The following is a 144,179-nucleotide window of genomic DNA, read 5'->3' on the forward strand; positions in this document are numbered from 1 at the left end:
CGCTTCGAACTGAGCCCCAATGACCAGTACCGAGCGGGGTGGCGCAGTGGTTAGACACTGGACTCGCATTCGGGAGGACGACGGTTCAATCCCGCGTCTGGCCATCCTGATTTAGGTTTTCCGTGATTTCCCTAAATCACTCCAGGCAAATGCCGGGATGGTTCCTCTGAAAGGGCACGGCCGACTTCCTTCCTTAATCCGATGAGACCGATGACCACGCTGTCTGGTCTCCTTCCCCAAACCAACCAACCAACCAACCAACCCAATGACCAGTAATATCTGGAAACACTCCAGACAGCGGTGGAATACCAACTTAACTGTCGCCCACCGTACAGCCCAACTAGGAGTGATGGACCACCTTGCCATTGCTTTTCATAGCAGGACCTTCGTGGTTGTCATACGCGGCACTTACAGCGCAGCGGTACGTCGACGATATTCTACGCCCTACTTTGTTGCCCTTCATGGTAAACCATTCTGGGCTTATATTTCAGAAGATAGTGCGCCCACCTGCATGCGGTGAGTTTTCCTACTGCTTCTCTTCGTTCTTGTCAGACTGTACCTTGGCCCGTAAAGTCGCTCAACCTCTCCCCAACTGAGAACGTTTGCAGCATTACCGGCAGGGCCCTCCCCCCATCTCTGCCTTTTGATGACCTAACCTCGCCAATTGGAAGAATGTAATAATCCCAATTCCAAAGAAAGCAGGTGTTGACAGATGTGAAAATTACCGAACTATCAGTTTAATAAGTCACAGCTGCAAAATACTAACGCGAATTCTTTACAGACGAATGGAAAAACTGATAGAAGCCGACCTCGGGAAAGATCAGTTTGGATTCCGTAGAAATGTCGGAACACGTGAGGTAATACTGACCCTACGACTTATCTTAGAACAAAGATTAAGGAAAAGCCAACTTACGTTTCTAGGATTTGATGACTGAGAGAAAGCTTTTCACAGTGTTGATTGGAATACTCTCTTTCAAATTCTGAAGGTGGCAGGGGTAAAATACAGAGAGCGAAAGGCTATTCACAATTTGTACGGAAAGCAGATGACAGTTATAAGAGTCGAGGGGTATGAAAGGGAAGCAGTAGTTGGGAAGGGAGTGAGACAGGGTTCTAGCCTATCCCCGATGTTATTCAATCTGTATATTGAGTAAGCAATAAAGAAAACAAAAGAAAAGTAAGGAGTAGGTATTAAAATCCATGGAGAAGAAATAAAAACTTTGAGGTTCACCGATGACATTGTAATTCTGTAAGAGACAGCAAAGGACTTGGAAGAGCAGTTGAACGGAATGGACAGTGTCATGAAAGGGGCGTATAAGATAAACATCAACAAAAGCAAAACGAGGATAATGGAATGTAGCCGAATTAAGTCGCGTGATGTTGAGGGAATTAGAAAATGAGACACTTAAAGTAGTAAAGGTGTTTTGCTATTTGGGGAGCAAAGTAACTGATGATGGTCGAAGTAGAGAGGATATAAAATGTATACTGCCAATGGCAAGGAAAGCGTTTCTGAAGAAGAAAAATTTGTTAACATCGAGCATAGATTTAAATGTCAGGAAGTCGTTTCTGAAAGTATTTGTATGGAGTGTAGCCATGTATGGAAGTGAAACGTAGACGATAAATAGCTTAGACAAGAAGAGAATAGAAGCTTTCGAAATGTGGTGCTACAGAAGAATGCTGAAGATTAGATGGGTAGATCACATAACTAATGAGGAGGTGTTGAATAGAATTGGGGAGAAGAGGAGCTTGTGGCACAACTTGACTTTCTCTGCCTCGTGATGACTGGGTGTTGTGTGATGTCCTTAGGTTGGTTGGGTTTCAGTAGTTCTAAGTTCTAGGGGACTGATGACCATAGATGTTAAGTCCCATAGTGCTCAGAGCCATTTGAACCATTTTGAACAACTTGACTAGAAGAAGGGATGGGTTGGTAGGACATGTTCTGAGACATCGAGGGATCACCAATTTAGTATTGGAGGGCAGCGTGGAGGGTAAAAATCGTAGAGGGAGACCAAGAGATGAATACACTAAGCAGATTCAGAAGGATGCAGGCTGCAGTAGGTACTGGGAGATGAAGAAGCTTGCACAGGATAGAGTAGCATGGAGAGCTGCATCAAACCAGTCTCAGGACTGAGGACCACAACAACAAGAACGACAACAACAACATGACACGGTGTGCCTCAGGGGGACACCAACAACTCTATCAGTTAATGCCAAGCCGAATAACTGGTTCAAATGGTTCAAATTGCTCTGAGCACTATGGGACTTAACATGTGAGGTCATCATTCCCCTAGAACTTAGAACTACTTAAACCTAACTAACCTAAGGACATCACACACATCCATACCCGAGGCAGGATACGAAACTACGACCGTAGCAGTCGCGCGGTTGCGGACTGAAGCGCCTAGAACCGCTCGGCCATAGCGGCCGGCGAGAATAACTGCTTGCGTAAGCAACACGTTATTGAGTGGCTCAGTTTGTAAAGCTCTTTCTCTTCAATAAATCATCCAGTATTCCTGATTTGTTTGTCAGTACATGTACATCATATCTACCGATTTTCGTCGCATTCGAATAATTTCTTCGTGGTGCACCGATTTTTTTATCTTTTACTTTTTTATGTCTATCAATCTACGATGGAACATTTGCGATACTTAACGGACGACTTTTGTCGCGTAGCCAATCGCTCCGTTTAGCCACTACGTGATGATGGTCGTGCCCCACATGTTACAAGACAGATATTGTACTGTACCCCCCCCCCCCCCCCCCCTTGGACTTTCTGAGTTCGAGTCCACACTCCCAGAAGTTTTTTACTTGCTCCCGTCATTGCATGCCATCTGCAAGTGCTTATTAACTAGTGGCTTCGGTACGCTAGATGGCTAGCATTTTGTCTAGTGAGAATATGTAGTGATTTTATACAATGATCACAAATATTTTGCATTCTTTCAACAAAGTTTTATTAAGTTCTTTAAAGTGAAATTACAATACAGTTTCCCGTTACCTCGTTTCTATCATGTCTCGGAGAAACAGCGTAATTCCACTGACGGCTAAGCCAGTGAAGTGCATCGAACAGTCGTAGTCGCCTGCGATGTCTGTTCTCTTCCGTCGCCTGTGAACATGAAAATGTACAATTTTTGAAATACTCACACGTTTTGTGGTTTACTATAGCTTACACTACAGTATTACTTCAAATATATAAGCTACACTCCTATATGAATCATTTGCTGGCCATATGACGAAAGTTTTGAGGCATGCCAGACACAGAAATCTGAGTCTGAAACAACAGTCCATTGTAGTTTATTGCTGCATATATACAAGACTCTTTTCATTAAAGGGTGATCAAAGAGATTCAGTTTGAGGGCGTTGCTGCAGCGTATATAGCATCACCGGAAATTCCCGCTACAAACTGCTAAGCTTGTAGAGGGGAATGAGTACCGTTTCCGTTCTACTACGATTTCAATTCAGGTTGTGTAACGCCTCCACATCTGCTGAGGGAAAGGAAAGAGTCTCAGAGTTGCTTGTCCTAGTATGCAGTAGGGTAGACAGGATAACGTGTACTGCGTCACACTTTCACGTGATGTCACTTAACGTCTGTCTTGCTGCGAGACTCCTGTAGAGACACAGGAAGATTTTCAGAATGAGATTTTCACTCTGCAGCGGAGTGTGCGCTGATATGAAACTTCCTGGCAGATCAAAACTGTGTGCCCGACCGAGACTCGAACTCGGGACCTTTGCCTTTCGCGGGCAAGTGCTCTACCATCTGAGCTACCGAAGCACGACTCACGTCCGGTCTCACAGCTTTACTTCTGCCAGTATTTCGTCTCCTACCTTCCACACTTTACAGAAGTTCTCCTGCGAACCTTGCAGAACTAGCACTCCTGAAAGAAAGGATATTGCGGAGACATGGCTTAGCCACAGCCTGGGGATGTTTCCAGAATGAGATTTTCACTCTGCAGCGGAGTGTGCGCTGATATGAAACTTCCTGGCAGATCAAAACTGTGTGCCCGATCCGACCGAGACTCGAACTCGGGACCTTTGCCTTTCGCGTGCAAGTGCTCTACCATATGTGCTTCGGTAGCTCAGATGGTAGAGCACTTGCCCACGAAAGGCAAAGGTCCCGAGTTCGAGTCTCGGTCGGGCACACAGTTTTGATCTGCCAGGAAGTTTCACAGGAAGATTTGCTGGCACGAGTTCTGGCCGCTGCACTAGAAATTGAGGAGACACCAGGTGAGATGGAGAGTGTGTACCAGAACATGCTTCTTAGGTACATTGTCTGTAACCACATTGGTGTAGCTACGTCGAGGCGCTGTTGTAATGCATCAGTGCTGTTCTGTACGTACAACATGATGGGTTCTTTTTTGTTTTGGAATACTGTAAACATGTAATGTTTAACTAATAATGCAAAGAAATGTGCTTAAGTGATAAATGGATGTTTCGTTATCTTTCCTTTCGAATTGTTACCTAATAATTGTACTGCGTGAGGCCTAATTCAATTCCTGACGCAGAAGTGGATGAGTTAAACATCTGAACTGAAACCGTCGAAGAACGGAAACGGTACGTTCCCGGACATGGGCACCTATTCAAAAATAAGGTTCCCACATTTTTTTAGACACAAGGAATATTTTATTCGAAAAAACGATTTCACCATTGGAAACGTTGATCCTTAAGCTTTTTTTCCACATAGTCCCCATTTTTTCTATGCATTTTTTTCTGTCGAGTAATCCACTTTTGCATTCCCAGCTCAAAGAAGTCAACCCGTTGAGAAACTTGAAAACTTCTTCTTGCAACTCGTCGTCCGTCTGGAATCATAGACCACCTAGGTGCTCCTTCAATTTGGGAAACAGATGGAAACCGCTGGGTGCCAAATCGGGGCTGTAAGGGGGATGGTCAATGACATCGCAGCCAAATTTGTCGATTAACTCCTTCGTTTGTTGCGACACATGTGGACGGGCATTGTCGTGGTGCAGGCTTACGCCTTTGCTGAGTTTTCATCCTACGTCGATTTTGGATTGCCGATCTGAGATTTTTAAGGTCTCGTAATAACCTGTCGAGTTTATGGTGGTCCCTCTACGCATAAAATCAATGAGCAATACACCACGCCGGTCTCAATACACCGATGCCACGATTTTTCCTGCTGACAGCTGCTGCTTAAACTTCTTTGGTGGTGGCGATCAGGTGTGTTTCCATTGGTGCGATTGTTGTTTTGTTTCCGGAGTAACATAATGGTACCACGGGGTTCATCCCCTGTAACAATGGAATCAAGGAAGTCTTCCTTATTCTCGTCGCATTCTCTCCAGAACTTCCGAGCACATTCGCGCGCTGCTATTTGTGGACTTCTGAAAGCATGTGCGGCACCCAGCGCGCGCACACCATGTGATAGCTTAGCTTTTCATTCAATATCCTGTCAATTGAAGCTTCAGAAGCCCCAGGAATTTGAGCAGCCAGTTGCCGGATGGTATTTCACCGATCTTCGAGCAGGATTTGCTCAACTTTCGTTACAACTTCGTCGGAGATCGACGGCCTCCCGCTTCGTTGTTCGTCGTGGACGTCCGTACGGCCGCTGGAACACTCCCTACACCATTTTCGGACGTGTTGAATGCTTATACACGTTTCGCCATACACTTCACTCAATTGCCGACGAATTTGTACAAGTGGTAACTTTCTTGCGTGAAAAAGTCGGATGACCGCACGAATTTCACACTTGGTGGTGACGGCGATGACGGGCTCCATCACTTACGGCTGTCAAGCTGGTACTGACCATTGCAGAGCCACGCTGGTAGTTGGATCAGTGGTGGGGTATCCGGCGAACACGGTGGTGTTGCCAGATTTCGCATTGCACCGTGCACGGCAAGGGTACAGAGTTGGGAACTTCACTTTTGAAACAATCCTCTACAAGCTCTAGAAATTTGTAACGGAAATTTCCGAACACCCTGTACGGAACGTAGCGCGACTAAGGTGAGGGTATATGGGCACTGACATGCAGGCAAGGCATTAGTGTGGCATTCGTGTCTTTGCGACGAGCGTGCGGCAAATACGGAAACGTGAACTGTGGCGACGTTATTACCAAATGCATCACACAAACAAAGACCTATGTGCTGTTATTCTTTTCTTGGCTGCTGAAGGACAAACACCGGTAGAATGGAGACTGTGCATGCGGCAGCATGTTAGTCGAAAACCACTGTTATGGAATGGCACGCCAAGTGGTGCTGTTGCTTCACGGTAACGCACTTTCTCATATCGTAGATGTCGTAATGCGGAAGTTACGCCAACCAAAGTGGGAGACACTCGAGCTGCCGCCTCGTAGTCCTGTCCTCCTGATCTCTCCCCATGTGGTTATCCCTTAAAGAATGCGTTGAAGGGCTGACGATTCCTGCTGGACGAGGATGTGCAACACGCACTTACGGACTTCCTCACCTAGGAGAACACCGTGTTTTACCGAACGATTATCTCCATCGTGTTGCGTGGGTGGGATGAAGCGTCTCAACACTCATGGTGATTTTTTCTGACTAGTATACCGATTCTGGACTGTGCGACCTTCGAACAGAAACTTTTTGATAACCCATTATACTTACATAACTTCTTTCATTATAGTCAAACACCGCCGAGCCAATATACGCAGGTTGGAACTTATATAGTGGCAACTCTGCTGTGGACACACTATGCAATGGAATCTACTATTGTCGCTGATAGTACACGTTGTTGACATACCTACAGGGTGTTTCAAAAATGACCGGTATATTTGAAACGGCAATAAAAACTAAACGAGCAGCGATAGAAATACACAGTTTGTTGCAATATGTTTGGGGCAACAGTACATTTTCAGGCAGACAAACTTTCGAAATTACAGTAGTTACAATTGTCAACAACAGATGGCGCTGCGGTCTGGGAAACTCTATAGTACGATATTTTCCACATATCCACCATGCGTAGCAATAATATGGCGCTGTCTCTGAATGAAATTACCCGAAACCTTTGACAACGTGTCTGGCGGAATGGCTTCACATGCAGATGAGATGTACTGCTTCAGCTGTTCAATTGTTTCTGAATTCTGGCGGTACACCTGGTCTTTCAAGTGTCCCCACAGAAAGAAGTCACAGGGGTTCATGTCTGGCGAATAGGGAGGCCAATCCACGCCGGCTCCTGTATGTTTCGGATAGCCCAAAGCAATCACACGATCATCGAAATATTCATTCAGGAAATTAAAGACGTCGGCCGTGCGATGTGGCGGGGCACCATCTTGCATAAACCACGAGATGTTCGCAGTGTCGTCTAAGGCAGTTTGTACCGCCACAAATTCACGAAGAATGTCCAGATAGCGTGATGCGGTAATCGTTTCGGATCTGAAAAATGGGCCAATGATTCCTTTGGAAGAAATGGCGGCCCAGACCAGTACTTTGTGAGGATGCAGGGACGATGGGACTGCAACATGGGGCTTTTCGGTTCCCCATATACGCCAGTTCTGTTATTGACGAAGCCGTCCAGGTAAAAATAAGATTCGTCAGTAAACCAAATGCTGCCCACATGCATATCGCCGTCATCAATCCTGTGCACTATATCGTTAGCGAATGTCTCTCGTGCAGCAATGGTAGCGGCGCTGAGGGGTTGCCGCGTTTGAATTTTGTACGGATAGAGGTGTAAACTCTGGCGCATGAGACGATACGTGGACGTTGGCGTCATTTGGACCGCAGCTGCAACACAGCGAACGGAAACCCGAGGCTGCTGTCGGATCACCTGCTGCACTAGCTGCGCGTTGCCCTCTGCGGTTGCCGTACGCGGTCGCCCTACCTTTCCGGCACGTTCATCCGTCACATTCCCAGTCCGTTGAAATTTTTCAAACAGATCCTTTATTGTATCGCTTTTCGGTCCTTTGGTTACATTAAACCTCCGTTGAAAACTTCGTCTTGTTGCAACAACACTGTGTTCTAGGCGGTGGAATTCCAACACCAGAAAAATCCTCTGTTCTAAGGAATAAACCATGTTGTCCACACCACACTTGCACGTTGTGAACAGCACACGCTTACAGCAGAAAGACGACGTACAGAATGGCGCACCCACAGACTGCGTTGTCTTCTATATCTTTCACATCACTTGCAGCGCCATCTGTTGTTGAAAATTGTAACTACTGTAATTTCGAAAGTTTGTCCGCCTGAAAATGTACTGTTGTCCCAAGCATATTGCAACAAACGGTGTATTTCTATCGCTGCTCGTTTAGTTTTTATTGCTGTTTCAAATATACCGGTCTTTTTGAAACACCCTGTACCTTACCTCTGAGCAAATGGACTCGCCCGTCCCATGTCACCGGCGTGCGCACAATCGAGCGAAACACAGTCACTTGCGAGCGAGCGATCTAACGTAATTGTATCACTATGTTTTCGAAACAGGAACAACGGAGTTGGATCAAGATTGAATGTACCAGAGGTCGTACAGCACGACAGTGTCATCAAGGTCTTTGAGGGGCGTGCGGGGAATCGGCATTGCCGTACAGAACAGTGGCACGTTCGGTTAAAGTCTTCAAGGAAAGTCGGCAAACTGCGGCAGACATGCATCGGGCAGGTCGTCCTAGCGTCTCTGAAGAAGAAGTGCGTGGTGTTGCCGCGTTAGTGGACAGTGATCGACGCAATACGATTCGTGAGATCGTCCACGAAACCGGATTAGCGCGTACGACTGTGCTTCGGATCCTGAAGTAATGCCTGGACATGCCAAAAATTGCATCACGATAGGTTCCGCATGACTTGACGGAAATGCAGAAATGGATGCGTTACGACGCTGCTCAGACGCACTTGGAACGCTATGGGCGCGAAGGAGGGGCTTTCGTACGCCGTATCGTAACACTCGATGAGACATGGGCCACATCGACGAGCCAAAACTGAAACACCAATCCAACGAATGGCGTCGTTATGGGTCGCCGCGAAAGTCTAAAGTGCGTCAGAGCCCCAGTATGGTGACAGTTATGGTGATTCTTGTATACGACTGTGATGGTGTTATTCTAACGCATTGCGTTCCTCCACGGCAGACTGTCAATGCACAGTATTACTGTTCGTTTTGGATTATCACCTGCGACCTGCTTTGCGAAAGAAGCGGCGACACTTCCTGCGCATCCAACCCGTCATTTTGTACGACAACGTGCGGGCGCATACAGCGCAAGCTGTGGCTGCTCTGTTCGGTCGATGGGACTGGGAAGCACTGTACCATCCTCCACACTCCCCGGACTTACGTCCTTGTGAGTTTAATTTGATTACGAAGATGAAGGTATACTACGCCTTCCACATCGCTAGCAAGGGGTGCTACACATCGCTGGTGACTACTCTGAAGGACAGTAACAGGTGCAAACATGTAACTCTTTTGTATGTCGGTTGTGAATATGCTGGGCCACGCAGTTGCCGTGAACTAGGGACCAGCGTCTTATGGGTGCAGAACTACCACCCGGCAGTGTCCCAGGTGTGTTCCATCGTGTTCAGATTAGGCGAATTTGGTGGCCAAGACATCAACATGAGTTCACTCCTACGCTCTACGAACGACTGTAGCACGATTCCGGCCTTGTGACAGGAATAAATAGCGTGCTGGAAGATGCCCTTGCTCTCGGGGAGGACACAAAGTATGAACGGATGCAGGTGGCTTCCTATAACGTTGACGTAGTCAAATGGTTCAAATGGCTCTGAGCACTATCGGACTTAACATCTATGGTCATCAGTCCCCTAGAACTTAGAACTACTTAAACCTAAGTAACCTAAGGACAGCACACAACACCCAGTCATCACGAAGCAGAGAAAATCCCTGACCCCGCCCGGAATCGAACCCGGGAACCCGGGCGTGGGAAGCGAGACGTTAACGTAGTCCACTGCTGCCAAAGTGCCTTCAGTTACTGCCACTGGTCCCATGTAAGCCCAGGTGAATGTCCCCCATAACAAAATACTGTTACTAACGATCTTTGTCCATGATGCGGTGCATGTTTCGAGCAATCATTCTTTTGAACGACGGTGTGTCTGAACACGACCATCGACCTCGTATAACGAGAAACATGGTTCATGCTATGAAGCGACACGTTTTCATTGACCCACCATCCAATGTAGACGATCCCGTCTCCACTTCAGTAGTAACTGATCATCTCGTTGGGTCAACGTGGGAACACGGAGGGCTCGCCTGCTGCTGCGGTCCACATTCAACAGTGTGCGCTGAATGGTGTGCCCTGAAAGAATTGTCTTCCATCAGTATTGTACTCTGTCGCCAGATCTGCCGCAAATCGCAGCCTGTGCCGCATTACGGAGCCTGTTCTGTGATGAGGTACTGACGTCTTCTCGCCTCCTCGTGTCTCATCGTCCTCAAACCACTTTGCATAAATGCTAATGACAGCAGAACGTGAACAGCTGATAAGCTATATTCATGCCCCATCGCTGGGCCATAACACTACGCATTATATCAAAGCCTCTTATGTCGATGTACTTCCCCATTTTCGGCGTGTGTCATCGCTTGGATGATTATCCACTGGTATCTGCTACATTGTGTACAATGAGGCGACCAAAGTCATGAGTCTGCGATACACACGTACGGGTGTACAGATGACAGTAGCATCACGTACACAAGGGATAAACGGGCCGTGCATTGGCGGAGCTGTTATTTCCACTCAGGTGATTTATGTGAAAACGTTCCGACGTGATTATGGCTGCACGACGGAAATTAACAAACCCTGAACGCGGAATGGTAATTGGACTTAGATTAATTGGACATTCCATTTCAGAAACAGTTAGGGATTTCAATATTTCGACTTCTACAGTGTCAATATCCTGCCGAGAACACCACAGACAACGCAGGGACCGACGGCCTCTACTTAATGACCGAGAGCAGCGAGTTGTCAGTGCTGAAATGAAATGAAATGAAATGAGTGTACAGCATCGTTGGCCGGGGGGCCTCTATTCGGGGAGGTTCGGCCGCCAAGTGCAAGTCTTACTTCATTTGACGCCGAATTGGGCGACTTGCGCGCCAGTGATGAGGATGAAATGATGTTGAAGACAACACAACGCCCAGTCCCTGAGCGGGGAAAATCTCCAACCCAGTCGGGAATCGAACCTGGGCCCGCTTGTATGGGAGACCCAGTCCTTGAGTGGAGAAAATCTCCAATCCAGCCGAGAATCGAATCTGGGCCCGCTTGCATGGGAGGCGAGCATGTTACCGTCCAGCTAAGCAGGCGTACTGTCAGTGCTAACAGACGTGAAATAACCACATAAATCAATGTGGAACGTAGGACAAACGTGCCCTTTAGGACAGTGCAGCAAATGGTGACGTTAATGGGCTATGGCAGCAGACGAACGACACGACTTCCTTTGCTTACAGCACGACTCCACCTGCAGCACCTGTCTTGGGCTCGTGCCATGTCGGTTGGACCCTAGACGACTGGAAAACCGTGGCGTGGCCAGATGAATCTCGACTGCAGTCGGTAAGAGATGATGATAGGATTCGAGTGTGGTGCAGGCCCCACGAAGCCATGGTCCCATGTTGTCAACAAGGCGCTGTGCAAGCTGGTGGTGGCTCCATTGTAATGCGACCTGTCTTTACGTGGAATGAACTGGGCCCTCTGGTCCAACTGAACACACCATTTATTGTAAATGGTCATGTTCGGCTACTTGCAGACCATTTGCAGCAATTCTGGGACCATGTTTCCAAACAACGAAGGAATTTTTGTGGACGACAATGCGTCATGTCAAGGGTTTAAAGAAAGTTCTGGGAAGTTCGAGCGAATGATTTGTTTGCTCAGAACCCTCGACTTGAATCCAATCGAACGTGTATGGGACATAATCGAGAGGTCATTTCGTGTACAAAATCCTGCGCCGGCCACACTTTCGCAATTATGGGCTTTCATAGGGACAACATGGCTCAGTGTTTCTGCCGAGGGACTTCCAACGATTTTTTAAGTCCACGCCACCTCGCGTTGCTGCACTGCGGTAGGCAAGAGGAGGTCCGCCACAATGTTAGGAGGTACCTCGTGACTATTGTCCCCTCAGCGTACTTTCCTTACCGTGTCAGTTCTCGCAAATCCATCAGGCGGCTATTTTGTCTCGAGGCAGGGAGTCGTCATATAGTTTGGGCTCGTCAGCGTATAGAATATCGTCAACCAGTTTTAAGTGGAAGCCAAAATATCAGACTTTGTGGGTCCTTTGGAATGAAATAAAAAGGTAGCAGAAGGTAAAGCAGAAGGACATCGCAGCATTAGGAATTTTCGCAGGGTGGAGAGAGGCTGCGAGAGATAGAAGGCGGTGGAAACAGATCGTTGATGAAGCGCGTGGTCTACAGGACATGTGATCGCTGAGAAGAGACAGAGAAGGTAAAAGTGGGCTGACAAGGCACAACCGCTGGAATGATGGTTCAAATGGCTCTGAGCACTATGGGACTTAACATCTGAGGTCATCAGTCCCATAGACTTAGAACTACACTACTAGCCATTAAAATTGCTGCACCACGAAGATGACGTACTACAGAGGCGAAATTTAACCGACAGGAAGAAGATGCAGTGATATGCAAATGATCAGCTTCTCAGAGTATTCACACAAGATGGCTCTGAGCACTATGGGACTTAACATCTATGGTCATCAGTCCCCTAGAACTTAGAACTACTTAAACCTAACTGACCTAAGGACAGCACACAACACCCATCCATCACGAGGCAGAGAAAATCCCTGACCCCGCCGGCAATCGAACCCGGGAACCCGGGCGTGGGAAGCGAGAACGCTACCGCACGACCACGAGATGCGGGCTATTCACACAAAATTGGCGGCGGTGGCGACACCTAAAACGTGCTGACATGAGGAAAGTTTCCAACCGGTTTCTCATACACAAACAGCAGTTGACCGGCGTTGCCTGGTGAAACGTTGTTGTGATGCCTCATGTAAGGAGGAGAAATGAGTACCATCACGTTTCCGACTTTGATAAAGGTCGGATTGTAGCCTATCGCGATTGCGGTTTATCGTATCGCGACATTGCTGCTCGCGTTGGTCGAGATCCAATGACTGTTAGCAGAATATTGAATCGGTGGGTTCAGAAGGGTAATACGGAACGCCGTACTGGATCCCAACGGCCTCGTATCACTAGCAGTCGAGATGACAGGCGTCTTATCCGCTTGGCTGTAACGGATCTTGGAGCCACGTCTCGATCCCTGAGTCAACAGATGGGGACGTTTGCAAGACAACAACCATCTGCACGAACAGCTCGACGACGTTTGCAGCAACATGGACTATCAGCTAGGAGACCGTGGCTGCGGTTACCCTTGACGCTGCATCACAGACAGGAGCGAAACTGGGTGCACGAATGGCAAAACTTCATTTTTTCTGATGAATCCAGGTTCTGTTTACAGCATCATGACGGTCGCATCCGTGTTTGGCGACATCGCGGTCAACGCACATTGGAAGCGTGTATTCGTCATCGCCATACTGGCGTATCACCCGCCGTGATGGTATGGGGTGCCATCGGTTACACGTCTCGGTCACCTATTGTCCGCATTGACGGCACTTTGAACAGTGGACGTTACATTTCAGATGTGTTACGACCCGAGGCTCTACCCTTCATTCGATACCTGCGAAACCCTACATTTCAGCAGGATAATGCACGGCCGCATGTCGCAGGTCCTGTTCGGACCTTTCTGGATTCTGAAAATGATCGACTGCTGCCCTGGCCAGCACATTCTCCAGATCTCTCACCAATTGAAAACGTCTGGTCAATGGTGTCCGTGCAACTGGCTCGTCACAATACGCCAGTCACTACTCATGATGAACTGTGGTATCGTGTTGAAGCTGCATGGGCAGCCGTACCTGTACACGCCATCCAAGCTCTGTTTGACTCAATGCCCATGCGTATCAAGGCCGTTATTATGGCCAGAGGCGGTTGGTGTGGGTACTGATTTCTCAGGATCTATGCACCGAAATTGCGTGAAAATGTAACCACATGTCAGTTCTAGTATAATATATTTGTCCAATGAATAACCGTTTATCATCTGCATTTCTTCTTGGTGTAGCAATTTTAATGGCCAGTAGTGTACTTAAACCTAACTAACCTAAAGACATCACACACATCCATTCGCGAGGCAGGATTCGAACCTGCGACCGTAGCAGCAGCGCGCTTTCGGACTGTAGCGCCCAGAACCGCTCGGCCTCAGCAGCCGGCGCTGGAAGGATGGAAAAGTTTGTAGACCCTTGTCTAGCTTTCAGAGGAGGTTTGATCTTCGCAGCCAACGAAAGAGGAAGATACGGGAAATCAAAAATCTTGCAGAAGAAGCACAGGGAGGGAAAAGAAACTGTTCACTTGCCCTCCTTAACAGAGCATGAAGAGCGGCAACGTTTGCAGTTGTTTGGAACACGCTGAAGAGTAAGCGGATGGTTGCTTTTTTGTGTTTGCTTTTCAAATATCCAAGGAACTGCGGAATATTTCACTAACAACAACATTTCTTTTATCGTTTTTTATGAAAAAGAGCAACAGGCCCAAATTATCACAGAAATCGATACATACTATAAAAGTGGACGTACGATTGTATGTATGTATTTATGTTCCGTGTCTCCTCCTAAGCCACAGGACCGATTTCAACCAGACCTGGTACACTTATCAGTTACTGCCTGGAGAGAATCGCTGTGGGTTTAAGAACCAGCTACCTATTTAAGGGATGAGGTGAGGATGAAAAAGAAGTGGGAAAAAGAATTTACTCATAGAGTATTTGAGAATGAGAGCTTTATTGACTTGTCACGAACTTTAAACATAATTTCAAACCTTCACGAAACTTTTGTCGCTGGCAGCCCTCACAAAATTATAAATGGTAAAAGAAATTTATTCAAAATGGTTCAAATCGCTCTGAGCACTATGGGACTTAACTTCTGAGGTCATTAGTCCTCTAGAACTTAGAACCACTTAAACCTAACTGACCTAAGGACATCACACACATCCATGCCCGAGGCAGGATTAAGAAATTTATTGTTAGCTACATTTTCACTGGTCACTCGGTAAAACTGCCGCATGAAGCACGACGTTTTAATTTGTCATTTCTTTACAACTGATTGTATTCCCGACGCATTTTGCAGACACTATTAAGATACACAACTAAATGCACCAGAAAAATTATGTCATTATACGACACATGGTTCAGGAGTTATGACGTCATATACACTGAGGTGCGTTAAAAACCGCCGCATCATGCATGGCATTTAAATTTATTAACTTTTTGCTAGTAACTCTAGTCGCATCACATTTCGCAGACATTGTCCACATATTCTGCTGGATGTAGTAACAAAATAGAGCACTGTACATCAGACAGATCAGGGGACATCACGTCATAAACATAGAGCTTCATGAAAATGGAACTGCATGGTGAAATACGCTAAAGATACCGGTGAGATATGTGGAAAAATACGTGTGAAATATGTTAAGTATATGTGAAATGATTGTGAGATGTGTTTGTGGGAGCAAAGTCACGGGTAGAGAGCTCATCCTAAACCCTGTGAAACGATTTCAACCAAATTTGGTACGCATAATTACTACAATCTGGAAAGAAATAGTGTGGCGATGAGAACCACCGGCCTCCTATTGGGGTGGGGGAGGCGAGAAAGTGAAGGAAGATGGGTGAAGGAGGAGAAGGGCAGGAAAAGAGGGGAAGAGAAAATGGGCACAGACAGGGGGGAGACAAAGAGATGGATAGGAAGAGGGCGAAGAGGAAATGGACAGAGGGGACAGGAAGAGATCGACAGAGAAAGGAAGGAGGAGGGAATGGACAGAGATGGGGGGGGAGGGTAAGAAGGACACCGAGAGATGAGAGGGGGGCATGGGCAGGGAGAGGAGAAGAAGGGAATGGATGGAGAAAGGGAAGACGAAGGGATGGCTGAAAGAGGGGAGAGGAGAAAATAGAGTAAGGAAGCAGCTGGAGAAGGAGAGAGAGAGGAGGAAGGAGGAAAGGATCAGCGAAGGGGAGAGAAGGGGATGGAAAAAGAGAGGGCATCAGGAGATTGAATTAGACGAGGCAGAGGAGGAGGAGATAAACAGAGGGGGGGGGGTGGATAGAGAGGGGAAGGAGTAGATGGACAGGGTGGAGGAGGCGAGCAGATGGTCAGAGAGAGGGCAGAAGAGTGGATAGGCAGAGAAAGGCGTAGGAGGAGATAGACAGCCAGAGGAGCAGAAACAGATGGAGAGAGAACGGGGGACGGAGGAGGTGAACAGAGGGAGGGGTGAGGGTAATGGACAGGGGGAGGAGGAATGGGGAAATGGACTAACACAAGTGATGCAGCCACATGTAGTAAGCATTGCTGCACGCAGTGGAGAATGGCAAAACAGAGGCACGCCGGCGACTGAGGCATTGCGAAGTAGGCAGGCACAGATAGCCTTGCTGACAGCAGCAGTCTACCAACAGACTGACGCAAGGACACACGCGGACCGAGCACTGAGCGAAGCCTGGAGAGTGCTGAGTAAGGGGAAGTGAGGCCAGCACGCTAAGTTACGCTGCAATATACTGTGGGAGTAATAACAAAAAGCTACAACCGAGGATAAAAAACGTCCTCCTGCCGGATATAAATAGTGGAACGCAGGCAGCAACAGACAGAAGCCATTAGGAAGCAGTTCGGATCTGAGGACGGACGTGGGCCGTGTCCGAATGTCCAATCTTCGTAGGTGACTATTCCGGAAGTCTGCTCCAGCTCGCAGGAGTCATCCGTTCGCCGCCAGATGTCAACTTCAGCTCTGGAGGTCGGCCCGAGTTCGGTCGGCACCGTGGCTGACTAACTACAGCGAGAACTTCCATCAGGACCGGCCGCAGCGCGGTCTCGGTCACAGGCGCCGCCGGGGACTGACGCCCTGACTCCACGGCAACCCGGCCCCACGGCGCGTGGTCCGTCCGTGACGGGACCTCGCGGACATCGCGACTGACGGCTTCCCAGCCGCCGGTGCAGCAGGCGTCGGCAGCTGACCTCACGGCGACGAGTTCATCTCAACCACAGGGCATCCTGGCTTCAGCGGAGCACTGGTGGCCTGAGGCTCCCGAGTGCGATCAGCGGCGCGCATTAGCAGAGAATCTACACAGCAGCAGCCAGGCGGAAGGATCCGCAGGGCTGGGCAGCGAAGACAAGAGAGAAATTGTAAAGAAAGTTCAATAAATAATTGTAGAACTCCACGCCGTCTCAGTCTTTGGCGCAGCCACTGTGTCTGCTGCTGACTAGTGGTGCAGAAGCCGTAACACAAGGTTGGAATAAGCACTACCCGGGCAACACTTGGTACTCTGCTGGTACACCATAATTATGTTACGTAAATCCATCCGTCCTTTCTTAGAAATGGACCGTGATACCCTGCATATACAGGGCTATTACAAATGATTGAAGCGATTTCATAAATTCACTGTAGCTCCATTCATTGACATATGGTCACGACACACTACAGATACGTAGAAAAACTCATAAAGTTTTGTTCGGCTGAAGCCGCACTTCATGTTTCTGCCGCCAGAGCGCTCGAGAGCGCAGTGAGACAAAATGGCGACAGGAGCCGAGAAAGCGTATGTCGTGCTTGAAATGCACTCACATCAGTCAGTCATAACAGTGCAACGACACTTCAGGACGAAGTTCAACAAAGATCCACCAACTGCTAACTCCATTCGGCGATGGTATGCGCAGTTTAAAGCTTCTGGATGCCTCTGTAAGAGGAAATCAACGGGTCGGCTTGCAGTGAGCGAAGAAACGGTTGAACGCGTGCGGGCAAGTTTCACGCGTAGCCCGCGGAAGTCGACGAATAAAGCAAGCAGGGAGCTAAACGTACCACAGCCGACGGTTTGGAAAATCTTACGGAAAAGGCTAAAGCAGAAGCCTTACCGTTTATAATTGCTACAAGCCCTGACACCCAATGACAAAGTCAAACGCTTTGAATTTTCGGCGCGGTTGCATCAGCTCATGGAAGAGGATGCGTTCAGTGCGAAACTTGTTTTCAGTGATGAAGCAACAATTTTTCTTAATGGTGAAGTGAACAGACACAATGTGCGAATCTGGTCGGTAGAGAATCCTCGCGCATTCGTGCAGCAAATTCGCAATTCACCAAAAGTTAACGTGTTTTGTGCAATCTCACGGTTTAAAGTTTACGGCCCCTTTTTCTTCTGCGAAAAAAACGTTACAGGACACGTGTATCTGGACATGCTGGAAAATTGGCTCATGCCACAACTGGAGACCGACAGCGCCGACTTCATCTTTCAACAGGATGGTGCTCCACCGCACTTCCATCATGATGTTCGGCATTTCTTAAACAGGAGATTGGAAAACTGATGGATCGGTCGTGGTGGAGATCATGATCAGCAATTCGTGTCATGGCCTCCACGCTCTCGCGACTTAACCCCATGCGATTTCTTTCTGTGGGGTTATGTGAAAGATTCAGTGTTTAAACCTCCTCTACCAAGAAACGTGCCAGAACTGCGAGCTCGCATCAACGATGCTTTAGGACTCATTGATGGGGACATGCTGCGTCGAGTGTGGGAGGAACTTGATTATCGGCTTGATGTCTGCCGAATCACTAAAGGGGCACATGTCGAACATTTGTGAATGCCTAAAAGAACTTTGAGTTTTTGTATGTGTGTGCAAAGCATTGTGAAAATATGTCAAATAATAAAGTTATTGTAGAGCTGTGAAATCGCTTCAATCATTTGTAATAACACTGTATATTATGACTTCATATTGTTTATGTTGGGGTGATGGAGGGGAGGTGTTGGGGAAGATAGTTCCTTGCTTATAACTTTTGACAGCGTCGTTTTCGGATGAATGTTTCACGGCTCTGGGGTTCTCCATCAAAGGACGCCCCGTCATTTACTTTATTTTACTAACCGACTGCGAGAAAATTTACTTACCTTTTGCGTAGTATAGAATTATGCAGATTTCCGTAACAGCCAAATGGTCGTTGCCATGATAGTATCTTCTCCAGCCACGAAGGTTTTATAAATTCTTTAAATCCCTCTAGGCCACAAAGAACAACTGGAACAGAGAAAAAATATACTTTGTTGTAATAGGACTAACGTAAACTAACTGTAGATGATATTCAACTTTATGAATAAAGCCTACTATTTGGTCCACAGGATATCAGAAGAATCAAACCACGAATTTAAAAGTAAAACTTGAATACGTTTTGGTTCTGAACAAATTTCTGTATCCCAAGTAATAGGCACACGATATGTTATGGGACCAGTATTCAACAGAGTACAAAAAAATATTCTCATCGGTCAAAAATAAATCTAGTTTCTAGAGCAACAGCTTCAAATATAAATAATTATTTATCTACAGTAGTAGCTGAACGAATAAATTAGTGTCCTTTTCTTAGTAACTAGAAACGCTGGATGCAAGGACAAATTTGTCTGCTGTACTACACATCCAGCATAGCAAAAGTCTCGCTTCCAGTACAGGATTGAGAGAGATAGTGCAAAGGTTCAACGGACTTCAAATCTCTATATAGCTGTCCTGATTCAATGATTCCGTGGTTTATATAACTCAGTTATGGAGACTGACAGGTTGGCACCTGTCGAAAGGCCACGGCTGATTTTCTGTCCAGTTCGAGTTTGTGCACCGTCTCCATTCTCTCTTTGTCGATGGCACATTCAACTCTAATGTTCCTTTCCTCCTTCCTCCCACTAATTTGAATGCCTTGTCTTCTATTCAGTTTCCGAAACATTATCCTTGTGCTTTACGTTCATACAGCGTCTTGCGGAAAGTGTGGAAATGAATTCTGAGTCAACAACCAAGGTACCCCATTGTTAACTGACTTCACGAGGACATGCTGGAAAGCAGTGCCTCCAATTTTTTTCTGCGAAAGCTCTTAAGGCTTTATAAATAAAACAAACGTTTTAACATTCTACATTTTTATTCTTCATGTCTACATACACTCCTGGAAATGGAAAAAAGAACACATTGACACCGGTGTGTCAGACCCACCATACTTGCTCCGGACACTGCGAGAGGGCTGTACAAGCAATGATCACACGCACGGCACAGCGGACACACCAGGAACCGCGGTGTTCGCCGTCGAATGGCGCTAGCTGCGCAGCATTTGTGCACCGCCGCCGTCAGTGTCAGCCAGTTTGCCGTGGCATACGGAGCTCCATCGCAGTCTTTAACACTGGTAGCACGCCGCGACAGCGTGGACGTGAACCGTATGTGCAGTTGACGGACTTTGAGCGAGGGCGTATAGTGGGCATGCGGGAGGCCGGGTGGACGTACCGCCGAATTGCTCAACACGTGGGGCGTGAGGTCTCCACAGTACATCGATGTTGTCGCCAGTGGTCGGCGGAAGGTGCACGTGCCCGTCGGGACCGGACCGCAGCGACGCACGGATGCACGCCAAGACCGTAGGATCCTACGCAGTGCCGTAGGGGACCCCACCGCCACTTCCCAGCAAATTAGGGACACTGTTGCTCCTGGGGTATCGGCGAGGACCATTCGCAACCGTCTCCATGAAGCTGGGCTACGGTCCCGCACACCGTTAGGCCGTCTTCCGCTCACGACCCAACATCGTGTAGCCCGCCTCCAGTGGTGTCGCGACAGGCGTGAATGGAGGGACGAATGGAGACGTGTCGTCTTCAGCGATGAGAGTCGCTTCTGCCTTGGTGCCAATGAAGGTCGTATGCGTGTTTGGCGCCGTGCAGGTGAGCGCCACAATCAGGACTGCATACGACCGAGGCACACAGGGCCAACACCCGGCATCATGGTGTGGGGAGCGATGTCCTACACTGGCCGTACACCACTGGTGATCGTCGAGGGGACACTGAATAGTGCACGGTACATCCAAACCGTCATCGAACCCATCGTTCTACCATTCCTAGACCGGCAAGGGAACTTGCTGTTCCAACAGGACAATGCACGTCCGCATGTATCCCGTGCCACCCAACGTGCTCTAGAAGGTGTAAGTCAACTACCCTGGCCAGCAAGATCTCCGGATCTGTCCCCCATTGAGCATGTTTGGGACTGGATGAAGCGTCGTCTCACGCGGTCTGCACGTCCAGCACGAACGCTGGTCCAACTGAGGCGCCAGGTGGAAATGGCATGGCAAGCCGTTCCACAGGACTACATCCAGCATCTCTACGATCGTCTCCATGGGAGAATAGCAGCCTGCATTGCTGCGAAAGGTGGATATACACTGTACTAGTGCCGACATTGTGCATGCTCTGTTGCCTGTGTCTATGTGCCTGTGGTTCTGTCAGTGTGATCATGTGATGTATCTGACCCCAGGAATGTGTCAATAAAGTTTCCCCTTCCTGGGACAATGAATTCACGGTGTTCTTATTTCAATTTCCAGGTGTGTATGTAGAATGTTAATAATGTTTTTTTTTTTTATTATTTAAGAAGCTTCAAGAGTTTCACATAAAAAATTCCGGGGCATTACTTTTCAGTACGCCCTCGTATATTCGATCTGTGAAATGCAGATTAATGACAATGTGTTGTAACTGGAGTGTAATCTGCGCTCAAAGAAGTTCCATAGATATCTGATTTAACAATGAGAATGTGTTCACATATTTATTATAGCACCCGAAGTACAATGCACTCACACTGTTAGACTGATTGCGAAGTATACATGTAGTGATCGTGCGATATGTACTATCGTGTTGTATTGTGTCGTTTCGCGCTCGTGAAGCGCCCCTTAGTATTACTCAATAGAGGTCAATAACGTGGCACGAGCAGCGTGTAAATCATGTGTAGTACTGGGTGCTCCAAAATCTCTTTCCTCGCGCCTATTGTTACAAACTGCTACTGTGGTGTTATCTTCTGACAAACCAGAAATTCCTTCTGCTCTACTGCTCAGCTGAACGTCGTGCTGCACCGTGGACAACGCTTGTTAGGTGACACTGCACACTGTATAAGCTGTACAAATGTCGTGATTACTTTGCTCGGTGAAGAGGTCCCTGGTGGGCGACAGGTAGCCGCCGGCGGCGAGTTCTTCGGCGTCCAGCAAGATGCTGGCACACAGCTCGGGGATCCGGCTGCCCCAGTCCGTATCAGCGAAAGACGTGGCGTTGGCGCAGCCGAGCTGAAAAAGAATGGTCTGTGAAGGCACGCTCCTTATAACAGACGAACGGTACGGCTGACATACTGGTAGAGCTAAAATGCAGTAGTGTCCAAAACTGAAAATCTACTCTGTAGGAATCAGCATGGGTTTCGAAAAAGACGGTCATGTGAAACCCAGCTCGCGCTATTCGTCCACGAGACTCAGAGGGCCATAGACACGGGCTCACAGGCAGATGCCGTGTTTCTTGACTTCCGCAAGGCGTTCGATACAGTTCCCCACAGTCGTTTAATGAACAAAGTAAGAGCATATGGACTATCAGACCAATTGTGTGATTGGATTGAGGAGTTCCTAGATAACAGGACGCAGCATGACATTCTCAATGGAGAGAAGTCTTCCGAAGTAAGAGTGACTTCAGGTGTGCCGCAGGGGAGTGTCATAGGACCGTTGCTATTCGCAATATACATAAATGACCTGGTGGATGACATCGGAAGTTCACTGACGCTTTTTGCAGATGATGCTGTGGTGTATCGAGAGATTGTAACAATGGAAAATTGTACTGAAATGCAGGAGGATCTGCAGCGAACTGACGCATGGTGCAGGGAATAGCAATTGAATCTCAATGTAGACAAGTGTACTGTGCTGCGAATACACAGAAACGAAGATACATTATCAGTTAGCTACAAAATAGCGGGTCAGCAACTGGAAGCAGTTAATACCATAAATTATCTGGGAGTACGCATTAGGAGTGATTTAAAATGGAATGATCATATAATGTTGATCGTCGGTAAAGCAGATACCAGACTGAGATTCATTGGAAGAATCCTAAGGAAATGCAATCCGAAAACAAAGGAAGTAGGTTACAGTACGCTTCTTCGCCCACTGCTTGAATACTGCTCAGCAGTGTGGGATCCGTACCAGATAGGGTTGATAGAAGATATAGAGAAGATCCAACGGAGAGCAGCGCGCTTCGTTACAGGATCATTTAGTAATCGCGAAAGCGTTACGGAGATGATAGATAAACTCTAGTGGAAGACTCTGCAGGAGAGACGCTCAGTAGCTCGGTACGGGCTTTTGTCAAAGTTTCGAGAACATACCTTCACCGAAGAGTCAAGCAGTATATTGCTCCCTCCTACGTATATCTCGCGAAGAGACCATGAGGATAAAATCTGAGAGATTAGAGCCCACACAGAAGCATACCGACAATACTTCTTTCTACGAACAATACGAGACTGGAATAGAAGCGAGAACCGATAGAAATACTCAAGGTACCCTCCGCCACACACCGTCAGGTGGCTTGCGGAGTATGGATGTAGATGTAGATGAGATGTAGAAACACAATCGCGAAAAGAGAACAAATAAACAAAGAAAATGTAAAGAGTAACTGTAAGCGGTCGCAATCATTTCTCCACAAATCAAACTTTGTTGTGAAATTCACAAAAATACACACATTTTCTGCTTGAAACACTTTCATTACTAAAAAGAAAGAGAGCTGTTTCAATTATACTGAGAATTAAAGATCCGTGTAAGTATTATTCAAATTTATATGAATGCCTTGTATGTACATCTTGAAAAGATTACTGTTAGTTAAGACACAATTAGCAGTGGCTACACGAAAATAAAATCAAATATCCACAGCCACAGTACAACACCACAAGATAAATTCCATGTTATTCCTACAAATATTGGCAACTCCCGAAAAGAAAGCTCTCACATTAGGATATAACTACACAACAAACTGCCATATAATACAAAATTTACCACAGATATAGGAAAAGTATGAGAGACAAGTAACAACACATGCATAGTAAGCCAATTTTTCGTTTGCAAATTGCCCACAAAATTTTACTTGTGTATTTGGTGTTTTTTAGGGGAAACCTCTTTCCGCCACAGAATTGTTGACGCCCCCTCTTTAAGGGACCTTCAACGTTTCTCTTTTCCCTTGGGTTATATTGTATTGTAGCTTTAGAAATGCTATTATGAGACATTAGTATTGGACATGGTCTTTCATATTCCTAGAGCGACAGAGCCAACCAAGAATGTACTGAGAATACCAAATTTCGGGCATCACCTCTCACCCAATGCAGCGGCCGACGGCCTTCACTTAACGACCGACAGCAGCGGCGTTTGCTTAGAGTTGTCAGTGCTGACAGACAAGCAACACAACCTGAATAACTGCAGACGTAAGACGAACGTATTCGTCAGGACAATGCGGCGATATTTGGCGTTAATGGATTAATGGATTATGGCAGCAGACGCCTGAAGCAAGTGCCTTTGCTAACACCTCGACATCGCTTGCAGCACCTCTCCTGGAGTCGCGACCGTATCAGTTGGACCCTAGACGACTGGAAAACCGTGGACCGATTTCAATTGTAAGAGCTGATAGTAGTGTTGGAATATGTCGCAGACCGCACAAAGCCATGGATCCAATCTGTCAACAAGGCTGGTGCTGGCTACAAACGGTGTGCGCTGAGTTTACATGGAATGGCCTGGGTCCTGTGATCCATCTGAACCAGTCATTGACTAGAAATGGTTATATTCGGGTACTTGGAGAGCATTTTTTAGCCATTCATGGACTTTATTTTCCCAAAAAACGACGGAACTTTTATGGATGACAATGCACCACGTTTCCGAACCACAGTTATCCGTGACTGGTTTGAAGAGCATTCTAGACAATTTGAGCGAATGATTTGTCCACCCATATTGCCCGACATGAGTCCCATCGAAGATTTATGGTACATAATCGAGAGGTCAGTTCGTGGACAAAATCCTACATCGACAACACTTTCGCTGTTATGGACAGCTACAGAGGGGCTCAATATTTGTGCAAGGGACTTCCAACGACTTGTTGAGTCGATGACATGCTGAGCTGCTGCACTACAACGGGTGAAAGGAGTTCCGCGACTTTTGTCACCTCAGTGTAAACGTGTGAAGACGGAACAGACAGTCCCAATCACTGTATGTAAGACGGCGATGATGTATATATTTTAAAGGCAGTTGACTGAACAGCAGCAACTTGGTTGCTGCCACCGTTCAACCCATGGAGTGGGAAATAAATGATCAATAAAGAAAGAAATATTTAGATTAGATTAGATAAGTTTAGTTTTCCTTCCATAGATCCGTGCTGAGGAGATCCTCGTGGATGTGGAACATGTCAATTTTTTTTAAGCTGGAATAACAATACTAATAGTTTGGGTATATACAATACATCATTTGTTTCTGTTAAAAAATTCATCAATAGAGTAGATGGAGTTGGCCACTAGTAAGTCTTTCAGGCTCCTTTTAAATTGATCTTTATTTGTAACTAAATTTTTTATGTTTGCTGGCAAATTATTGAAGATGAGTGTTCCTGAGTAGTGGACCCCTTTTTGAACTAAAGTAAGTGCTTTTAAGTCCTTCTGCAGATCATTTTTGTTCCTGGTATTGTATGTATGAACTGAGCTGTTTGTTGGAAAAAGAGATATATTATTTAGGACAAATTTCATTAAGGAGTAAATATACTGAGAGGCAGTAGTTAGTATACCCAGTTCTTTGAACAGGTTTCTACAGGACGTCCATGAATTTACTCCACAAATAATCCGTATTACACGCTTTTGGACCCTGAAAACTTTTGTTTGACTTGAAGAGTTACCCCAAAATATCATACCATATGACATTATGGAATGAAAGTAGGCAAAGTATGCAAGCTTTTTCATTTTTATGTCGCCTGTGTCAGCTAACACTCGAATTGCAAATACAGATTTGTTAAGGCGTTTCTGCAGTTCTGTGGTGTGCTTCTCCCAACTCAATTTATTATCAAGTTGTAATCTGAGGAATTTAAGACTGTCAACCTCTTCTATCTGCTCTCCTTCATACTTTATGCATATGCTGGGTGGAAACCTCTTACAGGTTCTGAATTGCATATAGTGAGTCTCTTCGAAGTATAATGTCAGTGAGTTGGCTTTAAATCATTTATTAATATCCATGAAAATATCATTAGCAGATATTTCTAGAACTACACTCAACATGCTATTTATTGCAATACTTGTGTCATCTGCAAAAAACGAACTCTGCTTCTGGCAGTGTAACTGATATGAGATCATTACTGTACACAAGAAAAAGCAATGGGCCTAAGATGTATCCTTGTGGGACACCACACGTAATTTCTTCCCATTCCGATGATGACTTAATTCACTAGTCCCTTGCACTGACACCCTTTGTTTCCTGTTAGCGAAGTATGACTTGAACCATTTTGCAGCACTGCCCATGACACCATAGAATTCTAATTTATTTAAAAAGGATGTTATGGTTCATACAATCAAATACCTTTGACAAATCACAGAAAATACCTGCTGCTTGTAATTTGTTATGTTGATGATTTGTTATGTTTGATGATAGATAAACACAGCCCCCTCCAATAGAAATCGAAACTGAAAGAGGAAAATACAATAAATGTGTGGAAAGTAGAGCTTACCCTCCAGGCGACGGAGTAGAAGAGCAGGCGGTGCGTGGTGGAGTAGCCCCTGGGGACCGGCACGCTGCTGGTCTCGACCCTCCAGCAGCCGCCGGAGACGCCGCAGCCGTCCAGCAGGCCGCGCAGGCACAGGTCGGAGTCGGCCTCGGAGGGCCAGCGCTGCACCAGCAGGCTCGCCAGTGAACTGGCGGTGAGCGCGCCAGGCTGCGCTGGCGCCACTAGCGGCGAAGCGCCGTGCCGGCCCAGGCCGCGCCACAGCCGTGGCTGCGCGAGCTGCAGCACTGCAACACGCGTGCTCGCTGCTACACGGGTCGCTCCCACACGGGGCCGTGGCAGTGCTGTTCTAAGTCGCACGACACCTCGTCTTCGAAACTAATTCCAATATAAACATTGGAAGCGCAGCCAAGTCTGTCGTATACATCCGACTTGCGACACCACCACTTCCTGTTGGGTGTATTTAGCACAGTCCTTGACCCATAAATTGATCTAAGTTCGACCACTTTCATTTATTAACATTTATTGATTCTTTCTTCATCTTATTGTTACCACACAAATTAAAATCATAAGATGTTATAAGTTGGGGAAGGAACACTGATGAAACCACATACCCCAACCGTTAATGTGCATGTACACTTGCTCGTGAAATAAATAAATAAACGAAGTATTTTAAACATAGCTGCGCAACAGCAACGGTTCCACGTAATAAGACTAAAAACAGCCGACCAGTTGCAATGGATAAAGAAATCTTTACCTAGGTTTCAACAGATTTAAATCTGTCTTCTTCAGAAGGCGGCAATTTTACATTAGTATGGACTGATGTATCATCGTCGTTTCAGGGCTATATTTTAATTTGGACAAATGGATCTATGCAGATATTTGTAAAAACGACGATGATACATCAGTCCATACTAATGTAAAACTGCCGCCTTGTGAAGAAGACAGATTTAAATCTGTTGAAACCTAGGTAAAGATTTCTTTATCCATTGCAACTGGTCGGCTGTTTTTAGTCTTATTAAATAAACGAAGATAAATTTTGTTTTGGTCTTCTGTCTGAAGACTGGTTTGATGCAGTTCTCCATGCCAGTCTAGCCTATGCAAGCCTCTACATTTATGAGTAGCAATTGCTGCATATTACATCCATTTGAACCTCCTTACTGTAACCATTCCTTGATCTCTCTTCACAATTTATATCCCTCGCCTTTAGTTACCCTCATAACCACATGCCTCAGGATGTGCCCTGCAATCAGTCCCTTCCTTCAGTCAGGTTGTACAGTAAATTACTTTTTCCCAGTTCTACTCACTACCTTGTCAAGTGTGTATGTCATCTTGGGTTTTACAGAATTGTTAACTCCCTTACTTTCATTTATCAAGATGCATCTGTCTGAGAGCACGACTTGTTGATCCGCGAGTTTCGGTTGCGTTGTTACACCGTCTCTTCCTAACTGCGCTCAGAGAGAGTATATTGTTAGTCGAGATGTGTTGGGTAGTAGACGTAGGACTGCAAGGTCGGGATAATTCTATCTGAAATTGAGCTGCTAAATATTGAATACAATTATGCTGGAAATGATTCAATAAAATGATGATGAGAGCATTTATGAATTTTGAAAAGAATTTTGTGAAGAACTTAATTCAAGGTAAATCCGTAGCTTTTCGTACTAGTGTGCAGTTAGCATTTTCTAAATAAAGAAAAAAAGATCATTTTGGGTAAGTTAATTTTTCGTGTAAAGGAATTTTTTGAATAATCAATCAGTTTGAATTGTTTCTAAAACCATTCATTCTTGTATGAAGTCAATATTGTTCACGATCTTAAAAGAAAGTTATAAATTAATTCTTTGCTATAAAATTCTTTGAGAAAAATCATTTGTAGAACATTAGTACTCAAAATTACTCCCGTGTAAGAAATTTAATGCTGCTTGTGTTCGCATTGCACGCGTCGGTACACACGCATTTGACTATCATTTTTAAGTTAACATTTCGATTTATTTTCGCTGCGGCGATGCTTGCTGTGCTCCACTTTCGAGAAAGAACTGTTATTGTATCGAGGTAAGTGCAAGAATAGCTCATGGCAACGTCGCCCCCTTATAATTAGGGAAATCGCAAGGTATCCCACAAGAAACATGCACAGACAGGGACCCCTCAACTAGACTCACTTCTTCTGAAACCGAACATGGGAAACCACACGTAAGAGTCTGGGCAAGTTGAAGACTGCAGCAAAGGAAAAACCGGATAAATAAATGACGCCATTGTCGCCAGAAAAGAAAGAAATACCTTATTGCACATCCCGGAGCAACAGATATATCCCAGAAACACAAGACAGAGTAGGTAAAATAAGGAGCTAAAAGAAGGGGCTGATGAAGTGCGAGGTAGCAAGGGAGAAACTGAAAAAGCTTTCGATACTGTAGAGCAACTACTAACAAGGTAGGATGCATGCTTGAAAGTTCATGGACTGAGATCAGTATTCTGGCTCGCCTCGAAGATAATAGATATGTTACGCCCTTTAAATATAACACAGATCTTCGAGTTCATGGCGTATATGGTGTACCCTGAGAATATGGTGGCATTTACGCTGTTCATAGGTCAAAGCATTCGCACTGTTGCTGAGGGTTGTGCAGAGCATTCACGACACATTAAAGGGAACTTAACAAGTCGGCTGTGGATGAACATTGTCTAGAAAATGGGCATAAAGTACAATTTGAAAAGACTAGAGTTCTGGGGTTCTGTTATCAAAGAAGCGGCCGAATTGAGAATAAACAATAAACAACAGCGGCTTCAACAGAGACCAGAGGTACACACTCAGAAGGGCAAGGGGGGGAGGGGGGGGGGCTGCGGGCTTTGGACATTGAGTGAAAGCAAAGGCATAGGCTTGACGTTTATAGGGACACACGGGAGCGTCAGTTTCAAACTTGGCACCAGTCCTTCGCGTCGTGAGACGTCGTTCGGCACCGCGTCAGGCCCACGAGAAAGACAGCCCATGGCGCGAACGTCATGGTGCGTGAGTCTCCATGACTTACGAGTGCCAGTAGCTGTCTCTGGTGAGGAGCGAGTAAATTTTTCAGACGAGTTTACTAATTCTTGACTGGCTTTAAATGTCTGCAAGCTCTCGATGGCACACGACAAAGTTAAGACGTTTAGTGACTACCTTTCCCGTGCCTCTTCACAGACCCTAGCTTTCGCGAAGTGGGGCGGACAAGCCTACTAATGTGACGTCACAAGTGCGTTGCAGACCCCGATTTTCTCGTAGATCCAGTTCCAGCGGCTGGACGGAGTTGCTACGAGCTACCAAACATGCCTTTCGCGCATGCGTCACTCCGGCCCTCTCTGAAAGCTTCCAGACGCCCCCATTATATCTGTATAAGCGGAACACAGCCATGGCACTCAGTGATTTTACCTCCTGATGACGATGGACGAGACACCTACCGAAAGCTCGAGTGGTTTATTCGAAGTGACGGGGCTTGTAAACCGAAAAGATTTTATTGAAGTGGAGAAATATGCGTACTAGCCTCACCGCACATTTATTAAATGAAGTGGCACCAGTTAGCCTTATTCCGCCTATCAGCCTCAACCGTATACCGAGCGTACTATCATTTAAAGCATTTTCTCATTGATTACAGCTATATGCAAGTGGCAACGACCGATAACAAACTGACAAACGTAAGGTAATATATACAATATGTTAACGTAACACAAAGCTGGGAACATTAGAGAAGAGAAATACAAGAGTACAAAGTAGCAAGCGGTATGCAACAATACTCAGAACCAATATTTAACAATGAGCGTTAGGGTCCAGCGGTACACCGCCGTCAATAGCAAAATTCCAACTAATTTCAAACTATACACAATATAAAAATTCCTGGCAGAATAAAACCGTGTGCCGGACCGAGACTCGAACTCGGGACCTTTGCCTGTCGCGGGCAAGTACTCTACCATCTGAGCTACCCAAGCACGACTCATGCCCCGTCCTCACAGCTATACTGCTGCCAGTACCTCGTCTCCTACCTTCCAAACTTTACAGAAGCTCTCCTGCGAATCTTGCAGAACTAGCACTCCTGAAAGAAAGGATATTGCGGAGACATGGCTTAGCCAAAGCCTAGGGGATGTTTCCAGAATGAGATTTTCACTCTGCAGCAGAGTGTGCGCTGATATGAAAGGTCCCGAGTTCGAGTCTCGGTCCGGCACACAGTTTTAATCTGCCAGGAAGTTTCATATCAGCGCACACTCTGCTGCAGAGTGAAAATCTCATTCTCTATACACAATATACCTCACCGATTCGCCCTTGCGCTCCACATGTAATCTTATCGACAGTGAGGAACGTAGATTTACATGTATAAACGAGGAAGGAACATTGAATGGAATTGGAACGGTGCTGCCGAGTATCAAGTGGATAGCACCCTGTACAATAACAACAGCGGATTTGGATTGTACTGTATTGTATGTTAACCGGGAACCTAGAAACGACGGGGAGCCTCCGTCCCAGATGCAGCCGCAGTGGTCCACAAACGCACGACGACTACCGCAGTCCACTTCACCCCTCTGCCGCCCCACACCGAACCCAGGGTTACGGTGCGGTTCGGCCCCCGGTGGACCCCCCAGGGAACGTCTCACACCAGACGAGTGTAACCCCTATGTTTGCGTGGTAGAGTAATGGTGGTGTACGCGTACGTGGAGAAATTGTTTGCGCAGCAATCGCCGACATAGTGTAGCTGAGGCGGAATAAGGGGAACCAGCCCGCATACGCCGAGGCAGATGGAAAACCGCCTAAAAACCATCCACAGACTGGCCGGTTCACCGGACCTCGACACAAATCCGCCGGGCGGATTCGTGCCGGGGACCAGGCGCGCCATCCCGCCCGGAACGCAGTGCGTTAGACCGCGCGGCCAACCGGGCGAGGACACAGCGGATTTACTCAACCCAACTGATGTCCGATTTTCCAAAGTGAAGAGGAACGCAATGAACTGTCTAAACTATCATATGGTATGTTATAGCGGGCCATCAAAAAGTTTCCGTTCGAAGGCCGTACCCTCCAGAGTCGGTACGCCAATCGGCAAAACCATCGGGATCACTGAGGCAGTCTTACTACTGATGCATCAGGTCGAAGACACCCTTCCGGTAAAACATCGGGTTTGCTGCGTGAAGAAGTCCGCATCCTGCCGCACATCCCCGTCTGACATCGACGCTTCAAGGCCTTTATTAGGGGGCCGAAGGTGTGACAATCGCCTGGGGAATGGTCAGGACTACACGGCGGGTGGTCGTGTGTCTCCCGTATGAGTTGGTGTAATTTCTGCCTTCCGACATTTGTGATATGGGGACGTGCGTTATCAAGGAGCAGCAACACATCTTCGCACACCATTCCGTAACGGTGGTTTTCGACAGACAAGCTGCCCCATATAAGTTCTACATTGACCAACAAATGTCTAATGGTGTTTATTCTGGCAGACAAGAAAAAGAGTAAAAACACGTTGGTTCTGTTCCGACGCATTTGGTTATAATGTCACCATAGTTCACGTTTCCGCATTTATCCCACTCACGTCGGAAGTACACGAGTGCCGCACTGGTCCCTCCCTTTTTTTCTTTATTGGATTTCGATTCCCCCCCCCCCCCCAGAGGGGTTGGAGGGGGGGGGGCGAGGCTGGCAGAAGCCTAATATGCCACTCTGCAGCCTACACAAAAGTTAAAAACAAAATTAGGAGATATCATAAAAATAAAAACAGGTGATAAAACGGTGACTGATTGAAACTGGAACAAGGCGAAAAATTGCGAAGAGAATATAAAAACAAAGTGTCGGTGATGCTGATTAAAACACACAGTAAATAGACAGATACAATAAAAAAACATGGCGACAGTTTGGCTTCTGTTCGCAACAGTTTAAAAGCACGCCTAGCGACAGTATGTTGTCTGTTCGCAACACTGCCATGGGACACACAACACTGAACATGCACTTAAAACAGCACTATAGAGGAGACACTGCGGCAGACAGGAGGGGGGGGGGGTAGGGGGAGGACCCGGACCGATGACAGGAAAAAAGGGGGGAGAAGAGGAAAGGAAAAAGGGGGGAGCCGATGGAGGGAGAGGACACAGGAAAAGGGGAGGGCAGGGCGGACGCGAAAAGGAGTGGGGAAGGCAGTGGAGGGGAAAGAAAAAGGACCCAGGAGGAGAGAATGGAATCGACGAGTGGGTAGGTGAAAAAAAAAAACAGGATGGAAGGGAGGCAGAGAGGGAGCCCGGGAAAAGGACAGAGGGAGGGAGGGGTAGGTGAGGATCATTGTTGATAGGGGGGAGAGAGTGTATCAGGCAGCGGGGCAGTTGATGGAAGCCACCTCGGGAAAGGAGATGAAGGGCGTAGAGGTGGAGGGTAGGGGGGACACAATGGTGAAGGTGTGGCAGTGGGCGGGGATTGGAGAGGAGCAACCAGGGGATGAGGGGGATCAAGTCGACAGGAGGTGAAGAGGAGCTCGAGGATATGGAGGGATTTATAGAATTGGGGGAGCGGATATGCAGGCAGGACTGGCATTGTAGGTGTGGAGGATGGTAGAGGGGTTCAATCCCCATGTCCGGCCAGAGAGGAGGTTAAGGACAGGGAGGGGTTTGTAGGTTTTCGATTGGATAGAGCAGAGATGAAGGATCCAGGTGAGGTGAAGGTCAATGGTGAGTCCAAGGTAGGTGAGGGTTGGGGAGAGGCGGACAGTACGAGCGCAGATGGTAATGGAAAGATCAAGGAGCCGGAAGGAGCGAGTGGTATGACCTACAATGATTGTCTGGGTCCATCCCCTTTATGCCGTACCAACAATGGAGTCGCTCTAAAATGGATATACACTGCAGCAACGCCCTCAAAGGAGAACTTTTTGACTGCGAGGAAAAGACTCAACAGGACTTTTGGGCGTTCCTCGCGACAGATCATCATGAACTTAAACGGATGACAAACTATGAAGCTGAATGTGCCAATTTTTTACTCATTGTCTCAAGGAAAAGTTTTATTTTGTAATAATATTAAAGACAAATATCCTTTATGTTAAAGAATAATTACGTTAGTTATATGGAGTAGTTAATAATCATGTAAGTTATGAAGAAGAATGATAAATAAAATTGTGTTAAATAAAAAAGGCCAGCATGGCCGACTGCCGTATGGGAAATCCGGTTTCGATTCCCACCTAGGTATGAGATTTTATCCGCTCGGGGACTGAGTACTGCGTTACATTATTTTCATCATTATCGACGCACAAGTCGCCTAAGTGACTTCACTTAAAAAGACTTGCACTCGGCGACCGAACTACCCCAGATGGGTCTCCCGGCCCATAATGCCACAGGCTGCTATCATATACAGGGTGTCTCTCTTAAAAGTCGTGAGGCGCATTTTTTCTAGCGTTTCGCCAGATATTAACAATTCAGTTTTTGCCATATGTAGATAGTGTCAGCCCAAGAAATACTGGTCATCACGTCATTCATGCGACGCCCAACGTCACGAAGCGTCAGTTTGCTTCCGTTTAGAAACAAAATTTTTTTAAAGTGGAATTTTACGTGCCCATTTGATAATGCGACCCTAAATTAGTCTAGTGCTATGGGAAACACAGAGACGCTTTCCATCGACGCTGGGTGTTGCATGAAATGCGTGATACGCAGTATTTGTTTAGGGTTGATACCATCTACATATTGGAATAACGAAATTGCAAATATCTGCCGAAACACCAACGAAAATGCACCTGACGATTCTTAGGCGACGTAGCCGGTATATCCCGAAACTCAGAACCTCTTGCAGGTTGCCTATCCAATGGCTTCTAGGGCCAACAAGAATTTGATTTTTAAGTATTACAGTTAGAAAGTGTGTGTTTGCGTTCAGGCAGCGTAACTGACGGTGCGCAAATTCCTGGACTTCAGTCATCCAGTATTTGAGAATGGGACCTCTTGACACCATACAATAAACTTTACACCAAAATTAAATCATCGTACGACACATCGTTCAAGAGATATGACGTCATGAACATCGAGCGGCGTGAAAAACTAGCTTTTGCTTAAAATGGAGCGCAAATTACCCACACTATATCCATTCGGTGTTTTCTAATGAGAACTTCCAAGAAACTTTAAACATAATTTCGAAACTTTTCCTAACTTCTTCTCGCTTCAATGCTTAACGTCAAATATGTAACACATTAACTCACTTGTTAATAGATTTTAGAAGCTGTGTTGTTCATTGGAGTTCGAGTCTTTAAAGAATCGGGTGTTCACTAGTTTATTGCCATTTGGACGAAGTCTACTGCGAAATTTCTCTCTGTACATCTGGCTGCACCTTACATTACATGCATATCCGTAAATTCTGGTGATGAGTAACGCTCGATATTGACAATCAGTCACGAACTGTTAATGATCGTAAATGTCACCGAGTATATTGTTTTTCAACGTAGCGCCACCAATGTCATGCTGTGCGCAGTTTGTTGGTCATTAAGTGCAGTTTATAAATATGTGCCTGACATACATTGCACAGTATGAACCTCTCACATTGCACACGTCTAGGGATACATGCATCGTTTTGATAAACATCGATAGTTCGATGTATTGATGTTCCGAGGGGAACATCGATGTATGATAAGACTGATAGTTTTTCAGATTTTTACTTCGACGAAAAACTATTGCTTTGTACGTTTTTACCGTACTATGAAGTGTACATGTGAAAGAAATTAACTAACTGCTATTACAATTTTAGATGAAATGACAGCTGATTACAGTTCTATATTTTATTATAAACTTTAAACTAACACAAATCTAAACACAATTATAGTAGATAACAACGTAATTGCTGTGATCAGTAATCAATATTTTTTTTTCAGTTTTAGGGTTCGAAGACGTACTTCACTGTTCAGTAACTAAATTAAAGACGACAGATTCGATGGCCGTTTCCCCTTCAAACGATTACATTGCTGAGTAATCATCGATTTTCCTGCAACTGGTAAATATCATGGCTTACATATATAGTCCCGGGAACATCCCACAAGTCAATACGATTTAGAGTTATCGGAGCAACAGATGAACCACTATACATCTGAACTTCGGTCTCCATTGTAGCCGTACACGACAACGACCTAAACTTCATGCTACTATGTAGTTATCTTTTTTATCCTGACTCGTCGGAGGAATCGTATTTATTACCGATTTTTTGGCCGGTTTTTGAGATTTCATTTAAGTATGTGATCACTTTAAAATGTAATATCTTAAACCTTGAGACCAATGCAGTAGGCAGTGCCATAATCGAGTTATATTTGATTCTCAAACCACCTTCTCATTTATTTGCTTAATTCACTTTTCAACCGGAGTATAATCGTATCTTTTGGAAAACCATATTTAAGGGATTCATACAGGCAATTTACTTGGGATATTTGGCAGACAAGAAGGCCATGAGCTGCATTAAGTAGATACAGATAACACAGTTGCCCACGGCAGTCTGAAAATCCCCCGGGAAACTCATTTGTCCAGCCATGGTCTCCTTGTGTGTCAAATGTTGTCCTAATACGAGCCGCTATAGTTATTTTTATACACAACTCGAATATACAAACTTATTCATCACTATATGTATGAAACGAAACAATAAAATATTTCATGGAGTAAGGGAAGAATATACTACAATTTAGCTCATAACTGAGTAATTTTGAAGAATAATTGTATTAGAAACACCAACAACAACTACTCTATAATGAACAACAAACAACGTATTTATTTACCTGTCCAGAATTAAGATTAAACCACCAATTCATAGTTTTCACATATTTAATAGATCAAGTTTCTGGTAACCAATCAATTTATCGCATCCATACCCCGTTTCTAGGTCACCAGTTTCACAAACAAGTATAAAAACTGCTAAGAGTCTTGAAATCCTCAACTGTGAATAGCAGTTGATAAACGAGGGCATTGTTCTAAATGTCATACAAAATATAGATATAAAACATCGTTCAAAATAACATCGATACATCGATGACTTGCAACTAGAAACATCGATGTCTCTCTGCACCCCTACACACGTCGATACAACTGAACCTATATATACCTTAGATTTCATATTTTTGGTCTAGGAAATAATGTCCCAGAATCAAATTAAAAACAGTTCCCATCCGCTGGTCCTGGCTAAAGTTTCTGGGAGGTTTCCCTAGGTTGTAGGGCAAATGCTGAACTCATAGCTCCCTTCCAAGTGCAGGGAGGTTATAATTAAACTTCCGCTACTTGAGAGGGCCCCATGAAAAACGATTGATCGTAGGGTAATGAAACTTCGTGGAAACTATTGTAAGTACTCGCGGAAGGTAAAAGAATAAATCATTGAAAGAAACACATTTTAATTTCCACATCAGAGGATAACATATGTTAATTGCGTTTGATTTTTTTGTACCACGTATGACGACCATCTGCTCCACGACAGGCTGGAAGTTTATACCGATACCATTTCACAACTGCTCGTAGCATTTTCGAACGGTGGACAATGGAATGTTGAGCTATCGTGTTACAGCTTGTGCACTGATTCAAGATCGCACATTACGTCCGGCATTCTCAGCCGTGGCCACACTAACTTCTTCTTCAGCCATTTGTGACACCGTTGCCCGTCGGCCTCTCCCATGGGTAATTCCCAAATCGCCAGTTAATGTTAACTTCCGAATCATGTTCTTCAACCACAATGCGGAAAGGGGACTTCTCCGCGTTCCTTTAATGCGCCGGTACTCGCGAAGAGTAGCAGCAGTTTTGCTGTTGTTTTGACAAAACAGCTTTACGAGTAAAGCCTTACTCACCTTGTCCAGAGCCATGTTCACTGTCTGCAACTGTAATGCACACACTGGTAAGAACCACCTACCTATCATAGGGCGAAAAGCAGTGTAGCCCAAGACACGCGTATATCCATATTCCCAGTATTTGAAAATGAGAGCACTTAGTAACTTACAACAAACTTTACACATAATTTCAAATCTTTACGAAACTTCTTCTCGCTGACGACTCCCACAAAATGGTGACAGGAAAATGTTTGTTGCTTACAACATTTTCACAGTTCTTGCAGTAAAACTGCCATATAAATATTACTTTTCAATTTATTACTTCTTTACTGCTAACTGTATCCGCGACTTTTATCCACTGAATGTACCAGCAATTTTATGTCATTCTGAGAAGCATAGTTCAGGAGATATGTCATAAACAGTGATATGCGTGAAAAACTGCAGCATCATGCAAGACGTTTAAATTTATTACTATGTTACTACTAACTCTATTCGCAACATTTTTCACAGATAGTATCCAGATCTTCTGCTGAATGTATGTACAACAATATATCATTGTGCGACACATAGTTAAGCAGATACTACGTCATAAACTTTGCGCTACACGAAAATGAAATTGCATGGTGAAATCCGATTAAGACACCAATGAAATATGTGTAAAAATACGTGTGAAATATGTTAAGTATATTCGACATGGGCGTGTGCGAGCCAAGTCACGGGAAGAAAGCTCGTCCTAAGCCCCTGGAACGATTTCAACCAAATTTGGTACGCATATTAGCTACAATCTGGAAAGAAATACCGTGGCGGTGGGAACCACCAGCCCCCTATTGGAGTAGGGGCGAGAAAGAGAAGAAAGAAGGGTGGAAGAGGAGAAGGGCAAAAAAGAGGGGAAAGAGGAAATGGACACAGATAGGGGAGAGAAAAAGAGATGGATAGAGTTTGAGTTGTGTGAAAATGAAACTGCAAGTGAAATTCGCTAGAGATACCGGTGAAATAAGTGTAAAACTGAGAAATACGCCAAATATATTTGACATGTGTGAGAGCGAGTAAAGACATGGGTAGAAAGCTCACGATAAATCCCTGGAACAATTTGAAAGAAATTTGGTACACAAGCTGTTTACGATATGGAGAGAAATTCCGTGATGGTAAGAACCACCAGCCTCGCATTGAGGTGAATATGATAACTTGGAGATGGACAGACAATGACGGGCAAGGAGGAAATGGACACGGGGAGGAGGAGATAGGTAGAAAGAGGAGGAGGAAACGGAGAGAGAAAGGGGAGAGAAGGAGATGGACAAACACAGGGGGAAGAAGGGATCGGCAGAGAGATGGTAGGAGAAGATAAACAAAGAGAGTGGGAGGAGGAAATGGACGTAGAAAGGGAAGAGGAGGAAATGAACATGGTGATGTGGGAGAAGGTGATGGACAGAGAAAGGGGGAAGGAGAAGATGGACAGACAGATGGAGGAGGTGGAACTGGGCTGATAGACGAGTCGAATAACACTCTCAGCTGGAGTAAATACATACCTGCGCAATGTCGGGTATTGACCTACATATACATATATTTGTAGTTATAAAGTTGGGTTCCCATATGATAAACAGTTTTCCGTCTACACTGGCTGAAGTATCGAAAGTTTAATTACATCCATGCTATATTTCGAACTGGCACCCCTTTTGCCCCACCATTAACTCGACTGATGTTTGTCTGAAAAGTCCATGCCTCTCCAGTGGGTCATTACTCGAACAGCCCCGCTGTACCTTTAAGGATAGCGCATGAAAAGTACATAAAAAATTCTTGTTCATTTCTTTATCTGAAATATCAGTTTAGGGTGCTCTGCAGTGTCTGTAATTTTGAGCCTAAGCGTTTATATCATCTTTCAAGTGGCTTGTACAGGGCTATTACAAATGATTGAAGCGATTTCATAAATTCACTGTAGCTCCATTCATTGACATATGGTCACGACACACTACAGATACGTAGAAAAACTCATAAAGTTTTGTTCGGCTGAAGCCGCACTTCAGGTTTCTGCCGCCAGAGCGCTCGAGAGCGCAGTGAGACAAAATGGCGACAGGAGCCGAGAAAGCGTAAGTCGTGCTTGAAATGCACTCACATCAGTCAGTCATAACAATGCAACGACACTTCAGGACGAAGTTCAACAAAGATCCACCAACTGCTAACTCCATTCGGCGAGGGTATGCGCAGTTTAAAGCTTCTGGATGCCTCTGTAAGGGGAAATCAACGGGTCGGCCTGCAGTGAGCGAAGAAACAGTTGAACGCGTGCGGGAAAGTTTCACGCGTAGCCCGCGGAAAATTGGCTCATGCCACAACTGGAGACCGACAGCGCCGACTTCATCTTTCAACAGGATGGTGCTCCACCGCACTTCCATCATGATGTTCGGCATTTCTTAAACAGGAGATTGGAAAACCGATGGAGATCACGATCAGCAATTCATGTCACGGCCTCCACGCTCTCCCGACTTAACCCCATGCGTTCTGTGGGGTTATGTGAAAGATTCAGTGTTTAAACCTCCTCTACCAAGAAACGTGGCAGAACTGCGAGCTCGCATCAACGATGCTTTCGAACTCATTGATGGGGACATGCTGCGCCGAGTGTGGGAGGAACTCGATTATCGGCTTGATGTCTGCCGAATCACTAAAGGGGCACATATCGAACATTTGTGAATGCCTAAAAAAACTTTTTGAGTTTTTGTATGTGTGTGCAAAGCATTGTGAAAATATCTCAAATAATAAAGTTATTGTAGAGCTGTGAAATCGCTTCAATCATTTGTAATAACCCTGTACAATAAACTCCCTGTAGGAGCAGGTGACAGGAGTGGACACCACCTCCCTATGCTGACTTCGTAGCCCCTACAGAAATTCCCTCAAAATGTTTAGTAGAGAACTGCCCACATCTCATTTTTACAGAATCGTCACTTTTACTGGTTAGTCTGTCAGCGCAGCACTTACTCTGCGCGCCCGCGTGGTCGGCGACGCGGGCCAGCTGGCGGCTCCTGTCGTGCACGAAGGCGGCGGCGCGCGCCTCCAGGTCCTGCAGGGCGCTCCTGAGGCCGGCGTCGCGGGCGGCCTCCACCATGTCCTGCAGCTGCCCTGCGCCCACACCACCACACCACAGCTCACACACACACACTGAATCTCGGTGGAGTTTATCTAACAGGTGAAGACACATGAAACACAGAATTTCAGACTTTCTCACAGGCACTCACTCACATACATCAACTGCCACATGTATTCCCCACTCGGAACTTCTGCATTTTTTTTTTATAAATTATGGCTTCATTATGCTATTCCTTCGTTGCCGAACACACCAAATCACTATTAGTAATATGTACCCCTATGTCCACGATCTACATCAGTGGTCTGCAAGCCACCTTATGGTATATTACGGAGAGAATTCTGTGTACCACAGTAACTCCTCACCCCCCCCCCCCCCCTCTCGTTTCCTGTTCCAATCGTGAATGGTGTGCAGGATGAACGATTGCTGGTAAGCCTCTAAGCGAGCTCGAATAAAGGAAGCAATATATTGCTTGACTGTTCTACGAAGGTACACTCTTAGAATTTTAAAAGTTAACCATATCTAGGCGAAAACTGGTTTCATGTTAACTAGCTACACAGCAGTTAATAGTGGTATTACACAAGCTGACTCTCTTTTTGAAGTAGCCACGGACGAGGGGATAAAGAGGTTATTGATTGGTAGTGATTAGAGAATGAGGGGACGTAAAAATAAAAATCATTTGTTATGCTGATGATGCAGTTCTGCTGACAAACAGTGAAGATAACCTGAAGAGACTTTACATATATTTATCGTGGCAGCCAAAAACCTAAACATGGTCATACACACGCAAAAAACCAAATGTATACCCATATCTGTGGAACCAATTGCATACAAACTGGAAGTCGATGGAAAAATTATTTAACAGGTAATGGCATTTAAATGTCGTGGTATTGAACTGTCCGGCAGTGTCAATGTAAGAAAGGATGTTAGAGAACAAATAGAAAAAGCAAACAAAGTGGCAGGGTGTTTAAATGATACTATTTGGAAAAACAAGCATGTAGGAAAGGCAAGAAATACAAAAGAATAGCAAGACCAAGTACAATAAACACAGTTGAGACAAGACCGGAAAAATAAAAAAAGACTTTTGGAAGCAACGAAAATGAAAATTCTGCAAAGGATTACAGGGAAGACTGAGAGTTAGAGAAGTGAAAGCACTAGAAGAGGATGTAACGTTCGCTCCATCAGTGAATGGGTACATAAGAGAAAGCTTGAGTGGAACGAACACATCGACCAGATCGACAAATGGAAGATTGTGAAAATCGTAAGACATAAATCACGAACTGGTCAAAGAAATATTGCCATCCAAGGAAAATATGCAGCGACAACCTCGGGGCAGACTGCCGGGTACTGAAGGAAACAGGCTTTAGCCTAGGAAGAAAGTAAGAAGAAGAAGAACCACATCATGATGCACAACGACTCTCTTGTTGGTGCTAGCTAACTAAACGAAACCGTGACGAAACGCGCTGCCTTTCTTTGGGTCTTTAATATTTTCTGTCAAGGATCTCAGACTGACGAACAATATTCATCTATCTATCAAACGAGAATTTTGTAAGTTACCTCCTTCGTGGGTGGACTACGCTGCCTGAGGATTTTTGTAGTAAATCTCTGTCTGATATCTGTCCTTCCTGTGATTAATTTTATTACGTCGTTTCACTTTAAATCATTCCATACGCATAACCCCTTATATTTAAAGGATGTGACTGCTTCCAGTGACTGTTCGGAAATCGTGTAATCAATAACGAATCTTTCCGTCTATTTGTGCACAATATTTTATATTTGTTTACTCTGAGAATCAACTGTCAATTCCTGCACAAGTGTCAATCGTCTTTCGGTCTCCCTGCATTGTGCTACAATTTTCTAGCGTTGCGACTTCTCTCTAAACGAAGACAACATCCGGGAACAGCCTCGTGAGGATTCCGACGTTATCTAATAGGTCGTTAATACATATTGTGAACGGTAATGGCACTATAGGACTCCCTTGGAGGAAGCTTTGCCTCTGTTAGGAATGACATGCTCTGATCTACAGGTTGCCCCAGAAGGAATGGTCAACGTTCAGGGATATGACAGGAAATTCATTAGGAGAAAAAAGGTATCGTAAACACGGGCTCTAAAATGCATACGTTAAGAGCTATGGGCACTTCTTCATCTTTGATACATGAAACAAACCTCTTCTACAGCATGCTCTTTGCTTTCCATATTTTTGGAAGAGGTAGTATGGACGTAAACGACAAGAAATTACAGTAAACGTGGGCCCTAAAATGCCGTTATGAGCACTTCTTCAGTAGAAGAGATGTGTTTCACAGTAGCAAAGATGAACACGTGCTCACAGCTCTTAAAGTATGTTCTTTAGAGCCGATGTTTATTGAATTTTTTTCTGTTTTGGTCCACATTACCACCTCTCTAAATACTGAAAGCAAACAGCTTGCAATAGAAGAGGTTTGTCTCACGTATCAAAGATGAAGAAGTGCCCATACCTCTTAAGATATGCATTTTAGAGCTCGTGTTTGCTATACATTTTTTCTTCGAATGATAATTCATGACATATCCATAAATATTGACCATTCCTCCCGGAAAACATTGCAAGGAACTCTTCACAAACGTTTACAACACAAAGTTGGTCAGATATTCTGTAGACACGTATTTGATTCACTGAGCGACTATGTGGTAGCGTATCAAACGACATCCGGAAATGAAGGAACACAGCATCAACCTGGTGCCGGTATCTGCTGCCTTCTGGATCTCGTGAATAGACGGCGTCAGTCGGGTTTCGCACTATCCATACTGATTCATTCAGAGGAATTTTCTGGTCTCCAGAACCGCCACAATGCGTGAACATAAAACGTGTCCCAGAAGTCTTCAACATATTAACACAGGCTTTGCTCTCATCTTTCTGCCATCCTTATACGCGTTATATATCATATTCACATATTAAATAACAAAAATTACTTTCTTTTTGTGGGACTAAGTAACACAGGAGGTATTTTTTTTTTTAGCAGCAAGGCAGGTGACTGATGGTGACATATTGCTGTGTGTTTAATACTTGGTTTCCAGCCTTCAAAAAGCGATATGTGCCTTACTAAGCACTACAATGAATGTAATTTTCCTTATTTTCCAACCGAAAATAACAGCGAGAGACACTGATGCGCTTATTAGAGTAATAAACAAGGGAGCGATACAGAAACTGTTTAATCCATACGTAGCCCCTTTCTTCTCCCACTTAATGGCCCATATCCTTACCACGAAGCACCTCCACAACTTAGAGCCCAAACCACTGTACCTGAGATGAAGTGCCCTTAGTATGTATCCGTACAAGGCTCATTCTAATCGATTCCTTCTCCGTCGAGAGAAAATTTCAAGTGTAGCGCTTGTGGCATACAGATAACGGTACCTCGTGTTTTAAAAAATATTTTAAAAATAACTATATCCAAGAGAAAAGATTAATACAGTCTCTGTTTTAATGAATGACGGAGGAATGAGGCACGAATTTTAAGATTGTATTGACTTGTTCAACCTCCTTTCCAGATTATTAAGAACCAGGTTCGAGGGCTGGCTGATGCAAACTTTGAAATTATACTTTATTGTAAGACGGACATACTTCCGTCAGTTATTAATTTGCTCTTCAGCGTTTTAATTTATCAAATTTTCAATGTAGTGTCTGAACAGCTCGGTAGGTAAGAACATTACGCGTGAAATTTAAGAGTTAGAGAACACAACTTTAATCTTCCATGTGGGCACACAACATTGTTTCCTTCTTTCATTTCTCGATAAAGTACGTAGCTTCATTACAACTAGGTACTAACTGTAAGCTGAAACTAATTGCAGTGTATAAATGTGGAATTCCAATGAAAATAAGTTTTTAAAAGTAAATCTATGTCGGTCTTAATTGCTTTGGCATTAATTATAAAAAACTATCTTTCATTAAGTTTTGAATATGTGCGCTATTATGCCAAAAATTATTCCCAGTGTATACAGCGTGTTTGACATAAGATGTACACCTCTGTAACTTACAAAACAATGGGTGACAGGCAGGAAATGGCTGTGCGTAGATGAATGTTCTGCTGGCGAGTTCAAATGTGTGCCCAAGTTCTTGAAATCACAACACAACGCTTCATCTAAATGGCCTATGGATGGGATTGCTGACCGTCGCCTTACACTGTCATATACGCGGCAGGTCATACCGCACAAACAAACGAGTTCAGTGCGCCACAGATACCGGCGTCGAATAAAAATGGCATACACATCCAACCAGCACTTTGACATGTTGCTGATGCTCGGCGAATGCCGACGTGATGCTAATGAAGCAGCCATGGCGTTTGCTGTTAGACATCCTGGTCGAGCAGTTCCGGAAGCCATTACGTTCTTAAGTGCTGAACAACGACTTCGGCAAATAAGTGGTTTGAGAAGGCGCGGCAGTAACAGATGAAGAACAGGGAGAAGAGAAGAGATGGAGGTGTTTATTGTAGATGCAATACACCAGGATCCTCGTTTCAGCCTACGAGACGTTGCTGCAGTCACTGGTATCAGCCTTATTTATACCTGTGTGGCATACAGTACAGGGTCACAAGTTTCACCCGTACCACCTGTCACCAATGCTGTTTGGGGAGGATTTCAACCGGAGAGTTACTTTCTGCAAAGGGCCCTTGGATAATTTCACTCTGGACGCCTTACAAACAATGGTGCAGTGAACGTCATAATACGTATTACTGGGCCACAGAAAATCCTAGGTCGGTATGTTCCGTCGATCAATAACGGAGGTGGTCCATTACTGCTTGTTGTGGAATTATTGGGGATAAAATCATCGGTCTATACAACTTCGCAGAGAGACTGACAGGTGAGCTGTACCGACCTTTCATCGTTGAAATTTAGGTGCTGTCTTTGAAAATGCCTACCTAGACACTGGAGGTCGTATGAGGATGCAGCACGATGGTCACCCATCCTGTTCTGCGCGTGATATTGTGCAGGAACTGGACAACGATTCCTCGGAAGATGATTGGGGTGCCGAGGTCCTCAGGAATGGTGTGCACGTGCGACCGATTTAACACAAGTAGATTTGTTTTTTAGGACATGTCCCAGGAGTCGTGTTTGTATCACCGAACTCACAACCACAAATGACTTCAGATGACACATCGACGAAGCTTGTCGCTCCGTGACACCGTCGACGTTACGTCTCGTCAGTAGGTCATTTAGAGGATGCATTGCGTTGTGCACTCAGAAACACGGGCTCACATTGGAACACCTAGCTTACGTCAACATTCCGCCAACATTCATCTGCGCGGAGCCAAGTATTACGTATAGCATGTTGCATCCACCCCTAAGTCTCTGAAATTTTCTAGTTCCCAAAATAACCGCGATAGATATGTGTTTTAAACTGATTTGTACAGAACTGGTTTAAATACAGCAGCTACATAATAGGAAAAACTAACATTCTCTTTAAAAATTGTGTCTGGTTGCTGTAACTCTCTGGAAAAGAAATCAATAAACTATGTTCATAGCCCCGCAGAAAGTGTAACGTTTCATATGTGGACCTACCACAATAAATTTTCCTGTCACCTATTATTTTGTAACTTACAGGGGCATACGTGTCATCTGAAACACCCTGTATATAACACACAAACGTTTACAATGACGTAGCCACATATCGGCAAAGTTAGCTAAAAACTTCTGAACTTATATCCACTCCATTAAATGTGGAAGTCTGCTGCCGGTTACTGCCGTTAAAGGTGAGAGAAACTGGTAGAAAAAAAACTGTTAGAAACGGTGAAGGCCATGTGCTGCACTATCTCGGAAAAGCTATTAGCGTGAAATGTGTCATTCAGGTGGGAGACCGCTGACGATTTGTCGCTGTTAATGTCTGCAGATGTTGACGTCCTTCTGACTTTCCCACAGGCTCTGAGACGTCTTTGGGGCCTCTGCCCACAGCAGTTCGCTTAGCATTGACGGTAGAAATATATGGCCTGTAAGGAATTGCTCGGCCATTGTGCACTATTCCCTATAACTCCCTACGCACAGTCACTGTGGTAGCTCTTTGGAACTCACTAATGATTCCTTCCGCTGATTTCATGCAATTTTTTTACCACCATCCTCCGCAATGCTGATCGGTCCCCGTGCGTCAGTACGTCAGAACTACCTCGTCTTGTTACAGCAGTCGTTGCTTCTTCCCGCTTCCAGTTAACAATCACACCTCCAACAGTCGACGTGGGCCGCTATAAAAGGGCTGAATTGTGCCAGATGAATTTGTTACTCAAGTTATATCCAATGACTACTTCACACACGAAGTCATTACGCTCTCCTCACGAACCAGTCTGCCCAGTCTGCTGTGTTACTGCTTCCCTACCAGCGTTGCCGCCTGTTTTGTGTAAAAATTACGTGTATCTGCTGTTAACGGTAGGGAAAAAAATACATCAAAATAAAGTATATTTTACTTCGCTTGATTCTTCGTTTAACAATATATTTCTTATTGCTTTAGCAGTATTTCACAAATAATTGTCACTTGTAAATTGATTCACAGCACCTTTGCGGTTTGTATGTAAGTGACGACGAATAAATAATTCGCTTTTATAAAATTCAGAGACGAATAATTTTTGCAATGTTGTTATTGTATAATTTTTCTACGAACTAAAATATACTTGCAAGAAAATTGCTACTGAAGACAGGAGATAAAAGATGCAAACTCACGGATAGATTTTCAGCTATTCACGACTTAGTGAATAATCAGTTAAAAGAATGACTTTATATTAACCGAAAATTAGTGAACTGTGTAAATTCACACTAATGTAACGATAGCAGCTACCTTTTTCACACGCATATACAGTATATCGTGTGTCATATAAGCAATGGTTACAGCACGCCGTATACATCCCGACTTGCCTGGTTGTAGACACAAGGCGTGAATTTAGAATGCAGACCCAAGACTCGGGTGCCAGCAGGTGTTACGGTGATACATGGGCAGCTTTGCTATTCATTTCGAGCTCTCCGCAGGGTGGAACTGGAGGCGGGAACGAATCAAGCTGTCGCTGAGGTAAGAGGCAATTGCACGCGAGAGCCAGTCACGGTAAAAATTTTCACAGTGATTCGGAGGAGCAGCGATCTCTCGTAACAACTCAACGCCTAAGCATGATAAGCGGACCTTTCTCGTAGTTACATTCCGATAAGGTTGTTTACGAAGTAATAATAAACTGAATAAAAGTAATGGGAAGACATTTTTAAGCCGTAAGTATGTGTGTTAAGCAACGCTTTTAGCGCTGAATGCGCCATCAGCTTCGTTGAACTATAGAATGTTAAGGTTTGTATGAATATAAGATTAACTCAGGAAATTAAAGACATCTACATCTACATCTACATCTACATGGATAATCTGCAAATCACATTCAAGTGCCTGGTAGAGGGTTTATCGAACCACCTAAAGAACAATTCTCTATTATTCCAATCTCGTACAGCGCGCGGAAAGAACGAACACCTATATCTTTCCGTACGAGCTCGGATTTCCATTATTTTATCGTGGTGATCGTTTCTCTCTATGTAGGTAGGTGTCAACAAAATATTTTCGCATTCGGAGAAGAAAGTTGATGACTGGAATTTCGTGAGAAGATTCCGTCGCAACGAAAACCTCCTTTCTTTTAATGATTTCCAGCCCAAATCTTGTATTATTTCTGTGACACTCTCTCCCATATTTCGCGATAATACAAAACGCGCTGCCTTTCTTTGAACTTTTTCGATGTACTCCGTCAGTCCTATCTGTAAGGATCCCACACCGCGTAGCAGTATTCTAAAAGAGGACGCACAAGCGTAGTGTAGGCAGTCTCCTTAGCAGCTCTGTTACATTTACTAAGTGTGCTGCCAATAAAAATCAATCTTTGGTTAGCCTTCCCGACAACATTTTCTATGTGTTCCTTCCAATTTAAGTTGTTCGTATTTGTAATACCCAGGTATTTAGTTGAGTTTACGGCCTTTCTATTTGATTGATTTATCGTGTAACCGTAGTTCAACGAGTTCCTTTTAGCACTCATGTGGGTGACCTCACACTTTTCGTTATTTAGGGTCAACTTCCACGTTTCGCGACATACAGGTATCTTTTCTAAATCGTTTTGCAGTTTGTTTTGATCTTCTGATGACTTTATTAGTCGATAAACGACAGCATCTGCAAACAACCGAAGACGGCTGCTCAGATTGTCTCCCAAATCGTTTATATAGATAAGGAACAGCAAAGGGCCTATAAGACTACCTTGGGGAATGCCAGAAATCACTTCTGTTTTACTCAATGACTTTCCGTCAATTACTACGAACTTTGACCTCTCTGACAGGAAATCACAAATCCAGTCGCATAACTGAGACGATATTCCATAAGCACGCAATATCACTACGAGCCGCTTGTGTGGTACAGTGTCAAAAGTCTTCTGGAAATCCAGAAATACGGAATCAATCTGAAGTCCCTTGTCAGTAGCACTCAACACATCATGTGGATAAAGAGCTAGTTGGGTTTCACAGGAACGATGTTTCCTAAACCCATGTTGATTGTGTGCCAATAGACCGCTTTCTTCGAGGTTATTCATAATGTTCGAACGCGATATATGTTCCAAAATCCTGCTGCATATCGACGTTGACGATATGGACCTGTAATTTAGTAGTCTGAAGTAACGTCCAAACAATATCGTATGTTTCTAGGTACACTGTCCTCTAGGTACAAAACTTACACCTACTTATTTCAGAGGGAAACACAATCTGTTTCCACGACCAAAACGTTTAGATCTATTTTTAAAGGTCTTAACAAGAGCCCAAGGAAAGGCAACTAATGTCTGGGAGCAGGGGGGGATGCGACAGATACGTCGCTTGTGTGGAAAAATATTTTCGCACCAGCCCGCAATGGTCGGCAATTTGACGGAGCACCATGTCAGCTTAGAGAACGGTAACCATCTCATTGCCGCCGCAGCAAACACGAGCTTATTTGTGGAAGCCGTCATGAAGGATTCGCGTTGTTGCGTAACATCACACACTGGCTGCTTTCTGTGAACAAAGCGTATGGCGATAAAGAGGCAGTGAGTGCAACATTGCTGCGCTATTGCGTGGATGGATACAAAAGTAGTAACACAATAAAAGAATCGTGCGGAATTAATAAAAGTGATGCCTCATGTAACTCATACGGTCGTAGTTAGACCCATTCGGAACATGCAGCCGAATCAGATAGCCAACTTACTCCTTTATTTTGTATAGCTTGTGACCCATGTCAATACGACGCTCGGGTAAGTCCAGAACAACACAAAGAACCATATCCTGTCTACAGAGGACACTTTCCGTCGAGACGCTCACTTCTAGTACACTGTACCCAGTCTTGTGGATCAAACGTAGCATCCGCTGCGAAAAAAGCAAATACCATATGCGAGCGAATTTGGGTAGTGGCTGAAAAAACAAGAAACGAAAAAGATAATTAAAAAGTCTGCAAGATTAGTGTCCGTATAATGATAACATGATTAAATCATGTCGAAAAATATTTCCGTATCGATTAAAAGAATTTTTACGTCAGATAACCTCGGCTGGCTCTGCGCTTTCTGATATTTATTAACATTTAATTTTACTGACTACACTGTCACTTGTACCAGTTGTTGATTTCTAACCGGCAAGTACTAGAAAATAACGCAATTACGAAGTACGTAGCAGCAGAAATTCCCGCGAATAATCGTGAAACAACATTTAAAACCATTAGAGAACTTTGAACTGTTGCTTTTAATATGGCCTCATACGTTAAATAATTATGACGCTGATATTTTAGTGGTGTTGTTTCAACATATATCTTCAGAAGGCGTTTATTATTTCCAGCCTGTAAGTCACTTTACTGCGTAGCACATCCCTCTATACAGGGTGTTACAGAAAGGTACGACCAAACTTTCAGGAAACATTCCTCACACACAAATAAAGAAAAGATGTTATGTGGACATGTGTCCGGACACGCTTAATTTCCACGTTAGAGCTCATTTTAGTTTCGTCAGTATGTACTGTACTTCCTCGATTCATCGCCAGTTGGCCCAATTGAGGGAAGGTAATGTTGACTTCGGTGCTTGTGTTGACATGCGACTCATTGCTCTACAGTACTAGCATCAAGCACATCAGTACGTAGCATCAACAGGTTAGTGTTCATCACGAACGTGATTTTGCAGTCGGTGCAATGTTTACAAATGCGGAGTTGGCAGATGCCCGTTTGATGTATGGATTAGCACGGGGCAATAGCCGTGGCGCGGTACGTTTGTATCGAGACAGATTTCCAGAACGAAGGTGTCCCGACAGGAAGACGTTCGAAGCAATTGATCGTCGTCTTAGGGAGCACGTAACATTCCAGCCTATGACTCGCGACTGGGGAAGACCTAGAAACGACGAGGACACCTGTAATGGACGAGCAATTCTTCGTGCAGTTGACGATAACCCTAATGTCAGCGTCAGAGAAGTTGCTGCTGTACAAGGTAACGTTGACCACGTCACTGTATGGAGAGTACTACGGGAGAACCAGTTGTTTTCGTACCATGTACAGCGTGTGCAGGCACTATCAGCAGCTGATTGGCCTCCACGGGTACATTTCTGCGAATGGTTCATCCAACAATGTGTCAATCCTCATTTCAGTGCAAATGTGCTCTTTACGGATGAGGCTTCATTCCAACGTCATCAAATTGTAAATTTTCACAATCAACATGTGTGGGCTGACGAGAATCCGCACGCAATTGTGCAATCACGTCATCAACACAGATTTTCTGTGAACGTTTGGGCAGGCATTGTTGGAGATGTCGTGATTGGGCCCCATGTTCTTCCACCTACGCTCAATGGAGCACGTTATCATGATTTCATACGGGATACTCTACCTGTGCTGCTAGAACATGTGCCTTTACAAGTACGACACAACATGTGGTTCATGCACGATGGAGCTCCTGCACATTTCAGTCGAAGTGTTCGTACGCTTCTCAACAACAGATTCGGTGACCGACGGATTGGTAGAGGCGGACCAAGTCCATGGCCTCCACGCTCTCCTGACCTCAACCCTCTCGACTTTCATTTATGGGGGCATTTGAAAGCTCTTGTCTACGCAACTCCGGTACCAAATGTAGAGACTCTTCGTGCTCGTATTGTAGACGGCTGTCATACAATACGCCATTCACCAGGGCTGCATCAGCGCATCAGGGATTCCATGCGACGGAGGGTGGATGCATGTATCCTCGCTAACGGAGGACATTTTGAACATTTCCTGTAACGAAGTGTTTGAAGTCACGCTGGTACGTTCTGTTGCTGTGTGTTTCCATTCCATGATTAATGTGATTTGAAGAGAAGTAATAAAATGAGCTCTAACACATGTTTACGGACAAGCGTTTCCGGACACATGTCCACATAACATATTTTCTTTCTTTGTGTGTGAGGAAAGTTTCCTGAAAGTTTGGCCGTACCTTTTTGTAACACCCTGTATATTTTACTACGTTTAATAAATAAAAATTATTCAACTGTCAGTTCAACCTGTAATGTTCAAATAGTAAACGACTCAATATTTTGAATAATGGAAGTATTAAATGTGACGCAATAGGAAAAAATAATCTGTGACTATGATTGGGCGAACTTTTTACATCACGATAAGTGCTGCTGTTTTTGAGCAGTTTGCGAGTTCATGCTGCAATTGTGGAAGTTAATCGTTATCTCAGGCAGCTTCTCGGATTATGTAAGGTTGAGGAGAGCGATTTGTTTCTAGTTGTGTGCACGGCGCTTCAGACAGATCCGTGTAAACTACTCACCTTTTATTCGTGTTAAATGCGAATGTTGCTAGAGAGAAGAATTTTATACAGGTAGTGTGTACGCTGACTCAAATTATTGAAGAACACTCATAATGACAGGTGAAAATATAAAACCTTTTATTCAGTGAGTGTACTGTCAGTGCTGACCAGCAAAAGCAGGAACTTAATTAGACTGAGCCGGCCGGTGTGGCCGAGTGGTTCTAGGCGCTTCAGTCCGGAACCACGCGACCGCTACGGTCGCAGGTTCGAATCCTGCCTCGGGCATGGATGTGTGTGATGTCCTTAGGTTAGTTAGGCTTAAGTAGTTCTAAGTTCTAGGGGACTGATGACCTCAGATGTTAAGTTCCATAATGCTCAGAGCCAATCTGATTAGACTGACTAGACAAGTTGGCCTATTCTCTTTCAGCGTCTCACGTTCAGGAGGTTCGGAGGTCGAATCCCTCTCCATGCATCCCGATTTAGATTTATTGCGATTTCCCGGATCTTTTAATACAAATACTGGCATGGCTCCGCTTAAAAGAACATAGCCGATTTTTTTTCCCATCATTCTCCTGTCCGACTTTGTATTCCCTCTGTAACGAGTGCGTCGTCGGGGGTGTTAAAACCTACCTCTACCGCCATTTCCTTTCTTCTAACTAGAAGTAAAACGCAAGTCGAATTCTTCTTATGTTATAAAAATAGAAGGAAATTTAAAAAAAGTCATAAACGTCAGAAATTTTGGGCTCAAATGTAAAAAAAAATCATTAAGAGGATGACCTCAACCATTTCTACCAGAGTGGATTCCGAAAATACCCATCATGCGAAAATTAACCTGCACTTTTCTCACAAGATTACTTGAAAGCCTTAGGTTAAGGCAGCTAGTATTTCTTGAGTTCAGAAAAACATTTACTCAGCACCAAACCTCCGCTTTTCGTCGAAAGTGCGGTCGTATGTGGGTATAAAGCGAAATTTGTGACTGGACTGAAGATTTGTTGACAGAGTGTACGTAGCTTGTTATCTTGAATGTAGAGACGCCGACAGACGTAAAAGTAACGTAACAGTGTGCCCCAGGGAAGGGTGTTGGGGCTTGTTATTTATTGCTGTATATTTTAACTGCACAGCTGTAAAAATGCACAAATAGTCACTCAGGCCGTGACTACAGCTCACACAAATATCTGGGTGTAACAATTTGTATGGATGTGAAACGGAACTATCACTAAGGCTCAATCGTTGGTAAATCAAGTTCAAAAATGGCTCTGAGCACTATGGGACTCAACTGCTGAGGTCATTAGTCCCCTAGAACTTAGAACTAGTTAAACCTAACTAACCTAAGGACATCACAAACATCCATGCCCGAGGCAGGATTCGAACCTGCGACTGTAGCGGTCTTGCGGTTCCAGACTGCAGCGCCTTTAACCGCACGGCCACTTCGGCCGGCTGGTAAGTCAAGTGGCAGACTTCGGTTCACTGGTGGAATACTGTGGAAATGCAATCAGTCTGCAAAGGAGATTGCTTACAAATCACTCGTGAAATCCGTCCTAGAGTGTATGGGATGGACACCAAGTAGGAATAACGAGGATTGTTGAACGTATACACAGCAGGGCAGTGCCAATGGTCACAGGTTTGTTTAAATCACATGACAGTATCATGGAGATGAAGGAAAGACTGGGAGACTTCAAGACAGATCCCAACTGTCTCGTGAAATCCTACTTACAAATTCCGGGGAACCAGCTTCAAGTAAGGAACCTAGGAATATACAGTGAGGTTACAATTAAAGTATCGCTACCAGAGAGGACTCCCACGAAAAACCAGAGATCAAAGGACAATGAAAGTTTGTGAAAACATGTGTAAGGACTTGCGGTAGTGAAATAACGAATACGACATTGAAAGAAATACATTTTAATTTGCATGTGAAAGAGTAACTCTGTTAACTGCGTACCATGTTTACGTTTAAGGTTGGTTGCAAACGTTCCACAATGTGGCGACCACGGCGGCCTGGATCCGCACTAGAGTTCGTTCGTAGCACTTTCCGAACGATGGACCGCAGAATTTTCAGTTACAGTGACGAAACTGGAAGATCGTACATTGCGTCCAGCATTCTCAGCCATAACAGCAGCAACTTCTTCAACGATTTGTAGCGCAGTTCGCCGTTGGCCTCTCCCAGGAGCAATTCCCAAATCGGCAGTTAACTCGGACTTCTGAATCATGTTCTTCAACCCCGTGCGGAAAGAAGAGCATCAGCAGTATTGCTATTGTTTTGATAAAAAAAGCCCTACGAGTAAAACCCTGCTCGTACTGTCCAGACCAGTGTTGACAGTCTGCAAATGTAATGCACGCTGATGCTTGTTTCAACCCTATGTCGCCGTGCTAGTACTGGCACCTAACCGCAAGTCATAACATAAACTCTTCCAAAAACGCAAATCCTGCAGCGCTCAGTCTGAACATCATTCTTATAAAGGTGGTTCGATCTACACTGGCTCAAGTAGCGAAAGTTTAATTATAACCACTCTGTGGTATAGCCCTCTACGTCTCGCGTAGGCCAGGCTAGTTACAACACACACAGATGCGTTTCAGTAATCATTATTCCCGCCTTCCATGCGCGAATGGAACGGAAAAAAGCCTTAGTAACTGTTGGAGCGGGAAGTACACGCTATATTGCAGAGTGTAGGTGTATATGTAGAGGTGTTGCAGTTGATGGCAAAAATAAAACTGTCCCGAAATATTTTTTCGACATTTCGAGACAACATAATCTAAACAGCAACAAGGTTATTAGTGGTAAGATTCGCTCCAAAGAACAAGTTTAAAATGTCAAAGTACTGTCGTCAGACCTGAAAAATAGGTTGTAGCCGGCCGCTGTGACCGAGCGGTTCTAGGCGCTTCAGTCCGGAACCGCGCTGCTGCTACGGTCGCAGGTTCGAATCCTGTCTCGGGCATGAATGTGTGTGAAGTCCTTAGGTTAGTTAGGTTTAAGTAGTTGTAAGTTCTACGGGACTGATGACCTCAGCAGTTAAGTCCCATAGTGCTTAGAGCTATTTAAACCATTCGAATAGGTTGTACAGAGGAGGAAGACGCCAATCGTAAGGCAAATAGCAGTTATCGAATCGCAGTATAGGTAAATGTTATGGACAAATACAGCCGAACATTCCGCGAAGCTCTGTTTTCACGTGACTGAGGCGAATAGGAAATTTATAACTCCCTTCAACCGCGCGGGAAGTAATCATGGATCGTTCCCTAAGGACATATTCACTATATCCATGCACAAAATAACGCTTACTGTGAATGATTTTATTCAAAGCTGTTATTTTCTCAACAACTGCTGAACATATTTCAGAATGAAATTCAGTCGTCAGTTGCAAAATCTTTTTTTTTTTTTCGTTTTACCGGTTTCAACAGGTTGAATGCCACCTTCTGAACACTAAAACCTTTGAGCAATTATAAACTTTTTGCTTTTTGAACTTGGCCATACATTTAATTGAAGTGTAGGATGTGTAGGCCTATTTCAGAAAGTCCATTTAGTATTCGTTTAGAGCCGGTCTGTGTGGCCGAGCGGTTCTAGGCGCTTCAATCTAGAACCGCACGACCGCTACGGTCGCAGGTTTGAATGCTGCCTCGGGCATGGATGTGTGTGATGACCTTAGGTTAGTTAGGTTTAAGTAGTTCTAAGTTCTAGGGGACTGATGACCTCAGATGTTAAGTCCCATAGTGCTCAGAGCCATTTGAATCATATGATGAGTATTCGTTTAGCAGATATCGTCTTCACGGAAGTATAATGCCATTAAATGTCCAAAAATGTACATACCCGTATTGTTTGTGATAATTATAAACACAATTTGATAATTTACAGTAAATAAATTACATTTATATAGGTAGTTAAGTTTCTGCGTGCTAACACCAAGAAACATACAGTATATAAAATGTATCGTATATAACTTCACTTATATGCGTTACTTATACATTCTACGTGCTTTTGTATGTGTTTCTTGCTGCTAACACAACTTCCCTATGTACATAAGCGTGATTCATTTACTATAAATTATCTGTCTGTGCTTTTAATTATCATATAAATTATGTACATTTTGGACATGTCGCAGCATTATGCTTCTATGAAGAAGATATTGACATCTTCTAAATCAATAGTAACAGTAAGTAAGTCTCTTTAACTCACTTCTTATAGTTTACATAAATGCATGGGCAATTTCTACTGATTTATAATATCCCAAATTTTGTAAGTTTCTGAAGATGACAGATTAATCTGTTGAAACCGGTAAAGCGAAAGAAAAAAATAGTTGTGCAATTGACGACGGAATTTTATTCTGAAATACTTACTGCGAATATGTTAGAGAAACGGCAGGAGATATGAATCACAAATTCTTCGCATTTACCACACTGGACTCGCATTCGGGAGGACGACGCTTCAAACCCGCGTCCGATCATCCTGGTTTAGGTTTTTCGTGATTTACATAAATTGCTAGAGGCAAACGCCGGGATGATTTTTCGAAAGGGCACGGCTGATTTCCTTCCCTAATCCGAGCTTGTGCTCTGGCTTTTATGACCTTGTTGTCGATGGGACGTTAAACGCTAATCTGCTCTTCCTCCTCCTCTTCGCATTTACACTCTATGGAAATCAGCAGACGGATTTTTTGCACTGTTAATAAGTTATCATCAACCACTAGCTACCGTTATAGGAATTCTCCTTCGTCGAAATACCATAGTATTTTTTTAAGAAAAGCTACGACGCTTCTGATTAAATGTAACTGTGGTGTCACCGCCAGACACCACACTTGTTACGTGGTAGCCTTTAAATCGGCCACCGTCCGTTAGTATACGCCCGCGTGTCGCCACTGTCAGTGATTGCAGACCGAGCGCCGCCACACGGCAGGTCTAGTCTAGAGAGACTCCCTAGCACTCGCCCCAATTGTACAGCCGACTTTCCTAGCGATGGTTCACTGCCTACATACGCTCTCATTCGCAGAGACGATAGTTTAGCATAGCCTTCAGCTACGTCATTTGCTACGACCTAGCAAGGCGCCATATTCAGTATTTACTGAACAGACAATATTGTGAATCATGTACCGTCAAGAGTGACGTTCATCATTAATGGATTAAAGTTAAGTATCAAAATAATCACGTCCGCTTTCTGAATTCTAATTCCTTGTCATGTTCCAGACCACACGTCAGTATAGTCCTTCCCTCCTCACGCCAGCCTGCGTGAGCTAAAACGCGTGCGTTTCGGCCTCCACTCGTAACACGGTGTTGGCTCTTCTGCCAACCCAACAGTAACCTTACCTTCCAACATACTATAACATTCCTAAAACACCAGGCGGTGGCTGCGTAACCAGCAGGAGGAAAAAAAGGGGACTCTTTGGTGTGCAGACAGCTTACCGTCGGCGATGGCGACGGCGAACACGGAGTCGAGGAGCGCCTGCGACTGGCCCTCCAGGTAGGCCAGCGCGCCGGACAGAGCCAGCAGCGCCCGCTGCTGCATCTCTGCCTCCGGCGCCGCTGCACCCGGCTGCTGTAGCAGCAGCAGCAGCAGCAGCGGCGGCAGCAGGATCGGCGCGCTGCGCGTCTGCATGGCTTCTGAGGGCGGGCGTCCCACCTGCCGACACCTGCAGCCGAACCGGCGGTGTCTTCTGTGCGCAGCCGCCGCCTGCGCAGCCCTGCCAGTGACGTAGGCACGCGGCAGCCGGCGCACACTTGGGTACACCGAAGAAGGCGAAAAAACAACACCGTGCTGCAATATAGCTTCGAGACAAGTCACGGGTGATACCGACTGCGCGCAGACACCAAATTTCACCTGCTCTTGAAGTGGTCAACTGCGTTTTCGGCCACTTTTCGAAATAGCTGCACTGCTGATGCTGAAGTTAACTGCAAGCGGGGGAAAACCCAAGGTCGCACTGCAGCAAATTCCTTCCCATTTTCAGAGACTTAGCACTCTCCATTACTTCTAAGCTATATCATAATACACTACTAGCCATTAAAATTGCTACACCAAGAAGAAACGCAGATGATAAACGGGTATTCATTGGACAAATATATTATACTAGAACTGACATGTGATTACATTTTCACGCAATTTGGGTGCATAGACCCTGACAAATCAATACCCAGAACAACCACCTCTGGTCATAATAACGGTCTTGGTACACCTGGGCATTGAGTCAAACAGAGCTTGGATGGCGTGTACAGGTACAGCTGCCCATGCAGCTTCAACACGATACCACAGTTCATCGAGAGTAGTGACTGCCGTATTGTGACGAGCCAGTTGCTCGACCACCATTGACAAGACGATTTCAATTGGTGACAGCTGGAGAATGTGCTGGCCAGGGCAGTAGTCGAACATTTTCTGTGTCCAGAAAGGCCCGTACAGGACCTGCAACATGCGGTCGTGCATTATCCTGCTGAAATGTAGGGTTTCGCAGGGATCGAATAAAGGGTAGAACCACGGGTCGTAACACATATGAAATGTAACGTCCACTGTTCAAAGTGCCGTCAATGCGAACCAGAGGTGACCGAGACGTGTAACCAATGGCACCTCATACCCTCAAGCCGGGTGATACGCCAGTATGGCGATGACGTATACACGCCTCCAATGTGCTTACGCCGCCATGTCGAAAAACACGGATGCGACCATCATGATGCTGTAAACAGAATCTGGATTCATCCGAAAAAATGACGTTTTGCCTTTCGTGCGCCCAGGTTCGTCGTTGAGTACACCATCGCAGGCGCTCCTGTCTGTGATGCAGGATCAAGGGTAACCGCAGCCATGGTCTCCGAGCTGATAGTCCATGCTGCTGTAAACATCGTCGAAATGTTCGTGCAAATGGTAGTTGTGTTGCAAACGTCCCCATCTGTCAAACGTCCCCATCTGTTGACTCAGGGATCGAGACGTGGCTGCACGATCCGTTACAGCCATGCGGATAAGATGCCTGTCATGTCGACTGCTAGTGAGACGAGGCCGTTGGGATCCAGCACGTTCCGTATTATCCTCCTGAACCCACCGATTCCATATTCTGCTAACAGTCATTGGATCTCGACCAACGCGAGCAGCAATGTCGCGATACGATGAACCGCAATTGTGATAGGCTACAATCCGACCTTTAGCAAAGTCGGAAACGTGATGGTACGCATTTCTCCTCCTTACACGAGGCATCACAGCAACGTTTCACCAAGCAACGCTGGTCAAGTGCTGCTTGTGTATGAGAAATCGGTTGGAAACGTTCCTCGTGTCAGCACGTTGTAGGTGTCGCCACCGGCGCCAACGTTGTGTGCATGCTCTGAAAACCTAATCATTTGCTATCACTGCATCTTCTTCCTTTCGGTTAAATTTCGCGTCTGTAGCACGTCATCTTCGCGGTGTAGCAATTTTAATGGCCAGTAGTGCAGTTATGGATAAAGATGATTGATAAAATACTCCTGCCCATAATGGTGCACTCGTCAACGTCTTTAAATCCGCACGGTAACTATTTTCATTGCTTACAAAAATAATAAGAACCGCTTCTTAATTTATTCAAACGGTCGTAGTTTCATTCCTGTACTTTAAAATCAATTCCTGTATACTTTGATCATGTTTTTCAAGTTCCTTGTTAGATCGATGATGCCTGTCTATATTACTCATTTTAATGTTTCGACGACACCGTAAACAAAGTTATATACTATGTGTGAAAGTGCTCTCTGAAAATCCAGGCCGAAAGTCCTGTGAAACGTCTCACACGGCTGCTCCACAGTAAGTTTACAATCCGTTTGTAACTTGCTACTTACATGCAAGGAATAGGGCAATAACAGTCTTAACATCAGTTCAGTGCAAACAGTACGAAGTAGCAAATAAAATACTCGCGCGCAGACGACTTGTTATAACATACCTCATCGTAGTCGACCTGTTTGCTGAGGTAATGCTGAAGTTGCCGTGGCACAGTTGGACAAACACCAAACCTTTTCGCGCGCAGTCGGTACCCACACACGTACCTGACCTTCTCGCTCGTCATATTAGCCAAAGACAATTTGAACTCCACACCGGAAGACGTATTGCTCACGTCACCAATACGCTTTCCTCACGTTCGAACCACCTCCTCGAAAACAAAAAAATGTTCAAATGTGTGTGAAATCTTAAGGGACTTAACTGCTAAGGTCATCAGTCCCTAAGCTTACACACTACTTAACCTAAATTATCCTAAGGACAAACACACACACATCCATGCCCGAGGGAGGACTCGAACCTCCACCGGAACCAGCCGCACAGTCCATGACTGCAGCGCCTTAGACCGCTCGGCTAATCCCGCGCGGCTCCTCGAAAACACGAAGTTACAAATGGTTCAAATGGCTCTGAGCGCTATGGGACTTAACATCTGAGGTCATCAGTCCCCTAGAACTTAGAACTACTTAAACCTAACTAGCCGAAGGACATCACACACATACACGCCCGAGGCAGGATTCAAACCTGCGACCGTAGCGGTCGCGCGGTTTCAGACTGAAGCGCCTAGAAGCGCTCGGCCACACCGGCCGGCAAAGAACTACATGGGAGACCCTCTGTCTCTATGTAGAAGCAGGAATAGCAAGATAGACCTTAGCACCCGGGCACAGGCGTTTCATAATCGAGCCGACAGTGGAAAAAAGGTCAGTGAAGGACCAGTTTCAGCATTTTACACGGCATCCTGGACGTGACAAAAGTCACCCTTCACTGGGTTCCGCGACTGCTCACATCAGTTATTCAAAACGCTCATGAAACCGAGGCAGCAGAAGAGAAATTGCAACTGTGTCAGGCTAATCTGGATTACGCCCATAGCCGCCTCGTCACCACGGACGAGTGCTGGTCCCAAGTCAAAGGAGCAAAGCGAGCAATGGAAAAATGTCAATTCACCACAGCCGATAAAGGCGTAGATGCAGTTACCACCGGTCGAGGTGATACTGAGTGTTTTATGGGAATACCATTGCGTTCTGCTAGCAGATTACGGTCACAAGGGGCAAACAAGCACAGGCGGATGCTAGTGAAATCTCATGACGAGGACACGGGATGCCGCCAAAACGAAGTCGAGGGAAGATGTCCAAGCCAGTGGTTTTGCTCCACGACAACGTTCAAGCTCATTCTGCATAGTCACACTTACTGCTTCTCTGGGTTATCAAATTTTAGCTGACCACCCTGCCCCCGTGTATTTCCAGAAAGACGACGAGGTGATTTTGAGGGTGGGACTGAAGATCAAAAATGCAGACTTCTACAGTTAAGTTCTCCGCCAAGTCATAATGATTGGCAGAAATGCACTGAAGAGCGAATGTGTAGAGAAGGAATAACACCATCAGCGGATTTCGTGGCCATACCTCAATCTTTTCGAGGTGATAATTCAAGCTCTAAGTCTACCCCTGTTACACTCTAACGTCAGGTCTCCCCACACAACTTAAGTGGTGCCAGTTAAAATTCTAGCGACACACATTTAAACGTGGCGCCAAATTAAGTGATTTGTTCCGGGGTCACTGTCGCTACCCGGTATGTGGGAATACAGCTGTCCTTAGTACTAAATAGTAGTGACAAATGTTCGCCTAAAAGTGGATGATGTGCAAAAATTGCGCTTGGGTGTAAAATAAATCGTTGATCATGAAGAATCAGCTACTATCCTGTGTTCAACATCGGGCTGTCATACTTTATACAAGAACATACTAGCAGTACTGAATATCCGATCAAGAGTACATGTCTAATTTTCTTCAATTTTGAAACGAATTAAGCCACTGGCACTCTATGAAAGGCTTTCTATCATTAATTACACTTGTTTGCGGACTATATGGTTAACATATAATTAAATATTTCCTGTGCATCAGATAGTTTGAATCTCTCATACCCTCACAGGACAAAATACACACATAAAAAAAAAACTTTTGCATTACCTCGGTTCCGAGAATTGCGGAACTGTACAGAAAGTTGGAATAAGATCAACATAAACTTCATTTCCGGCCTTTTTATCGCTCACGGAAACCACACATTACATGTTGTACCACAATACAGCGAGACCTTCAGAGTTGGTGGTCCAGATTGCTGTACACACCGGTACCTCTAATACCCAATAGCACGTTCTCTTGATTTGATGCCTACCTGCATTCGTCGTGGCATGCTATCTACAAGTTCATCGAAGGACTGTTGGTTCAGATTGTCCCACTCCTCAAAGGTGATTCGGTGTAGCTCCCTCAGAGTGGTTGGTGGGTCACATCGTCCATAAACAGCCCTTTTCAATCTAACCCAGGCATGTTCGATGGTGTTGATGTCAGGAGAACATGCTGACCACTTTAGTCGAGCGATGTCGTTATCCTTAAGGAAGTCATTCACAAGATGTGCACGATGGGGGCGCGAATTTTCGTCCATGAAAACCAATGCCTCGCCAGTGCGCTGCCGATATGGTTGCACTAGCAGTCGGAGGATGGGATTCAAGTATCGTACAGCGGTTACGGCGCCTTCCATGGCCACCAATGGAGTACGTCGGCCCCACAAAAAGTCACCCCAAAACAGCAGGGAATCTTGCTACACTCGCTGGACAGTGTGTCTAACGCGTTCAGCCTTACCAGGTTGCCTCCAAACATGTCTGCGACGATTGTTTGGTTGAAGGCATATGCGACACTCATCGGTGAAAAGAACGTGATGCCAATCCTGAGCGGTCCATTCGGCATGTTGTTGGGCCCATCTGTACCGCGCTGCATGGTGTCGTGGTTGCAAAGATGGTTGCTATAGTAGCCCTTGGGTGGCGTGAGCGAGGCATGTCATCGACAGTTCCTGCCTCTCTGTATCTCCTCCATGTCCGAATAACATCGATTTGGTTCACTCCGAGACGCGTAGACACTTCCCTTGTTGAGAGCCCTTCCTGGCACAAAGTAACAATGCGGACACAATCGAACCACGCTATTGACCTTGTAGGCATGATTGAATTACAGATAACACGAGCCGTGTACCTCCATCATGGTGGAATGACTGGAACTGATCGGCTGTCGGACCCCTCCGTCTAATAGGCGCTGCTCATGTGTGGTTGTTTACATCTTTGGGCTGGTTTAGTGACATCTCTGAACAGTCAAAGGGACTACGTCTGTGATACAATATCCACAGTCAACGTCTATCTCCAGGAGTTGTGGGAACTGGGGTGATAAAAAACCTTTTTTGGTGTGTGTATTAGTCATCATCTTAAAGAACCTGAATGGTCGCTCTGGGGTGCTGTAGGTTGTGCAGAGCTGGTATCAGGCGTCACGTGACCCTCCGCCGATGACATCAGTGATGGCAGTGGCGTGCTGTGTGTGCGCTGGTTGCATGGCATCACTGCAGTAACATGGGTCGACGTACAGGCGTTACAGAAAGCCAGAAAGGAGTTACCGTGTTTTTATGTACCCATGAGAACACCGTGAATGATGTTGCCTGATTTATCCGTGTATGGACGCGGACTGTTCACCATGTCTGCACGGAGTGTGTACAACATGGAGGCGCGCAACGCAGCGTAAGAACAGCGGCCGGAAAAAAGTAACTGACGGGGACCGGAAACTAATGCCGTGCCTTGTCTGTCGCAATCGGTTTAGAATATTACAGGAACTGATCATCCAAGGTAGGCTTTCGCAGCCGATATTAATCTTTAAGCTTACGGACTGATAGGCCGTGGCGGGTGTGTAAAACTTTCCCCTGACGTCTGCAGCTGCGGAACACATCTTTGGAAGTGAAGCGGCGAACTGTAATCAGAATCGAGGGAGCGCCGGTTATATAGGCAGTATAGAGGACCTGGAATCTCACTGACTGTACTAGTACTGAGTGATGAGTCCCACTTCGAACAGAGCCGCAAAGACTAGCGCAGACGTGTCTAGAGACTCCCCGGACAGCGATGGGATGCCAACCTTACGGCCCGAGAACCAGGATTGATGATCATTCCTTTTCATAGCAGGTCCCCTTTGGTTGTCATCCGCAGCACCCTCACGGCACAGCGGTACTTCGGCGGTATTCTACGCCCCGTTTTGTTGCTCTTCATCGCGAGCCATCCTGGGCTTACATATCAACAACATAATACCCGCCCACACACGGCAAGAGATTCTGCTGCTCATCTTCTTGCTATCCAAACCGTACCTTGACCTACAAGGCCGCCGGATCTCTCCCCAACTGACGAAGTTTGGAGCATTATGGGCAGGGTCGGCCAACCAGCTCGGGATTTTGACGATCCAAGGCTCCAGAAAGACATGATTTGGCGCGATACCCCTCTTGAAGATTTCAAACAGCTCTGTCAATCCATACCAACCCGAATTGCTGCTTACATAAGGGTCAGAGGTGGACCAATGCGTTACTGACTTGCTAAACAATTGAAACTTTTTCTCTTGAATAAATCATCTAATTTTTCTGAAACTGTAATGAGTTGTTTGTCGTACATGAACGTCACATCTACGACTTCCGTCTCATTCCTGAAAATTCCTTCGTGGTGCGTCGTTTTCTTTGCATATTTTTCTTTTTTTTTTTCTTAGAGTGTATTTGATTATTCCCTGTGTTAGAATGTGCTATGCAGAAGTAAATAATTTTTATTCTTTCAGAGACCACCTGGTAATACGAACGTGGGGACAGAGGCATCTTTCGCGTCCGTTGATTGCTCTAGCTGCGAATGACAATTATGATCGTAAGTATCGGAAAAACCGTGCCACTCCCTGGCACCAGGTACGTCGGTTCTCTTTCTCTTCCTGTCAACACAAGGAAACATAGGATCATACACCAGGTTCACATTTTTTCTACGCAACCCACGCTTGGAGATAGTTGCTGCTCAGGCAGTACTCTAAGTACAAGGGTTGCAACTTAAACAGTGGCAACTATTTATTCACAACCGATAGAAAAGAGTTACTTGTTTGGACTTGCGTTGTGTAGAACCCGTTGCCAGCGATGTAGTGGGCGTAATATACCGTTATCAGAGCTTGTTCTGTTGATGGTGATTCTCGTGTACAGCTGTGACGGTGTTATCCTAACGCATTACGTTCCTCCACGGCAGACCGCCAATGCACAGTATTACTGTTCGTTTTTTGGAGCATCACCTGCGACCAGCTTTGCGAAAGAAGCGGCGACACTTTCTACGCAACCCACCCATTATTTTGCACGACAATGTGCGGGCGCACATAACACAAACTGTGGCTGCTCTGTTCGGTCGATGGGACTAAGAACTACTGTACCATCCACCATTCGCCCCGGACTTAAGTCCTTCTGACTTTGATTTGATTCCTAAGATGAAGGAACCACTTCGTGGCATTAGCTTCAGAACTGTTCCAGAGATACGACAGGCAGTAGACCGCTCCATTCGGACCATCAACAGAACTGGCTCTGCTAACGGTATACTACGCCTTCCACATCGCTGGAAACGGGTTCCACACAATTCTATTGAGTACTTTGAAGGACAGTAACAGGTGCAAAGATGTACCTCTTTTCTATCGGTTGTGAATAAATAGTTGCCACTATTTAAGTTCCAACCCTCGAATAACGAGAACATAATGTGGTTCCACAACCATGCAGAGATGACGAGCAGGAATTTTAGAAATGTTTTGTTCCGTTGTGTTAATTTCTGGATCTAAGATTGAAAGACTCATGCCGTGACAAAGACGTCGGAGGAGTTTTCGTACACATACAAACGTAGAACGAGAACGAGGTTCATTAACAAAGTAGAACGAGCTTTTGTAAAAATCAAAGTCATTGTCAGGGGACTGGCCAAGACTACTTCATTGATTTCCAGAAGGAATCAGACATATGATTGATGGCAGTTATGAAAGTTCTTTATTCCCTACCAGGCATACCAAGTTACTCTATAACAGTGTAGTATATGTTCGTATAAAAATGTAATATCGAAGAGTCAAGGATTACAAATTGAACAATGACAGGATACGGATGTAGGGAAGTGGAGCGTACTGAAGGGGTACTGAATGTCGATACAAACTTTTAAAAAAGTGTGTCTGACATCAGTAACAGAAACAAGAATCGAACATTGCTCCACAGTTGTGCTGTGTTTTATCGCATTGCTTAATTCTTAGCAAAAAGATTAATTCTAGAAAAATTGTCTACACAAGTCAATTCTCTTTTCAGTTTAATGTAGAATACGAGTTAATCATATTTTCAACTTCATGAAATAAAAAACGTTTATATGCTGTTAACTGTCTTACTAGACTTTTACAAATCCCACTAAGCTGTGAACAACTACGCTCTAAGCATACTAGTTTTACGATAAGGTAGAAAATTTATAAAGCTTTTCTTGTCATTAGCAAGCGTATATACCCATTTAAAAATACATATAAAACATGCACTCAACATTTAACCTAAATCTGGTACCTAAAACCAGTTTCCTTCTTAAACGCAACCCACCCCTTTGACCGGTCTGTTTCTGCAAACCTCAGACAACGTTACTCTTTCTCACTGACTTTACATGAACAAGACATGAAAACTGGACATAGTTTATCAAATTACCGAACGTCAGCTACAGTGAGACATAGTTTATCAAATTACATCTACAGTGAGACAAGAGTTCACTAACTGGACAGTCATATTCTACTTGCATTGAATTGGATTGTACTACACTTTAATAATGTTCGCGAGCACTATCATATGGCAAAAACGTCGCTTAAGTGGTTATTGAATTTGCTGATTCCGCAAATTCACGTACCGTCTGGCTTAACACGTAGTCGAACATCAGCTGCATGTTCCTGTCTCCCCGCTGAAGCCTTGTCTATACACGCACTGTGATACAAGATAATCGAGCATCAGGTAACGGACACAGCTTCCTTCCTTGCGCTATCCACCGGCTGTCTCAGCGCCCAGTAGTACCACTCGGCTCGCCCTGTGTTGGTGACCACAGCAACTTGCCGGCAGTCACGCCACGCTCGCGCTCGCCGCTCTGCCCGCAGATCCGCTCTCCAAAGTTCCCTCTGCTCCCTCCTCTACAATACTCAGATATCGATTACATAGCCAGCTGTTTAGCTTGTGTCTCTGAAGAACAGCTGAAAAACTATGGCTCGAGCCCGATCTACCATGGCTGATACTTTGGCAGGGTTCGAAAATGTTCTGTCTTAACTATTAAGTCTCCAGTCAACGCCGCAAAGGTGCTTTCCTTAACGATATTGCTTAACCAACATTATATAGGTGGAGGTGTAACGTGGCACCTTCATTGATATTTTTTGCGAGAAAAAGTATGTGGGGAAATTTAGAGTTTGTATAGAGTATCATTGTATGAGGGCTGTTCGGACAGTAAAGTCCAACAGGCTGCAAAATGGAAACCACAGTGAAAGTCCTATGACACTTTGCACAGATATATTGGACAGTGCCTCTAGTATGCCCATCGATGGCGTCACGTCGCTCTTTTCAGTTCTGAGCACACAGTGAGCTTGCAGAGGTGCCTAGAACAGTAGTGTCTCCCGTCAAGTATGAGGGGCTGGTGAAAGATTTCGCCTGCAGTCAGGCAGCCCTCATAACATAACTGCCATGCGTTTCTTTCTTCATGACAATTCTTGGCCACACACTGCAAGGCAATGAAGATGCTCCTGCAGCGTTTTCGATGCGAATTGTTCGATCAACTACAATACAGCCCGTAAATGGCTCCCCTGAGTTCCATCTCTGCTCACATTAACCGCTGTCTATGAAGACAACATTTTAGCACATACAACGAGCTGTAGACCAGGATAGAGAATTGACGGAAAGCCTTCTATGACGAGGGTATTGGAAAGTTGGAACAACGTGACGACAGAGGTGTAAGTTGGAGCGGCGACGACGTAGAGAAGAAGCTGGAAGGTGTAGCTAACAGTTGCAAATAAAATATTTTTGATTTGGATAGTGACTTCCATTTCGCGACCAAATGGATCTTACTTTGCGAACAGCACTCATACAAATACCTCGTCCTCATAAAATTATTTTTAATAAAAACTCAGTTTTCCTGACAGACGTTTCCTGGAAGAAAAGAAATATGAAGTTGTCACATCATCACAGAACACAGTTATGTGATGAAAGCTATCTTTACTGTTCAGTACCACGTGCTTCATTGGAATCGGCAAAGATGAGTGCCATAGGCTGTTAAAAATTTTTTCATTGTTTTTAAGAGTTATACTGTGACCCAGTGACAAAATGAAACAAGTCATGGAGGTTCCAGGGTCATCACGTAAGACTCTTCAATAATTAGTAAATGAATTAAAACGTGAATAGTATATAAAGATACATTCCAGAACGTTTTGGCTTTTGGCCATTGGGCTGCCTACAGGCAGAGGCAAACTCATGATGTCACAAGCCCTGCCCCCCTTATCTATGGCATGCCAACCTCCCCTATTTCTCATGTAACGAATGTAGCCCAACCCCCTCCCCTCCTCGCTCTACCCACCCATCCCACTGGCTCTCTCCAGCCAATCAAAATACAAGATGGTGGAATTAAACCAGTTGTGTTAGTGGGAAATTTAAAAAAATTCCAAGATGGTGGAACTAGCCTAGTTGTGGTTTTTAATCATTACCCTGCCACTCCTGCTACCCACCTCCCTGCACACCTCCAATCACATCCCAGTATCTTACTGTTCATTAGAATGGAGCAGCTAATCGTTATGTACCCCCAGGACTCTGTATTCAAATTTGCACTGTACTCAAAACTATCAAAATAGTGTGACTTATTTGTTAAAAAATTATGTTTGCATTTTTTCCACATCTAAAATATGCCAGCAAAATTCACACACACACACACACACACACACACACACACACACGCTTCAAAATGAATATGTAAACTCCGTCTAAAATGCGTAAAATAACGCCACATTTAAAAAAATTTCCCTACTATGTTTTCATGCCTCACTAAAAAAATATTGTTTATTGACTGTCTTGCGAGTCGCACCTCTAAATTTCATTGGAAACTATGTTGCATTCGCTATGGAATACAAGAATGAGTAAAAAACATAGTCTCCATAAATAGCCTAAGCAGTGTACTTAACGAAATACAGATGCGTAGCTGTTGAAAATAAGATTTACTTTAACTAATGTTCTACAAGATTTTAAAATATGGTCCTGTTGCTTGTCGTCACCGTCAGATGGCAGCATTCATACATTTATCTGCATACCGCGTCTGGTGTAGTGCATCACGGAACATCAAATTAATTATTTTCCACATTTTAATTGTTTTAAGATGCTTTTCAAGCGTCACAACATTAATTCAACGTTTAAAATGTCTACAAAAATTTATCAGCAACGCAATAAAGTGCAATGTTTACACCAAGTATTACAAGGTTAATTTCACACCCACCCACCCACTCACACACACACATACACACACACACACACACACACACACACACACACACACACACACATACATACACATATTCGTTAAATTGGTGCCTAAAATGTGATTAAGTTATTTCCATGCAGAAATAGTCACAAATAACGTGATAAACAGTCAGCTGACATTTTAAGTTTGGTCTAAAGGATCGACACTAAGCTGAATAGGCAGAGTATAGATATTAGGTACAGAGCTACGTTAAGTAGGCAGCCACACAACTGAGTAGGCAATCTGAGTTACTGTAAGAGTACAATTATTTAGGCCTACTTTCAGGGTAAAGTACATTGCACCCTCAATTCAAATAATTCCATATTTAAATTGTTCTGTTTAAGTATCACAAAAGTATTTAAACATGTAAAAGGTGTTGACATTTCAATCTGATATAGAGGGAGTCAGTGAAGTGAAATAGAAAGAAGATAAGGTTTTCTGGTCAGATTAGTACAGGATAACACCAAGAGCAGCAGGAAATCGTATAATGGGAGTAGGATTCCTTATGAATTGCGAACAGTTCAGTGATAGGATTGTTCTCGTCAGAATCGACAGCAACCAACACCAACAAAGATAGTTCAGGTATGCATGCCGATATCGCAAGCTGAAGATGAAGAGATAGAGAAAGTGTATGAGGATATTGAACGGGTAACTCAGTACGTAAATGGGGATGAAACTTTAATAGTGATGGAGGGGTGGAATGCGGTTGTAGGGTAAGGATTTGAAGAGAGGCTTACGGGGGATATTGGCTTGATACTAGGAATGAGAGATGAGAAAGACTACCTGAGCTCTGCAATAAATTTCAGCAAGTAATAACGACTACGCTGTTCAAGAATCACAGGAGGAGGAGATATACTTCGAAAAGGCCGGGTGATACGGGAAGATTTCAGTTAGATTACATCATTGTCAGACAGAGATTCCGAAATCAGATACTGGATTGTAAGACGTAGTCAGTAGCAGAGTCAGATCACGATTTAGCAGTGATGAAAAGTACGTTGAAGTTTAAGGGACTAGTCAGGAAGATTCAGTGAGCAAAGAAGTGGGATACGGAAGTACTGCGGAATGAACAGATAGGCTTGAAGTTCTCTGAGGCTATAGGTACTGCTATAAAGAATAGCTCAGTAGGCAGTTTAGTTGAAGAGGAATGGATATTTCTAAAAAGGGCAGTTACAGAAATTGGAAAGAAGAAAATAGGTACAAAGAAGGTAACTGCGAGGAAACCATAGGTAACACAAGAAATATTTCAGTTTATCGATGAAAGAAGGAAGTACAAAAATGTTCAGGGAAATTCAGGAATACAGAAATACAAGTCGCTGAGAAATAAGTAAACAGGAAGTGCGGAGAAGCTAAGACGAAATGGCTGCACGAAAAATGCGAGCAAATCGGAAGAGAAATGATTGTCAGTAAAACTGACTCAGCATGTAGAAAAGTAAGAGCAATCTTCGATGAAATCAAAGGCAAGAGAGGTAACATTAAGAGTGCAATGGGGATTAAATGCAGAGGAGAGAGCAGATAGGTGGTAAGAGTACGCTGAAGGCCTCTATGAAGGGGGACGTTTAACTGATGTGATAGAAGAATAAAGAGGAGTGCATATAAAAGAGATTGGGGTTGCCGTATTAGAATCAAAATTTAAAAGAGCTTTGGAAGACTTAACATAAAATAAGACAGATGGGATAGATAACATTCCCTCAGAATATTTAAAATCATTGAGGGAACTGGCAACAAAACGACTGTTCACGTTGATGTGTAGAATGTATGAGTCTGGCGATATACCATGTGACTTTCGGAATAATATCGTCCACACAATTCCGACGATTGCAAGAGCTGATAATTTTGAGAATTATCGCGTAATCAGCTTAACAGCTCATGTATCCACGTTGCTGACAAGAATAATATACAGAAGAATGGAAAAGAAAATTTAGGGTGTGTTAGATGACAATCAGTTTGGCTTTACGGAAGGTAAAGACACCAGAGAGGCAATTCTGAAGTTGCGGTTAGTAATGGAAGCAAGACTAAACAAAAATCAAAACATGTTCATAGGATATAATGACCTGGAAAAAGCGTCCAACAATGTAAAATTGTGCAAGATGTTCGAAATTCTGAGGACAATAGGGGAAAGCTATAGGCGGAAGCAGATAATATACAACATGTACAAGAGCCAAGAGGGAACAGCAAGAGTGCAAGGCCAAGAACGAAGTGCTCAGATTAAACAGGGGTAAGACAGGGATGCAGTCTTTCGTCCTTACTGTTCGATCTGTACATCAAAGAAGCAATGAGGGAAGTAAAAGAAAGATTCAAGCGTGGGATTAAATTCCAGGGTAAAAGGATAGCAATGATAAGATTAACTGATCACATTGCCATCTTCGGTGAAAGTGGAGAAGGACTGCAAGATGTGTTGAATGGAATGAACAGTGTAATGAGTACAGAAGATTGAAAGTAAATAGAGAAAAAACGAATGTAATGAGAGGTAGCAGAAATGAGAACAGCGAGAAACTTAACATCAGAATCGATTATCACAAAGTAGGTGAAGTTAAGAAATTCGGCTACGTAGGTAGGAAAATAAACAATGGCGGACGGTGCAAGGAGTACTTGAAAAGCAGACTAGCATTGGCAAAAAGGTATTCCTGGCCTTGAGAAGTCTACTAGTATCGAACACAGGCCTCAATTGAGGGAAGAAATTTCTGAGAATGTACTTTAGGAACAGCATTTTATGGTAGTGAGACATGGACATAGGGAAACAAGAACAGAAGAGAATCGAAGCGTTTGAGATGTGGTGTTACAGACGAATGTTGAAAGTTAGTTGGACTCGTAGGGTAAGGAATGAGAAGGTTCTACGCAGAATCGGAGGGGAAAAGGTTATGTGGCAAATGCTAACAAGAAGCAGGGACAGGACGATAGGACAGCTATTAAGACATCAGGGAATAACTTCCATGATAGTAGAGGAGCTTTGGAGTGCAAAAAACTGTAGAATAAGACCGCTACAGTCGCAGGTTCGAATCCTGCCTCGGGAATGGATGTGTATGATGTCCTTACGTTTAAGTAGTTCTAAGTTCTAGGGGACTGATGACCTCAGATGTTAAGTGCAGTAGTGCTCAGAGCCATTTAAATCATTTTTGATCTAAGGAATATATGTTCCTTGAGTTATTTATGAACTGATATATGTATGCTATTAGCAGATCAAACTCTATTACTCAAGTACGTAACCGAGCCTTATAATTAAATTGCCTACTAAAGTGAGGCCCTCTCATAAAATCAGGATTTAAATTAACGTTTCCTTCAAGCGTTACTGTTATACTGATAATCATTCTTAGTGTTTCAAGGGGAAATGCTACCGGTTTCTGATCTGCAACGGTAGCGCTGGCAACTGAATTTATTTGCTCTCTCCATGAGGTTCGTAGCAAGTTGCCGGTTGTATTTCCGAACACGGCAGAGTTCTGGCAACCGTATGTGGTTTTTGATGTGTTGGCAAATGTGCCAACACCTTGTAGATAGAGGAGGCCGAAATGCACGCTATTATCTAACGCAGACGGGCGTGAAGTCTGGAACAGGATACGTAATGAATGCTATAAGAAAAGTACGTAACTGCTGGAATACTTAACTTTAATCCATCATTTGTATACAGCATTGTTGATGATACAAGTGAGACTCTCTATAGAAATGGTTAATGGCGCCTTGCTAGGTCGTAGCCATGGACTTAGTTGAAGGCTATTCTAACTATCTCTCGGCAAATGAGAGAAAGGCTTCGTCAGTGTAGTCGCTAGCAAAGTCGTCGTACAACTGGGCCGAGTGCTAGTACGTCACTCTAGACCTGCCGTGTGGTGGCGCTCGGTCTGCAATTACTGACAGTGGCGACACGCGGGTCCGACATGTACTAATGGACCGCGGCCGATTTAAAGCTACCACCTAGCAAGTGTGGGGTCTGGCGGTGACACCACAGTTTTTCTCGTGATTAGGGTGCGGTCCCCTTCTTGCGCTTAATAAAACCCCAAATGCGGAAGGACATAAAGACGTTAATAGCATTGTCAACTGCGTACAGGAGAGGAACAGTTCGGAGACGATGAGTGTTTGTAACTCCATGAGAATGCACCTTGTCATAAAGCAGCACCTGTGAGGCAATTGTCTGTGAACAATGATATTCCTGAAATGGATTGGCCTGCACAGCGCCCCACATGAACACAGTGCAACACCTCTGGAATGAGTCAGAACACCGGCTTCGCTCTGGGCTCCAGCGTCTGACAGCACTACATCTCTGGTTTCGGCTCTCGAGACGAGAATGGGCAGCCATTCCTCCTCAGACATTCAGCCATCTCATACATGAAAGTGTTGCCAGGAGAATTCAAGGCGTCATATCGGTGAACGGGACACACTCCACATTAATGTCCACCAATAGGTGTTCGGATACTTTTGATCAGATAGTATAAGTATGTCACCTTCATGAAATTTAATAGATTACACAATTAGAATTATTCTTTGCTTCATACTTTTCAGCTACGTAGAAAATACAGATGCAGATATTAAACACGATTCGTAATTGGTCTGCCTCTCTAAAGACATCGTCGTTAACGAACATTTAACACTAATGCTCCATTTTCTTCATTGGCTTTAAAATCATTAAGCTAATATTTTTTACGAACGATTTTGTCAATTACTAGATTAAAAATGATTCCAGCTAATTTCTTTTTAATATGCTCTAACGATCCATTCGAGTCTTCCACATGGAAATTGTTGTGGATTGGCAAGACAGCCAACCCACTATGAGGAAGCCGAAAGGCACGCGTTTAAGCTCACGCAGGCTGGCGTGAGGTCTGGAACAGGACAAGGAATTGAGACTAGCAAAAAACGTACGTAGCTTCTGGAATACTTAACTTTAATCCATAATTGGTGAACATCGCTCTTGACGGTACATGTTTTACAGCATCAATAGTAACTGGTAATGGCGCCTTGATAGGTCGTAGCAAATGACGTAGCTGAAGGCTATGCTAACTATCGTCTCGGCAAATGAGAGCGTAATTTGTCAGTGAACCATCGCTAGCAAAGTCGGCTGTCTAACTGGGGCGAGTGCTAGGAAGTGTCTCTAGACCTGCCGTGCGGCGGCGCTCGGTCTGCAATCACTGATAGTGGGGACACGCGGGTCCGACGTATACTAACGGACCGCGGCCGATTTAAAGGCTACCACCTAGCAAGTGTGGTGTCTGGCGGTGACACCACAGAAATACCACTCACTTACGGGTGTTTGCCGAGTTGATAAGGTCGCTGTATTTTCCAGTGGCTTCGGCACACTGTTAGAATCCATGCAACGTAAAGTTTGTGGACTTCAGTGAACTGAAGCTTTACGAGTGTGTTTAACGAGACGGTAAGAATGTCTATGTTTTCAGGAGCCTCCATCATACTGATGGAATTTACGCATCGTTAAGTTTGTGGATTTTAGTGAATTAGTCATACGAGCCTTTAATAATCTCCTGACTTTGGTCGGTTCATTATGGACATGGTGCCCCAAATAACGTGGACATACTTGAGGGGTCAGAAGTGGTTCAGGAAACGATATTAAAGTTTTGTACAACTGAAATCATGCAAAGGGGTGAGCATTTCGTTTTGTAGCTAAGCTCCAAAGAAGAAGGCGACAACGATACAACGCTTGTCAATATATATTTGTTTGCGTGGCCATCTTCCACAGCAGCTGTTACAATCCGTTACTACAGGTTATCAGTCTTGAGCTGACTGCAATCTAATTAAAAAGTGTGGTGTCACCGCCAGACACCACACTTGCTAGGTGGTAGCCTTTAAATCGGCCGCGGTCAGTTAGTATACGTCGGACCCGCGTGTCCCCACTATCAGTGATTGCAGACCGAGCGCCACCACACGGAAGGTCTAGAGAGACGTCCTAGCACTCGCCCCAGTTATACGACCGACTTTGCTAGCGATGGTTCACTGACAAAATACGCTCTCATTTGCCGAGACGATAGTTAGCATAGCCTTCAGCTACGTCATTTGCTACGACCTAGCAAGGCGCCATTACCAGTTACTGTTGATATTATGATCATGTACAGTCAAGAGCGACGCTCATCATTAATGGATTAAAGTTAAGTATTCCACCACCTACGTCCGTTTTTCTAAATTCTAATTTCCTTGTCCTGTTCCAGACCTCACGCCAGCCTGCGTGAGCTTAAACGCGTGCCTTTCGGCTTCCTCTGGTCGCACGGTGTTAGCTCTCCTGCCAAACCACAAAAAAAAGAGCCAAGTTTTACTTAGATTGCAGTCAGATCAAGACGAATAACCTATAGTAATAGTAAGCTTGTCAGTGCTTGCACTCAAACTTTACTAGAGAAATTCCAGGAGATGTAGTGTGTGAAGATCAAGCGTGTCTGATCAGCGCAGTTCATGCCGCATTACGAGGTGTTGCCCTACCAGTGGAAGTGAAACTGCCTCTTCTAGGCAGTCTTTCCGCAAAAAGTTTCCCTGCCGTATGACTGTACTCCTCTTTTCAGTAGTTGTCGATTGCCGATGAATAAGTACATCATTCGACTTAAAAATATATATCTTTGTACATTATTTCGAACCATTTCTGAACTATTAGAGGTATGACTGCAGAGGTAACCAGTCAAGTCTCAAACAAGATTTTATTTTTAATTCCATTTCGAATAGCCATAAATCAACAATGCTGCAGCTACTTTGTTTTCAGCTGTAGTTTTCTTTGGGCTCACACCTCTTCCATTTTGCGAGAGTGTCGTTCCTTCTCTTCTTAATATTTTTTGTCCTGAAAGTGTACTTTCCTACTGATACTTTAAAAAGTATTCTGATTCTTACTGTGTCCAACTCGATTCCAACATTTTCCATACCTTCTCATTCTTCTCGCACTCGTTTGGTTTTGGGTTAGTAATTATTTATTTTTATGTCCTGCATATTTGTCCATAGAAGTTAAATCTCTTTTTTGTCATTACATCTATTACTTTTTCAACTTTCATAGATAGTTCTGCAATTGACCTTGACCTCTACTCAGATTCATTGCTGCTTTTGGGGCCAGGTATTTTTCTTAGGTTTCAATTCTTTCTAATATTTTCAAGCTTTCCCTTCACAGTCAGTTTAAGAGTTTCTGCTGCATTGAATATTTCTAGGCTTACCACTGTTCCATAGTGTACTGAAGTGTTGTTAGAGTAGGCCGAAATGCACGCGTTTAATTACACGCTGACTGGCGTGAGGTCTGTAACAGGTCAGAGAAATAAGACTAGCAAAACAAGAGTAACTGGTAGAATACTTAACTTTAATCCACAATTGTAGAACATCTCTCTTGATGATACATAATTTGAATCTCAATATAAAATGGTAATGGCGCCTTGCTAGGTCGTAGCAAATGACGTAGCTGAAGGCTATGCTAACTATCGTCTCGGCAAATGAGAGCGTAGTTGTCAGTGATCCATCTCTGGCTAAGTCGGCTGTACAACTGGGGCGAGTGCTAGGAAGTCTCTCTAGACCTGCCGTGTGCCGGCGCTCGGTCTGCCATCACTGACAGTGGCGACACGCGGGTCCGTCGTATACTAGTGGACCGCGACCGATTTAAAAGCTACCACCTAGCAAGTGTGGTGTCTGGCGGTGACACCACATGTTTCAGTCTGTGGATACCTCTAATATGTTCATATTTGCCTTGTTGATGGCGTAGAGGGTACGAGCATAGGAAAGTTGATCACACAGGTTATCAGTCAATATTCACACATATTCGTTATTGGCTAACCCGGTATCGACACTTAAGTCATTTTCAAGGGCGTGTACTACTTCTTAGCCAATGTCTGCGTCAGAACGTAGTAGGCGTGAGCATCTCTTCAAGGGTCCTCTATTGGAAACGACGTATGTGTCGAAACCGGTTTAGCCAGTAACACTCGTAAATGTGTGTGCGCGTTGACTGGTAACCTCTGTTGTGCCCCGATCTCTCCTACTCTTTCGTATACAGGGTGGTACATTGGTCGTGACCGGGCCAAATATATCACGAAATAAACATCAAAGTAGGCCTATGCAGGGTGGTCCATTGATAGTGACCGGGCCAAATATCTCACAAAATAGGCATCAAACGAAAAAACTACAAAGAACGAAACTTGTCTAGCTTGAAGGGGGAAACCAGATGGCGCTATGGTTGGCGCGCTAGATGGCGCTGCCATAGGTCAAACGGATATCAACTGCGTTTTTTAAAATAGGAATCCCCATTTTTTATTACATATTCGTGTAGTTTGTAAAGAAATATGAATGTTTTAGTAGGACTACTTTTTTCGCTTTGTGATAGATGGCGGTGCAATAGTCACAAACATATGGCTATCAATTTTAGACGAACAGTTGGTAACAGTTAGGTTTTCAAATTAAAATACAGAATGTAGGTACGTTTGAATAATTTATTTCGGTTGTTCCAATGTGATACACGTACCCTTGCGACCTTACCATTTCTGAGAACGCATGCTGTTACAGCGTGATTAGCTGTAAATATCACATTAATGCAATAAATGCTTGAAATGATCTCCGTCAACCTTAATGCATTTGGTAATACGTGTAACGACATTCCTCTCGACAGCGAGTAGTTCGCCTTCCGTAATGTTCGCACATGCATTTACAATGCGCTGACGCATGTTGTCAGGCGTTGTCGGTGGATCACGATATCGAATATCCTTCAGCTCTCCGCACAGAAAGAATTCCGGGGACGTCAGATCCGGTGAACGTGAGGGCCATGCTTCGACGACCAATCCACGTGTCATGAAATATGCTATTCAATACCGCCTCAACCGCACGCGAGCTATGTGCCGGACATCCATCATGTTGGAAGTACATCGCCATTCTGTCATGCAGTGAAACATCTTGCAGTAACATCGGCAGAACATTACGTAGGAAATCAGCATACATTGCACCAGTTAGATTGCCATCGATAAAATGGGGGCCAGTTATCCTTCCTCCCATAATGCCGCACCATACATTAACCCGCTAACGTCGCTGATGTTCCACTTGTCGCACCCATCGTGGATTTTCCGTTGCCCAATAGTGCATATTATGCCAGTTTACGTTACCGCTGTTGGTGAATGACGCTTCGTCGCTAAATAGAAGGCGTGCAAAAAATCTGTCATGGTCCCGTAATTTCTCTTGTGCCCACTGGCAGAACTGTACACGACGCTCAAAGTCGTTGCCATGCAATTCCTGGTGCATAGAAATATGGTACGGGTGCAATCGATGATGATGTAGCATTCTCAACACCGACGTTTCTGAGATTCCCGATTCTCGCGCAATTTGTCTGCTATTGATGTGCGGATTAGCCGCCACTGCAGCTAAACACCTACTTGGGAATCATCATTTGTTGTAGGTCGTGGTTGACGTTTCACATGAGGCTGAACACTTCCTGTTTTCTTAAATAACGTAAGTATCCGGACACTTGGATGAGGTCGTCCAGGATACCGAGCAGCATACATAGCACAATCCCGTTGGGCATTTTGATCATAACCACATACATTAACACGATATTGACCTTTTCCGCAATTGGTAAACGGTCCAGTTTAACACGGGTAATGTATCACGAAGCAAATACCGTCCGCACTGGCGGAATGTTACGTGATACCACGTGCTTATACGTTTGTGACTATTACAGCACCCTATCACAAAGCGAAGAAAGTGGTTCAACTAAAACATTCATATTTCTTTACGTACTACACAAATATGTAATAAAAATGGGGGTTCCTATTAAAAAAAAACGCAGTTTGACCTATGGCAGCGCCATCTAGCGCGCCAACCACAGCGCCATCTGGTTTCCCCCTTCAAGCTAGACGAGTTTAGTTCTTTGTAGTTTTTTCGTTTGATGCCTGTTTCGTGAGATATTTGGCCCGGTCACTATCAACGGACCACCCTGCATAGGCCTACATCATGTCTTACTCTCAAGCAGTAGGAGCTAGTAGCAGCTATGACATCGTCGGTCGCTAATGTCCGGTAATGGGTGTTTTATTACCCACCGGGGCACAAATATCGTAAAGCTACATTTATCTCAGAAGGATACTGGCTGTTATGACTTCTAAAAACTTATCGAAATCTTATTCCTTATCAAGTCTCGTGGTTTTGGTCCTGACACCAAAGGTTCACTCTGAAAACTAATCTCGTGTGGTTCCTTTTTTGCTAATCTTTCAATTTTGGTAGTTTTCAGACATCCTTAGTTTGACATAAACACTGTAAAACAGGAAACTCTATACAAGAAAGGATTCACAAGAAAATGCACAGTATGTCTAACTGCAAGGATTCACGAACCATTGATGTGCAAACAAGCTGAACGTCGACTTTGGCGTTACCTGAAGGTCGATCGACGCGCTGCACTGGAACAGCTCGCTGGTACAGCAAATCAGGGTACAACCAGGCTAGTGCCTACTACAACCTTGCTGCTTATGGTCCTCCGTTGCAGACAGATGCCGGCTGCACGTGTTAACGGCGGAGCACCGAAGATAAATAATTTACTCGGTTGTAACAAAGCTGGCCTTCTGTTAAATGGCGGCCCGCTGTCTTCCGCTGTGAGTCATGCCTTCTGCTTCTTATGATGAGTAGACATCGGCGTGTCCAGCTAGAAAGTCCAGTTCTTCAATCAATGTTCAGATATGATGAAGATGTGCATTTTCTAGTGCATTTTCTAGTACCGTCAGTCTACATGAAAAGTATTCGCGACCAATTTGGCTATGATTCTTGCTTGGAGATAAAAAATTCGTCTATAGTGGCAATTGTGTTCCGTGGGGAAGACGAGATGTCTCATTTGGTAAACGATTGTTTCCATACGGCCAGAAACGGCCTGAAACGCGCAGATGAGCGCACACAAGGCAACAAAGTACTTCATTGGTGGACAGTTTCACAAATCTTAACCCAGCTTATCTAACGAAAAATCTCGATAGTAGTAATCGCTGTGTGAATACTCCTTCAGACTACCTTCAAAAGCTGTGGAAATCATTTACTATATATTTATTTGCTATTTCCTTTTAGTCTGTAATTTAACTAGAAAAACAGAACAGATATTGCATGCAAGATATCGGTAGTAAATGGTTCAAATGGCTCTGAGCACTATGGGACTTAACATCTATGGTCATCAGTCCCCTAGAACTTAGAACTACTTAAACCTAACTAACCTAAGGACAGCACACAACACCCAGTCATCACGAGGCAGAGAAAATCCCTGACCCCGCCGGGAATCGAACCCGGGAACACGGGCGTGGGAAGCGAGAACGCTACCGCACGACCATGAGATGCGGGCGATATCGGTAGTATATACTACTGTAACGCATAATATATTAATGTCAAAGTTAAACATATCAGTGTGTCTCAGCATTGCCCTGTTTAGGGAAAGTATTTAGTAAGGAAAAAAATGAGAAATAGAGACAAACAGAGATGGAGTAATTGCATATTGAGAGGAAAATAATCTACATACTACCCTTTGGCCGTGTGGCACACAGATATTCTCGTATGCTCATCCGGAATGGTACTGTACTAGTGTTTTGCGCCCCATTGCTAACTCACGGGTTTTGTGTTTTGTAATTCTGCACTAGACTACACTATACCACATTGCACCACGCTACTGTACCTGTATCACAGGCAAACTTGTTTTGTTTTTCTTTAATTTTGTCAGAAGTGTAGGCCCCTGGCACCCTGACGCACATCTCTGGGTTCACCAGGGCTGCTGCGCCACACCACCCAAGCTGTAGAGTTTGGAGGAGTGGAATCCAATGCAAACAACGTTACTCGCAGCAGTATTACCAGCAGGGAATCCGTCTCGGTTAAACGAATTCGTCCATCTTGGTTGCCGCAGCCGACTATTGTAAATGTTGGAAAGAAAACCAAACATGCTTTAAACCACCTCAATAGGTGAGATTACTTTTGTTTCATTGCCTTTCAAACAGATCTCATATTTGAAAAAAGCATCGTGTTTTCCTTCCAAATGAAACGGATAAAGTAACCTGGAAGTATGAACTATTATGAACTGAATGGAAGAAACTGAAAGCGCCGAGGTCGAAGCCATTAAAAACGGGCCAGAAGCTCCGTTGGACCAGAACAGAGCAGAATATTGACAACGTTGTTCCTACAGGAACTGTGTCTTTCATTCACTTGAAGTGATGTAGGTAACCGTTAAAAATTTGGTCCCTTACTGGGTGGGAATACTAGAGGAGACAGTAAATATTCAAAGCAGAGCGGAGATTTTGTACACGAATTTGTTTAAAAGTCGGAAGAGCGTCAAGGAAGCTTATTAATTCCATTCAGGAACGACAAAACGAGGCTTTGCGTATCATGGCGAAGTTTACGGTAAAAATTTCTCAAGCTTATGTCCGAAAGGAGTCAGACAACATATTATTTCTTTCCACATAAATCTTGCGAAGTTACCCTGACGGAAAATTGAGAGATAATCGAAATCATACCGAGGTTACTGACAGCAGACGTTCCTCCTGCGTACCATTCACAAATGGAACAGGAAACGGGGAAATGATAGTGTGAGAAGCACTCTCCGCCATACACCGAATGGTGACTTGCGTAGTGTACACCGTCCGTCCAGAAAGCTTACCTGGCATATAAATGACGTCGGCACAGTAACTATGGTGGCATCTAGAACTATCAACTGTAAACAATAGACGTCATTCGACCAATCAGTTGCGAGCAGACAGTGTTAAGTAGTGGGCGTGCGGCTGTTGTGTGTCAACTGCATGGAGCAGTGAGTGGAACATCTCTAAATAAAGTGTTCAAGAAATTCTGCAGGAAGTTCTGAAGAGGACAAAAGTGTGTGGAAAGTTTGTCCCGCACACTTTTACTCCAGAACAAGCACGACGACGAGTGGACGCCTGCCGCCACACGACAGCTGTGCAAACCGCGGACATTTCTCTGCTGGAAAAAATCCTCACGGATGATATGACTTGGTGTTGACAACACGAATCTACCACAAAACGACCAAGTGCAGAAATTCAGACGAAGGCTCAATACTTTGACAACATAACCGACATTCAAGACAAAATAACACGCAAGTTGAGCATCATCACAAAGAAGAACCAAAAGTAAAATGAAACCATACGATTATTCTTAGGAAAAGCAGATGCTAGTCTGAGATTCATTCGATGAATGCAGAGGAAATGGAGTTATCCACAAAGAAGTGGCTTGTAAAACACTCTTTTGATCGACTCTTATGATTATTGTCCGTCAGTCTGAGACCCTTACCAGGTAGCGTTAATGGAGGAGATAGAGAAGATCCAAAGAAAAGCAGCACGGTTCTTCACTTGCTCGGGTCAGTAAGCGTGAGAGCGTTACTGCCGTGCTCTTCGCACTTCGGTGGCAGACGCCACGACGAAAGCGTTCTGCGTCACGAGAAGGTCTACTGTCAAAATTTCTGTAACGTACATTCCAAGAAGAGACAAGCATCATATTATTTTTCACGATATTGCATGTTGCAGCATGATCAGGAAGGGAAAACCGTACCTCATGCAGGGCTGTCGATATCTTTCTTCCCGCGCACCATTCCCGAATGGGGCAGGAAATGAGGTACAGTAGAGCGTCTATTATCCGAACTACATCTGCATCTACATCTACATCCATACTCTGTTTTGGTTGGCAGGAGAGCCAACATCGTGTTACTAGAAGAGGCCGAAAGGCACGCGTTTTAGCTCACGCAGGCTGGTGTGAGGTCTGGAACAGGACAAGGAAATTAGAATTTAGAAAAACGGACGTACCTGGTGGAATACTTAACTTTAATCCATTAATGGTGAACTTCGGTCTGGACGGTACATGAGTCACAATATCAATAGTAACTGATAATGGCGCCTTGCTAGGTCGTAGCAAATGACGTAGCTGCAGGCTATGCTACACTATCATCTCTGCAAATGAGAGTGAACCATCGCTAGCAAAGTCGGTTGTATAACTGGGGCGAGTGCTAGGAAGTCTCTCTAGACCTGCCGTGTAGCGGCGCTCGGTCTGCAATCACTGATAGTGGAGACACGCGGGTCCGACGTATACTAACGGACCGCGGCCGATTTAAAGGCTACCACCTAGCAAGTGTGGTGTCTGGCGGTGACACCACATACTCCGCAAGCCACCTGACGGTGTGTGGCGGAGGGTATCTTGAGTACCTCTATCGGTTCTCCCTTCTATTCCAGTCTCGTATTGTTCGTGGTAAGAAGGATTGTCGGTATGCTTCTGTGTGGGCTCTAATCTCTCTGATTTTATTATCCTCTTGGTCTCTTCGCGAGATATACGCAGGAGCTAGCAATATACTGCTTGACTCTTCGGAGAAGGTATGTTCTCGATACTTCAACAAAAGCCCGTACCGAGCTACTGAGCGTCTCTCCTGCAGTCTTCCACTGGAGTTTATCTTTCATCTCCGTAACGCTTTCGCGATTACTAAATGATCCTGTAACGAAGCGCGCTGCTCTCCGTTGGATCTTCTCTATCTCTTCTATCAACCCTATCTGGTACGGGTCCCACACTGCTGAGCAGCATTCAAGTAGTGGTCGAACAAGCGTACTGTAACCTACTTCCTTTGTTTTCGGATTGCATTTCCTTAGGATTCTTCCAATGAATCTCAGTCTGGCATCTGCTTTACCAACGATTAACTTTATATGATCATTCCGTTTTAAATCACTCCTAATGCGCACTCCCAGATAATTTATGGAATTAACTGCTTCCAGTTGCTGGCCTGCTATATTGTAGCTGAATGATAAGGGATCTATCTTTCTATGTATTCGCAGCACATTACACTTGTAATTGGGGAACACGAGCGTTCGGCAAACCCGTTAACTCCGATCATACAAATGTATACTTTTATTTAACAATTTATCAATAAAAAGCCCATATGTTTATAATAACATTAATGTCTTATGTTCTTATAAAGGCAAATACCGCAGGAACATGTATAGTACAGCCTAGCAAACAAGAAATATGTAATAGATATGCATTTGCATGTACAGTAAGCGTATTTCGTCTGCTGGAATATTGCTACGTGGTGTGGGATCGTTACCAGGTAGGATTAACGGAGGACATGGAAAAAGTGCAAAGAAGGGCAGCTCGTTTCGTGTTCTCGCGCAATAGGGGTGAGAGTGTCACTGATATGATACGCGGCTTGGGGTGGCAGTTACTGAAACAAAGGCGGTCTTCTTTGCTGCGAGATCTATTTACGAAATTTCAATCACCAACTTTCTCTTCCGAATCAGAAAATATTTAGTTGACGCCCACCTACGGAGGAAGAAATGATTATCATAATAAAATAAATCAGGGCTCAAACGGAATGATATAGGTGTTCCTTTTTCCCACACGCCATTCGAGAATGGTAGAGAAGTAGTACGAAAATGGTTCGATGAACCCTCTGCCAGGCATTTAAGTGTGAACTGCAGAGTAACCATGTAGGCGTAGATGTAGATGTAGATGTAGATGTAGAAGCACTTTTCTGACAGTTTCACACAGTTGTTTGAATGTTCTGTGCGTTGTATTTCAGTCGGGAAGGGGGTGGGAGACTATGTCGAACATGTGACACACTGAAATCACCAGCTTAACCTTTCCCTCTTTTTTTTAAAAAATCCCATCTCCAAACTATTTTGACTTTATCTCACTTTTATGACCATATATTCTCATGTTTACTATAATAATTTCACACTTTTATCTGTTTTATTTACTTTTCAGTATCTTTGGCTAACCTTTTCGTAATCTGATTTAGTACTTGGCCCTTTGATTTTCTACAAACTGTAGGGGTCCCATTTGACTTCCTTCGACCCAAGTATTTTACTGTATTTTCGAAATTTCATAGAAACTGTGGAAAGCTTTTTTTTCTCGCCAGGATGTGTGCGCACTGCCGTCTCACTTTAAACGGTGCTCACAGAAAGACAGCAGGCTACGTTCGCAGGAGGGCCCAGCGCGAGGCGGCCTGACCTAACGCGGAAAACATCCCCTCGTTACCTAAGGAGACAGCAGCACACCATGGCAGGCGGCTGGCGGCGCCGACTGGCGTGGGACAGCATCTTCCAGCGGGGCCGCAGTGAACCAGACATTCTGAAACTTCCAGACAGATTAAAACTGTGTGCCGGACCGAGACTCGAACTCGGGACCTTTGCGTTTCGCGGGCAAGTGCTCTACCAACTGAGCTACCCAAGCACGACTCACGCCCCGTACTCACAGCTTTGCTTCCGCCATTAGCTCGTCTCCTACTTTCCAAACTTCACAGAAGTTCTCCTGATAGAGCACTTGCCCGCGAAAGGCAAAGGTCCCGAATTCGAGTCTCGGTCCGGTACAGAATTTTGAATCTGCCAGAAAGTTTCATATCAGCGCACACTTCGTTGCAGAGTGAAAATCTCATTCTGGAACGAGACTTTCGACGCGCTGCGCTAACAGAATCCAGGCGCACGACGTGCAATCTTTCTCAAACGATTTTACAGAAACTAGTGTGTAAAAAAAAAGATGTTCACTTTACTTTTAGCTTTGTATGTCAGCTTCAGGATGAAGTGCTCAGAATTTCGATAACAGTCATACTTGATGTGAGTTTCGAATTAATGTGCGACACAGCGCGAAGTTAAAAAATGTTGCAATGAAAATAAAAGTCGGTGTGATCTTGCATTTGGTGCGAATCACACTTTTTTTTTTTTTTGTTTGGATCGTCAGTCTTTTGACTGGTTTAATGTGGTCCACCTTGAATTCTTCTCCTGTGCTGAGCCCTTCATCTCAGAGTGCCACCTTCAACCTACGTCCGCAGTTATTTGCTGGATGTATTCTAATCTCTGTCTTCCTCTACAGTTTTCACCCTCTACATCTCCCTCTAGTACCATGAAAGCTACCCCCTGATGTCTTAACAGATGTCTTAGCATCCTATACCTTCTTTTTGCCGGTGTTTTCCACATATTTCTTTGCTCTCCGATTCTGTGCAGAATCTCCTAATTTTCAACAGTCGCCTGTTGCATCACATCTCAAATGCTTCCATTCTCCTCTATTCCGGTTGTCCCACAGTCGATGTCTCACTACCATCCAGTGCCGGTCTCTAAACGAACATGCTCAGAAAGTTTCTCTTCAGTCATACTTTGTTGCAAGTGAAATTCAGCTAAGATATAGAATTTTTCTTTAGACTTGGCGGAAGGTCTCTATCTTTCTCCAGTCTCGAGAAAATGGAATTTATTTAGGATCTTCACTTCCAGCCGCACGTACACGAGAATGAAATATTCATAACATCCCTCAGTATCGTAACCCATTCGAGATATCGATACAAGGTTTTGGCAAATGATAGCACTTAAAGAGGAGAATATTTTGCTATGTGGTTAACATATAGAACTTTCTTATCTGTAGTGATATAGCAGTTTTTATGTTATCTTTTCAATCAAGTACTGGAATTTTTTTGAGACTCTTTGACACCTATTGAGAAGAGAATTTGCTATTATGAAAATAAACATGGAATTTCTTCTAGTGTGTTACTGCAAATTGAAACAATGTTTTCCGTAAGCTGCTGACCTCTGGTCGTCAATTGCTTGTTTAACATGTAACTGTTTCAGAATTATGTTGTAACAACTACTGCAAGACCAGTGTGTCCAAATCATGCTGTGTTTTGGCAAAAGAAGCAAAATTAAACCTATCAACAAGAGAAACATAGCCTTTAATCATAACTGACGAGGCTTGTGCAAATGAGAAAGGTTTACTATTCAGACAAAAAAACTCGGCATTCTCTTTGAACTTTGGTGGGATCCTGTAAGTCATCATTTTTAATTGTTAGCAATTAGAATGGAAACTTAGCAAAAGGATTTTCACCCTTTTCTTCATCCAAAAAATATGAATAAGTAACAGCAAATAGTGTATCATCTTTTTGTCCGTATACCCGTTCAGAGTGAAGTGGCGATCTTCTTTGCCTTACTTGTCTTTTGGTCTGTTAAAAATAGGTTACATACATCTACAATCTATTTCAAGCTTAATGAGTAGTCTCAAGTAATTCATAAAGCAATGACTGTCACACGTCTGTAGTCTTATTATCCACTCTGCATTATTATATTGCTGTCAACATACACACAGGAACCAAATTTGTTAATTCTAGTAGAACACTCCTGAATTTTTGCTGGACTGTAGAACTGACCCAATACAACTCCCTCACAGCTGTGGACACACTGACGACTTGCAGAGCCTTGCCAACTATTCGTCAAAGTCAGTATCACTGATCAATTGAAAGATTTTTGTAGCAAGGAGATTGACTTCCACCCTCTGGCGTCGATAGCAACGGAAAGACGGCATGCTATTTGCAGTAATTTTTCATATGTCAAATATAACTGAGGTGTAGAAAGAAAATCCTTTGGCAATTTTCAGTCACAGATCTTCATTAATAAAGATACACTGGTTTACAGGATTTCTCTGAAGTTGCCAGAGATTTTTGTCTGAACTGTTAACCGTTTCTCATATGAAGAAGCATCATCAATTATGAGGAACAGCTACATTTGTCTTGTTTAATTTTGCTTTATATGCCAAAAAAACAGTATAAATTGCAATACCAGAGTGACTTATTAAATAAGCAATAGGCGACCATAGAAGTTAATATCTTAAGGAAAATCTCATCGTGTCAGTTTGCTGAAACATAAAAGAAGGAATTTCAGGTTTACTTTCATATCGGCAGATTCTCTTTTCAGTAGCTATCAATACCTTTGTAAAAATTACAGTATTGGGTTTAAAACAAAATTAAATAAAAACTGTAGCTTCGGCTGTATCGACGTAGATAAGAAAGTTCCACACGTTAACCATACAGAAAAATACTCTCCTCGTTGTGTACTGTCATTGCCAAAATCTCGTTTCTATATCTCGAGCGGTTTAGGAGATATTAGGTATGTAATGAATATTTCATTCTGACAGCCGTGCAGTGAAGAATCTACATAAACTCCATTTTCTCGAGATTGGAGACAGATAGAGACCTTCTCCCAAGTCGAAAGAAAAATTGAATATGTTAGCTAAATTTTATTCGCAGCAACATACCGTCTAATATGCACCATACACAAAATCGTGGCGGCCCGTAATTTTCATTGCAAACTTTTCTGAATTTCGTTCAGCATCTTACATAAATGCGAATATCACAATATGTATAACAGTTAGCGAGAAGCTGACATATAAAGTTATACGTAACGTAATTTCTTTTTTTTTTATGAGTAACCTCTGTAAAATCGCGTATTGGGTAGTAACATTTTCCCTTTATTGAAAATTTTCTACACTGAATGGTCACTGTTTTCAAACAAAATATCCACAATGTTATTTGGGAAACTTGCTGCTCTTAGCCTCAACGCCACTGCAGCAGCACAACATTTTGTGCTTCCTACTAAAGGTGGGAGACTTTCTTTTGGAAATGACGCACTATTTCCAGTTACTCTCCATTAGAGGTTTCTGAACAGAAAAGACTCATTTTTATTTTTTATTTTTAATGTTTATACATGTTTCTTAATTTTATTTTCCGTTCCGTTTACATAAGGGTCTCGGCCACTGGGCATTTGGGGAGTGCAGAGACGTGTTTAAGTGTACAGTGAGGAACAGATGTTCTCCATTATACAAAAAAAGAAAATTAGCTTAAGGATGCAAATTTTTTATTTCTTCAGATGACTAGTTTCGGGCTTTCAAATTGTTCCGATCTTCAGATTATTACGAGGGCAGTTCAATAAGTAACGCAACACATTTTTTTCTGAAACAGGGGTTGTTTTATTCAGCATTGAAATACACCAGGTTATTCCCCAATCTTTTAGCTACACAACACTATTTTTCAACGTAATCTCCATTCAATGCTACGGCCTTACGCCACCTTGAAATGAGGGCCTGTATGCCTGCACGGTACCATTCCACTGGTCGATGTCGGAGCCAACGTCGTACTGCATCAATAACTTCTTCATCATCCGCGTAGTGCCTCCCACGGATTGCGTCCTTCATTGGGCCAAACATATGGAAATCCGACGGTGCGAGATCGGGGCTGTAGGGTGCATGAGGAAGAACAGTCCACTGAAGTTTTGTGAGCTCCTCTCGGGTGCGAAAACTTGTGTGAGGTCTTGCGTTGTCATGAAGAAGGAGAAGTTCGTTCAGATTTTTGTGAACAATTTTGACAGCACTACCAACAGAGATGTCAAGTTGAGCACTGAGTTGTTTGATGGTGATCCGTTGATCATCTCGAACGAGTGTGTTCGCACGCTGCGCCATTGCAGTAGTCACAGCTGTGCACGGCCGGCCCGCACGCGGGAGATCAGACAGTCTTGCTTGACCTTGCGGCGATGATGACACACGCTTTGCCCAACGACTCACCGTGCTTTTGTCCACTGCCAGATCACCGTAGACATTCTGCAAGCGCCTATGAATATCTGAGATGCTCTGGTTTTCCGCCAAAAGAATCTCGATCACTGCCCGCTGTTTGCAACGCACATCCGTTACAGGCGCCATTTTAACAGCTCCGTACAGCGCTGCGACCTGTCGGAAGCCAATGAAACTATACGAGACGAAGCGGGAATGTTTGAAAATATTCCACAAGAAATATCCGGTTTTTTCAACCAAAATTGGCCGAGAAAAAAAATGTGTTGCATTACTTATTGAACTGCCCTCGTATATTGTGAAACTGCAAAATGCATATTTGAAGAATAGTAAAACAAAATAGGTACAGGATAAGCGCTAGAACCAGTACCACTGCCAAGAGTTTCAAGATATACCGCAGTTCTAATAATTCGAGAGATTGCAGGGCACTCTCGCTTTTCATACAGTGTCATGCTGCTTCATACGTAAGGTGGTCTTTATAACTTGGTTTCTGTATTTGATATGATCTGACTTCATTCATATGATGCAATGGTTCTCAGTAGTTGACGCTGTTGCTTGTGTGCTCTAGTGAAGGCGTAGCGGTGGGCTTTACCTGCGTTCGAAGGAAGAGGGTGCTGAGTTAAATGCCTGCAGTAAAAGCGTACGGCTGCTGAGAGCAGAGGGGAGCTTTATTCCTGAAGAACCTGGGTGAAAAGGTTTGCTGACAGCTAAGTCTCCTGGTCTCATTGTGCAGACACATTGGCTGGCGCCGGTCGGCCAGCGATACCGCCCAGGTAGGCAGACTAGGGCTGAGGAGTTGCTACAGCTACAGGGTGTTTCAAAAATGACCGGTATATCTGAAACGGCAATAAACACTAAACGAGCACCGATAGAAATACACCGTTTGTTGCAATATGCTTGGGACAACAGTACATTTTCAGGCAGACAAACTTTCGAAATTACAGTAGTTACAATTTTCAACAACAGATGGCGCTGCAAGTGATGTGAAAGAGATAGAAAACAACGCAGTCTGTGGGTGCGCCATTCTGTACGTCGTCTTTCTGCTGTAAGCGTGTGCTGTTCACAACGTGCAAGTGTGCTGTGGACAACGTGGTTTATTCCTTAGAACAGAGGATTTTTCTGGTGTTGGAATTCCACCGCCTAGAACACAGTGTTGTTGCAACAAGACGAAGTTTTCAACGGTGGTTTAATGTAACCAAACGACCGAAAAGCGATACAATAAAGGATCTGTTTGAAAAATTTCAACGGACTGGGAACTTGACGGATGAACGTGCTGGAAAGGTAGGGCGACCGCGTACAGCAACCGCAGAGCGCAACGCACAGCTAGTGCAGCAGGTGATCCGACAGCGGCCTCGGGTTTCCATTCGCCGTGTTGCAGCTGCGGTCCAAATGACGCCAACGTCCACGTATCGTCTCATGCGCCAGAGTTTACACCTCTATCCGTACAAAATTCAAACGCGGCAACCCCTCAGCGCTGCTACCGTTGCTGCACGAGAGACATTCGCTAACGATATAGTGCACAGGATTGATGACGGCGATATGCATGTGGGCAGCATTTGGTTTACTGACGAAGCTTATTTTTACCTGGACGGCTTCGTCAATAAACAGAACTGGCGCATATGGGGAACCGAAAAGCCCCATGTTGCAGTCCCATCGTCCCTGCATCCTCAAAAAGTACTGGTCTGGGCCGCCATTTCTTCCAAAGGAATCACTGGCCCATTTTTCAGATCCCAAACGAACACTGGATCTCGCTATCTGGACATTCTTCGTGAATTTGTGGCGGTACAAACCGCCTTAGACGACACTGCGAACACCTCGTGGTTTATGCAAGATGGTGGCCGGCCACATCGCACGGCCGACGTCTTTAATTTCCTGAATGAATATTTCGATGATCGTTTGATTGCTTTGGGCTATCCGAAACATACAGGAGGCGGCGTGGATTGGCCTCCCTATTCGCCAGACATGAACCCCTGTGACTTCTTTCTGTGGGGACACTTGAAAGACCAGGTGTACCGCCAGAATCCAGAAACAATTGAACAGTTGAAGCAGTACATCTCATCTGCATGTGAAGCCATTCCGCCAGACACGTTGTCAAAGGTTTCGGGTAATTTCATTCAGAGACTACGCCATATTATTGCTACGCATGGTGGATATGTGGAAAATATCGAACTATAGAGTTTCCCAGACCGCAGCGCCATCTGTTGTTGAAAATTGTAACTACTGTAATTTCGAAAGTTTGTCCGCCTGAAAATGTACTGTTGTCCCAAACATATTGCAACAAACGGTGTATTTCTATCGCTTCTCGTTTAGTTTTTATTACCGTTTCAAATATACCGGTCATTTTTGAAACACCCTGTACGTAAGGTGGTCTTTATAACTTGGTTGCTGTATTTGATACGATCTGACTTCATTCATACGATGAAATGGTTCTCAGTAGTTGACGCTGTTGCTTGTGTGCTCTAGTGAAGGCGTAGCGGTGGGCTTTACCTGCGTTCGAAGGAAGAGGGTGCTGAGTTAAATGCCTGCAGTAAAAGCGTACGGCTGCTGAGAGCAGAGGGGAGCTTTATTCCTGAAGAACCTGGGTGAAAAGGTTTGCTGACAGCTAAGTCTCCTGGTCTCATTGTGCAGACACATTCGGTGGCACCGGTCGGGCAGCGACCACGCCCAGGTGGGCAGACTAGGGCTGAGGAGTTGCTACAGCTACGAGTGGCATTGTAAGGTCTGATTGCCGGCAATAAAGCAGAGTATGGGCCCATCTTCGGTAGAGAGCGGACGAGATGGCTGAGAGTTTCTGCGGCAGTGGCGCCCAGGCTTCCATAATCTGCTACAAAAAATATCTGTGAAGGCTTGAGGCTTTTACCAAGTTTACGGCCGTTCTTTGGGAAGTTCGAAATGGATGCAACAGGGAGGATAACGACCTTTTAATCGAGGGCTGTGGTTCCATTCAAGTCACGCTTTTAACAAAGACATGGCGTAAACGTTTGGGAAAGAGGGTGCGAAGTTGAATCGTTTTCCTCCCAATTAATTTTTAAAGTCGCTGGTCGGTCAAATCTGTGTATGCAGAGCAGGATGGCATTTTCCCAGCCTCGAAAGCTGAGCTCCAGCTCGTGATTGTCTTGTGCGAAGGTGGGCATAGTCTAAGCGTGCAAATGTGCTACGGTACCGAGCTGCGGAGGAAAGCTGTAGAGAAAGAGAAGATCACTCTTGTAGTGGCGCTTCGCTAGCAAAGAATGGCACAGGTCAGACTACTGTCCTTTGCTAGTGTGCCACTTACAGCCTGTGCCAGTCACCATCTGAACTGTCAGAGGTACTGCTTCTTGCATCAGACACACGAGTTATGCATGGGTCGGCCATCTAAACGTTTGACATATCCCGTCACGGAGTCAAATTTGTTTTGCAGACCAGCAGATGGGTCTACCTGCACACTGGAACCCACTGGGGTTTCAGAGGCTCATAGGGAAGTTCCTGTGTTCTGCATTAACCGAATGCGAGATCGCGTACTTGCATATTTCCGGATGCTCCATGGAGGTAAGAATAGAGGGAGACGCCGTGACGTCACAGCTGCGAAGCCATGTGAAGCCGAGGGTAGCCGTCTCAATCCCACCAAAACATTGCTGCTGTAAGCTTGTGTGCATAGGCTTGTCGCTCGTTTTTGGAAGGATTTTGCGTTATTATGGTGACTTGTGTGGTGTTCGGATGTACGAATCGTTCTGATTGTGATGCGAAATCGAAGGGAATAACATTTCATGTGTAAGTTGTCTCGTTAAGTGTGATTTTACAACTTCATTGTGAATGAACGTGTGCTACATCGGTACTTCTACTATAGCGTCTTTTTCTCCTGTATGATTTTAGATTTCCTAAAAATGAAAGTCGGAAAGCTCTGTGGAAGAATGCCGTGAGGAGGAAGCATTGGCGTGCGTCTAAATGGAGCACTATATGTTCTCAGCATTTCCGAGAAGAGGACGTAGACCGAACTTCCCTTTCAACAGTAAGGCTCCGAGAAAATGCTGTACCATCAGTTTTCGCTACACACCCAAAACATTTGCAAAAGGTATGTTAATTCAAAGAATTAAGTTCCTTGTTTTCAAGTTCACGTTTCAGTATAATACGTACGTATCGTCGATAATCGAAGTGTTGAGTAACTCACTTTGTCTTCATCGTGTACCAAATTAAAAGCTAACACTACATTAACTGGCGTAAAGTATAGCCCTAAACAGGACACTGTGTAGATTTGCCATTCTATGTACCGTATTTCAGTAAATATTGGTGGTAATGAACAGTGTTTCCCAGTAATGTAACGCAACTGAAATGTCCCAGTACGTATTACAAACAAGATGTATTTATGGGGCTTTGCAGAGAGGGTATAGCTAACTTAGTTTTCAGTTTCTATTATTTAGTTTGTGATACACGTTTATTATTGAATTAACAAAACTGTATCGTTTAGATTGAAGGCTAGCTATTCGTAATATTACATTAAAAACTATTTTTAATCAGAAGAAACGCGGAATTTCGCCTTTACGAGATTTTATTTTGAACAAAAAGTTTGAAACAACCAATCTGATGACGTTACATCCATATATGGTGCAATTAGCGACTGTAATACACGCAGCGCTATAGCGAGCCACGCCCCCACGGCTTCAAAACGTAATACGGCTGGGATACGTAGCGCCATCTCCCCTTATTCTTACCTCCATGGGGTGCTAGCCATTAATAACATTATCTCTGCCCGTGACTGCAGTCAGCGAGCGTGTCGTGCCGTGCCGCTCTGGCCAGCAGAAGGGTAAAGTATTCGCTGCTACAGAGTAGGGCTCCAATATATGCTTCTCAGCACCCTGTTCTTTGGAACCATATTGTTCTTTATGGAATAGTAGAGTACAGATGCTTGACAGTAGAGTAGTTTTTGGTCATACCACGGATTCACCTGTATGAAGTCAGATAAAGCGATTAGTTCTTGTGATTGCGGTGTGTTGATCCCAAGCTGATCACTTTGTAAACCATAGACTGCATATTATTGAAAGCTTTTGTCAAATAAAAACGTTTGTGTGGCATTTCTTTAGCCATCTTTTGTCATGTGATGTTAAGAATGAATAAATCAATTGTTATTTAGACCACAACTCCTCCCAGTGTGCCGGCCGGTGTGGCCGAGCGGGTCTAGGCGCTTCAGTCTGGAACCGCGCAACCGCTACAGTCGCAGGTTCGAATCCTGCCTCGGGCGTGGATGTGTGTGATGTCCTTAGGTTAGTTAGGTTTAAGTAGATCTAAGTTCTAGGGGACTGATGACCTCAGATGTTAAGTCCCATAGTGCTTAGAGCCATCTGAACCATTTTGAACCTCCCAGTGTTGTGATTTACATTACCTTTGCCATTTTATTAAAGTCTTGGTTGCAACTGAAAGAGTCGGAAGCTCACAAAATTACAGTTTTTTTTTTATTCTTACCGAAACTTGAAGTGATTGAAATGACGCACAGAAGTATCAGCGTTTCATGTACATCTGTGGTAGTCTATTAGTCTCATTATGGGGGGGTAAGTTAGAATGCAACTATTGCTTTTTGTAGATTTTTATTTTTTCACACCATCGGTTTCTAGTCCCGTTGCGCGTCTTATGCTCTCCGCTAACGTACAACTCGTGGTGAATCAGTAAGCCCTTGACAAAGTAAATGTATGTCCAGACGATGCATCTTTCTTCGAGCGCAATTGCTGACGCACAGGAACAAAAGGGCACGCACAAAAATTAGTAGAAAGAATGCACGTTGGCATGCGCGTTCTCGAGTCCAGACGTTGCCTCATTGTGTAAGCAGTCTGCTAAGCATCTATTACTTTCCTCGGAAATTTGTGCTGCATTTATTGTGATGAAAGGCGACAGAATGTGTAAACACAAGACGATTCGTATCCAAACAGCAGAGGTACGAGAAACAGAAAGTCATACTGACGTTTTCTTTGCATATTTCCAGGAAAGCTGGTCACAGCGAGATTTATGAATATCTGCTTACAAAAACGAAACAATAAAATTAGCAATAACATTACGGTGCCTGGCAAGTAGCTTCCTATATGCCAGCTTGAGTGATTTATTCCGCATTTCAAATCAACGTATTTCAGTAGTTATTCTTGAAACAGAAATACAATACCATGACTATTTACTGGAGATTCTTAGTTCAAAAATGGTTCAAATGGCTCTGACCACTATGGGACTTAACATCTGAGGTCACCAGTTCCCTAGAACTTAGAACTACGTAAACCTAACTACCCTAAGGACATCACACACATCCATGCCCGAGGCAGGATTCGAACCTGCGACCGTAGAGGTCGCGCGGTTCCAGACTAAAGAATCTCCGCCGGCCGTTGTGACCGAGCGGTTCTAGGCAGAACCGCTCGGTCACAACGGCCGGCGGAGATTCTTAGTCGTTCTTTAAATGTTAATTAACTATTAATACGTCACTGTGATTTTATGAAAGTTGTTTACACATCTTCATTCAAGAGAGATTATGTACTGGTAAACATCCTCAAATTCGATAACGCCGTACACATCAGAATTCCTAGTACGGAGGTTGTGTTTTCCGGTTTTGTATTGTTTCATCATCGATGCCCTTCATTTCTGTCTCTTGTATCAGCGCTGTAGTCTGTTGAGAAGCTGCACCTATCAAATGTTTTATTTTTTGCTCTTCAAATGCTGTGCTATTAAGTCGCCACTACATTAATATTTGTCCAAAGTATTCACATATACTTTTAAAAGGTTTATAGGCTGTTTCTTCTCTGATTTCCTATTTCGGGACTTATTGTTGACTGCAATATGATCGAAGACTAAGTCTAATACTTGACACTCATGCCATCTCACCTCAAATTTTTGCTCATACAATCTTTAAAGCGTCATTCCTTATGACCTCTCTTTGTCTGTAATCACTTCTAAAATTTCAGCGTCTATCTTTGAAGTAAACAGTCATTATTGCACATGGATCCCATTAAAGCATAATCTCAATACACTACACTACGAAACACACATGGATCCCGACTGCCTGTCGTCTTCTAAACAGCGCGAGAGATTCCCAGCGAAACTGGGAAGGAATACACCCTTAAGCACAGCCTCCATTTCGAGGAAATGAGACATTCGTAAATGGGTATACGTAGTTGCGCTTCCGGAAATACACTCCTGGAAATGGAAAAAAGAACACATTGACACCGGTGTGTCAGACCCACCATACTTGCTCCGGACACTGCGAGAGGGCTGTACAAGCAATGATCACACGCACGGCACAGCGGACACACCAGGAACCGCGGTGTTGGCCGTCGAATGGCGCTAGCTGCGCAGCATTTGTGCACCGCCGCCGTCAGTGTCAGCCAGTTTGCCGTGGCATACGGAGCTCCATCGCAGTCTTTAACACTGGTAGCATGCCGCGACAGCGTGGACGTAAAACGTATGTGCAGTTGACGGACTTTGAGCGAGGCGTATAGTGGGCATGCGGGAGGCCGGGTGGACGTACCGCCGAATTGCTCAACACGTGGGGCGTGAGGTCTCCACAGTACATCGATGTGGTCGCCAGTGGTCGGCGGAAGGTGCACGTGCCCGTCGACCTGGGACCGGACCGCAGCGACGCACGGATGCACGCCAAGACCGTAGGATCCTACGCAGTGCCGTAGGGGACCGCACCGCCACTTCCCAGCAAATTAGGGACACTGTTGCTCCTGGGGTATCGGCGAGGACCATTCGCAACCGTCTCCATGAAGCTGGGCTACGGTCCCGCACACCGTTAGGCCGTCTTCCGCTCACGCCCCAACATCGTGCAGCTCGCCTCCAGTGGTGTCGCGACAGGCGTGAATGGAGGGACGAATGGAGACGTGTCGTCTTCAGCGATGAGAGTCGCTTCTGCCTTGGTGCCAATGATGGTCGTATGCGTGTTTGGCGCCGTGCAGGTGAGCGCCACAATCAGGACTGCATACGACCGAGGCACACAGGGCCAACACCCGGCATCATGGTGTGGGGAGCGATCTCCTACACTGGCCGTACACCACTGGTGATCGTCGAGGGGACACTGAATAGTGCACGGTACATCCAAACCGTCATCGAACCCATCGTTCTACCATTCCTAGACCGGCAAGGGAACTTGCTGTTCCAACAGGACAATGCACGTCCGCATGTATCCCGTGCCACCCAACGTGCTCTAGAAGGTGTAAGTCAACTACCCTGGCCAGCAAGATCTCCGGATCTGTCCCCCATTGAGCATGTTTGGGACTGGATGAAGCGTCGTCTCACGCGGTCTGCACGTCCAGCACGAACGCTGGTCCAACTGAGGCGCCAGGTGGAAATGGCATGGCAAGCCGTTCCACAGGACTACATCCAGCATCTCTACGATCGTCTCCATGGGAGAATAGCAGCCTGCATTGCTGCGAAAGGTGGATATACACTGTACTAGTGCCGACATTGTGCATGCTCTGTTGCCTGTGTCTATGTGCCTGTGGTTCTGTCAGTGTGATCATGTGATGTATCTGACCCCAGGAATGTGTCAATAAAGTTTCCCCTTCCTGGGACAATGAATTCACGGTGTTCTTATTTCAATTTCCAGGAGTGTATTTGAACGGAAAAAGGTCATTGTGTGGACGAACCTTAATGGCTACTAAGCCATGCTGTTCTAGATAACATTGGTTGGCGGTATTTACAAGCAGCACGAATTTTTCTGAATTCTGTTGAATTGTGATCAGTACCAGGGTGCAGGGCCTCTAAATAAATTGAACAATCATTAATTTATATCCTGAATTAACAACACAAAATAATAACACCTTGCACGAGACATCAAGGAATGATTAAATTTTATACTTATTGAATTAATAATAGAGAAGAGTAGCTAATTCAGACAGGTGATTGAGTAAAGCTTTCATGAACTTGAACACTGAATAAACACAGTATATGTAAATACGTACACCACCTCTTTTTCACTGAAGGCATCTGCTAGTGACAGCGTTTGCTGAAGATTACTTGAAATCATGTTTGTTTCTTATGCAGATTCACATGTTTGTCGCATATATGGCAGGTTCTGCATTCGCTGTTCTGAGCTTTTATAGCCGATTTAATTAATAGCAGTGAGTTAAGAAGTGTAAATCCCATTAATCCCGATTGTTTTAGTGACACACACATAGAAAATCCCGTTCTGTTTCTGCATCTCAATGCGAAAATATTCACACAATCTTTACAAGTGTAGAAATATTCTCAAAAACTGTTTGTCCTACAAAAACTTTGACTGGCTACAATTTACTAAGAGACCTCATATAATTCTTTTTGTAAGAGCTCCTTGACTGTTTCGTCAAAACAGCATGATAACGACCTCCATTATTTCTGTAATGAGACAGGATTCAGTAAAAAATGCAGAAAGGATTTGCAAATTTGACACATCTGTTCTCTTTTCATAGCTGAGAGCAACATTTGGCTTAACGAATTGAATCTCGTGGAGAAGTGGTTCTGATACTGGTAATCTATGTACCTCATCGATTACAGCAGTTTGACAAAACTGCGGGCACCGTAGTCTAAAATTATGAATATCTGTTTTCTTATTTTCAGTGTCAGTATTTAACAACTTCTTACATTCCCTTCCGAGGCATATCTGATCTAATTTAAGTAAAGTTTGAGGGTCAAGAGGACTTAATTTACCCATTTCTTTGTGGAGACGCGTTTCATAAAATTTTGAGAAAGTGTTCTGACTAATGTCTGGTTTTGTGCCTGTAATTGCCCTATTAAGTTCTGCTTACTTTGGAAAAGAGTGTCTGCAGTGTTAAAAAAAAAAACCAGGACCGTATTCTGTATTCGAGATAAGTTTTTGTGTGAACTTTTGTGTGACTTATCATTTCTGCCATCATCACACTATCATGTAACATGGCTTCAAGAAATAAGAGTTGCAGAGTTTCCCACTACTCTAAAATTCTCGATACACACTGCTGTAATTCTAGCCACGTTGTTCCAGCATGTTTCTTTTAGTTCACGAGTTATTGTAATGAAGAGAGCGTTACTTGTTTTCTGCAGCTGTGGCTAACGTAGTATGCTACGTTTCTTATTAAATAATTCACATTTCTCGGCAGCTTTACTGGCGATAATGTGCAAGGAGTAACGTACACATTTAATAACAAAGAATGAGTCCTTGCCTCAGCTTTCAATTTTGTTATCAACGAGGAATTTTCCCCTACCATCACGCTTGCAGTATCTGTAGCCAATGCAGTAATACTTGTAGCTGAAATATTTTTCTCGCTCAAGCGTTTGAAGCCTGCATCAGAGAGAGCTTGTACGGTACAATTTATGAATCTAAAGTTACGGTTTCCAACAACTGCGTAACAGTATATTTTCTGTCTTCAGAAAAATAACTAACAACTACACACATTTTTTTACTGTAAATGGCAGTGCCTTCGTTTCCAAATAATGAAAACTTGCGAGTTTGCAGAATATCAGTCAATTTACCTGCAGTTGTAGAATAAACAAAAATGTGTGTTGAGCTCACCCACGTGATATGTCGACGAGGATAGTGAGTACAGAGCAAATGTTGTCGCTCATCTTATTTGAGCAGCTTTGGTATCGTCTTCGAACTTGACTTGCGGTGCTTGTAGTAGGACGATGTTCCGTCTATGAAAGTACTAATTGTTTATTAAATTGTGGGACTCGTCTTTTGTGCCAATCGCGATTTGCATGTTTCGAAAGTTCGCTTCTCTCAGCACATAAACTAATATCACACGCCCGGCAACGAGCACTAGAACTGTCCTTGGGATCGGCAGTTAACCAACCTTTAAAGTGTGTAACGGAACTGAAATGATGGTGGGCTGACAGTAATTTGGAGCCCGCGCGTCGGAAACGGGCGCGCTTGTGTGAGACTGCCAGGGAGTGCACCCTGATGCCATCTATTGGCGAAACTGGGAATTAGCGCTACCTGTCAGACAATGCACTAAGCTCTCGGAGTCAAATGTATTCTTTTTCTTGGTAATTATAAGTTATTACTGTATAATTTAATGTTGTAAAGCGCTAGTAGTAAATCATTATGACTGGTATGAACTCCAGGGTAATAAATATAAATATTCTTAAATACTAAATGATTTCGGTAAAAAGGTGGTAGGGGAATGCCCCCACTCTTGGTGATACGAGTGTAGCTAGGGGTAGCTGGAGACATAGGGACTGAACAATGGAATGGCCTGGGGAGTGTTGACGTGATCGGACGTGCATAACTGTGCTCACGCAAAAGTTATTGTGCAACAGAGAAGAGGCGAATATCGTCGCCGTTTTTGGAGTAGAACGCGATGAATGGTTGTCGAAGCCGTCTCTATGCCACTGGGGCTGAATGTAAGAGTTCCTGCACCCAGATTTTATGGCGGACGTGCAGTAGCTTATACGAGTGCTACAGCTCGTAGTTCCAGCCGCCATTATGGGCATGAGGCGTGAAGAGCTGCGTTAGCCACATGCATCTCACCACCAGCACCGACACGTCTACCCAAGGCAAGACTGCTTGCAATTGTTAAGTCGAACTTTGTATACATGTAAAAGGAGAACACCAGTTTTCTTTTATGCAAGTGCAGAGGACAGAATATAGTAATGAGTAAAATTACGATGCATGTTGTTCATTGTAAAGTGTAGTAACCTCAAACATAGTATAGTGAAATCAGACTGAGGCCACCATCGCCTCTTTCATTTACAATTCTTTTGGTTGTAGAATACTTTAGCGTATAAGAATGTTGAAAAGAGCAATGGTCACACCAGAATGAGTCGCCTATTTATAGTTACTTAAATTTTTCTGAGTAACCTTTCAAGTAAAGTCACTTAACTAATTCTGTATCAATTGTCCAAAGAGTAATATCCAAAATCATTAAATAAGTTGAAGGATAGAATTTTGTTAACCCAAGTTGCATAAACTGTCTTGGTAGTAATTACCAAGCCAACTCACAGAAATGGAGAGAGTATTTGCTTTGTAGAATCATCTAGAATGATCAGAAATAGTAATATTCAGAATTAAGTTTAAATTCAACTCAAGCCATTTCACTTTGAAACGAGCCAAAAATTGATTTATTCTTTTGCTCCTTCAGAGCTGGCGACCGTAGTTATAAGTATTTTCAGGAGGATTCGACGGTATGTCTGCTGCTCTCGTCGTGCTGATAGGATTATCCACTGCTGCTAGCAGTGGTGACTGGATACGTAAGCTCACTACCAAGTTAAGTGGGTCAGGTAGGCTGTGTTACCGTGTGAACTGTAGGGCACTGTAGGCCGTGGATCGAACCCGTTCAATCATCACAGCTCTTAGGGAAATAGTCCGGTTAGGAGTGTACTAATCATTAGGTAAATACTGGCGAGTAACGGTCAAAAATGTATACGCAAGTGAATTTAGCAAGGTGCACGTAGCACCTAGTTAATGTGGTGCAATGGCGAGGGTAGGAGTGGAGTAAAAGTGAGCTGAGCTTGTGGCAGCTGTGCTGTATTCAAATATTAACAACGTGAATTCACTACTACCTCTTACCATTAGGACTGAGCTATTTACAGTTAAAATACGTAGCAGTAAGCGCAAAGGCGTGACAGCTACAAGTCCGTATTGGTTTTATACATACGGAATTAGGAAGCGGGTTATTCCGTCAGTGGAGGGGGTTAAAACAACCGAGTCAGTTGAGAACATACCCCATTTACTGATGGAAAGATTCGGCGGTTCGTTCGCAAGTGTTCTTTCTCATTCCAAACTTCCTTATTTCTGTCCGTGTTTTGGGACTCTTTCTTTTTCGGTGCTGAAGCCACAATAAAAAATACTTATATTACAGTTACACAACCCAAAAAAGAAACTTTAGAAGCTTTTGTTAAGGTTGAAGAAACTGAACTGATCTAGGCGAGGTGTTTATCCTTTATTTCCACATGTGAAACCGAGAAAGTGTTAAGAACGTAACTTTACAAGTAATAATGGTGCACAGATTACAGTAGACGCGCTAAAAGTAGCTTGATGGGTCCTTGGTTTCGATCGTCCCCATTCGGAGCACCTCGCGTTGACTGTCTTCTATTCACGAATGTCAGGGTTTCCTCAGCGGTGGGCATTTTTTCCTAATCATTAAGTTGTATTGCAACAACTTCAATTTACATTCTTTTCTTCATATAAGCACATCACTGAAAATGATTGTCTCGTATTCCCGAGTCTGTTACTACCGTGCGTAACTTGTATCCTACGAAGCAGCATGTCACCAGCACGAGGAGTGCTAAGCAACCAACACACACGGTACCCTCTCGAGATAGTGACGAAAATACTTTCCTTCTACATCTCGTTTTGTCCCTGAGGTAGGCCCTTATAGGCCAACTTTCCGTATTCAATGGTGACAGATGTATACAATGTTTAAAATTTATACAGTATGGCAACTTTTTCCTTTTTAATTTCTTGTGTTCTAATTTTTCTTTCTTGGACAAACTGCGCAGTGTCCGGGACGCAGTTTACTGCGCTAGCGCCACAAAGGTGACGGGTGGCCATAACGGACAACGCGCTCTCACGTGGCGAGCGCTACAATGGAAACTGCTTCCCAATATGCGTACACACTGTGTCGCGAGTATTCATATTTCCATCGCTGCTGTGCCCGGTGCTGCCCTCCGTCGGCTGCGAATCCCAGTGCAGTAATGTGTTCATTCAAAATTTGTGTGTGTGTGTGTGTGTGTGTGTGTGTGTGTGTGTGTGTGTGTGTAAGTACACTCCTGGAAATGGAAAAAAGAACACTGACACCGGTGTGTCAGACCCACCATACTTGCTCCGGACACTGCGAGAGGGCTGTACAAGCAATGATCACATGCACGGCACAGCGGACACACCAGGAACCGCGGTGTTGGCCGTCGAATGGCGCTAGCTGCGCAGCATTTGTGCACCGCCGCCGTCAGTGTCAGCCAGTTTGCCGTGGCATACGGAGCTCCATCGCAGTCTTTAACACTGGTAGCATGCCGCGACAGCGTGGACGTGAACCGTATGTGCAGTTGACGGACTTTGAGCGAGGGCGTATAGTGGGCATGCGGGAGGCCGGGTGGACGTACCGCCGAATTGCTCAACACGTGGGGCGTGAGGTCTCCACAGTACATCGATGTTGTCGCCAGTGGTCGGCGGAAGGTGCACGTGCCCGTCGACCTGGGACCGGACCGCAGCGACGCACGGACGCACGCCAAGACCGTAGGATCCTACGCAGTGCCGTAGGGGACCGCACCGCCACTTCCCAGCAAATTAGGGACACTGTTGCTCCTGGGGTATCGGCGAGGACCATTCGCAACCGTCTCCATGAAGCTGGGCTACGGTCCCGCACACCGTTAGGCCGTCTTCCGCTCACGCCCCAACATCGTGCAGCCCGCCTCCAGTGGTGTCGCGACAGGCGTGAATGGAGGGACGAATGGAGACGTGTCGTCTTCAGCGATGAGAGTCGCTTCTGCCTTGGTGCCAATGATGGTCGTATGCGTGTTTGGCGCCGTGCAGGTGAGCGCCACAATCAGGACTGCATACGACCGAGGCACACAGGGCCAACACCCGGCATCATGGTGTGGGGAGCGATCTCCTACACTGGCCGTACACCACTGGTGATCGTCGAGGGGACACTGAATAGTGCACGGTACATCCAAACCGTCATCGAACCCATCGTTCTACCATTCCTAGACCGGCAAGGGAACTTGCTGTTCCAACAGGACAATGCAGGTCCGCATGTATCCCGTGCCACCCAACGTGCTCTAGAAGGTGTAAGTCAACTACCCTGGCCAGCAAGATCTCCGGATCTGTCCCCCATTGAGCAGGTTTGGGACTGGATGAAGCGTCGTCTCACGCGGTCTGCACGTCCAGCACGAACGCTGGTCCAACTGAGGCGCCAGGTGGAAATGGCATGGCAAGCCGTTCCACAGGACTACATCCAGCATCTCTACGATCGTCTCCATGGGAGAATAGCAGCCTGCATTGCTGCGAAAGGTGGATATACACTGTACTAGTGCCGACATTGTGCATGCTCTGTTGCCTGTGTCTATGTGCCTGTGGTTCTGTCAGTGTGATCATGTGATGTAACTGACCCCAGGAATGTGTCAATAAAGTTTCCCCTTCCTGGGACAATGAATTCACGGTGTTCTTATTTCAATTTCCAGGAGTGTATAATCTAACTTCTGCACCATTTCAGTGCAGTAATGTGTTCATTGTAATTAAGTATTACAGTAGTTGTATTACATGTTTATTACCTTATAAATAAATAAAAACTTTATTTTAAATTCAGTGCATTAGTATTTGTGAAATGACTTAGTGTTCATTAAAAAATGACGCTCATTCCACTTGGGACCTGTGGAATGGTACATTAGCTTATTTTAGTTGTAAATTTTTGTCATGTATTGTTTTTCTGACATGTTCCACATCCTGGAGGACCTCCTCACTACGGCTCAATTGGAATGAAAGTAAATATAATCTAATCTAATCCAATATGCGCCTGGCCTAAATCGCGTTTTGCAAAACATGCTAATGTTTCTACAAATCGTTTATTCCGGTGTGGTTTGAATATTGTGAAGAATCGGACGAAAGTATCTGTACAGAAACGTACTGTATTCACTAATAAATGAAACGAGTTGTTGCTAGCACAGTTTATGCACTCGCGAATATGAGTTATTATCAAGACATTTGTGATTAATATCACCGAGACATCTCCCTTACTTTACTAAACTTAATTGTGATCCTTGTGTGTAAACATGTTTGTTGACAGTACAACACAGGTACTTATGAACAGTATGTACAGGGCTATTACAAAAGATTGAAGCGATTTCATAAATTCACTGCAGCTCCATTCATTGACATATGGTCACGAACACTACAGATACGTAGAAAAACGCAGTTTTGTTCGGCTGAAGCCGCACTTCAGGTTTCTGCCGCCAGAGCGCTCGAGAGCGCAGTGAGACAAAATGGCGACAGGAGCCGAGAAAGCGTATGTCGTGCTTGAAATGCACTCATCAGTCAGTCATAACAGTGCAACGACACTTCAGGACGAAGTTCAACAAAGATCCACCAACTGCTAACTCCATTCGGCGATGGTATGCGCAGTTTAAAGCTTCTGGATGCCTCTGTAAGGGGAAATCAACGGGTCGGCCTGCAGTGAGCGAAGAAACGGTTGAACACGTGTATCTGGACATGCTGGAAAATTGGCTCATGCCACAACTGGAGACCGACTTCATCTTTCAACAGGATGGTGCTCCACCGCACTTCCATCATGATGTTCGGCATTTCTTAAACAGGAGATTGGAGAACCGATGGATCGGTCGTGGTGGAGATCACGATCAGAAATTCATGTCATGGCCTCCACGCTCTCCCGACTTAACCCCATGCGATTTCTTTCTGTGGGGTTATGTGAAAGATTCAGTGTTTAAACCTCCTCTACCAAGAAACGTGCCAGAACTGCGAGCTCGCATCAACGATGCTTTCGAACTCAGTGATGGGGACATGCTGCGCCGAGTGTGGGAGGAACTTGATTATCGGCTTGATGTCTGCCGAATCACTAAAGGGGCACATATCGAACATTTGTGAACGCCTAAAAAAAAAACTTTGAGTTTCTTTATGTGTGTGCAAAGCATTGTGAAAATATCTTAAATAATAAAGTTATTGTAGAGCTGTGAAATCGCTTCAATCATTTGTAATAACCCTGTAGATCGAGATTTTGAACGTTCCTCCTGTTCAAAGCGACTGGGTCTTCACATCTGGCAACTGTGATGCAGCTAACTTACCACTGGCTGCGGCGACGTCGAAGACGCACTCGAGAAGACAGAGAGGTTGGATGGCGCTCCAGCCACGGCTGCAGCTGCCGCTTCTGCAGGTACGCCACGCTCTGCCTTCAGGGACGGCCATTGCCTGTGGCTCGCCTGCAGGGGCGCGCAAGCCGCCCACTGCCAAATGCGGTTTGCTCATCGACGTTACGTTTGCCACCTGGCCGTTAGGGAGCATCGCTTCAGCGCCGTGGCGTCATCGCAGCTACCGGCGATCCGGCTACGTAATCCCATTATTTTGTCCGCCTCTGAGTACTCTGGTAAACAGCCGTTTTCAGTGCATAAAGAAACCAAACCAAATGGCTCAGACACGGACAGACCTCCACGGTGTTAGGAGCGAAGCTGACTCCAGTGCTTCCATTTAGTGTTGAAACGACGTGGCACAGAAATTAAACGGAGGATTTAGTGCACGTGATCGTCCTGTAGACGATCGACCGAGATGAAATCTGCGTAGGGTTACGGGCAGGGTAGTACTTTTGGAGTTTTAATCGTTCACTTCCGATCATCTGTGTGCACTGCTGAAGGAAGGAACATTGAACGTCCGGCTGACGCCTAGGTTTTTAAAGCCGACGTACTTTGTTTCTGAAATAGGCGTCTCGCCGTTATGTCTATTTTCTTTATCTGTCGTTCTTTGCGGCTAGTTTCTGGGTCGCAACTCCTTCCTCAAACAAATTCCTGCTATCAGGTGCAAAACAGCACCATCACTCGACAAAGCTAAACTAAAATTCCTATGCACAAAGCATAGTTGTGCATTTTAAAATTTCTTAACTTATAAATGTAAATGACCTCTCTAATAGTGATGCCTGATCCACAGTATTTCACACTGTCTACTTAATTATTTATTTAACTCAGTCAGAAATTAGAATTTCCAACAGTCATAAATCACTGCCCTTTACTGTAGTATTTCATAAATGTTTCCATTATGCATGCATGTATGTATATCTATGGTGCGCAAGTGTGGTGTGAAACTGTAGGTAAGTTTGGATGTTACTTTATTCCAACTTTTTTTAATGTCCTATTGCTGCTATGAGCCAACAGCAGTCCAAGTGATAATCATCGTTTTGAACAATATGTCTTGTACTAAAGCTTGCCTTTGTTGGAGAATTAGGAAGGAAGTTCAGCTTACCTTTCTTTTTTTCTCGGGTGGGGTGGGAGTGCAAAGTTGTATTCCGTAAAAGTGTGTTCCATACGTAAGTTGGATCCTGCAAATGCTGTTAGGGAGGAATTTGAACTGATGAATGCAACTGTGACCATTTCTTCGTAATTTCAAACCCAAAATACCACTGCTGCAAGTAAAAAGTTTTTACTAGTAAGGCCCAGTATCAGAATGTTACTAAGTTTGGCATTTTCCCTGTTCCTTTGTGAAAATGTAAATCTGATGAGAACTGTTTACTAATATTGGTAAGTGATAGTTATTTGATGCTGATATTGGATTTTGATTGTTTTCTCAGTGTTGAAGGCTGTGTGTAATCTTAAAACGACAGTTGGTTTCATACGTAAGCAACTATGGCTCTACGGAGCTCACGGGAAACCCTAGTTCGCCGCAATGGAAAGGTCCACACAGTCGGGGAGAGAGTTGTACCTGGAGGATAGTGTACCTATCATCATCTCATGTTCTCTGCTTGTCTTTCAATCTAGTGACTGCACGTGATGAAATGTTCACTAGAGACTGCCATATGCAGTCTCCGGCATTTTTTACTGTTGTGGAACATGAATGGCTGTGTTTTGTCCAGCATTTGTAAATATTACGAGTTCTACATATTTAAGTACTGTATGCTGATTAAAGTTATTTAGAGAATATTGTTAGTTCTTCAACTATAGAGTTTTATGTTGAGTGAAATTATGTCTATTTTTAAAAAATAGTTACATAACACGTGAACAGTAAATCATACGTCATCAGTTGTGCATCATTTTGTTCCTTGAAACGCAGCATTTCACATTTGCAAATAAACTGAGTTTCTTTAATAATTTAAGAATTTTATCTGTCTCGAAAACTGAAACTCGTCAGTTGCCAATAGCTTTTATTTCCACAATGTTTTTAACTTTTAAGTGGTTTTTCATAATGCTTCTTAATTTGATTTCACTTGCTGATTATTGGTATGTAGCAGAGTCATAGTGTAACACACAGACTATTTAATAGAGAGTACTGACAAGATTTACTTAAATTTGCTGACCACATGCCCCTCCATATCCGCATCCAGTGACGCCCTTGGGATGAGGTTGACACGGCGACCGATTGGTACTGTTGGGCCTTCATGGCCTGCTCGGGTGGAGTTTAGTTTAGTTTTACAGCATTTACGGAAGATTCCCGAAATAGAGTACCCGCTCTTTTCTCTGTCGCTTCCTTGTGTAGCCCTTAACGAACTAAACAGATTGACAGTTCCAACACCAGCACAGTGAAGGCATGGCTGCGTTTTACCTGCCAGACACCCGTCCCCAATTTCCACAGGAACACGTGTTGATTGTGGTAGAATGTGAAAAACATGTGAAATTTATTAAAAACAAAAACTGCTGCTGTAAAATTAAACTGTGTAGTATCTGAAAATAATTTTGTTTTATACAGTATATTTGTACTTCTACTGTGGGCCATACTGCCTATCTAACCGGAAGAAACATGGAACTATTAACTCTGAAGTGCTACAAACCATACTTATCTTCATCAATAAGATTTCGGGAAGTGCACACAGTATAAAAATAACTCATGTGAAGATGGCTGTCTGGTTATCAGACGAAATATTATGGGAAAATGTTATTATAATACGACTGCAATCCCAAAATCTCATGGAGTACTCATACGTAATGAGAGTTACAGGACTAACATTCATATCTCAATGAATCCTCTCCTACGTATGTATATATGTATTTATGGATTTATGTATGTATTTTTGTATGGAGACTACATTCTTTATTTTTCATTTCTTTTTAATTTTAAAGTTGCTCTCAATTACATATTAGACGTACATATTTTCAGCTCCGGATTAGCCACTTAGCAAGAGTTACGAGATGCTACGGCCCCATGCATTAGGGGACTCCGCACTTGAGTGTAAAAAAAAGTTAAGTTAGATACAAATGGTACTCTTCGTACCGTCCAATGGAAATGCGGTGGTGTTCGAAACAACAATTAGTAAAAATGTTAGATCATTTGTAAAAGTGATCGACGGCCACACCATACTTTGTGTATCTTAAGTTGAGAACACCGCTAAACTTACAGAGAGTTTCCTAATGTTGTCCAAGCTAGTCGTAATAACCCGATCAATTAGAATAGGATTCTGTTGACTAGCAATAAGAAAGCAATAAATCGATACGGTATTTATTTCGTAAGTAGAGACCCTAGGCAATTACATTATTTAATCACACGGCGTTACAAGTCGGTATTATGATTTATATTGTATATTACTACCTAAAATGTTATCGATTCTCCCTCAACATCCCAAATATACACACGTAAATACGGGAATAAAGAATTAATATAGTGCAACAAATATTTATCAAACCTTGTCCCCACATTATTAGTGTGTGACGTCACTATAAGGGTGTCTTAGAGGCTGCTGGGGTGCTGGTATTAACGGAAAATTCGTTGGAATCATGATTCCAAAATGTAGAACTGGACTTACGCATTTGTTTTTGATGATCACCAACCCCAGGGGATGACGTTGTTTTTCAACATTCAAGTGTATTAAAAATGAGTTAAGGAACACCAGAGGACAAGAATGTCTAAACGACCTCATCTTAATGAACATAGAATGTGATTTGCTTAGTCACTGATATGACTAGTGTTACCTCTAAATTTGCCGCAATTAAACCGAGAAAACTTTAGTTAATTGCTGCTTATTTTACATCCTAAGCTTTGACACCTACAGCAAACCAGTGCCCTCTTCTTATCATTTGCTACGGACCCCGTATTTTCTTAATCAGGCACTGATCATCCTCTACTGCGAAGACAATGTTAGATATTCAGAACGTCCAGTTGGCCTTAAAGGCTGAAAGATAAGAAGTCACTTTCTAGATATTCGATGTATAATCAAATTAACTCTGATGTATTTTTGTGATTTTCAGTTGTTTGCAAATTGCAGTTCATTTTCCAACACAGTGTCTACAACAGTTCCAGTAACTTACTTCGCAACTATATTATATATAAAATACATAAACCGTCGTATGTTATCTTGTTATGTCACTGAACATGTACGACCTGTTTAGAGTTTCCAGGTTACAGGTTGTAAGTAGGCTGTTTAGGTTCTTATATTGGTAACGCCGCCGCCACGTAGCGCTCTCTGTATGAAAATCACTGGCTGTGCTGTGTGCAGTCTGTGGCTAGTTTGCATTGTTGTCTGCCATTGTAGAGGGGCAGCTGGATGTTAACAGCACGTAGCGTTGTGCAGTTGGAGGTGAGCCGCCAGCAGTGGTGGATGTGGGGAGAGAGATGGCGGAGTTTTGAAATTTGTTAGACTGGATGTCATGAACTGATATATATATATATATATTATGACTATTAAGGTAAATACATTGTTTGTTCTCTATTAAAAGCTTTCATTTGCTAACTATCCCTACTAGTAGTTAGTGCCTTCCGTAGTTTGAATCTTTTATTTAGCTGGCAGTAGTGGCGCTCGCTGTATTGCAGTAGTTCGAGTAATGAAGATTTTTGTGAGGTAAGTGATTTGTGAAACGTATAGGTTAATGTTAGTCAGGGCCATTCTTTTGTAGGGATTTTTGAAAGTCAGATTGCGTTGCGCTAAAAATATTGTGTGTCAGTTTAAGCACAGTCCTGTATAATTGTTGAAAAGGGGACGTTTCAAGGTCTAGAATTTATAGCCATAAATTGAACTGAACAAAAAGAAAGCTATTGTATTGAAAATTTGCAGTGTCACGTTGTGATTCATTCTTGCTACTATTTAAATTTTTATGGTGTATTTTACTGCCTCTGCTACAGTTGTGTGGGAAGTTAATTTCATGAAGAGTATAAAATTGTGTTTATTGATGAATGTGTTGCGGGTACATTAAGCCAGATGTTTGGCGTCCAGCAGCAGCAGGTGTGGTACAAAGTGCGGGGACGCGGCTACACGCAGGAGGGGTGGAAGGGCCGGACGTGGGCGGCGGCCACGCAGCCCATGGCGGAGCGGCCCAGGGGCAGGCACCGGCCCGACACGCGCTCCACCTGCAAAACCAAAGCGAGGGAAAGTAAAAACACATCTACGAGTGGGTACTCAAAAAAGCGAGGGAGACCGGAGGCGCTGTCAGCACGGGGGATTATGAACAGTTGGCAATTTCGAATAGAAAGTAAACACATCTACGAGGGGGACCCCCAAGAAAGGACGGACATTCAAATTTTTTACTAAACAACCTTGTTCCTTCAAACGACTCTCCATTACAATTAATATATTTGTCCCATCGCTGCTTCTACTGTTCCACACATTTTTTGCAGTCATCGATGAATACTGTAATATACGAGGGCAGTTCAATAAGTAATGCAACACATTTTTTTCTGAAACAAGGGTTGTTTTATTCAGCATTGAAATACACCAGGTTATTCCCCAATCTTTTAGCTACACAACACTATTTTTCAACGTAATCTCCATTCAATGCTACGGCCTCACGCCACCTTGAAATGAGGGCCTGTATGCCTGCACGGTACCATTCCACTGGTCGATGTCGGAGCCAACGTCGTACTGCATCAATAACTTCATCATCCGCGTAGTGCCTCCCACGGATTGCGTCCTTCATTGGGCCAAACATATGGAAATCCGACGGTGCGAGATCGGGACTGTAGGGTGCACGAGGAACAGTCCACTGAAGTTTTGTGAGCTCCTCTCGGGTGCGAAGACTTGTGTGAGGTCTTGCGTTGTCATGAAGAAGGAGAAGTTCGTTCAGATTTTTGTGCCTACGAACACGCTGAAGTCGTTTCTTCAATTTCTGAAGAGTAGCACAATACACTTCAGAGTTGATCGTTTGACCATGGGGAAGGACATCGAACAGAATAACCCCTTCAGCGTCCCAGAAGACTGTAACCGTGACTTTACCGGCTGAGGGTATGGCTTTAAACTTTTTCTTGGTAGGGGAGTGGGTGTGGCGCCACTCCATTGATTGCCGTTTTGTTTCAGGTTCGAAGTGATGAACCCATGTTTCATCGCCTGTAACAATCTTTGACAAGAAATTGTCACCCTCCGCCACATGACGAGCAAGCAATTCCGCACAGATGGTTCTCCTTTGCTCTTTATGGTGTTCGGTTAGACAACGAGGGACCCAGCGGGAACAAACCTTTGAATATACCAACTGGTGAACAATTGTGACAGCACTACCAACAGAGATGTCAAGTTGAGCACTGAGTTGTTTGATGGTGATCCGTCGATCATCTCGAACGAGTGTGTTCGCACGCTCCGCCATTGCAGGAGTCACAGCTGTGCACGGCCGGCCCGCACGCGGGAGATCAGACAGTCTTGCTTGACCTTGCGGCGATGATGACACACGCTTTACCCAACGACTCACCGTGCTTTTGTCCACTGCCAGGTCACCGTAGACATTCTGCAAGCGCCTATGAATATCTGAGATGCCCTGGTTTTCCGCCAAAAGAAACTCGATCACTGCCCGTTGTTTGCAACGCACATCCGTTACAGACGCCATTTTAACAGCTCCGTACAGCGCTGCCACCTGTCGGAAGTCAATGAAACTATACGAGACGAAGCGGGAATGTTTGAAAATATTCCACAAGAAATTTCCGGTTTTTTCAACCAAAATTGGCCGAGAAAAAATATGTTGCATTACTTATTGAACTGCCCTCGTATTAAAAAAGTAGTTCAGGCATCTAAACAAATGCACTACGAGAAGAAGATAGCAATGTCAGGAAACAAAATAAAAACAATATGGGATATAGTGAAAGAGGAGACTGGTAGAACCAGAAAGGAACAGGAGCAAATAGCATTTAGGGTAGATGACACATTAGTAACCGATGGGCGTAGTGTGGCAAATCTATTTAACAAGTACTTTATATCCGTTACTGATAAAATGGGATTGTCAGGATCAGTAAATAATGCCCTTGAATATCTGAAACTAGCCTTTACAAATAGCTTCAGGCACATGAATATGTCACTCACTTCACCAAAGGAAATAACTTCCATTACAAAATCTTTAAAGACAAAGCCTTTTTTAAGGCATGTTCTTGTGAGTTTAGTAAAATTCCAAGTTACTTGTGTAACCAGTCAATTATTACTGGGACATTTCCTGACTGGCTAAAATATGCGGATGTTACGCCTCTATTCAAGAAAGGGAATAAAGAGATACCGTCAAACTACAGACCGATTTCACTTTTGCCAGCATTCTCAAAAATTTTAGAAAAAGTAATGTACACACAGCTTCTCAACCATCTGACCACAAATAACATTATCAAGAACACAGTTTGCATTTCTGAAGGGTTCTGATATCGAGAACGCTATTTACACCTACACTGAAAATGTACTTAATTCATTAAATAACAAATTACAAGCAGTAGGTATTTTCTGTGATTTGTCAAAGGCATTTGATTGTGTGAACCACAACATCCTTTTAAATAAATTAGAATTCTATGGTGTCATGGGCAGTGCTGCAAAATGGTTCAAGTCATATCTCGCTAACAGGAAACAAAGGGTGTCAGTGCAAGGGACTAGTGAATTAAGTCATCAGTTATCAGAATGGTAAGAAATTACATGTGGTGTCCCACAAGGATTCATCTTATGTCCATTGCTTTTTCTTGTGTACATTAATGATCTCTCATCAGTTACTGCCAGAAGCAGAGTTCGTATTGCAATAAATAGTATGTCGAGGGTAGTTCTAGAAAGATCTGCTAATGAAATTTTCATGGATATTAATAAATGGTTTAAAGCCAACTCACTGACATTAAACTTCGAAAAGACTCACTATACGCAATTCAGAACCTGTAAGAGGTTTCCACCCAGCATATGCATAAAGTATAAAGAAGAGCAGATAGAAGAGGTTGACAGTCTTCAATTCCTGGGATTACAACTTGATAATAAATTCAGTTGGGAGGAGCACACCACAGAACTGCCTTAACAAATCTGTATTTGCAATTCGAGTGTTAGCAGACATAGGAGACATAAAAATGAAAAAGCTTACATACTTTGCCTACTTTCATTCCATAATGTCATATGGTATAATATTTTGGGGTAACTCTTCAAGTCAAACAAAAGTTTTCAGAGTCCAAAAGCCTGTAATACGTATTATTTGTGGAGTAAATACATGGACGTCCTGTAGAAACCTCTTCAGGGAACTGGGTATACTAACTACTGTCTCTCAGTGTATTTACTCCTTAATGAAATTTGTCCTAAATGATATATCTCTTCTTCCAACAAACAGCTCAGTTCATACATACAATACCAGGAACAAAACTGGTGTACACAAGGACTTAAAAGCACTTACTTTAGTTAAAAAAGGGGTCCACTTCTCGGGAACACTCATCTTCAATAATTTGCCGGCAAACAAAAAAAAATTAGTTACAAATAAAGATCAGTTTAAAAGAAGTCTGAAAGACTTACTAGTGGCCAACTCCTATTCCACTGACGAATTTTTTAATAGAAACAAATGATGTATATATTCATACTTTAGTATTGTTATTTCAGCTTTTAAAAAAAATGTTGACATGTTCCACATCCACGAGGACCTCCTCAGCACGAATCTATGGAACGGAAAACTGATATAGTCTTTTTGACTTCAACGTTGACAATCTGGTGCCCTTTCATGCCCATTTTCGTAAGTCGAAATGATAGTCGCATGGAGCGAGGTCAGGCGAGTAAAGTGCATGGGGCAGGGGAACGATGCCATTTTCAGCCAAAAACTGCCTTACAGAGATGGCTGTGTGTGCAGGTGCGTTGTCGCGGTGGAAGAACAGTCTCCTATCTGCCACAAATCGGGCCTTTTGGACAAAGACTGTTGCGCAATTTTCTTAAAACTTCCAAATAATAGGTTTCATTGACGGTCTGACATGGGGAGAAAACAATGAATTACGCCCTTGGAATCAAAAAAGCAAATCGGCGTTGTTTCGATATTTGATTTGCACATTTTCTGGACGGGATGACGACGTCGTCTTCCCATAGCGTCATCTTGGTAAGCTGTTTTCAACATTAAAACAGTTTTAACAGCATTCTAACCGAATAGGAAACAAACGTTCACGACTGCACGTTGTTCACTTAAGATTGTCACGATGAAAAACGGGCAAACAAGAACAAAACAGCGCTAGCAGAAACATTCACTACAGATGATCAGACAGGCCTGGTCGACAACACAGGCGACGCTGTACTGGCAATGAGGTGCGCTATAGACACGGAGTGGGAGAAATGGTTACTACACAAGTTCCGTCAACGGCCATGTTATTCCGGTTCTTTTTCCACCACGTCTTACATCTACGTCAGTACGCTGCAAGCAACTGCAGTGCCGCTGTACTAATTCGTAATAAGTCAGCAATTTATGCAATTTCTCTTCATTACGGAAATGTACAACACCACTTCGTTTCTAAAAGTGTTTATACCTGAATAAGATCTTCCCGGTTTTCAAGCTACGTCAATTCGAATAAAATCCTCGAGCTTTTAATAGCAATCTGTCATCTTCGTAAGGAGTAAAACTACTGACTGCCAGGATTGGCACGATTTTCCGCTCGTATAGCCACGAATACGGCCGCTGGCACCAATCAGAGAGGGCCGAAGCGACGCGTGCGCGGAAGGCGAGTCGGGCAGCTCGAAGCAGCTCCGGGGCGCCGCGGCACCGAGTGACGTCACGTGGTAGGAGGGGGCCGGCGCCACGTCTGAAACCGCCGCTCCCGCCTCCCAGCAAGCGTTAAGCATCCGTCGTCGCTTCCTTGCGACAGTGAAAGCTCGAGAATTTTATTCGAACTGTTGCGGCTTTCAAACCGAGAAGATTTTATTCGCACGTGCCGCCGCGAAAAACTCCGAGGACACACGTTTATACCTGGTTTCGGTTGTAAAGTAACTGATTTATGCTTTTGGCTCTTTATAAAGTTCATTAACACAACAGTGTTACGTACCCTGCGCAACTCTAAACTGGTCCGAGTGACTGACACGCACGAGCGCACGTACGTTTTTTTTTGTTATGGTTTTAGGGCGCAAAACTGCTAAGGTCATTAGCGCCCGGTCTGTGACTTAGGAAACAGTAAAAAACGAAAACGGAAACTAGCAGCAATGGAAACGAAAGTCATAAAACTGGAGAAACTAAAAGCAGAAGGAAGGCTTAAAAATTCACTACAGAAGGGGGTTGGTTGTACCAAAAAAATCTTCAAATGACTGACGACATTTCACTGGCACGAATGAACTCTAGAACGCGATCGGCCGAGCGCGTGGCATCTGCTAAAATTGACGATATATCAGGCGACAGCTGTAGACGGGCGCGTAACGGTGTAAAATAGGGGCACTCAATTAAAAGGTGTCTTACCGTCCACAACTGAGAGCAGTGGGGACAGAGTGGGAAAGGATCGCCGCTTAAAAGATGTCTATGGCTAAAAAGACAGTGCCCTATCCGGAGTCTAGTTAAAATTACCTCCTCCCGACGACGCGTTTGGGAGAAAGAGGTCCAAGTACAAGGAAGAGTTTTCACGTCCCGCAATTTATTTTGTGGAAGTGTCGACCAGTGCGCGTGCCATAAATGAACAACATGACGACATAAAACGCGCCGTAGATCGGCGACGGGAATCGATGGAATAGCTGGCCCAGGAAGAGAGACTGCAGCCTTGGCTGCAATATCGGCCGCCTCATTTCCGCAGATACCAACGTGTCCCGGGAGCCAGAGGAACGCCACCGAGACGCCCCCCAGGTGGAGCAAGCGCAGACAGTCCTGAATCCGGTGGACCAGAGGGTGCACAGGGTAAAGAGCTTGGAGACTGAGGAGAGAGCTGAGAGAATCGGAGCAGATAACGTACTGTATCCGCTGATGGCGGCGGATGTAGTGGACAGCCCGGAGAACAGCGTAAAGCTCCGCAGTATAGACCGAACACTGGTCGGGAAGCCGAAAGTGATTTGGGGTGTCGCCAACAACATAGGCACTCCCTACACCTAACGATGTTTTCGAGCCATCGGTGTAAATAAATGTGGCTTCCGTCATTTGTGCACAGAGCAGCAAATGCCCGACGATAAACAAGTGAAGGGGTACCATCCTTGGGAAATCGACAAAGGTCACGGAGCAGGCAGATCCGGGGACGGAGCCAAGGCGGTGCTGTACCCCAAGTTGTCAAGAAGGTTGTAGGAAAGCGGAAGGAAAGAGAATGGAGCAGTCGACGGAAGCGGACTCCCGGTGGTAGTAGGGAGGAGGGGCGGATTGCATACCCTACATCAAAGGAGGCGTCGAAAAATATGTCGTGGGCTGGATTAGCAGGCATGGAAGACAGATGGCTGGCATAACGGCTCCGAAGGACTGCTCGCCGATTGGACAGCGGAGGTTCGGCAGTCTCAGCATAAAGGCTTTCCACAGGGCTGGTGTAAAAAGCTCCAGACATTAAACGTAATCCACGGTGGTGGATAGAGTCGAGACGCCGAAGAATAGACGGCCGAGCAGAGGAGTAGACTATGCTTCCATAGTCCAATTTCGAGCGCACTAAGGCGCGATAGAGGCGGAGAAGGACCCCCGCGCACGTACGTGTCTACGGTGAGGGCCTACTGACATTTTACTATGTTTTTTATATGAAATTTTAGATTCAGCAAAGATTACGATGTGACAGCTGCACACAGAGGGGCACACAGAGCTTGAGGAACGCCAGTGACAGGGCGCTCTCCGCTCCTGTCGATTTTTCTTGACGTCTTCAGCCTGAATACTCAACTAGTTCGATGCAGCTCTTTACACTGGTCTGTACAGAGCAAGTGTCTTCATCACATAAATGCAGACTACATCCACTTAAACGTGCTCATTTAAGTCTAGCCTCAGCTTCCTCCGATAATCTCCCTCCCCCCTCCCCTCATCTCTTGATCACACGCCCTCCCCACCTTCATCAGAACTGACGATTCCTTGATGGCTCTGAACGTGTCGTATGAGGCGATCCCTTCATTTAGTCAAGTTGGCTCAAATTTGTTTTTATCTCAGTTCGATTCAGAACCTCCTCACCATTTATCCGACCTACCCATATAATCTTCATCATTTTCCTGAGCCATCTCTCTCGTCGTATTTTTCATTTCTTTCTCGACAAACGACAGATGTTATAACAGTGACTACTTTGGCAATATTCTTAAGGAAAAAATTCGTATGAAAAACGGTAAACCAAATAAAGTGTATGATAGGATACTGAAATGTAACTACGGAATAAAATGTGAGAATATGGGAACAAAACATCGTAAAACAACTCACCACTTCTATATCCATCAAGCACTCGCGACCTTCTGTTGTGCTCGGTTTAGCTCCTGCCGTTGCATTCGCCTGAAACAAATTAAACTATTAACGTAAGATACTTGTGCCTCAAGTACCTTAGGACAGCGATTCACAAAACTGTGAGGCGCGCATCCCCCCTAGAGGAGGGTGGTAACACTAAATGGGGAGGGGGAGGAGAGCTTATTGAAAAGAAAAACGTATGAATTCAAAAACTGATTATTTTACGGACAGGGAACCAAGCAGAATTCATTCTGACGTAATAAAAAAAATTACGCTTCACATTTACAGTGGCATAATGCACTTACAAATTAGAATCTTCTCTGTCACTAATGTACAGGACATTTAATAATTAACTTTTCAATACTAAATGAAAAACATGTTCAGTAATTATTAGTGTGTCCGATCGGCCTGGCTTTCAAAGCAAAGTTTTTCGAAGGAGGGTTTAGTATTAGAAACAGACAGTTCTTTCTCCATGTCTACTTAAGATCTATATTTTGTCTTCAAAGCAGCCAGTGCAGAAAAGCGTAGGATATTGAAAATGGTAATGGTACACGAATGGCTCTTGTTTTCGATACAGGAAACTCATCATCCAACCCCGACTAAAATTTATTACCATTTTTTCTTCAGCACTTGCCTTTATTTCTATGAAGATTTCTTGTTACGCAGTTGAGAGGCCATAGGGGGGATTTTGAAATGGATCCCTAACCCGCGTGTAAAGTGCTACCAATTTTGTGATTTCTAGATTTAGCGTTAAAATACTAAAAAAACATTATTACTTATATATAGACTGAGACAACAAAGTGACGCACTACGACGAAATTATCCAAATGGGACGGATGTGGGTTGATGTGATGTTCATGTACACACAAGCAAATTTTTACAATTTTAGAAAAATTTGATGATGATTTTAAGGAAACGAGCTTCACAAAGTGGTTCACCTTTGGCCATTATGCAAGCAGTTATTCGGCTTGGCATTGATTGTTGGATGTACTCCTGTCAGACAGCGTGCCAAATTGTGTCCAACTGGCGCTTTAGATCGTCAGAACCTCACTCTAGAGCCCTGCGCATAATGCCTCCAGCGTTCTCCAATGGAGAGAGATCTGGCGACCTTGCTGGCTAAGGTAGGGTTTGGCAAGCGCGATGTTAACCGGTAGAAACACTCGCCGTGTGCGGAAGGGCCGAACTGTAAGCCCTCTGCAGCTCATTTATCATAACAGCGGGTGCAACTAAATGAACAAACTTAACGGAGATTGAGGAACAAACCAAACTTAAAGGACATGGAGAAGAAGTTGACAGTTGTGGAATATACATTAGTCACGAAACAGAGTGTAAGTCCACCACGGGAAAAGTTGTGTGTTTACAGGACTGCTTCAAATAAATCAGTAGGTATCTCGCAATGAAAATTGTCTATAAAGTTATTAAAAACTTATTCAGGAACCTCTAGCATGTTACTGGTTTTGTAAAACTGACCAGCAGTTTTGTTACTCCAGAAATATTTTGCGAAGGACAAAAACTTAGTGGCTGACAAGTGTGTCGAAATGTGTGCTAAGGACTTAGGCCATTTAGCAGTATATGGGCTTTCTAAATTTAGGGCAAACATAGTTTGGAATAGGGGAAAAATAATGCTCAGTGGATATTAAAAACCACATCCTGGTGGCATGCAATGTAGTAAAGAAAGTTTAGTAATGAATAAAAGCCTCTTCTCTCATACATGTATTTTGGTTACCATAATATGAAAAACGAACTTTGTGTTTGGTAAAATGCACTTGTGGAATTTAGAATGAGCCATTTTGAGCACTTAGCATTAATTCAGCGAACTTGCAATGCACATATTGGAAAAAGCAAGTAAAATTGGTGTAACTAGGGTAGTATTTGGCTGGAAAAAGGTAAGGGTACAAAAACTAGACTCCCAAAACTTTACTTTGTTGGCTTTGCAGTCTAATAGACATCTTCAGGGTCTTAGATTTTTTTGTGGTTTTAGGGCGCACAACTACAGTGGTCATTAGCGCCCAGACTAAATTATGAATGCACTGCGAGGCACAAGGTTAAAACAGCAACTAAAAGGGACAACACTATAAAAGGCACATTAACAGCAAGGGATTAAAAGAAAACAGCATAATCCAATGTCCTTGTCAAGTGGATAAAACGAAGAACGCGAGCAGCTGCTCCTGGGTCATCCGCTAAAATTTCATCCAGAGTACATGGCAGGCCAAGATCAATGCGCAGTGTATTAAAATTCGGACAGGACGCTAAACTGTGGCGTACCGTAAGCAATTGCCCACATGGGCAGAACGGCGCCGGCGCAGCCGTCAGCAGATGGCGGTGGCGGTGGCTGAACCGGCAGTGTCCAATCCGTAACCGGGCCAAAACGACCTCCTCCCGCCGAGAAGGGCGTGAAGAGGTCGTCCTAGCCGTGGGGAGAGGTTTCAAGGCCTGAAGCTTGTTTTCAGTAAGTGTAGACCAATCGGCATGCCACAGCGATAAAATGCTCTGACAAATGACCCTGCTAAAATCAAATGAAGGCACACAACAAGAAGCTGTCCAAGGCTGGAGGACCGCAGCCTTGGCCGCGGCATCTACATCTTCTTTCCCATGGATACCGACATGACCAGAAACCCACCTAAAGGTAACCGGAGAACCGTCGTTCACCAGCTGCTGAAGAGAGCTTTGGATCCGGTGCACAAAAGGGTGAACCGGATACGGATCACTGAGGCTCTGGATGGCGCTCAGAAAATCAGAGCAGATGACATAAGCAGAATGTCGGTGGCGGCGGAAGTAAAGAACAGCCTGATAGAGGGCAAATAGCTCAACTGTGAAGACCGAACAATGGCCATGGAGTCGGTATTTGAAACTGTGTGCCCCGACAATAAAAGAACACCCGACACCGTCATTGGTCTTAGAGCCATCTGTATAAATGAAGATCGTATCGATGAACTTCGAACGAAGTTCGACAACCCGCGAGCAGTACAACGAAGCTGGGTTAACCTTCTTTGGGAGCGAGCTGAAGTCAAAGTGAACGCGAACCTGAGCCTGGAGCCAAGGTGGCGTTTGGCTCTCGCCCACTCTAAAGGTTGCAGGGAGTGGAAAATCAAGTTGCTGAAGGAGGCGACGAAAGCGAACTCCAGGGGGTAGCAGGGCAGATACATACAACCCGTATTGACGGTCGAGAGAGTCGTCAAAAAACGAACGATAAGGGTGGTGGGGCATTGATAATAGCCGACAGGCATACCGACAGAGCAGTATATCGCGCCGGTAGGTTAGTGGCAATTCACCGGCTTCAGCATGAAGACTCTTGACAGGACTAGTATAGAACACTCCGATCGCAAGACGTAACCCCCGATGTTGTAGAGAGTTGAGTCGGCGTAAGATGGACGGCCATGCAGAGGAGTATACGAAGCTCCGATAATCCAGCTTTGAGCGGACGATCGACCGATATAGGCGAAGTAGGACGGTTCGATCCGCTCCCCACGACGTACCGCTGAGAACACGGAGGACATTTAGGGAACGGGTAGCACGGGCAGCCAAATATGACACATGTGGAGACCAGCTAAGTTTCCTGTCAAATGTAAGACCTAAAAATTTTGTTCTCTCCACGAATGGGAGAGCAACGGGACTGAGATGTAAGGACGGTGGGAGAAACTCTTTGTAGCGCCAGAAGTTAATACAGACCGTCTTCTCGGCAGGAAAACGGAAGCCAGGATCTTAGCAGGAGAGGATCTAGTCTTTCAGAGATAGTATTTAGTTGCTATAGAAATAATGTACACTCCTGGAAATGGAAAGAAGAACACATTGACACCGGTGTGTCAGACCCACCATACTTGCTCCGGACACTGCGAGAGGGCTGTACAAGCAATGATCACACGCACGGCACAGCGGACACACCAGGAACCGCGGTGTTGGCCGTCGAATGGCGCTAGCTGCGCAGCATTTGTGCACCGCCGCCGTCAGTGTCAGCCAGTTTGCCGTGGCATACGGAGCTCCATCGCAGTCTTTAACACTGGTAGCATGCCGCGACAGCGTGGACGTGAACCGTATGTGCAGTTGACGGACTTTGAGCGAGGGCGTATAGTGGGCATGCGGGAGGCCGGGTGGACGTACCGCCGAATTGCTCAACACGTGGGGCGTGAGGTCTCCACAGTACATCGATGTTGTCGCCAGTGGTCGGCGGAAGGTGCACGTGCCCGTCGACCTGGGACCGGACCGCAGAGACGCACGGATGCACGCCAAGACCGTAGGATCCTACGCAGTGCCCTAGGGGACCGCACCGCCACTTCCCAGCAAATTAGGGACACTGTTGCTCCTGGGGTATCGGCGAGGACCTTCGCAACCGTCTCCATGAAGCTGGGCTACGGTCCCGCACACCGTTAGGCCGTCTTCCGCTCACGCCCCAGCATCGTGCAGCCAGCCTCCAGTGGTGTCGCGACAGGCGTGAATGGAGGGACGAATGGAGACGTGTCGTCTTCAGCGATGAGAGTCGCTTCTGCCTTGGTGCCAATGATGGTCGTATGCGTGTTTGGCGCCGTGCAGGTGAGCGCCACAATCAGGACTGCATACGACCGAGGCACACAGGGCCAACACCCGGCATCATGGTGTGGGGAGCGATCTCCTACACTGGCCGTACACCACTGGTGATCGTCGAGGGGACACTGAATAGTGCACGGTACATCCAAACCGTCGTCGAACCCATCGTTCTACCATTCCTAGACCGGCAAGGGAACTTGCTGTTCCAACAGGACAATGCACGTCCGCATGTATCCCGTGCCACCCAACGTGTTCTAGAAGGTGTACGTCAACTACCCTGGCCAGCAAGATCTCCGGATCTGTCCGCCATTGAGCATGTTTGGGACTGGATGAAGCGTCGTCTCACGCGGTCTGCACGTCCAGCACGAACGCTGGTCCAACTGAGGCGCCAGGTGGAAATGGCATGGCAAGCCGTTCCACAGGACTACATCCAGAATCTCTACGATCGTCTCCATGGGAGAATAGCAGCCTGCATTGCTGCGAAAGGTGGATATACACTGTACTAGTGCCGACATTGTGCATGCTCTGTTGCCTGTGTCTATGTGCCTGTGGTTCTGTCAGTGTGATCATGTGATGTATCTGACCCCAGGAATGTGTCAATAAAGTTTCCCCTTCCTGGGACAATGAATTCACGGTGTTCTTATTTCAATTTCCAGGAGTGTATTAAAGGTTACCTGATGGTGGTCTGAATTGAGAATAGCCAGTACTAGGGGAAATAGGGTATTTCAGAGAAACCATTCATACAGAAATCAATAAGCCTGAAATACCTCAAAAAGAAAAGAAGGACAAATAAACTCCACAATTTCGGGCCTACAGTGACTCAAAAATGAGCACACACTTCATTGAGCCTTGTCTTGTGTTACTCGAGTATTTCCATCAACTTCCAAATCCAACTGATAACGCAACAATGAAAGGATACAAAATAAGCTGCTAGGTAGCGTAGCACAGAAGGAAGATGGGCAGGCAAGCAAGACTGCTGTAGCCTGCTCGAGTTGGGCGTAGCTTAGCTTGGGTGGGAGTAAAGCGGCCTGTCCGTTATTCTGACACAGTGTGAGAGCCAGCCTGCCTGGCTGGCAGGCAAGCATGGGCAGGTTAAACGGGTAAAGTGTACACCTGTAGTATATGAGCAGCTCTCGGGGCAGGTTCCAATGACACCGAGGATAGATTTTCTCTCTTGCATCCACTGTCTCTGTCCCAGTTGCCCTCCAAGGTAAGCTGTATTCCAGCGTGGGGTGGCTTAACCAAGTGCAGACAGTATCTCCTTGCAATCTAAACGAGGCGGCACGCAATGGCGAATGGCCGGCAGCGTGCAGCGCCCACCAGCGCGGTCCCGCACGCGTCAGAGCCGGAATGAACGAGACGCTCTTCGCTCTCTTTCGAATCCCCGTTTGGCGACGCGCTGCACTGACAGAATCGAGGCACGCCCCCCTTGTAATCTTCTGAGAAAGATTTTACGCAAACTATTCGGTAAAAAGTTTGATTTTTGTGTTACTTGCAGCTTCATATACACTCCTGCAAATTGAAATAACACCGTGAATTCATTGTCCCAGGAAGGGGAAACTTTATTGACACATTCCTGGGGTCAAGTACAACACATGATCACACTGACAGAACCACAGGCACATAGACACAGGCAACAGAGCATGCACAATGTCGGCACTAGTACAGTGTATATCCACATTTCGCAGCAATGCAGGCTGCTATTCTCCCATGGAGACGATCGTAGAGATTCTGGATGTAGTCCTGTGGAACGGCTTGCCATGCCATTTCCACCTGGCGCCTCAGTTGGACCAGCGTTCGTGCTGGACGTGCAGACCGCGTGAGACGACGCTTCATCCAGTCCCAAACATGCTCAATGGGGGACAGATCCGGAGATCTTGCTGGCCAGGGTAGTTGACTTACACCTTCTAGAGCACGTTGGGTGGCACGGGATACATGCAGACGTGCATTGTCCTGTTGGAACAGCAAGTTCCCTTGCCGGTCTAGGAATGGTAGAACGATGGGTTCGATGACGGTTTGGATGTACCGTGCACTATTCAGTGTCCCCTCGACGATCACCAGTGGTGTACGGCCAGTGTAGGAGATAGCTCCCCACACCATGATGCCGGGTGTTGGCCCTGTGTGCCTCGGTCGTATGCAGTCCTGATTGTGGCGCTCACCTGCACGGCGCCAAACACGCATACGACCATCATTGGCACCAAGGCAGAAGCGACTCTCATCGCTGAAGACGACACGTCTCCATTCGTCCCTCCATTCACGCCTGTCACGACACCACTGGAGGCGGGCTGCACGATGTTGGGGCGTGAGCGGAAGACGGCCTAACGGTGTGCGGGACCGTAGCCCAGCTTCATGGAGACGGTTGCGAATGGTCCTCGCCGATACCCCAGGAGCAACAGTGTCCCTAATTTGCTGGGAAGTGGCGGTGCGGTCCCCTACGGCACTGCGTAGGATCCTACGGTCTTGGCGTGTATCCGTGCGTCGCTGCGGTCCGGTCCCAGGTCGACGGGCACGTGCACCTTCCGCCGATCACTGGCGACAACATCGATGTACTGTGGAGACCTCACGCCCCACGTGTTGAGCAATTCGGCGGTACGTTCACCCGGCCTCCCGCATGCCCACTATACGCCCTCGCTCAAAGTCCGTCAACTGCACATACGGTTCACGTCCACGCTGTCGCGGCATGCTACCAGTGTTAAAGACTGCGATGGAGCTCCGTATGCCACGGCAAACTGGCTGACACTGACGGCGGCGGTGCACAAATGCTGCGCAGTTAGCGCCATTCGACGGCCAACACCGCGATTCCTGGTGTGTCCGCTGTGCCGTGCGTGTGATCATTGCTTGTACAGCCCTCTCGCAGTATCCGGAGCAAGTATGGTGGGTCTGACACACCGGTGTCAATGTGTTCTTTTTTCCATTTCCAGGAGTGTATCATCTTTGATGTCATGTGCCCGTCACCTCAGTAATGGTCATATTTATTTAGATATTCGAATTAAGTAAGACACAGCACTAAATTCGGAATGATTGGAATGAAAAATATGTGACGCTAGGATTTTGCGTTTGCTGCATGTGACACCAAACTTTTCTGCATATGAAATTTAGCCAACATATTGAAATTTTCTGAAGGCTTGGGCAAGGGTGTCTTAATGTTCCCAATATCGACAAAATTTATTATATGTAGCACGTTCACTCCTGATCCCACACACGCTAGAATGAAGTATTCTTAACATCCCTCAAATCTCCTAAACCGATCGAGATATCGTAACGAGATTTTATAAAATAATAGCATGCAAAGAGGAGAGTATTTACTCATATGGTTAACATATGGAACTTTATCTAAGGTGATATAGCTGAAGCTATCGTATTTTCTTTTTTCAATCCAGTACTGTGGTTTTTAAGACTCATTGTCAACTTATGAAAAGAGGATTTGCTAGTATGAAAAGCCAAATTTTTTCTCGTATTTTACTGCAAAACGAGACAGCGGGGGTTCACAGTATGCTATTGATCTCTCTCGTCGCCAATTACTTGTTTAGTGAGAACTTTGTTTCAGGATTCTGTTACAATAGCTACTTCAAGGTGGTTATGTACAAATTATACTGTGTTTTGGCAAAAGAAGCAGAATTAAACCTATCAACAAGATAAATGTTGCCGTTATTCACAAATGATGCTTATTCAAATGAAAGAGAATAACAATTGAAAGAAAAAGAAATCGAACATACTGTTGTAATTTTGGTGGAATCCTGTAACTAATCATATTTTTAATAGTAAATGACTGGAAGTGGAAGTTATCAACGGATTTCCTTCTGGTTCTTCATTTGAGAAATACGAAAATAATTTGCAGCAAATAGTCTCGGAAATAATTTGCAGCAAATAGTCTCGGAAATAACTTGCAGCAAATAGTCTCGGAAATAATTTGCAGCAAATAGTCTCGGAAATAATTTGCAGCAAATAGTCTCGGAAATAATTTGCAGCAAATAGTCTCGGAAATAATTTGCAGCAAATAGTCTCGGAAATAATTTGCAGCAAATAGTCTCGGAAATAATTTGCAGCAAATAGTCTCGGAAATAATTTGCAGCAAATAGTCTCGGAAATAATTTGCAGCAAATAGTCTCGGAAATAATTTGCAGCAAATAGTCTCGGAAATAATTTGCAGCAAATAGTCTCGGAAATAATTTGCAGCAAATAGTCTCGGAAATAATTTGCAGCAAATAGTCTCGGAAATAATTTGCAGCAAATAGTCTCGGAAATAATTTGCAGCAAATAGTCTCGGAAATAATTTGCAGCAAATAGTCTCGGAAATAATTTGCAGCAAATAGTCTCGGAAATAATTTGCAGCAAATAGTCTCGGAAATAATTTGCAGCAAATAGTCTACCATATTTTTGTTCCTATACCCACTCAGAGAGAAGTGCTGAAGTACTTCACCTTGATTACCTTTTGATGTGTTAAAGATAGGGTATAAATATTTACAATTATTTTATCTTAATGATTAGTTTCAAGTGGTTCGCAAAGTAATGACTGTCACGTTTTCGTAAACTTGTTATAATCAGATAAACAGGCGTCAGATTTGTTGTTTCCAACAGAACAATAACGCATTTTTGCTACAGAGTACTACTGACCCTATAGAATTATGTCTTAACTCTGAAGCTGCGAACAGACTGACGACTCGTAGAACCCTGCCATCTATTCGTGTAAGCCAATATAACTGATGAATTGAAGATATTTGTAATAATAAGATGCACTATCTCGTTCTATACAAGGATACAACTATCGGCTGTACTGTTTCACATGTCAAAGATAATTGAAATGAAAAAAGAAATTTCTTTGGTAAGTTCCAGTCCCTGTTGTTCATTATTAAAGGTGTACTGGATTACTTAAGTCCCTTGAACTTGAAACAGAATTTGTGGATTATTTTCATCTCACTTGTTAACTTTTTTTCTTCGGCGAAGTGTCATTAGTGACGAGTTTTGAGTAACATCTTCACCTTCAGCACTTAATTGTTAAATATTATTTTGTCTAAATTGACTCTAAACTGAATTATATATTTATATGGCTCTACCATCCTGTTAAGCAATTGATTTCACACCTACAGGAAAGAGACAGCGTTGGAGGGATGGACTCCATGAAGATTTAAACCAAGTGTCAATAGATGTGGACGAATGGCGGATAGCAGCAATGGACAGAATACAGTGGAGGAGGCAACTTTTAGATGCGTACGGTCCACTGGGCCTCATCACGTAGTAGTAGTAGTAGTAGTAGTAGTAGTAGTAGTAGTAGTAGTAGTAGTAGTAGTCATACCTATATTAAAAGCAAATTAAAACGCGAAAAGAGCTCTTGAAGTTGATCCAGGGTTATGAAGGACGCTGAATTTAGCACATAGCGCTGCCACCCCTGGCAGCAACATTAGCTCTAACTCCGCAAGACGTCTAGTCGACACACTCTTCATATCATGTTTCTTCAACTCTAATCGTAGTTCATCAGTTGAAGCGAGTTGCGAGTGGATAGAGGCAGACTCTCGGCAGCCTACGGCCAAGCCAGATATCTTCAACGGGTGACAGATCTGGAGAACGTGCTGTCCAGAGCAAACGCTGAAATGCAACGCTTGCTGTCGAAATAAATGGCTATGCGTACCAGAGGTGATCGTGTTGTTTAGCCAATGACACCGTACACCACTACGCCAGGTTCTGGGACAATATGACAATGACGAAAGCAATTCGTCACCGTTCGTTCTCCTGCGAGCCTACACGCGGAGATATATCCACCCTGATGCTGTAAGCAGAGCGAGAACTGGCATGAAAAGACGACGTGTGCCAGTCAAAAAAAATGGTTCAAATGGCTCTGAGAACTATGGGACTTAACATCTGAGGTCATCAGGCCCCTAGAACTTAGAACTACTGAAACCTAAGGACATCACACACATCCATGCCCGAGGCAGGATTCGAACGTGAGACCGTAGCGGTCATGCGGTTCCCGTGCCAGTCACGTGTTCAGCGTTTTCGCTGGGCGGACCACTCTCTGCGCACCTCTTTCTGCCGCCGTGTCAAGGGAAGGCACAACTACGGTCGTCGTGTTGACAATCCGTGGTGCTCCAGACGTCGTCGTACCGTCCATCTAGATAACTAGCCTGCTGCAAACAAGCCCATTTCCTGGCTCAAAGGACACTACGCAACTGCACGATCCTGAAAGCCTAAGTACACAATATGTCTGTCCTCTCTGGCGCTAGTTGTGTGGTCCGTTGAGCTCATGCACGGCTTTAAATAATCTACAGTCTCGATACATTGTTGCTGTCTAATTTCGATACATACTGGTCGCCGCCCCACCCCCCCACCCCCCTCCCTCCTTACACGAGGCATAATACGACATTGTCACAGTCAATATTTAAATGCTGTTTCTGAATAAGAAACTGGGTGTACGATCTTTCCTTATATACATAATACACTTGGCTTTTGTTACCCGTACGTGCCTTGTACGGCAGCGTTAAACTGCTGACCATTTGCGTATCGAAGCGAGTAGTACATGCCTAGCAGGTTCGAGGTTCGCTGCACCCCGCCTTCATGGTGCCGTGATTTTCATGGCCAGTTGTGCAGCAAGGCACTGTGAGTCAAAGCAGTTGACTTATTTATTCAATAGAGATATAGCAGAGAGGGATAACTGATGGGGACGACGACGTGTAGAATATCTGGCACATACTACTGATATTAAACTTAGATGAATAAAGTAGCGCAGTGTAGAAACACGTGAGCAGCAATACACCAGTTGAACGGCGGGCATCTACAGAAATAAATAGTGCACAGTAGTTTGTCAAGCATTGGAATACTAGCCAATCTCCATTACAAACTGCCCTCGTAGTCGTTAAAAATTACACTTTTTTCTAGCATAAATACATGCTTTATCCGTCTGTGGATTAGTGTTTTCTTCGAGGTATTTTCTTCATAAATAATGACAAACCAGTGTTCTTATTAACTTTTGACTTTATAGCATTTCTCTCTCTCTGGGAACCACAGCGTTCACTTCCTAACGTCACTTACTAATGATGAGGTTAGTGCTAACCCATGTACGACTTAAGACGAGGAGTGAAGTACAGACATTCTTATTGAGCTGAGCGAAGTGTTTCGGGCTGACTAGTAGGAGAGTGCCGGGTCGAGGCGAGTGAGCACGTGGTTAGCAGTGACTGCACAGTTCGGGGTAGGTAAAGCCGCGAGTATAGCATCTTATTTTTTCATCGATTATATACAGGGTGCGGCTCTTAAATCCGAACACATGAAAATTTTTTAAAAGCAAATTTATTAAAATACAAATGAAAATCATTTTACGTATAAGTAGTGTTATCTTTCAAGAGTAACATTACTCAGTGTAGCCCCCTTTAGTTGCAATGGACGCCTCCAGTCTTGTCCTGAAGCGATCGCACGCACTCTTTAAAAGAGGGCTGTCCAAAAATCCGGGCTATTCGGGAGGGGGCTAGAATTCCTTCGACCAGAACATGTCAACGTTATCCGAGAGCCAGTTTTGGACTAAATGCCTCGTATGAGGTCCTCCTCTGCCATGCAACGCATTGTTTGCTCGCTGACATTCAGAACCGACTCCAGTTTCCTCGGTGATTGCCCCGGGTCCTCCGAAATCACCGCCCGAGCTCTTCCAATGACTGCCTCAGTTCATGACACGCGTTTCCTCGAATGAGGTTTCCTCGCCGGGTTAGCGGAACCTTTCCCGGACTTCTCCGAAGCTTTATACTTCGCCACAACATCGTAAACAGTTTATCTCGGGTATCCGAAGAATGTATTTCACTGGGCGAACGCTCATCGCGAACACTTGATAATTGCGGCTCTGCTTCGGTTGTACTCCGCACTTATCCGTAAAATCTCTGCCATTTTAAGGTTCTGGCTGTTTACTAGATGCCTATGGCTTTCAATAACGTCAATCGCGACCTCCGGCGGAAGTACGATATGGCGAGAAATTTAAATTGAAATTTATCAGGATTTAAGCGCCTTACCCTGTAAATATTAACGTACCTCGACTCTACGTGCAGTGCTTAGTAGAATGAGTAGAAAGGAAGTAATTTTTGTCAAGTTATTTATGTAAAGTCGTATGAACAAGTATTATTGTTAACTTGGTGAACTGAATTACGTGTGACTTTGTAATCTGAAATTCATCGTATTGATAGTTTGTTTACGGGATTGTCCGCTACGTCAGTCCATTTAATTTAAGCCGGTGGCTTCCCTCAACTAAATTTGACTCGAATTAGTTGCGTTCAGCACCTCAGCCCAATCGCTATCAATTTTCTTTCAGTCTCACATCAAGAGACTGTCGCTTCTGCGCAGGCTATTAGATGAACGTACCAGGTTGGTAGACAGTAAGGACTTTCGTCGTCTGCATCGATACAGCAGAGCACAGCTATGGCTCCTTGCATGCTCTGCATTCACACTACAAATGTGAACAGGCGCACGTAACACGTGTCGGCACAGAGGAGGGAAGACGCAAGACGCTAGGATGCTAGTTCCACAGAACATTGAGTATTGTTTCCACCTGGTTGCAAAGGTTAATTACCTCCCAAACAATTAGCCCCCACGCGATCATAGCATCCCCTGTCGTATCGTTTCGCCGTAACTTTCACCAAGTTTAAGAAGTGAAATATTCGCTTGTCTGATTGCATCATCAACATGATTCAATGATAGAAACAAAGCCGCTCTTCGCCATGCTTGAGACAATGACTTAAGATGTGTAAGCGTATTGTCATATCGCTGGCTTAGTTTCCCCTGTCGTATCGTTCCGCCGTAACTTTCGCCAAGTTTAAGAAGAAAGTGAAATGTTCGCTTGTCTGATTGCATCAACATGATTCAATGATAGAAAAAAAGCCACTCTTCGCCATGCTTGAGACAATGACTTATTAAGATGTGTAAGCGTATTGTCATATCGCTGGCTTAGTTGTGGAGTATCTTTGCGGGCAGCCGCGTCTGTAGAGAGTCGAGCATGGGACACGGAAGTTATGTTGTGTAGGGTGTAGCTCTACATGTGAGAGGCATTGTTAGTATGGAAGTCGAAGTGCTGCTACAAGTGCTATTACAGTAAAGTGATAAAATAAGCAAATGATTCAGAGGAAAGTGCGTCAAGAAGTAATTTAAAAATGAGCGGTGCTTCTGATAACGTCTTTGTGTATCCTCTCGTTGTGTGTCGTACCGTACAGTATCAATCATTCGCGCCATTTTCGGTCTCCAAGAATGAACTAATGTGAATCAGTAATACTATTTACCACAAAAGAGAGCATTTAAGTGCCAGTGCCTTGCAGCGAGCGTTAGGACGTGCGTCCGGTCATCGCGTTCCGCATCATCAACAATCAGCCACGCAGCGACGGTTACGCGCACGTTCGTACAAGTGAGAACTGTGAACTGAAAAATTAACATTACGAACAGTGTTATATCATTACTAGTGTCAAGGAGGACTGATACCAAATATCTGTGTATGTGTGACGAGAGTAAGAACTTTCGTGCGATCATTCGGCTTCCGCATCATCAACAATCACCCGCGTCGTGTCGGTTACGCATACGTTCGTCTGAATGATATTGTGGACTGGTAACATCTATCGATTGGGATAAACACTTACGAAGTAGAATGTAAACAGTGCAACCTGCGATTTCCCTTAATCGTCTCCGAATACAGTTGTTCATACCAGACTTCTAACAGTGTTGTGTTTTAACATTGAGTGGCTCCCCTAAACCTGTAAGTAGGCTGTTTAGATTTTTATATTGGTAATGCCACGTAGCGCTCTGTATGAAAATCACTGGCTGTGCTGTGTACAGTCTGTGGCTGGTTTGCATTGTTGTCCGCCATTGTAGTGTTGGGCAGCTGGATGTGAACAGCGCGTAGCGTTGCGCAGTTGGAGGTGAGCCGCCAGCAGTGGTGGATGTGGGGAGAGAGATGGAGTTTTGAAATTTTTAACACTGGATGTCATCAACTACTATATATATTATGACTTAAGGTAAATACATTGTTTGTTCTCTATTAACATCTTTCAATTGCTAACTATGCCTATCAGTAGTTAGTGCCTTCTGTAGTTTGAATCTTTTATTTAGCTGGCAGTAGTGGCGCTCGCTGTATTGCAGTAGCTTGAGTAACGAAGATTTTTGTGAGGTGAGTGATTTGTGAAAGGTACAGGTTAATGTTAGTCAGGGCCATTCCTTTGTAGGGATTTCTGAAACTCAGATTGCGTTCCGCTAAAAAATATTGTGTGTCAGTTTAAGCACAGTCATGTATAACTGTTGAAAGGGGACGTTTCAAACCCCTGCTTGCATAGTTCGAAAGAGAATTTCAGGCAAGCCAGCAGCAGTGTGGAGCAGAAAAGTATGACCGCCGCGGGATTATCAGGTACTTGGTGTGGACAGGGCGCATGGTCAAGAAATACAGTAACGACAACCAGTTAAAGATATCCCACCCATTTGTACTTCCAGGCGTGTTACTGGTGGATACAAGTACTGTTTATCCATGATAAGACAACTTTTTACTACTGCTGTCAGTAGCGGAGAAAATCAGCACTAATTGGAAGATATTCATTTGTCTACGAGCGCTGCGAGTGTTTCCGGCGTGTCACCTCTGCTTTCGTATTAACACAAAACAAGGCAATGGTACCAGCACTGAGGAAAGAAATCTCCGCTCCACAGTCCTCATGCGTGGCCAAGACATGCCTCCTGCATTTCCAGACGGCCACCGCAAGAAGGATCGTCTTTTCGTTGCCAAACAACACCCAATTTGTCAACAGATCTACCGACACAAGCATGTGGGGGGCAGTTTGGCGAGTATCGTTGTGTCTCGTAAGCTCTCGTTGTCCAAATGAGGCCCTCACCTGTGATGGTGAGGCACCACTTGCTCGTCCGGTAACGCCGACGTCTCCGACAGACGACAGCGACGCCGAGGCGAGCGCCACCACCGAGAAGGCACCAACTGCCGTCACCAGCCACCCCGCTGCAGTCCTGCCAACACAACGCCACCAAATTAAGCTCATATTCACACTCAAAAACTGGAACCCTTCTATGCCCAGTTGTTATTCGCTAATGCAACACACTGCTACCTGCCTTAGCAGGGCACTGCTGCTGTTACTAAAATCAGGACCTGTAATGCTATTTATTTTCATTCTCATAGAGGCACGAGTGATCAATGTCTCAGCACTCAATCCAAGTTCGCTTTTTCGAAACCGAATGAGCCTGTTTGAGGGAGGCAATCGCGACCAAATGAGCTAGTAACTGCTATTACACCTGCAGTCATAGTTTTAAAGAGGAAGGGTGGAAATTTGTGCGAGTACCGTTCCGATGTTCCTAGCGGCTAGGTATCGAGAACTGCGCACGCAGAAACTGAATAAATCATTTTTAAATTTATGGATTAGACATGTCCCACAATGCGAATATTTTGCAGATACTAACTGTCTGATCCAAGCAGACCAAGTGGTGTTTTGAAGAGTGTGTGTGTGGGGGGGGGGGCAGGTGGTGGGGGGAGGCGGGCTTATATATATTTCAGAAATGATAATCTGATTCTATCCATTAGCAGAAATCTGAAAAAAATTTAAATATTTAAGTGGGTCCGTAAGCTACTGCACATGGTTCAAAGAAGTTACATGCCTGATAGAGTACATTCAGCGTTAGATTTTTGCACTACAAGTTGCCTAGCATTGCATTTTTTTATATGTACCTGACATGTGACTGTAAAGTATTGCATCAGAGTAAACTAAATGCACTTCACAAAATGCAAAACATATGACTACAACACCAGTGAGTCACGTCACAACACCAGTGAGTCACGTCACAACACCAGTGAGTCACGTCACACCACCAGTGAGTCACGTCACAACACCAGTGAGTCACGTCACAACACCAGTGAGTCACGTCACAACACCAGTGAGTCACGTCACAACACCAGTGAGTCACGTCACAACACCAGTGAGTCACGTCACAACACCAGTGAACGATTTATTTTTGCTCGGAGGTGAAATGCATATTCCTGTCATGAAAAAGTTTGCGTTAGGTTTTGAATTTCGTAAGTCAAACGCGGAAAATGTGCGAAACAAAGGAAAATATGAACTATGTAAACTTATCACATAATTCAAGAAAAACTTTTTAAATATTTTAACACTTTCGTACATTGGTTTCTCCACCCATTTCATGCATAGCACTTCAGTCACAAGCACATTTGCGTACACATTTTTGTGAACACTTCATAGATTGTAAACACCTCTATTGATATTACCTATAATGGCCTTATCTAACTTCTTTTTCTGTTTTTACTGAATGTGACTTCTGTATAACGATGCTTTTTAATGTAACATCGGTGTAAATGTTTTATTCTTTATTAATGATAATAAATGTAATTGTAATTATTCTAGGAATATAAATCCAAAATTAATGCGGTGTAAAAGAATGTAAAAGCTAAAAATTTAATTGTAATACAGGTTATGCATAGGGAAAGTAGGTTTGTAATCATGTAAAACTTTGAATTCTCTCCGAAACGGAACTGGCTAGGCAGAAATAGGAAAGGTGGATTTTGCGGTCGAACTGCAAGACTCCTGTATGGCACGAGTCAGTCGGTGCCTAGCAGGCAAAGAGTGCGGCGTCTTGTGAACTGAAGGGGGCGAGAACAACTGCTGGAATTTATGGTATAATATAGCCTCGGATGCGAAAGCGATGGGACTTATGCATGGCATACTTTGGTTGTACTACGAAAATCCGACGTTAAGGAGAGAATTTTCAGAGCTCGTCACACAGGAAGAGCCGTGGTCACTTTTGCCACCCTTTTTCTGAATAGCGCTGAAGATAGACACTACCTTCACCTTCAGCTCAAATTATCAGCCGAATACTGTATAATTGCATAGACCAGTTATATGGTTTCGTTTTCAATAATGATTTTGTACCCTGTAAACTGTGTTGAGCCAACGTATTTTATCTTTAGTCATTTACCTAATCAGGATACCATCCCAAGTGCTAAGTTGAATCCAACTTTCCTATTTTAGTAAACTGAAAAGCAATTGTCTTCTTTAACAAAAATTAATAAACTTTGCTGAGTTGTGAAGTATGTAATTATTTAATGAGAATAAGTTTTAAAATACTCTACGTAGTTTTCATAAATGAACCGTTAAAGTTTCATCAATGTATAACTGCTAAGAGAAGATTTAAAGGATGTAGTTCGAAGATTTTTTATTGAAATAATTTACAATTTCATGCGTTATGTACTTAAGAGTGTTTCCAATATTGTGTTGTGGCTAAAGTGTTCAGTCTCTATCTGACCTCACCGATAGATTAATGTATGGGTCCCCATGCTTATATTTAGAGACATTTAAATGTAATATTACTGTAACATCAATCACGAATAAATTCAGACTGTGCTAGATACAGATACCCACTGTCCATTTGAGAAATATAAGGAAGTGAATGTTTCTTAAGAATGCAAATAATAGTCAGTACAAAAGATACAACTGCGTCTTAACTATTTCAGTAGTAGTAATGTGCTATAATTAAACTGACAAAAGTACTTCTTGTCTAAGTCAGTAGCGCTACGGCATTAGTAATCATTTATGTACAATTATCACCATCTTCCTACTGTAATGTACAAATAGTGTTATTGAGAGCTAGCTATTGCCAAAGCGTATTCATACTATTCCTGTGTACTTCAAATCAAATCATTGGTACATCTCTTGCTATATAGAGCTACTGTCTTGTATCTTATCAGCAAAACTGAAGTGCAGTGTCAAGTAAAGTCAATACCAACAGTTAACTTTCTTTATGAACCACGCTAATATTGGGTACAGCTTTACGTAATTAGGCTGGCGACCGTTTACTTTTACGTAATTACAGTTTACTTGATTACTAATAGGACCTTGGTTCGATTTCCATTTGTTTTGCTGATGTTTCCATGTTTCCTCTCAATAACGATCTTTCCAGAGTCGCAAAACAGTCTGATACCTCTCCATTGCACACAGCCACGGTAAGAAAAATCCTTTCACACAAATAACGTTATCGGTATACTACTAATTTAGTAGTAACCGGCTGTGTTACAAGATGATGATGTACATGGTGTGATCGAAGATGAATTTATTCGTAGTGATTTGAGATCTAATCATCAAGCAATTGACAAATGCAAACTTTAGAAGGGGTCTTTAAAATTACTAAAATGTGGCTTGCGAAATCAATCTGTTCATTTAACATAGATCCTTTTTTTATTTTGTGGAGGTATATCTCCAGTTGTAATAGATTTTAGGTCTTACCATTGGCTTGATTATGTAGTGCTATCAAATTGTTTTCTAGATTGTTATGTTCCATTTCCAACACACGTTTTGCCGTAACTGATTTTCCGAAGTGGTTGAGCATGAAAGTATTTGTGTGTTCTTCAAAACGGATTTTGAAGTCTGTGCCTTTTTCTCTACATAGTAGGCAGGACAACTGGTGGAACTAAGATAAAAAATATAGAAATTCTTGCAGGTGACGGGTTTGCGTCTTTTGATGTAACTAACCTATTTACAAATGTACCAACTGAAGAAAAAATGCAATCTTCGGAAGCTTAGAAAAAACGTAAAAAATTGTCAACTGCAGAAATATCAAAGTCAGGGACATGTTGCAGCTAATATTGTCACTCAGTTACTTTAAATTTAAAGCGAAAATTTACCAACAGAAAGAGGGTCCTGCCATGGGCAGCAGCATATCAGGTTCGTTGGCAGATATTTCTCAATCATCTTGAAGGCTCAAATGGCTCCGAGCACTATGGGACTTAACTTCTGAGGTCATCAGTCCCCTAGAACTTAGAACTACTTAAACCCAACTAACCTAAGGACATCACACACATCCATGCCCGAGGCAGGATTCGAACCTGCGACCGTAGCGGTCGTGCGGTTCCAGACTGTAGCGCCTAGAACCGCTCTGTCACCCCGGCCGGCAATCATCTTGAAGGTTAGATTTTTAAAGAAAACAATAGACTCAAAAGTAAAATAATATAGTACTGGAGTTATGCTGTTGGTGTCTTGTTGCTATACGACGAACAACAGAGGAGAGTGAACTACTAGCGTTATTCAATTCTTTCCACAAAAATATAAAATTCACAATGAACATGAGGACAACAAAAGCATAAATTTCCTGAATCTTAAAAATCACCAAGCAGCAACAAAAACGTTAGTTCAGCACACACGGAAAACACACACAGACATAACACTGGACAACTCATCATGCCATCCCACTACACGACGAAATATTCTGTATTTATGTCCTCGCTTCACAGAGTACAACCTCTTGATTTAGAATAAAACCACCTCAGGAATGAGCTAGATACAATAAAAGGGTTGTCATGAACAATGGCTATACAGCCAAAACAACTGACAATTTAGACAGACAAATATACAAAAGTAAGACAACAAATGGTCACACTGAAAGAAGAGAAAATATTTACCATTATCCCATACCTCGCCCCATATCACAAAAAAATCGCTAACCTCTTCAAAAAGACAAATACGAGCATAACAGTTGCATTCTCAACTAATAAGTCAGGAAACTTACTCGTCCATAACAAAATCAAATCCACAAAAATTCAACAGCTGTGGAATGCACAAAGTATCATGCCCCTGTTGTCCAGCTTACTATGTAGGGAAAACAGGCAGAAACTTGAAAGCCAGTTTTTCAAGAACACACGAATGTTTTCAGGCTCAACCACTTCGGAAAATCAGTTATTTCAAAACCAATGTGAGAAACGAAACATATTATCAACAGTCTAGAAAACAATAATGAAACCAACGGTAAGATCCTAAATCTGTTAGTCACCTGGAGATATATCTCCATACAATAAAACAAAAAGTTAGAATCTATGTTAAATGAACATATTTCGCAAGCCACAGTTATTTTAGTAATTTTAAAGACCTATTCTAAGTTACCTTGCATAAGTGGTTGAATAATTAGACCTCTGGCACTACGAAGAAATTAATCTTTGATCACACTACGTACATCTTTGAAGTTTTTACAAAAGTGTGACGAGTGAAGCTATATGCATGACAGGATGGAAAAACCAATGTATGATGGTATTAAAAGCTTTTCTTGGATTACGTGGTAAGTTTACACTGGTCATTTTTTCCACTGTTTCGCACATATTTTCCGCATTTGACCTACGAAATTCATAACCTAACATCATAACTTTTCATGACATGGACATACATTTCACCTCATTCATGAGTGAACATAAATGATGTATTAAGACGACTTACACCTGATGATGAACCCACAGGGTCCGAAATGTATCATGTATTCAATAAAGCACGAAAATTTATGACTGAAGGAGTTTTTTAATTCATACCTCCAAAATTGTTGTTGCATGGTAGACAGTATTTGGGGCGTCGAGTGCCGTAAACACCATTGGCCTTTTGAGACCTTGCACTCAAGAGGTTCCTTATTAGCTCTTTTCATTTCAAACGAACAAATCAATTCGTGCCGTTATCGTTTATAGAATTTCTATTAAAATTGACTGCACTGCAAGAAAACGAGCAGAACATTACATTTTCATAACTTTACAATTGCATTTTAAGCCATTTTTTCACAATCCGATCGAACACAGTCTAAGTGATACTGATTGTTTTTGAATACATAAAAGAGGTATTTCTCCAAGATCATTTCTGAATCATTAAATGTAATGAATCAGCCTACATAGCCGAGGACACAGAGTGGAAAATCCGTGTGACACTACTGCCGCTCGAGTGTCAAAACCCAGCAGTCTTCACGTTTGGAAGGCGCTCATGGCCAAACACCGGCGCCAGATTGTTTATTAAACAAAATAATATTGTGGAATTATGTTAAAAGAAAAGGCAAAGATTTGGACGTAATGCCTTTAAATACTGTTTGTAAAGACGAAGGTATAAATCAGACACCGCAGACCACGTTAGCTACCGAGCGAGGTGGCGCAGTGGTTAGCACACTGGACTCGCATTCGGGAGGACGAAGGTTCAAAACCCGTGTCCAGCCACCCTGATTTACGGTTTCCTTAAATCGCTTTAGGTAAATGCCGGGATGATTCCTTTGAAAGGGTACGGCCGACTTACTTCCCCATCCTTCCCTAATTCGATGGGACCGATGACCTCGCTGTTTGGCACCTCCCCCATATCAACCAAACATTAACGTTAACAAAGAAGGACGTGAGGGAAACACGCACTCTCTTTGAATAGTTCAGCGGTTGCTCTTGTGCAGTGGATTCCAGCCTTTCTGAGACCCTTACCCATGAGTGCAATCCGATATTGGCCAGCACCCCTTCCCCCCCCCCCCTCCTCCACTCCCTCTATCGTCAACATTAGCGCCTAACTAAATATTAGAATGAAAACGAATTTTATTTCAACAATTTTCGTTTCAAGATGATGAAAGAGAAATGATATTTCGTTTTTTGTAGGTGTTTTAGTAAACCACGAGTTAATGAGTCAGTGAGACAATTTTGACTTATTTGTAGCATCCCCTTTTTATAGAATCATGAAGCAATTATCTATGTATCGCAAGTGCTACCTGCAACTACGTTACAGAAAAGAAAGCGATCTGTCCACTTGGGGGGTAGACACTTGTTACATAACACGCTACCACTGCTCCACTTGCTTCATTCATAGTACCCCACTTAAATTCACCCAGGTTAAGATGTGTTCACGTTACTTACTGTTTGTAAATCACTTGATTACTGGTTCCCTTCCTTCTGCAATGGCAGAAATTGGAAGACTTCAGGCTGTCAATGCTTTATTCCTCCTCACCAGGGTCACTAATAACAGTAATACTGTGTGGACCCTATAGCGGTAAAGTAGCCGTAACATAATTACTGTTGTGTTGTGCTGTCAGCTTGTTCCTTAACTGTAGCGAAGTGATAACGCAGTTTCGGGTCCATCGAGGGAACTACTCAACTCGGAGAAGGGATTTTCGTAAAATATATAAGCATATGAGAGATGTCTCAAATTTACTGTCATAGTGACAAAGTACAAAGTATGTGTGTAGTGGTTAAGTATGTAGGGTAGATATTCGTAGATGTTCATATATTCGTTTCACATTGGGTCACATGTTAATGCTAGTATTTGCAAAAATTATTTATAGCTTACGTGAGCAGTATTAGGATCTTACAAAAACGTGATAATAGTAAAGAGCTTTTAAAAATAATTAGGTTCATGACGACGGAGACAGTTTAACCCTTTTGTATTTATCTTTCATAAAACGTCATTTTACCCCTCAAGGGGTAAATAACCTCCAGGATGGGAACAACTGCTCTAGTGCAGGAGTTCCCAAACATTTCTCCTGACGGAACATTTTGAGCAATCTGCTACTCTGGTGGAACACCTTACTTTGAAGGTTAATAAAATTTTAAAAATGGGAGACTCTTGTTTTATTGATTAATTCAATTTTAAATCATAAAAAATAACAACACAGTTTGGGAAACCCCGCTCTGGTGTAACTGGTGTTTATGAACCATAACAGTCACAAAAATGTACAATCTTCCAGAACTGAAACGTTTTCTCGGCTTGGAAGAATTTAAAATGTCCAAAGATACGACAATTTTATTCACTCCATCTCATCCGAACTATTCGGAGTTGTGTTCATTTCTTTTTTAGAGAAATTCTGTAGAACTATTCAAATTTGTACAGAGAACTCTAGAACTATAGTATACCTATTAACTCTGAAAGAATGAATATTTATCCGAAGTCGGGCACCAGCTGCACTTGCGTCTGTGCGACGTGTGTACAAGGAGAGTTGTAACAATCGCAGCCACGTATCGCGGCGTAACACCGGTAGCAAAAAGAGCCTAACCGACAGGGACCAGATTGAACCGTTACGTGTTGTCAATGACAATCAACTTCAAACCCTAAAGCACGGCTTCCCAGACTTTGTCGCTGCCCACTACTTTACATTTTTAAAAATTTGGAACTATCACCGTAGCGTGTTCACTTTGTGGGAGGCTGGGTGCGGTATGCGGAAGGACGACTGCCGGAGAGGTGAGGAATGTTATGGGAAGAATAATATTCGCCATATTGCTCTGTGCTGACAACATACAATACGGTATTTGCGCCATGCCGATCAGAAAACTATGTGTAGTAGAAATATGACAAGTAATAAGATTTCATGGAAACATGTTTGACAGGGTCGTGCGTGTTAACACGTGGTACTTGTTTGTAGTAAATATGGAAGTAAATTAAGGCGCTTCCGATAAAAATGTTCAACCAGTAAGAAAGTATAATATCTACAATGTTTGTCAAACTTATCGTACTTGCAATTAGGTGTTCGTTTACGTTTTTTAACTGCATTCTTGCAGGTACGAACTTCCTGTCTAACAATCGCTTCATGGTTAACTTTGAACACTTCCACATAAGTCACACAGCCTACTTTAACTTCACAATTGTACGCTACTGGCCATTAAAATTGCTACACCAAGAAGAAATACAGATTATAAACGGGTATTCGTTGGACAAAATATATTATACTAGAAATGACATGTGATTACATTTTCAGGCAATTTGGGTGCATAGATCCTGAGAAATCACTACCCAGAACAATCACCTCTGGCCGTAATAACGGCCTTGATACGCCTGGGCAGTGAGTCAAACAGAGCTTGGACGGCGTGTACAGGTACAGCTGCCCATCCAGCTTCAACACGATACCACGGTTCATAAAGAGTAGTGACTGGCGTATTGTGACGAACTAGTTGCTCGGCCGCCATTGACCAGACGTTTTCAATTGGTGAGAGATCTGGAGAATGTGCTGGCCAGGGCAGCAGTCTAACATTTTCTGTATCCAGAAAGGCCCGTACAGGACCTGTAACATGCGGTCGTGCATTATCCTGCTGAAATGTAGGGTTTCGCAGGGATCGAATGAATGGTAGAGCCACGGGTCGCAACACATCTGAAATGTAACGTCCACTGTTCAAAGTGCCGTCAATGCGAACAAGAGGTGACCGAGACGTGTAACCAATGGCATCTCATACCATCACGCCGGGTGATACGCCAGTATGGCGATGACGAATACGCGCTTCCAATGTGCGTTCACCGCGATGTCGCCAAACACGGACACAACCATCATGATGCTGTAAACAGAACCTGGATTCATCCGAAAAAATGTCGTTTTGCCATTCGTGTACCCAGGTTCGTCGTTAAGTACTCCATCGCAGGCGCTCCTGTCTGTGATGCAGCGTCAGGGGTAACCGCAGCCACGGTCTCCGAGCTGATAGTCCATGCTGCCTGCTGCAAACGTCGTCCAACTGTTCGTGCAGATGGTTGTTGTTTTGCAAACGTCCCCATCTGTTGAGTCAGGGATCGAGACGTGGCTGCACGATCCGTTACAGCCATGCGGATAAGATGCCTGTCATCTCGACTGCTAGTGATACGAAGCCGTTGAGATCCGTATTACCCTCCTGATCCCACCGATTCCATATTCTGGTAACAGTGATTGGATCTCGACCAACGCAAGCAGCAATGTCGTGATACGATAAACCACAATCGCGATAGGCTACAATCCGACCTTTATCAAAGTCGGAAACGTGATGGTACGCATTTCTCCTCCTTACACGAGGCATCACAACAACGTTTCACCAGGCAACGCCGGTCAACTGCTGTGTGTGTATGAGAAATCGGTTGGAAACTTTCCTGATGTCAGCACGTTTTAGGTGTCGCCACCGGCGCCAACCTCGTGTTAATCCTCTGAAAAGCTAGTCATTTGCATATCACAGCATCTCCTTTCTGTCGGTTAAAATTCGCGTCTGTAGCACGTCGTCTTCGTGGTGTAACAATTTTAATGGCCAGTAGTATAGTAGTCAAGAATCAGCTCGTTGTAATACGCAGACTCACTTTCCAGACGCAAGCTTTCTTCGTATCACGATGCCATTTTACTTAATACCCACCAAAGCAACACTAACGACAAAAACCGCCCACTGCATGATTACTGCTGCAGAACCACAAATTAGTACACCGTGTACGTTGGCAGCAGTTCGAAAGCGGCATGAAAATTTTGGAATAACCACCGACAAGAACTGATCAAAATATTGCTGATGTTAAAACAAGACGAATCATTTCCAGCAAGGCCAGCGACGGGGAGATTACAATCCGACCTTCCTGTGTCCGGTCCGTAACCAACATTCCCTAGTAAATCCACTTTTCTTAACAT

General features: G+C 44.2%; 2 protein-coding genes across 2 annotated transcripts; both read right to left on the minus strand.

Annotated features, from left to right (window-relative positions):
• Positions 1-2,933: 2,933 nt before the first annotated feature.
• Positions 2,934-57,538, minus strand: LOC126161261 (UPF0764 protein C16orf89 homolog). Its single transcript, XM_049917000.1, has 6 exons — positions 57,346-57,538; positions 40,123-40,263; positions 26,420-26,700; positions 21,846-21,990; positions 18,827-18,950; positions 2,934-3,100 (listed from the first exon to the last, which is right to left on the minus strand). Exons 1-6 carry the CDS (start codon positions 57,536-57,538, stop codon positions 2,989-2,991), a joined length of 996 nt encoding a protein of 331 aa, XP_049772957.1. The 3' UTR covers positions 2,934-2,988.
• Positions 57,539-111,152: 53,614 nt separating this feature from the next.
• Positions 111,153-134,182, minus strand: LOC126161262 (uncharacterized). The gene is made up of 4 exons (XM_049917001.1): positions 134,124-134,182; positions 133,895-134,021; positions 118,524-118,592; positions 111,153-111,351 (listed from the first exon to the last, which is right to left on the minus strand). The coding sequence occupies exons 1-4, from the start codon at positions 134,180-134,182 to the stop codon at positions 111,253-111,255; spliced, it is 354 nt and encodes a 117-aa protein (XP_049772958.1). The 3' UTR covers positions 111,153-111,252.
• Between the last annotated feature and the right edge of the window lie 9,997 nt (positions 134,183-144,179).

Source organism: Schistocerca cancellata, chromosome 2 (genome assembly GCF_023864275.1).
Source record: "Schistocerca cancellata isolate TAMUIC-IGC-003103 chromosome 2, iqSchCanc2.1, whole genome shotgun sequence".
NCBI classification, from domain to species: domain Eukaryota; kingdom Metazoa; phylum Arthropoda; class Insecta; order Orthoptera; family Acrididae; genus Schistocerca; species Schistocerca cancellata.

Excerpts from the sequence above, each read along its gene's own strand:
- LOC126161261 (XM_049917000.1), bottom strand. The coding sequence starts at position 57,538 with ATGCAGACGCGCAGCGCGCCGATCCTGCTGCCGCCGCTGCTGCTGCTG. Across the intron at positions 21,991-26,419 it reads TCTACTCCGTCGCCTGGAGG|CTCGGCTGCGCCAACGCCAC; the intron begins GTAAGCTCTACT and ends ATTCTTTTTCAG. Across the intron at positions 3,101-18,826 it reads AATTCTATACTACGCAAAAG|GCGACGGAAGAGAACAGACA; the intron begins GTAAGTAAATTT and ends TCATGTTCACAG.
- LOC126161262 (XM_049917001.1), bottom strand. The coding sequence starts at position 134,182 with ATGAAAATAAATAGCATTACAGGTCCTGATTTTAGTAACAGCAGCAGT. Across the intron at positions 134,022-134,123 it reads AGCAGCAGTGCCCTGCTAAG|GACTGCAGCGGGGTGGCTGG; the intron begins GCAGGTAGCAGT and ends TTGTGTTGGCAG. Across the intron at positions 111,352-118,523 it reads GCTTGATGGATATAGAAGTG|GTGGAGCGCGTGTCGGGCCG; the intron begins GTGAGTTGTTTT and ends TTGGTTTTGCAG.